Source organism: Nerophis ophidion, linkage group LG12 (genome assembly GCF_033978795.1).
Source record: "Nerophis ophidion isolate RoL-2023_Sa linkage group LG12, RoL_Noph_v1.0, whole genome shotgun sequence".
NCBI classification, from domain to species: Eukaryota; Metazoa; Chordata; class Actinopteri; order Syngnathiformes; family Syngnathidae; genus Nerophis; species Nerophis ophidion.
Genome location: NC_084622.1, coordinates 3,433,677 through 3,577,855, shown reverse-complemented (window position 1 = coordinate 3,577,855; position 144,179 = coordinate 3,433,677). Strand labels below are relative to the sequence as shown.

Genomic DNA, 144,179 nt, shown 5'->3' with positions numbered 1-144,179 from the left:
GACCCCTCACCCCTCCCTCTAGGGGGGATCGGATGCAATGGACGTCGAGTGGGTCTAACATAATATTGTGAAAGTCCAGTCTATAGTGGATCTAACATAATAGTGTGAAAGTCCAGTTCATAGTGGATCAAACATAATAGCGAGAGTTTAGTCCATGGTGGGGCCAGCCGGAGACCATCCCGATCGCAGACGGGTCAGCAGCAGTCCCCAACTGATGCACAGGCGAGCGGTCCACCCGCGGGTCCCAACTCTGGACAGGCAGCACTTCATCCATGGCCACCAGACCTGTGCCCCTCCCTCTCTCCACAAGGGAGAGGTGGGCAGAGGAGAAAAGAAAAGAAACGGCAGATCAACTGGTCCAAAAAGGAGGTCTATTTAACGGCTAGAGTATACAAATGAGGTTTACGATGGGACCTAAATGCCTCTACTGAGGTAGCATCTGTAACTGTTACCGGGAGGGCATTTCAAGTGTGACTCAAACAGAAATCTATGTTTGTAGATAGGATGATGGCGCCTTCCTGGTTAGGGTGAAGGCCGTCTCTCATCAGCAAGCCTGGTTTGCCCCAGAAAGAGGGCCAATTATCAATAAACGTTAGTCCCTGTTGTCTACAGGAGCTAGCCAGCCACTTGTTAAGCGAGACTAATCTGCTATATCTCTCATCATTGCCTCTCGCAGGCAGGGGGCCAGAGACAATTACTCGATGCCTGGACATCTTTCTAGCGAGATCACAAGTCCTGGCTATGTTTCTCTTTTTAATATCTGACTGTCTCATCCTAGTGTCATTGGAGCCAACGTGTACTATCCATCCATCCATTTTCTACCGAACTATGTTCACATAACTAGTGGTGCAATTAGCCTGTCGTACGTGTTTACTAGGCCTGTTGAAAGTTAGCTCCCTAAGATTACCTTCAATGTAAGGTGCTCTGGCCCCAGAAATACCCTTAATTGTGGCTGGTTTGCTGAGCTCTATGTTTCGGGTGATGGAGTCCCCTGTGACTAAAGTGTGGTGCCTGGTAGACTGGGGTGTAGGACTAGCTAAAGGGCTAAATATGTTATGTGTGTCAACCGGTACACCGATGCTTATTGGCCGCTTAGGGCTGCTATAAGCTGGGCTAGTTAGCTCGCTAAAGCTAACACTAGCAGATGTGTCCGCAACATCTAAAGTTACGAGATTACTCTGCTCTAACTGGCGGACAGGGCCCTCTAGCAGAGCCAGCCTATCCATGAAGATGGTGCATGAAGCGCAGGGAGCCATACACATGGTATTTTCTGTCACCGAGTGAAGTACTTGTTGTCTTCATGTAAGTGATCACGGTGTGCGGAAATAGATTCCTTCAGACAGGGGCCGCCTTCTCCCCGGTAGCTTTGTTAGCTTAGCAGCTAGCTGAGGGATGGGTGGTGAGACAGATATCGGGTGATTTGCAAGTTAAATAGGACTACTAAATATGTTTTGGAAGTAGTAAAGAAATCTGCAAAACAAATAATTAATCCCCTCGGAGATTAATAAAGTATTTCTCATCTCATCTCATCTCATCTCATTAAAAGCACACAGATAGAACAATACTTAGCTTTTTCGCAACAGCAAGCAGTCAGCGAGCTGTCACACACAGCGAGTATTATTAGTAGCAGCCATGGCCACCGACCATCCATCCATCCATTCATCCATCCATCTTTTTCCGCTTATCCGAGGTCGGGTCGCGGGGGCAACAGCCTAAGCAGGGAAACCCAGACTTCCCTTTCCCTAGCCACTTCGTCTAGCTCTTCCCGGGGGATCCCGAGGCGTTCCCAGGCCAGCCAAGAGACATAGTCTTCCCAACGTGTCCTGGGTCTTCCCCGTGGCCTCCTACCGGTTGGACGTGCCCTAAACACCTCCATAGGGTGGCATCCTGACCAGATGCCCGAACCACCTCATCTGGCTCCTCTCGATGTGGAGGAGCAGAGACTTTACTTTGAGCTCCTCCCGGATGGCAGAGCTTCTCACCCTATCTCTAAGGGAGAGCCCCGCCACACGGCGGGGGAAACTCATTTTGGCCGCTTGTACCCGTGATCTTATCCTTTCGGTCATGACCCAAAGCTCATGACCATAGGTGAGGATGGGAACGTAGATCGACCGGTAAATTGAAAGCTTTGCCTTCCGGATCAGCTCCTTCTTCACCACAACGGATCGGTACAACGTCCGCATTACTGAAGACGCCGCACCAATCCACCTGTCGATCTCACGATCCACTCTTCCCCCACTCGTGAACAAGACTCCTAGGTACTTGAACTCCTCCACTTGGGGCAGGGGCTCCTCCCCAACCCGGAGATGGCACTTCACCCTTTTCCGGGCGAGAACCATGGACTCAGACTTGGAGGTGCTGATTCTCACACTCGGCTGCAAACTGATCCAGTGAGAGCTGAAGATCCCGGTCAGATGAAGCCATCAGGACCACATCATCTGCAAAAAGCAGAGACCTAATCCTGCGGTCACCAAACCGGAACCCCTCAACGCCTTGACGGCGCCTAGAAATTCTGTCCATAAAAGTTATGAACAGAATCGGTGACAAAGGACAGCCTTGGCGGAGTCCAACCCTCACTGGAAATGTGTTCGACTTACTGCCGGCAATGCGGACCAAGCTCTGGCACTGATCATACAGGGAGCGGACCGCCACAATAAGACAGTCCGATACCCCATACTCTCTGAGCACTCCCCACAGGACTTCCCGAGGGACACGGTCGAATGCCTTCTCCAAGTCCACAAAGCACATGTAGACTGGTTGGGCAAACTCCCATGCACCCTCAAGAACCCTGCCGAGAGTATAGAGCTGGTCCACAGTTCCACTACCAGGACGAAAACCACACTGTTCCTCCTGAATCCGAGGTTCGACTATCCGGCGCAGCCTCCTCTCCAGTACACCTGAATAAACCACAGCAGCATATTCTTTAAGACCACGAAGTGAGACACACAATAAAGGCATTGAACCTGAGGAAAGCAGGGCCCTATGGAAGAGACTGATACTGAGAGACCCATCCTACCTGAAAACCTGCACAATCATCCCGGTTCCAAAAAAGAAAAACATCAGCTGACTGAACTACAGTACTCAACCAAATCCCATGAAGCACTTCAAGAAGGCAGTCTTGCCCCACATTCTTTCATTTCTCCCACCCGGGTTTAGCCCTCGACCGGTTCGCTTACAGAGCTAACAGGTCCACAGATGATGCCATCGCCACAGCTCTCCTCTCTGCCCTGTCTCACCAGGAGAAAGGGGTAGGGGGCTATGCTAGGCTAATCTATTAACATTGTTAATATTAGTGCTGTCCAATGTTTTTTAAATCAGATTAATCTAATTTTGGAATTCGGATTAATCATAATTGATCACAGATCATTAGTCGCTTCCATAAAACCATTTCATAAAAAAATACTCTGGAATGTGAACACAAATGCAATTTTATTGTCAGTATGTCAAGAGATCTTTTTAAACTTTTTACTAAAATGCACGTCATTAATTTGCATAAACCTTGGTAACAGTTTTATCTGAAATTGTTTCATGATGGTCGCTTCACACTCGGCTGCAAACCGATCCAGTGAGAGCTGAAGATCCCGGTCAGATGATGTGGTCCTGATGGCTTCATCTGACCCGGATCTTCAGCTCTCGCTGGATCGGTTTGCAGCCGAGTGTGAAGCGACCGGAATGAGAATCAGCACCTCCAAGTCCGAGTCCATGTTTCTCGCCCGGAAAAGGGTGGAGTGCCAGCTCCGGGTTGGGGAGGAGACCCTGCCCCAAGTGGAGGAGTTCAGGTACCTAGGAGTCTTGTTCACGAGTGAGGGAAGAGTGGTGCGGCGTCTTCAGTAATGCGGACGTTGTACCGATCCGTTGTGGTGAAGAAGGAGCTGAGCCGGAAGGCAAAGCTCTCAATTTACCGGTCGATCTACGTTCCCACCCTCACCTATGGTCATGAGCTTTGGGTCATGACCGAAAGGATAAGATCACGGGTACAAGCAGCCGAAATGAGTTTCCTCCGCCGGGTGGCGGGGCTCTCCCTTAGAGATAGGGTGAGAAGCTCTGCCATCCGGGAGGAACTCAAAGTAAAGCCGCTGCTCCTCCACATCGAGAGGAGCCAGATGAGGTGGTTTGGGCATCTGGTCAGGATGCCACCCGAACGCCTCCCTAGGGAGGTGTTTAGGGCACGTCCAACCGGTAGGAGGCCACGGGGAAGACCCAGGACACGTTGGGAAGACTATGTCTCCCGGCTGGCCTGGGAACGCCTCGGGATCCCCCGGGAAGAGCTAGACGAAGTGGCTGGGGAAAGGGAAGTCTGGGTTTCCTTGCTTAGGCTGTTGTCCCCGCGACTCGACCTCGGATAAGCGGAAGAAGATGGATGGATGGATGTTTCAAGCTGTATTTTGGAGTAAGATTTGGCAGCAAGCACACCAGATCTTCACAATCTTTTTTGTACTGATGTATGCATAGATCCAATTACTGACCGTATAGCTGTTAAGGTAGAACAGCTTGTATAGTCATAATAAATTGCATGATTAATTTAAGTGTGTGCATGACTAATATAATATTTTTTGTGATTGATCACATGAGTTAAATCGTTAATTTTGGCAACTCTTACATAGTGATTACTCTTTAAAAAGTTACATTACTCTCAGTTACATAACTGATAACTTAATTCTAAAAGTAACTATAAGTACTTAACTACATTTCCCAGTAGCTTGGCAGTAACTTTGCTACTTTTTAAACTAGTAGCGATATCTGTAGCTCAGCTATTTTTAGTAGCATGTAGTGGGTAGCTTAGCTACAAAGCTACAAGCTACAAAACAAGAGCGAGGGAGAAAAGAAAGACAAAAGAAAGAGAGAAATGGACCAATGCTACATCAGTGTTGGTGTTAGCAATTTTCAAACTGGGGTCCCAGGCACCCCATCAAGTCATAAAAATGGGGTCCGACAGTAAATTTTTGGCGTCCCATTTTTTTATAACCATTTTGAAAGCATCATCTGGTCAGGATGCTACCCGAACGCCTCCCGATCTAGGTGTTTAGGGCACGTCCAACCGGTAGGAGGCCACGGGGAAGACCCAGGACACGTTGAGAAGACTATGTCTTCTGGCTGGCCTGGGATTGCCTCGGGATCCCCGGGGAAGAGCTGGACAAAGTGGCTGGGGAGAGGGAAGTCTGGGCTGTCCTGCTTAGGCTGCTGCCCCCCGCGACCCGACCTCGGATAAGTGGAAGAAGATGGATGAATGGTTTTGAAAGCAAATGATAAATGTGTGCGTCATCCTGTTATATCTCACATTCTATTTTGTGTTTTGGAAAGAGGTTGTCATAAACGTTACTTGATTCATTGAAAAAAATAATCCAAAAGAAAACATTCTTATGCATATGTAAATGTATTCAGTTAAAAACCTTTATTCACTTTCTTCTTTCCTTCATGGATCTAAACTTTACCGCTGCCGGTAGTTTTTTCTATATTTTTATTGTAATATTTTCATAATGTGTTTGTTCTATTTTTGGCCAAAGTAAGACAAAAAAAAAACCTACCTGAAGTTGTCTTTATTTCTGAGTTTTAATGCAATGATTTTAATGCAAAGATTTCCCTCCATGCCCCCCCTGAGCTAAAATGAGTTTGACACCCCTGGACTAGTGCAACTCCAAGGTCAGGGGACAAAATATTCAGGAGAAATCAATGACGAAAATCCACGTTGATTGCTTGGTTTATTATGATGGGTCACGATTTGTTTAAAATTAGGCAGAACTTTACGTGCAGGCCAATCAGAGGCAAAATAGGGCGGGTCATCAAACCAGGAAGACAGATCACAACAGACACGCACATCCCAAATGACGACAAGGGAGTTGGAGAAGAGAAGAGGGCGGGTGATTTGAAAAAAAAAAAAAAACTTAGATTTATATTGCGCTTTTCTAGACACTCAAAGCGCTCACAGAGATGTGGGATTTAAAAAAACTAAAACTTAATGGAAGATGGGAAAGGGATTCTCTTCCTTAGATTTTTCTTCTAGCGATGCAGACAACGTCCTGGCAACCCACAATGCGTCGACTTGAGTTGAGTTTATACCAAAAAGTTCTCTTTTGGTTTCATCTGACCACATGACATTCTCCCAATCCTCTGCTGTATCATCCATGTATCCATTTTGGTATAAACTCAACTCGTTATGTTTGGAGGAACAAGAATACTGAGTTGCATCCCAAGAACACCATACCTACTGTGAAGCATGGTGGTGGAAACATCATGCTTTGGGGCTGTTTTTCTGCTAAGGGGACAGGACGATTGATCCATGTTAAGGAAAGAATGAATGGGGCCATGTATCGTGAGATTTTGAGCCAAAACCTCCTTCCATCAGTGAGAGCTTTGAATGGTTGACCAAATACTTATTTTCCACCATCATTTACAAATAAATTATTTAAAATTCCTACAATGTGAATTCCTGGATTTGTTTTTCACATTCTGTCTCTCACAGTTGAAGTGTACCTATGATGAAAATTCCAGACCTCTGTCATCATTTTAAGTGGGAGAACTTGCACAATCGGTGGCTGACTAAATACTTGTTTGCCCCACTGTATGTAATATAGTAACAGGCACATGTATAATAGGAGAACTTGCACAATCGGTGGCTGACTAAATACTTGTTTGCCCCACTGTATGTAATATAGTAACAGGCACATGTATAATAAGACGTAATATTTACATATTTTGATCATTTTAAGCATACATGATGCATTAATTTCAAAAATGCATCACAACCTTAAAAAATATGTATGCACGAGCAACACTTAAGACATTTAGGATATGAAACGGATTAAATAAATAAATCAAACAATACTAACATGATCAAGTTTAAGAAGCTGTTCAAACTAAACGTGGTTACAAAGTACAGAGATGAAGAATTATGATATAGATCATACATTTATTGAAAATTAAATGTTATCCATCTCATTTAGTTTTTAATTACAGCAAGGTGGTCTTGCTGCCGGGCCTTAGGCCTGTCGCACCTCCACCGGTGCCTGTGGTGGACTGTGCATGGCAGGGGCGTCCTCTTCCCTGAGCCAGGCCTAAGCCTGACCGCATACCAGAAAAGGTTTTGCTGCAGGGTCTTCAGCTGGGGACCACCTCTCATTGATGTTTCGCCCCTTAGCCCAGAACATCTCCTGGTGGCGGGGCAGTGAACAGGGACAATGAGTAAAGCAGAAAGCAATTACGCCCAAATTGAGCGTGAGGCACTATCTATAGTGTTTGGGGTGAAGAGATTTCACCAGTACCTTTATGGCAGAAAATTCAAGCTACTGACTGACCATCGGCCTCTCACTTCCATTTTTGGTCCCCATACTGGCATTCCATTGCTTGCTGCCAGCCGTATGCAACGATGGGCTCTTTTACTGTCTGCCCACCAGTATGACATTAAATATAGGAAGGCAAATCAGCACGGAAATGCTGATGGGTTGTCAATACTTCCACTGCCGGTCACACACATTGAGCCAAAACAGGCTGAGATATTCTACTTCAAGGAAGCAGCTGCTACTCCAGTAACCTCAGCTCATGTGAAGAGAAACACTTGCAATAACCCAATCCTGTCTGAAGTTATGGACATCATTGCTTGCGGCAGAAAAGGAGATATGACCCAAAGCTTAAAGCCATTTCTGATGAGGAGAAATGAGCTTTGAGTCCAGTCTGGATGCTTATTGTGGGGCTATCGTGTCATTATTCCTCCACCATTAAGAGAAAAAGCGCTTGATGAGCTTCACTCTGGGCACTGTGGTGTAGTGCGAATGAACGAAATGGCACGCAGATATTTCTGGTGGCCAAGCCTGGATGCAGCTATAGAAGAAAAAGCCAAGTCATGCTCTGCCTGCCAGAATCTGAGAAACCTCCCACAGCTGTCTCCCTTCCATCCGTGGGACTGGCCTGAGGAACCATGGCAAAGAGTCCATGTTGATTTTGCTGGACCACTGGAGAACCACATGTTCTTAGTTGTAAGTGACGCTCATAGCAAATGGCCTGAGGTCGCTGGCATGAAGAGCATCTCGTCAGAGAGAACCATTGAAGAGTTGAGATCCATTTTCAGTCATAATGGTCTGCCACAGCAGTTGGTCAGCGACAATGGTCCACAACTGGTGTCAGAAGAATTTAAGAGGTTCATGGAGGAGAATCAAGTCTGCACCCAATCATGCGGCTACAAATGGGCTTGCGGAAAGATTTGTACAGGCTCTGAAGAAAGCTCTCAAGTCCTCTCCAAGCACGCAAACCTTTAACAGGCACCTCAATGCTTTCTTGTTGGCATATCGAAACCCCCCTCATGCTAACACTAAGGTGTCCCCTTCCTCAGCGATGTTCAAGAGACAATTCCGCACTCGACTAGATCTCCTGAAACCTCTAAAGACAAGAGAGGTTGTGCACCAGCAACAGAAGGCTCAAGTGGAAAGACGGGCAAATGCAAAATTGCGGAGATTCATGGCAGGAGACCGGGTTCTTGCTCGGAACTACACCAACAATATATAGTGGGTGCCTGTGACCATTGTTTCCAAAACAGGTCCTGTCTCATATACTGTAAAAAAACAGTGACCATCGCATCTGGAGAAAACACCCCGACCAACTGCTGCACACTTCTGGGTCTCATGATGACTCACGCCAGCCGACTTCTTTTGTTCCGGAGCTTTGTCCTTCCCTGGAGCAGCCTCAAACCCCAGACACGGCTGCTGTTCAAAGTACACCTGGATCTGCTCCTGGCACACTGGAACCTGCACAAGTACCGGCCTCTGGTTTCACTTCACCAAGACCAAAACCCACACCATCTACAGAGACCGAAGTGCCTAGAGGTCGTGTTTACCCTCAACGAGAAAGACGACCCCCAGACTGACTGTCATTGTAGTCTAGGCGCTGACCCATGTCATTGGGGCAGAATAATCCCCAGGGTTCAGTTTGGGATTGAGGTAGTCCACCCTCATTCTTTAGTTCAGGCAAGTGTTGTATTTGTTTAAAGTTATCGTATAACAGTTTATATTTCACAAAAGAGACTGATGTGTATTTTGAAGTTGACTTTGATTTTGTTTATTTTAATTTTGTTAAGGGAACCTTAACAGTAAAAGGGGAGGGAAGTTGTGTATTAACAGTCCTAGTTTTGTCCCTGCTGAGTTACCGTCATGCCTCCTGCTCTTGATGTCACTTCCTGTATCATACAGAGTTGTTGATGACATCGACAGTAGTAAACGTGGAGCTACAGAGCAACCAACATTTCCGTGTCCTTGTTATTATTGGTGTAATGCCCAACCATATATATGGGTATATAAAAGTTAGTAATTGCTATGAAGAGAAAAATGGGGGGGTATTCGATAAGCTTTGCTTCTTCCTATTTGTGGAAGACTCTTGCTTGCGGGGTCTCCGGACCACCAGGGTTGTTTTAGGTTCAACAATGTTTATTTTTTAATAAACCTGAATGCTTTACAGCAATTTGTCTCCTTTCCACACAGTCTTTCTGATATGTCCATCTCTCTCTCTCGTCGCCTCCCGACTGCAGCCTTTTAAAGAGCGACAGGTAATTAGACAAACACTTTCAGCTGTGTCATCCAATCACCTGTCGCCAACCTCGAGGCCGACCCTGCCACACCCCGCTTCCCCGCAGGCGCACAGGCCACGCCCATCACATACCTCCACCGCCCGACTCAGGCCGGGACGCCGTCCGGCCGCGCCAACTTCCCCCCCCTCCTGGAAGAGAGCGGGACAGGAAGTCGGCCACAGCCATCTGTGCACCCGGTCTGTGGATCACTCTGAAGTTGTAGGGTTGCAAAGCCAGATACCAACGGGTGATCCGCACGTTGGCATCTTTCATGCGGTAGAGCCACTGGAGGGGTTTGTGGTTAGAGCAGAGGCTGAATGAGCGCCCCAGGAAGTAGTATCGGATGGCCCCGACCGCCCACCTGATGGCGAGGCACTCCGTCTCTAATGAGCTGTACCTGGCCTCCCTTTCAGACAGCTTACGGCTGATGTAGAGGATGGGACGGTTGACGCCCTCCACCTGCTGGGACAAAACAGCTCTCAGTCCTCTGCCTGACGAGTCAGCCTGCAGACAAAACGGGAGGGAAAAATCAGGCATGTGTAGAATCGGCTCCTCGCAGAGGGCCTTCTTAGTCATTTCAAACAGCTGCTGGCACCGCTCCGTCCACTGGACCAGATCTGGGGCATCCTTTTGGGTGAGGTCAGTTATTGGGCTGGTCAGGTCTGCAAACCGGGGGATAAACCTCCGGTATTACCCCGCCAGACCCAAAAACTGCCTCACCTTTTTTTCGTCTTGGGGTTTGGGCAGGCCGCACCTGCCCTCCTCCCAAGTGGTACCCCTAATACTGTACTTCCCTCCGGCCAACTGCACACTTCGTCGGGTTGGCGGTGAGCCCCGCCTGCCTCAGGGACTCGAGCACTGCCCCCACCCACTGCATGTGTTTTTCCCAGCCACTACTCTGGATGATGACATCATCCAGGTAGGCGGCCGCGTATGCAGCGTGGGGTCGCAGCACCCGGTCCATGAGGCACTGGAACATGGCAGGCGCACCGAAGAAGCCAATCGGAAGTGTGACAAATTGGTACAAACCTTCCGGAGTGGAAAAGGCCGTTTTTTTCCTTGGACTCTGGTGACAAAGGAATCTGCCAGTAGCCCTTCGTCAAATCCAGTGTCGTGAAAAAACGAGCAGTGCCCAGCCGATCCAGGAGCTCGTCGACCCGAAGCATGGGGTGCGCATCAAACCGTGATACTTCATTCACCTTGCGGTAATCCACACAGAACCGCACAGACCCATCTTTCTTCCCTACAAGAACTATGGGGCTACACCACGCACTTTGGGATTCTTCTATTACCCCCAATTCCAGCATGGATTTTAATTCCTCCCGAACTATTTTGCGTTTGTGTTCGGGGAGCCTGTATGGCCGAGAGCGCACCGTAACCCCCGGGCTGGTCCCGATATGATGCTGGATGAGATTCGTGCAGCCGGGCCGAGGGGAGAACACGTCAGAGAAGCGCCGCTGCAGCTTAGCAACATCCGTTTTCTGCGCTAACGTGAGCCGGTTATCATAGGGGAGAAGAGAGGGAGGGACAGAGCGCGGGATCTCTGGTCCCAACTCCTCCTCCTCTCTCACTACCGTTACCATGGAGACAGGTTCCGCCTCCCTCCATGCCTTCAACAGGTTGAAATGGTAGATTTGTAGCTCCTGGAAGAGTGCAGATGGATCGGGCTAAAGTGAGCGCTGTGGCCAATTGGCTTACCCCTGACAACCGCAAAAAGGTTCAGCAATATTTGGGTTTTGCTAACTTTTACAGGTGGTTTGTCAGAAGCTTCAGCGCAATAGCTGCTCCTCTCCATGCTCTCACCTCTCCCCAGGTGCGGTTCCACTGGTCTCCAGAGGCAGAGAGGGCCTTCCAGACGCTCAAGCACCGCTTCACCTCAGCGCCCATCCTCACCATTCTGGACCCGGAGCACCAGTTCGTTGTGGAGGTGGACGCTTCTAATGAAAGAGTTGGAGTGGTCCTCTCTCAACGGTCTCATTAGGACGGCAAGATGCATTCCTGTGCCTTTCTGTCGCGGCGGCTGTCCAAAGCTGAAAGAAACTATGATGTCGGCAATCGTGAGTTGCTGGCGGTAAAGCTCGCCTTGGAGGAATGGAGGCATTGGCTCGAGGTGGCCGAACACCCATTCATTGTCTGGACTGATCACAAGAATCTGGAATACATCAAGAAGGCTAAGAGACTCAATTCTCGCCAGGCCAGGTGGGCGCTTTTTTGTAATCGCTTTTCCTTTTCGCTTTCTTACAGGCCGGGGTCCCGCAACGTCAAGCCAGATGCCCTTTCACGACTATTTGACCCCGAGCCTGAGGCCAAGCAACCTGAGACCAGCATTCCACTGAACTGTGTGGTAGGAGCGGTAACTTGGCCAATAGAAACTGAGGTAAAGCAAGCTAACGGTGTGGCCCCACCACCTAGGGGATGTCCTGATAATTGATTGTTTGTCCCCATTGAGCTGCGTCTCCGGGTGATACATTGGGCCCACACCTCACTGCTTTCATGTCATCCGGGAGTTAAAAGAACTGTGTTTGTGATCTCCTGGCGGTTCTGGTGGCCAGCCATGGAAACGGAGGTCCGGGAGTATGTAGATGCGTGTTCGGTCTGTCCCAGAAACAAGACTTCTTCCAGGCCTCGCATGGGACTTCTCCAGCCACTCCAGACCATGGTCAGACATTGCGATGGACTTCGTTACTGGGCTCCCGGTCTCACAAGGTAACACAACCGTTCTTACTGTGGTTGACACGTTCTCCAAGATGGTCAGATTCATCGCTTTGCCTAAATTACCATCCGCCAAGCAGATGGCGGGAATTATGAGGACACATGTGTTCAGAGTTCATGGAATTCCCCAAAGACATTGTCTCAGACCGGGGGCCCCAATTTGTATCATGATTCTGGAGGGAGTTCTGCCGACTCATTGGAGCCAAGGCCAGCCTAACATCTGGATATCATCCAGAAGCCAATGGCCGACTAAACCAGCAGCCTCCGGTGCTTGGTCTGCCAGAACCCCTCCACATGGAGCAAGCACCTGGTCTGGGTAGAGTATGCGCACAATTCATTACCTACATCAGCCACCGACCTCTCTCCCTTTCTTTGTACCTTAGGGTACCAGCCCCCTCTCTTTCCGGAGTATGAGTTGGAAGTGTTGGTCCCTCCGCCCATGTCATGGTCAAACGTTGTCGCCGTATCTGGGCAGCCGCCTGCCAGGTATTGAACAAACAAGGAGATCGGATGAAGCGGGCGGCAGACCACAAGACGGCCTGCGCCCACCTACCAGCCTGGTCAAAAAGTCTGGCTATCAGCCAAAGACCTGCGCCTCAAGGTCCCATCAAAGAAACTGGCACCACGTTTTGTAGGCCCATTCCCAATCAACAAACTCGTCGGACCTGCAGCGGTGCGGCTTCGTCTTCCCCGATCCCTCCGCGTCCATCCCACCTTCCACGTCAGTCAGCTCAAACCAGCCAAAGAAAGCACCATGGTCCCAACCACCATGTCCCCTCCACCACCCGAAATGATCGAAGGCGGACCAGTCTACAAGGTTAAACGACTGTTGGCAGTACGCAACCGGGGCCGGGGCAGACAATTCCAGGTGGATTGGGAAGGATACGGACCTGAAGAGAGACAGTGGGTTCCGTCCCACCACATTGTCGACCCCACTCTCATTAGGGACTTCTAAGGTTCCTGGGTCGTCAGGAGTCGGCCTTAGACGGGGGGGTTCTGTCACACCTGGGTGAAGTATGGTCTGGGTTTGGTCTGGTTTCATGTTGTCTTGTCATTTCCTGTTTTATTTTGAAAGGTTAACTCTCCTTCTTGTTTCAGGTCACTTGCCCTTCCTCCTGTTTCACTGGTCTGTCTTTCCTGATTGCCTGATTGTGCCCACCTGTGTATAAATGTCTGGTCCTCCTCTTGTCTTGTGCCAGAGTATATCGTCTCGCTACGTGCCTCCAGCCTTGTCCACAGCCTTGTCTACAGCCTTGAATCACGTTTGCTAAGTATTGCCTTGCCTTATTTATTGACTTCTTTGTTTCCTCTGAGTAAGAGTGATTTTGTTTGCTAAAGTTTTGGTCAAGAATTTTGTGTGTTTAATTTCAGTGCTTTGCCTTCTTTTTTCCGCTTTATTTTGTAGTTATCTCAGTTTTTTATAGCGTACTTTCTGTTTAAAGTGTCTGGTCTCCTCTGCGTGAGTGATTTACCTTTTTAGAGCTAATCATAGATTGTTGTTAGGGTCCTTGGCCCATGGCAAAAGACTCCACAGGAGTTATTTGCCATGGGCCAAGGACCCTATTGAAACTGCTGTGTTTTATTATTATTCCGCACCTACGCGCTGTGATTTGACCCCCTTAACATGCTTCAAAACTCACCAAATTTGACACACACGTCGGTATAGCAAACTTTCCCAACATATTAAGCAACCAATCCCCCAAAATGAAAATTGCGCTCTCGCGCCTCCTAGGAAAAAATTACACACAAAACTGCATGTAACTTCTGTTAGGAATGTGATAGCGACATAAAACAAAAAACTCCTATGTAGGTCTGACTCAGACCCAATTTTCATATACTCACTTCTTTCAGCAAAAATCTACAGGAAGTTGGCAAAAACCCCTTCAAAATAAAATGTTCGCAAAAAATGCAATTTTTGCCTCTTTGCGCTGTAATTTGACCCCTTTAAAATGCTTCAAAAGTCACCAAACTTGGCGCACACATGAGGACTGGCAAATATTGCGATCTAATGAAAAAACCAAACCCCAAAACTCAAAATTGCGCTCTAGCGCTATTTTTGAATAAAACACTGAAAAAACTGCTCCTAGGAAGAAAACACAGACACAATCTTGTAACTTCCGGTAAGAATGTCGGAGGGACATGAAACAAAAACCTTATGTAGGTCTCGCTTAGACCTACATTTCATAGATTGACAACCCCCAACAAAAATCAACAGGAAGTTTGCAATCCCCCCTTCAAAACAAAAGTTTTGTAAAAACCGGTCACCTTTCTTCAAACATTATCTCCTCGGAGTGCGTTTTTTTGTTTTGGCTTCAAACTCGCATAGGAGAGAGATTGAACCCTTCTGATTAAAAGTATAGAACAGAGTTTTGATAAGTTCTCAGGTTTTGATTTTACGCGCCTTCAAGGAACCCCTGTGCAAAGTCTCCTAAAAAATGTCATTTTTGCCTCTTTGAGCTGTTATTTGACCCCCTTAAAATGCTTCTAAACTCACCAAACTTGACACACACATCAGGTCTGGCAGAAATTGCGATCTGATAAAAAAACATAACCTCAAAACTCAAAATTGCGCTCTATCGCCCCCCTAGGAATAAAACACGGACAAACTGCTTCTAGGAAGAAAACACCGACAAAACTGCTTGAAACTCCCAGTAGGAATGTCAGAGAGACATAAAACAAAAAAACAATATGTAAGTCTCACTTAGACCTACATTTTAATAATTAACATACTTTAGCAAAAATCAACAGGGAGATTGATATTTTCACTTCAATACAACAACTGCATTACTTTCACAATGCATTAAATTCTCAAAATAGTGGCTCCAAGGCGTCTTCTAACGCTTATCCGGCCGTGGGTCTCGGGGGCAGCAGCCAAAGGCGGACCCGACCAACGCTGCTTGCAGCTTTAATTCTTTTTGTTATCATATTTGTGAGTAATTTTGCTATTGCCTTTTTCCTCCCTATGGAGTGATTTTCTGTTTCTTGTATATTGCCTATATGTCTTTTGTTATCATAGATTCTATAGCCGCTTTGCTTTAATCACTCTGTTCAAAGAGATTTAAAAAAAAAAAAAAGTTAAATAAAGCCTGTGTTATTGTCCCCCTTCTGCACCTGAGTCCTCATTCTCGCCAAGGTTTTACAGAAAATGATTTGCAAATCATTATATTCCGTTTATATTTACATCTAACACAATTTCCCAACACAAATGGAAACGGGGTTTGTAATAATAATGATAATAATAATAATAACTTAAAGCTTAAAACCCAACTGTATGCTTGTCTTGATGTCAATTTACATTGCTCAGAGCGTGTGTGGTCACAAGCTTGATGCGCCAGACGGCAGGACCTAGTAAGATAGCTATAGCTCTGCCGGGTTGCAGTGACAAACATTAATTGTCACTTTTATCTTCTCATATTAGTACATGTTGGATGTTTTCTTTGTTGTTGTTACCCCAAAATTACTAATCCGTGAACAACTGACTGACTAAAAAGATGCCTGTTTACTCGCTAAGCACTTGAGCCGGTGTGAAGTTTGCAACAGAACGGCCGAACGTGACATCATGTCAATGCTATCAAAGATGTTTGTTTGATTTTACGTGGATTGGTATTCGGTAGTTCCGAAGGAATTCGGTCAGTACCTGTAAAAGTATCGACTTCCGTACCCATCGCTACTTTGAAGGCGGTATCATTGTTTGAGGTCTCTCAATGCACTATTGCTGCTGAAGTAAGACATCACATTTCCTAAAAGGTCCTGAAGGTTTTTGAACACAAAGGTCAAGTAGTAGACCCTGTTAAGAAAATTACCATCTTATACTAAAAGGTTATATATTTTGAAAATGGGTGTAGGATTTGAGATCAGATGAAGTTGATAAGTTTTGGAGGCTGAATATCATCTCCTGCATGGACTGTATTTCCTGAATTGATGACATGACATATGAGAGAGCTTGAGAGGTCTGTAAATGCCACTACTCATCTTTCGCCAATTATGTAAGATTAGATCTAGAACAGCTTTGGCAGCAACTAATGTCTTTAAATTACATTTGGTCTGTGACTTAATCTCCTCCCAGATTTTATGAGCTCAAATGTCAGAATGAACGGAGGGGTGTCGTTTGACTGCATGGAAATGACAAGGGGGGAAAAACATTTGATTTGTTTGATTATCTAAAAGGCAGGAGCAATTGTAGGATTCAAACATTAACATTAGGAATAAACATGTAACACTGTGTGTTATAATAAATACATCCACTGAAAAAAACATACTATTGTTGGTAGGGGTGTGACAAAAAAACTAAAACGTGGTAATATTTCCAGAAAAGCTGTCAAAAGTTTTCTGTTTATTTTTTTTTTTTAAATACCGGTACTCAAAAGCATATTTACCTGTTCGTGCACAAGGGATTTAAACAGCACGTTAAGTGCTCAGCGTTTTATATCACTCAAACTCGGAGCTGGAAAACAGAGCTTGCCTCCGTGTTTCCCACAGGTCTCGTGAGACAAATCTAAAGGCTGGTACACCAATAAATCTTTTCTAAATCTTAAGATAGTTTTGATCTGTTACAGACCCAATGCATGAAGACAAATATTCAGGCATTGAGCAGTTTGATCTTTATGTGTGTGGTGTGCGATGATAGTACACCACACTCATAACAATTCCGTCCCACCACAGAGCCAGGCTACAATCCTTCAAACCCGAAATCTCACATGAAAAAACGTGGGTGGGCATATCGATGTAGATATAAATAGCTTTGCCAATCTGATACCAATATCAAAGAGGATATTGCTATCAGATTGATACTAGTGTGTCGTATATATCTCCTTTATAGGTTGTTTATTTGCAGAACATGTTGTCTCAAGGCCGATTGTAGCTGAGATAAGCACCAGCAACCCCCGCGACCCCAAAGGGAATAAGCAGTGGAAAAATGGATGGATCGATGGATTTTCTCAAGGCAAATTCACAAAATTATTCAATGAGCCTGACATTTCAAGTCAAAAGTGTTGGTTTCAATTTCGGCAGGACTATCCTTGTGGTTCCTCTCTTTAAGAAGGGGGACCGGAGGGTGTGTTCCGACTATCGTGGGATCACACTCCTCAGCCTTCCCGGTAAGGTTTATTCAGGTGTACTGGAGAGGAGGCTACGCCGGATAGTCGAACCTCGGATTCAGGAGGAACAGTGTGGTTTTCGTCCTGGTCGTGGAACTGTGGACCAGTTCTATACTCTCGGCAGGATTCTTGAGGGTGCATGGGAGTTTGCCCAACCAGTCTACATGTGCTTTGTGGACTTGGAGAAGGCATTCGACCGTGTCCCTCGGGAAGTCCTGTGGGGAGTGCTCAGAGAGTATGGGGTACCGGACTGTCTTATTGTGGCGGTCCGCTCCCTGTATGATCAGTGTCAGAGCTTGGTCCGCATTGCCGGCAGTAAGTCGAACACATTTCCAGTGAGGGTTGGACTCCGCCAAGGCTGTCCTTTGTCACCGATTCTGTTCATAACTTTTATGGACAGAATTTCTAGGCGCAGTCAAGGCGTTGAGGGGTTCCGGTTTGGTAACCGCATGATTAGGTCTCTGCTTTTTGCAGATGATGTGGTCCTGATGGTTTCATCTGACCGGGATCTTCAGCTCTCACTGGATCAGTTTGCAGCCGAGTGTGAAGCGACCGGAATGAGAATCAGCACCTCCAAGTCCGAGTCCATGGTTCCCGCCCGGAAAAGGGTGGAGTGCCATCTCCGGGTTGGGGAGGAGACCCTGCCACAAGTGGAGGAGTTCAAGTACCTAGGAGTCTTGTTCATGAGTGAGGGAAGAGTGGATCGTGAGATCGACAGGCGGATCGGTGAGGCGTCTTCAGTAATGCGGACGTTGTACCGATCCGTTGTGGTGAAGAAGGAGCTGAGCCGGAAGGCAAAGCTCTCAATTTACCGGTCGATCTACGTTCCCATCCTCACCTATGGTCATGAGCTTTGGGTCATGACCGAAGGATAAGATCACGGGTACAAGCGGCACAAATGAGTTTCCTCCGCCGTGTGGTGGGGCTCTCCCTTAGAGATAGGGTGAGAAGCTCTGCCATCCGGGAGGAACTCAACGTAAAGCCGCTGCTCCTTCACATCGAGAGGAGCCAGATGAGGTGGTTCAGGCATCTGGTCAGGATGCCACCCGAACGCCTCCCTAGGGAGGTGTTTAGGGCCCAGGACACGTTGGGAAGACTATGTCTCCCTGCTGGCCTGGGAACGCCTCGGGATCCTCCGGGAAGAGCTAGACGAAGTGGCTGGGGAAAGGGAAGTCTGGGTTTCCCTGCTTAGGCTGTTGCCCCCGCGACCCGACCTCGGATAAGCGGAAGAAGATGGATGGATGGATGGATATCCTTGTAATTACGATACTTGGTATTCGATCCATGTCAAAATTCCTGGTCTCACCCACTGCTTGTGAGCTAACAAAATAAATAAAAAAGCTTCATAACAATCAAGATTGAAAACAGCAATCCGCCAAGAGATGAAGGCCCTATTATTAGACAACATTGCTCTGAAGAATATCATAGATGAGATGGATCACAATAATGTGATTGTGACCGGGTAGCCGGGCTGGGCGATATGGCCCTTTATTAATTTCTCGATATTTTTAAGCCATGTCACGATACACGATGTATGTATATCTCAATATTTTGCCTTAGCCTTTAATTAACACTTGATGCATATAATCACACAAGTATGATCATTCTATGTGTCTACATAAAAATTGGGTCAGTGCTGGTTGCTTCAGGCGTTTTGTTGGGTGTGGCACTGGTCGGACATGTTGACATGCGGAGTTTTAAGCACTGTTTATTCTCTAGCAGGTGACTTTTCAAATTATGGTGCAAATTACACTGTTGGCATTAAAGCACTTTTTGTGTCTCTTAACGCATTAAAATCAGAAAGGACGCGCATTTCCGGAAGCCCGGACATCTTTGGGACGCTGATTTCTTTTTTTTCTTTTTCTTTTTTACCGACCTTGCCTTTGTGAAGCCCTTAGAGGTACTTGTGATTATTGGTTATTTTAATAAATAGTGATTGATTTATAGGTGAAAGCCGACAAAAACGGTGGGATACTTGTTTTTTTTGTTTTTTTTAGCAGTTACCGCTTTCATGTTTTGTTTTGTTTGTATTTATCCATCCATCCATTTTCTACCGCTTATTCCCTTTTGGGGTCGCGGGGGGCGCTGGCGCCTATCTCAGCTACAATCGGGCGGAAGGCGGGGTACACCCTGGACAAGTCGCCACCTCATCGCAGGGCCAACACAGATAGACAGACAACATTCACACTCACATTCACACACTAGGGACCATTTAGTGTTGCCAATCAACCTATCCCCAGGTGCATGTCTTTGGAAGTGGGAGGAAGCCGGAGTACCCGGAGGGAACCCACGCATTCACGGGGAGAACATGCAAACTCCACACAGAAAGATCCCGAGCCTGGATTTGAACCCAGGACTGCAGGACCTTCGTATTGTGAGGCAGACGCACTAACCCCTCTGCCACCGTGAAGTTTGTATTTATTTGTTGGGTAAAATTACCGCCCCCGTTTATTGCGTTTTATTCGTCATCTTCAAAGTAATGAACCTTCCGGTACAATTTCTTGAATTTTGATTCGCCGAAAGTTGTATCAGTCACAAAGGCAGGGTCTTTGGCAGTCCGATCCTTGGCGTCACCTCACTGGGAAGGAAGGAGCCTGAGCGGTGGGTGGAAAAGCCCAGCAAGGGCTCTGGAACCAATTCTCTTGAGAAGGCTGGACTCTAGTGTTGCATGAAGTGAGAGGCGATGGACTGGGGCGGCAATTCTTGTTGCCCCCAGCTCAAAGCTTGCACATTGGACTTCAACCCAGTAGACGAGAGGGTGGCGTGACGGGTCCTAACTGTTGTTTGTGCTTACGCACCAAACAGCAGCTCAGAGTACCCACCCTTTTTGGAATCCCTCAAGGGAATACAGTAGAGTGATTCCCTAGTTCTGCTGGGTGACTTCAACGCTCATGTTGGAACGTGGAGAGCTGTGATTGGGAAGAATGGCTGCCCGGATCTGAACCCGAGTGGTGTTTTGTTATTGGACTTTTGTGATAGACACAGATTGTCCATAACAAACACAATGTTTAATCATTAGGGTGTCCATATGTGCACTTGGCACCAGGATACCCAAGGCCGCAGTTCCATGATCGACTTTGTAGTTGTGTCATCGGATTTGCGGTCCCATGTTTTGGACACTCGGCTGAAGAGAGGGGCAAAAGTTTCTACTAATCACCACCTGGTGATGACTTGGCTCCGATGGTGGGGGTGTATGCTGGACAGACCTGCCAGCCCCAACCGCAGTCTGCTGGGAACATCTTTTAAAGTATCCTGTCAGAAAGAGTTTCAATTCCCACCTTCAGAAGAACTTTGAATATGTCACAAGTGAGGTGCTGGATATTTAGTTTGAGTGGATCATTGTCCGTACCGCTATTGTCAAGGCGGCCGATTGGAGGTGTGCCTGCCGTGGTTGTAATCCTAGAACCCACTTGTGCACAACATCGGTGAAGGATGCCGTCAAGCTGAAGAAAGAGTCCTATCGGGTCTTTTTTCGCTCACGGGACTCCAGAGGCAGCGAACAGGCAAAAATTCGGACAGGGGAAGAGTTTGGGAAGCTATGGCAAATAACTTACGGATGGCTTCAAAATGATTCTGGACCACCACCTGTGCCTCAGGAAGGGGAAGCAGTGCACTTTCATAACCATGTATGGTGGGGATGGTGTGTTGCTGACCTCGACTGTGGATGTTGTGGAGCGGTGGAGGGAATACATTGAAGACCCTCTCAATCTCACCAACACGTCTTCCTATGAGGAAGCAGTGCCTGGGGAATCTGTGGTGGGCTATCCTATTTCTGGCGCTGAGGTTGCTGAGGTAGTTAAAATGCCCCTCGGTGGCAAGGCCCCGGGGATGGATGAGGTCCGCTCGGAGTTCCTTAAGGCTCTGGACACTGTGGGGCTGTCTTGGTTGACAAGAATCTGCAACATTGCATGGACATCGAGGGCGGTACCTCTGGATTGGCAGACCGTGGTGGTGGTTCCTCTCTTTAAGAAGGGGAACCCAAGGGTGTGTTCCAACTATCGTGGGATAACACTGCTCAGTCTTCCTGGTATGGAAGGCTCAGGTGTACTGGAAAGGAGGCTACGCCGCATAGTCAAACCTCCGATTCCAGAGGAGCAGTGTGGTTTTAGTCCTGGTTGTGGAACGGTGGACCACCTCTATACTCTCGGCGGGGTCCTTGAGGGTGCATGGGAGTTTGCATAACCAGTCTACATGTGATTTGTGGACTTGGAAAAGGCATTCGATTGTGTGCCTTTGGAAGTTCTGTGGGGAGTGCTCAGAAAGTATGGGGTATCGAACTTTCTGATTGCGGTAGTCCGCTCTCTGTATGATCAGTGTCAGAGCTTGGGCCGCATTGCCAGCAGTAAGTCGGAACAGTTTTCAGTCAAGGTTGAACTCCTCCAGGGCTGCCCTTTGTCACCGATTCTTTTCATAAGTTTTATGGACAGAATTTGTAGGCGTAGTCAGGGCGTTGAGGGGATCCGGTTTGGTGGATGCAGGATTAGGTCTCTGCTTTTTGCATATGATGTGGTCCTGATGGCTTCAACTGGCCAGGATCTTCGGTTCACATTCGCAGCCGAGTGTGAAGCGACTGAGATGAGAATCAGCACCTCCAAGTCCGAGTCAATGGTTCTCGCCCGGGAAAGGGTGGAGTGCCAACTCCAAGTTAAGAAGGAGATGTTGCCCTAAGTAGAGGAGTTCAAGTAAATAGGAGTCTTGTTCACTAGTGTGGGAAGAGTGGATTGTGAGATCCACAGGCAGATCGGTGAGGCGTCTTTAGTAATGAGGACGCTGTATTGATCCGTTGTGGTGCAGAAGGAGCTGAGCCGGAAGGCAAAGCTCTCAATTTACCGGTCGATCTACGTTCCCATCCTCACCTATGGTCATGACCTTTGGGTTATGGCTGAAAGGACAATATCATGGGTACAAGCGACCGAAATGAGTTTCCTCCCCTGGGTGGCGGGTCTTTACCTTAGAGATAGGGTGAGAAGCTCTGTCATCTGGGAGGAACTCAGAGTAAAGCCGCCGCTCCTCCACATTGAGAGGAGCCAGATGAGGTGGTTCAGGTATCTGCTCAGGTTTCCACCCGAACGCCTCTCTAGGGAGGTGTTTATGGAAAGTCCGACCGGCAGGAGGCCACAGGGAAGACCTAGGACAGGTTGGGAAGACTACGTCTCCCGGCTGGCCTTGGAATGCCTCGGGATCCCCCAGGAAGAGCTGGATCAAGTGGCTGGGGATAGGGAAGTCTGGGCTTCTCTGCTTAGGCGGGTGCCCCGCAATCCAACCTCGGATAAGCGGAAGAAAATGGATGGATGGATGGATTTAGTATGGATTTAGTTTTCGTCCTGGTTGTGGAACGGTGGAACACTTCTATACTCTCGGTAGAGTCCTTGAGGGTGCATGGGAGTTTGCCTAACCAGCCTACATGTGATTTGTGGACTTGGAGAAGGCATTCGACCGTGTCCCTTGGGAAGTTCTGTGGGGAGTGCTCAGAGAGTATGGGGTATCGGACTGTCTGATTGTCGTGGCCCGCTCCCTGTATGATCAGTGTCAGAGCTTGGTCCGCTTTGCCGGCAGTATGTCGGAACTGTTTTCAGTCAGGGTTGTACTCCTTCAGGGCTGTCTTTTGTCACCTATTCTGTTCATAACTTTCATGGACAGAATTTGTAGGCGTAGTCAGGGCGTCAAGGGGATCTGGTTTGGTGGCCTCAGGATTAGGTCTCTGCTTTTTGCAGATGATGTGGTCCTGATGGCTTCATCTGGCCAGTTCCTTCACCTCTCACTGATCTTGTTCCAAGTGGAGGAGTTCAAGTATTCCGCACTTTTGTTCAGGAGTGAGGGAAGAGTGGATTGTGAGATCAACAGGTGGATTGGTGCAGCGTCTTCAGTAATGCAGACTCTGTATCATTTTGTTATGGTAAAGAAGGAGCTGAGCCGGAAGGCAAAGCTTCTTCCTGTTCTTTTTCGGACATGCAATGAGAAACTGGAAATATGTGATGCAACATATTGTAATTGTATGCATGTTTAAAATCTCTCAAACCACAACCATATTTAAAGATATTTGTGTTTGTGGAAAAATTGTGGGGGTATTTAAACAATATTTTGAAATAGTGTAATAAAGCTAAAATTTCATGACCTTCTTTTGTTTCTCTGCAAACCCCTGGGAGTCCCTGTTGACCCTGGTTTGATGTGTCTGTGTTTGTGTGTGTGTGTGTGTGTGTGTGTGTGTGTGTGTGTGTGTGCGTGCATGCGTGTGCGTGCGTGTGTGTGTGTGTGTGTGATGATAGTGTTTAAGGGCGGGGAGAGAAGGTGCGTGAGGATGCACTGACAGATAGATTTGCTGTCTTGTCTTCTTGATGTTTTTGATAGCATCAGACACTGAAAATTTATTTTTGTTTGGGTTTTTTTTTTTTTTACTTTGCGGTTACATGTGTGTGTTGTCCAGAACGAAAGCAAATACTTTTTTTATTTCAGGAAACAAAGCACAAAAGCTAGAAAGATTTGTGTACTCTTTTTGAAGCTTTAATATTATATATTTTTTGTGTGGTGTCTAAAATAAGTGTGTTTTTCTGCATACATTATCGACATGTGGTCATGTATTACTGACTTCTTTACTTATGAAACCACTAAGTCGGTGGTGGTGAAGAGTTGGACCATCGGCATCATCAACAGAGTCGTCCAGCTCCTCATCTTCACGTACTTCATCGGGTGAGTAACAATCCATTTTTACGATTATTAAACACGACTGCAACCCAAAAAACTATTTTCACCAAGTCCTCAAACAATTAACGCTACAAGTTGTTATTGAACCCATAAAAACTATATAACTCTCACAAAATAACCTGAATACGTCTTTATTTTTTCAAAACAACACATTCGTTTTTAGGAGTCATACTTACCAGCTCCCCATTCGATAGAATATGATAATTGATACATCTTGAATTGATCTATATAGCTCTGGAGAAATCTAACTGACTAATGCAAAGTTATCTTTTCCTCTGACTTGACGATGTGTTTGTGAAGAAAATGTTTTTTTATTCTATTAACTACTGACAATGATACTCCCAAATTTAGACAAAATATTGACATTTGGAGCTTTTTTTTCTTTGCATATTCATTTTCAAACAACCTAATTCTAGTGCTTATTGTAACTTAAGAGTTCACAAACCGATTATTGGTGGAACAAGCTTGATTTTGATTAACAGCGTCCATGCGTCTCTGCATGATCATTTTGCAGTTGGCTGCTGACGTATGTGATAACGTATTGTGTAATTTTCGAATGTGATCTTGCACAGCATAGATCAGGGGTGCCCATTACGTCGATCGCGAGCTACCAGTCGACCGCGGGGGGTGTGTCAGTCGATCTCCAGCCAGGCTTTTAAAAAAGATAGACCTAAAAATGAGTGATCATCAATCTTCACCAAGACGTCACTTAGAGAGTCTCGGAAAACTGGCGTGCACAAGCGATCCCTCAGAAAGCTGGCGTGCACATCACTTGTGCACGCCAGCTTTCCGAGACTCTTATTTTGTTAGCGCAGGCAGCATGAAGCAGGGCTTTTATTGTGAAGATAGGAAATGTGCAGTCGGCCTTTAGAGTTTTGACGGAAGGGACGGCGCGAAAGTCTGTTGAAATAAAAAGTGTTTCTCGCCTTCCTCTCTGTCATTTTTTCACAACAATGAACTGGCAGCAGCCAGCGTCATCTCACAAGACCCTCGGGTGCCGTGAATGTCAATCAAGCAAGCTACGGAATTTGCCGCCAATGTTTTTCTTGTAAAGTGTATGGAAGCTGGATGAATTAGATGCCAAAAACCAACCACTTTCATGTGGTATTGTACAGAAAGGACAACTTTTTTTCTCCTCCATTTGAAAATGTGGGCGTTATCATCATTACTGTCTGATTCCAATCAATGCAAGTCATCAGAATCAGGTAACACACCAACTTATATTCTTGTCTTCGTGAAAGAAAGACATCTATATGTGTTACACATGCTTGTATTATCATTAAACACATTTAACTTGTTTACAAAAATGTCTCTTTCATAAATAAATAAATATAAATGATATATATAAATGAGGTAGATCCCCTCGAGTTGGTCAATTGAAAAGTAGCTCGCCTGCAGAAAAAGTGTGGGCACCCCTGGCATAGATCATAAAGTGGTACCTCAAGATATGAGCTCTATCTCAGCTAACTGTTATGGTTTAGGTTGGGAGCAACAATTGGAGTTACTAGCTCCTCAACCAGTGGCACCACTAGTTGGCAGCAGTAGGGTTGTACACTATATTGGTACTAATAAAGTCCCGCTTTACTAATGAACTAAAAACGATACTATTATGCCTTTGAAAAAGACCTTTTTTTTAATCAGCATCCTGCTGTGCTGCGGTTATGTTGAGAGTGTCAAAACACACACACAGCGTATACAAACAGAAACTTGGTGGAGATGAAGAATGGCAAAAAAAGGCAATTTTACTGGTTAATAAGGAGGGTGCATCGATACATGTCACACTTTAAACACGCGTGCTGCAAACGCTGCTTAAAAAACATTCGTCACCGAAGATGGCAATACATCTTCAAACTTAGTTTAACAATTAAAAAAACAAGAAGTCAGATCTGTTCAAGGAGTTTAAAGAGCAACAGGTCATGTCGCACAATTAGATACGTAGACACGCACACAGCTGTTTGCTTGTTGACAATTTTTAACGGAGTCCAAACTGCCCTCGTAGCATAAAATAATGCAAGTTTATTTATTTATTTTTTTTTATTGAATTTGACAGGTATTACAATGTACAATAGAACAGTCAACACATTTTCCCCCTTTTTTCCCACCCACTTCCAAGAACAGCAACCCAACCCATACCCCATACACACATAAACCCCCCTCCCCCCCAGGTCCTACATAAGTTAAAAGGTACAGTCACAAATGGAAAATAATTAGTACATCACTTTCTTCTCAACATAGGCAGATAGTAAATATACACCAGGAATAAATATTAAAAAAAATAAATAAAAAGAAGCTGGTTTATGAAAGGTGAACTTTCTCATGTGTCCTGTAGCGTCTTTAATTTGGCTATGTAGTCAACCATACAGCCCCAAACAAAATAAAACTTCTCAGGTGCCCCCCTAAGATTGAACTTTATTTTTTCCAGATCTAAATACATCATAAGGTCTTCAAGCCATAAGGAGGCTTTGGGGCAGAAAGGTGACTTCCACTCCAGCAAAATTCTCCTACGTGCTAATAAGGATGCAAAGGCGATACTATCCTTAAATTTTCTCTTTATTTGGGGATCTGATACCGTCCCAAAAATAGCCATTTCTGCACATGGTGTCAGATTTAAATCCAGTGCCTTAGCAAGGTGTTTGAAAATAGTTGTCCAGTAATCAAGCAAATGGGGACAAGACCAAAACATGTGCGTCATGTTAGCAGGTGACATGTGACACCTGTTACAAGTATCCGAGATATTGGGATATATTTTGGAAGGTTTGGAATTAGTGAAATAAATACGGTGGACTACCTTAAATTGTATTAAATTAAGCCTTGAACAGGATGTACTGTTGTTAATTTGGGTTAAGGCAGAATCCCAATCTCCATCAAGCTCTTCTTCCCAATTCCCTCTGATTTTATCAAGAGATGTTTTACCAAACTGGGGGATTAAGGTGTAGATTTTGGAAATTAGGCCTTTTTAATTTGTGGGAATATCTAAAATTGAATCAGTTAGCGAATTTGGTGGAGTGTTTGATTTAACAAAATTACAAACCTGAAAGTTTATTGACTGAATGTTATTGCAAATTGCTATAGTTTGTGCTTTATATCAAGCAATGTGGTCTACTTTTTTATGTCTTACCTGTGTAGCTATATTGTTGTTTTTAGTATTTACTAAGGATTGTATTTGTTTGACAGCACAGACCAAGATAAATCATGAAGCATTTAATACAATACCAATAAAATGTTCTATTCTTATCAAACCTAATTCTAGAGTACGGCAGGCTATGTGTAACATGTACACCTGTAAACTGTTCTTTGAGTGCAATACGAAAAGTCCAATGTGTTTAATGCGTTTAGATTTGTATTAAAATAGCCTATACTTGTTCTCTGAGTGCAATAGGAAACATACATATGTTTAATATTTCTTAAGATGTTCTGTTAAAATGACATTTTGTTGTGGTCCTGTTTATTTTAAAAAGTATCGAAATACATTTTGGTCCCAGTACCGAAATATTCGTATCGGGCCAACCCTAGTTGGAAGTTAAATAAGGATAGGTATAGGTTATCCATCCATCCATCCATCCATCCATCTTCTTCCGCTTATCCGAGGTCGGGTCGCGGGGGCAACAGCCTAAGCAGGGAAACCCAGACTTCCCTCTCCCCAGCCACTTCGTCTAGCTCTTCCCGGGGGATCCCGAGGCGTTCCCAGGCCAGCCGGGAGACATAGTCTTCCCAACGTGTCCTGGGTCTTCCCCGTGGCCTCCTACCAGTTGGACGTGCCCTAAACACCTCCCTAGGGAGGCGTTCGGGTGGCATCCTGACCAGATGCCCGAACCACCTCATCTGGCTCCTCTCGATGTGAAGGAGCAGCGGCTTTACTTTGAGTTCCTCCCGGATGGCAGAGCTTCTCACCCTATCTCTAAGGGAGAGCCCCGCCACACGGCGGAGGAAACTCATTTCGGCCGCTTGTACCCGTGATCTTATCCTTTCGGTCATGACCCAAAGCTCATGACCATAGGTGAGGATGGGAACGTAGATCGACCGGTAAATTGAGATCTTTGCCTTCCGGCTCAGCTCCTTCTTCACCACAACGGATCGGTACAACGTCCGCATTACTGAAAACGCCGCACCGATCCGCCTGTCGATCTCACGATCCACGATAAGATATCATTTTAAATATTTTCCTTGCAATATTACATGGGAACTCTGTGTGGATGAATAAAGCCTATTTTGAACAATCACCTGTGCCAAGTGGGTCAGATGCTTTTCTAATTACGGTACTTATTCTTCAGAAAAGGTCTCTATTATAATTACAGAGGAAAAAACTACAATTGATTGCAACTTTTACGTTCTCCTGCTCCAACAATCACAATAAGATATTGATTATTAGCCACCAACTCTCGTATGATTCAAATACCACATGCTAAACAGTGTGTGCTAACTATAAAATTGCATGTAATATTAGTGGCCGTCTTTTGTGTGATCCAAACTGCGTGTGCAATTGAAAAGCGGTGCGGAGAACCTTAGTAAATGAGGTGTTTGCGTGTACTACTGTCATGTGCCCTCCACATTCATGTTAAGCTCTCCAATGTTGTGCAATGTTGTTAAACTCACAGCAAAAACTATAATATGTACAAAAATGTATGCAATATAGAATAGTGATCTACAGAAAACAGAAATGTTTTTTTTTATTGTGCCCTCTCCCTCTGCATGCGGCAGACCCTCACAACAACATGTGTATTAATGATCCAAAAACAACAAAATACATATTGAAAACGTTTTTTTCACAAAGTGATAAATTACAATAATATATATGACGAATAAACGGCATTAAAAAAAACACACAAGCCGACACCTAAACGCTTCATTTGGATTTGTTGGAATCAGTCCCTTAAGTCATCCAGCAGCTAAAATATTATAAAATTATATTGTTGGTTTTCGTGTGGTTTTCGTCCTGGTGGTGGAACTGTGGACCAGCTCTATACTCTCGGCAGGGTTCTTGAGGGTGCATGGGAGTTTGCCCAACCAGTCTACATGTGCTTTGTGGACTTGGAGAAGGCATTCGACCGTGTCCCTCGGGAAGTCCTGTGGGGAGTGCTCAGAGAGTATGGGCTATCGGACTGTCTTATTGTGGCGGTCCGCTCCTTGTATGATCAGTGTCAGAACTTGGTCCGCATTGCCGGCAGTAAGTCGAACACATTTCCAGTGAGGGTTGGACTCCGCCAAGGCTGTCCTTTGTCACCGATTCTGTTCATAACTTTTATGGACAGAATTTCTAGGCGCAGTCAAGGCGTTGAGGGGGTCCGGTTTGGTGGCCACGGGATTAGGTCTTTGCTTTTTGCAGATGATGTAGTCCTGATGGCTTCATCTGACCGGGATCTTCAGCTCTCACTGGATCGGTTCGCAGCCGAGTGTGAAGCGACCGGAATGAGAATCAGCACCTCCAAATCCGAGTCCATGGTTCTCGCCCGGAAAAGGGTGGAGTGCCATCTACGGGTTGGGGAGGAGACCCTGCCCCAAGTGGAGGAGTTCAAGTACCTAGGAGTCTTGTTCACGAGTGAGGGAAGAGTGGATCGTGAGATCGACAGGCGGATCGGTGCGGCGTCTTCAGTAATGCGGACGTTTTATTGATCCGTTGTGGTGAAGAAGGAGCTGAGCCGGAAGGCAAAGCTCTCAATTTACCGGTCGATCTACGTTCCCATCCTCACCTATGGTCATGAGCTTTGGGTCATGACCGAAAGGATAAGATCACGGGTACAAGCGGCCGAAATGAGTTTCCTCCGCCGTGTGGCGGGGCTCTCCCTTAGAGATAGGGTGAGAAGCTCTGCCATCCGGGAGGAACTCAAAGTAAAGCCGCTGCTCCTCCACATCGAGAGGAGCCAGATGAGGTGGTTCGGGCATCTGGTCAGGATGCCACCCGAACGCCTCCCTAGGGAGGTGTTTAGGGCACGTCCAACCGGTAGGAGGCCACGGGGAAGACCCAGGACACGTTGGGAAGACTATGTCTCCCGGCTGGCCTGGGAACGCCTCGGGATCCCCCGGGAAGAGCTAGACGAAGTGGCTGGGGAGAGGGAAGTCTGGGCTTCCCTGCTTAGGCTGCTGCCCCCGTGACCAGACCTCGGATAAGCGGAAGATGATGGATGGATGGATGGAGGGATATTGTTGAATAGACAGTATGTCTATTATATTTTAATTCATATATGTCCAATTTGTCCATGTGCGAACTGTGACGATTTGTACTAACTTTTCAGATGTATTGAATAAAGATGCAAAACAGCACCTGCAGAAAAGTGATTAATATTGATGAATCACGTTGAGTGTGCTGAATAATTATATTTGCATTCCATGTAGTCTAGTCCCATCAGAGTAGAGACTAAGAAGTTTTGGGTAGGACCAGCTGCTACTACATTACATTGTGCATTTACACACCCTGTTTCCATATAAGTTGGGAAATTGTGTTAGATGTAAATATAAACAGAATACAATGATTTGCAAATCATTTTCAACTCATATTCAGTTGAATATGCTACAAAGACAACATATTTGATGTTAAAAGTGATCAACATTTTTTGTTGTTGCACATAATCATTAACTTTTGAATTTGATGCCAGCAACACGTGACAAAGAAGTTGGGAAAGGTGTCAATAAATACTGATAAAGTTGAGGAATGCTAATCAAACACTTATATGGAACATCCCACAGTTATGCAGGCTAATTGGGATCAGTTGGGTGCCATGATTGGGTATAAAAGCAGCTTCCATGAAATGCTAAGTCATTCACAAACAAGGATGGGGTGAGGGTCCCCAATTTGTAAGCAAATTGTCGAACAGTTTTAGAACAACATTTCTCAACGAACTATTGCAAGGAATTTAGGGATTTTACCATCTACGGTCCGTAAAATTATCAAAAGGTTCAGAGAATCTGGAGAAATCACTGCACCAAAGCGATGATATTACAGTCCTTTGATCCCTCAGGCAGTACTGCATAAAAAAACACATCAGTGTGTAAAGGATATCACCACATGGGCTCAGGAACACTTCAGAAAACTACTGTCAGTAACTACAGTTGGTTGCTACATCCGTAAGTGCAAGTTTAAACTCTACTATGCAAAGCGAATGCCATTTAACAACAACACTGAGGAACGCCGCCGGCTTGGCTGGGCCCGAGCTCATCTAAGATGGACTGATGAAAAGTGGAAAAGTGTTCTGTTGTCTGACGAGTCCACATTTTAAATTATATTTGGAAACTGTGGACGTGGTGTCTTCTGGACCAAAGAGGAAAATAACCATCTGGATTGTTATAGGCGCAAAGTTCAAAAGCCAGCATATGTGATGGTATAGGGGTGTATTAGTGCCCAAGGCATGGGTAACTTACACATCTGTGAAAGCAACATTAATGCTGAATGGTCCATACAGGTTTTGGAGCAACATATGTCGTCATCCAAGCAACGTTATCATGGACGCCCCTGCTTATTTCAGCAAGACAATGTCAAGCCATGTGTTACAACAGTGTGGCTTCGCAGTAAAAGAGTGCGGGTACTTTCCTGGCCAGCCTGCAGTCCAGCCATGTCTCCTATCGAAAATGTGTGGCGCATTATGAAGCGTAGAATACGACAACAAAACCCCGGACTGTTGAACAACTTAAGCTGTACATCAAGCAAGAATGGTAAAGAATTCCACTTTCAAAGCTTCAACAATTAATTTCCTCAGTTCCCAAACGTTTATTGGGTGTTGTTAAAAGAAAAGGTGATGTAACACAGTGGTGAACATGCCCTTTCCCAACTACTTTGGCACGTGTAGCAGCCATGAAATTCTAAGTTAATTATTATTTGCAAAAAAAAAAAGTTTATGAGTTTGAACATCAACTATTTTGTCTTTGTAGTGCATTCAATTGAATATGGGTTGAAAAGGATTTGCAAATCATTTTATTCCGTTTATATTTACGTCTAACACAATTTCCTAACTCATATGGAAACAGGGTTTTTATATAATACAAGATAACAAAGACAAATATTTGTTCTTTTGACTTTGTATTTCAGGTGGGTGTTTGTTTATGAGAAAGCTTACCAGGTGAGGGACACAGCAATTGAGTCTTCAGTAATGACAAAGGTGAAAGGTTTTGGAGTCTACAATGACAAAGTCATGGATGTTGCAGACTATGTCACGCCAACGCAGGTATGATCTTCTGTTGATCAATGGATACGGCATGACGGATAATACAATAATGGATGTCTATGTGTTTGTTTAGGGAGCTTCTGTCTTCTGCATCATTACAAAACTGATTACAACAGAAAATCAAGTACAAGGCCATTGTCCAGAGGTAAGAGGCTTCTGTCACTACCATTGTTGCCATTGATGAAATATAGTGTAACCTCAATGTATTAACTTAAATCAGGGGTGCCCATTACGTCGATCGCGGGCTACCAGTCGACCGCGGGGGGTGTGTCAGTCGATCTCGAGCCAGGCTTTTAAAAAAAATAGACCTAAAAATTAGTGATCATCAATCTTCACCAAGACGTCACTTAAATGACATTCACGGTACCCGAGGGTCTTGTGAGATGACGCTGGCTGCTGCAAGATCATTATTATGAAAATATGACCGAGAGGAAGGCGGGAAACACTTTTTATTTCAACAGACTCTCGCGCCGTACCTTCCGTCAAAACTCTAAAGGCCGACTGCACATTTCCTATCTTCAAAGTAAAAGCCCTGCTTCATGCTGCCTGCGCTAACTAAATACAGAGTCTCGGAAAACTGGCGTGCACAAGCGATCCCTCAGAAAGCTGGCGTGCACATCACTTGTGCACGCCAGCTTTCCGAGACTCTTATTTTGTTAGCGCAGGCAGCATGAAGCAGGGCTTTTATTGTGAAGATAGGAAATGTGCAGTCGGCCTTTAGAGTTTTGACGGAAGGGACGGCGCGAAAGTCTGTTGAAATAAAAAGTGTTTCTCGCCTTCCTCTCTGTCATTTTTTCATAATAATGAACTGGCAGCAGCCAGCGTCATCTCACAAGACCCTCGGGTGCCGTGAATGTCAATCAAGCAAGCTACGGAATTTGCCGCCAATGTTTTTCTTGTAAAGTGTATGGAAGCTGGATGAATTAGATGCCAAAAACCAACCACTTTCATGTGGTATTGTACAGAAAGGACAACTTGTTTTCTCCTCCATTTGAAAATGTGGGCGTTATCATCATTACTGTCTGATTCCAATCAATGCAAGTCATCAGAATCAGGTAATACACCAACTTATATTCTTGTCTTTGTGAAAGAAAGACATCTATATGTGTTACACATGCTTGTATTATCATTAAACACATTTAACTTGTTTACAAAAATGTCTCTTTCATAAATAAATAAATATAAATGATATATATAAATGATGTAGATCCCCTCGAGTTGGTCAATTGAAAAGTAGCTCGCCTGCAGAAAAAGTGTGGGCACCCCTGCATTAGATGCTGATTGTTATTATACTCAATTGACTAACAGACGTACAATGACACACTAACCCTAATGTTCCTTTTCTAAAAGCAAAACATGTTGACTTTGTATTTGTATCATCGGATTTGTGGCCTCATGTTTTAGACACCCAAGTGAAGGGGAGGGGGGGATTTCAACCGATCACCACCTGGTGGTGAGTTGGCTGCGATGGAGAGACCTGGCAGTCCCAAACGCATTGTGAGGGTCTGCTGGGAACGTCTGGCAGAGTCTCCTCTCAGAGAAGGTTTCAATTCCCACCTCCGGAAGAACTTTGAACATGTCACAAGGGAGGTGCTAGGTACTGAGTCAGAGTGGACTATGTTCCGCACCTCTATTGTCGATGCGGCTGGTTGGAGCTGTGGCCGCAAAGGCTGTTGGTGCCTGTCATGGCGGTAATCCTCCAATCCATTGGTGGACACTGGCGGTGAGGGATGCTGTCAAGCTGAAGAAGGAGTCCTATCGGAATATTTTGGCTCACAGGACTCTGAAGGAAGCAGACAGTTACCAGGCCGAGCTGTGTTCGGCTTCAGCGTCGAGGAGGCAAAAATTCAGACATGTGAGGAGTTCGGGGAAGCCTTGGAAAACAACTTCGGGACGGCTTCAAAGCCATTCTGGGCAACCATTCGCCGCCTCAGGAAAGGTGAGGATTGTGTTTTGCTACGTCTCGACTGCGGATGTTGTAGATCGGTATCGGGAATACTTCGAAGACCTCCTCAATCCCACCAACACGTCTCCCTATGAGGAAGCAGTGCCTGGGAGATTTGTGGTTTGCTCTTCTATTTCTGGAGCTGAGGTTGCTGAGGTAGTTTAAAATCTCCTCGGTGGCAAAGACAGGGGGTGAATGAGGTCTGACAAGAATCTGCATCATCGCATGGACATCGGGTGCGGTACCTCTGGATGAGCAGACCGGAGTGGTGGTTCCTCTCTTTAAGAAGGGTAATCGGAGGGTGTGTTCCAACTATCGTGGGATCACACTCCTCAGCCTTCCCGGTAAAGTCTATTCAGGTGTACTGGAGAGGAGGCTGTGCCAGATAGTCGAACCTCGTACTAAGGAGGAACAGTGTGGTTTTTGTCCTGGTTGTGGAACTGTGGACCAGCTCTATACTCGTGGCAGGGTCCTTGAGGGTGCATGGGAGTTTGCTCAACCAGTCTACATGTGCTTTGTGGACTTGGAGAAGGCATTCAAACGTGTCCCTCGGAAAGTCCTGTGGGGTGTGCTCAGAGAGTATGGGGTATCGGACTGTCTTATTGTGGCGGTCCTCTCTGAATGATCAGTGTCAGAACTTGGTCCACATTGCCGTCAGTAAGTCGGACACGTTCCCAGTGAGCGTTGAACTCCACCAAGGCTGCCCTTTGTCACCGATTCTGTTCATAACTTTTATAGACAGTCAAGGCGTTGAGGGGATCCGGTTTGGTGGCTGCAGGATTCGGTGTCTGCTTTTTGCAGATGATGTGGTCCTGATGGCTTCATCCTGCCAGGATCTTCAGCTCTCACTGGATTGGTTCGCAGCTGAGTGTGAAGCGTCTGGGGTGAGAATCAGCACCTCTAAGTCCGAGTCCATGGTTTTCGCCCAGAAAAGGCTGGAGTGCCATCTCTGGGTTGGGGAGGAGACTCTGCCCAAAGTGGAGGAGTTCAAGTACCTTGGAGTGTTGTTCACAAGTGAAGGAAGAGTGGATCGTGAGATCGACAGATCGATCCATTGTGATGAAAATGGAGCTTTGGCTTATGACCGAAAGGACAAGATCACGGGTACTAGCGTCCGAAATGAGTTTCCTCCGGCGGGTGGTGGGGCTCTCCCTTAGAGATAGGGTGAGAAGCTCTGCCATCCGGGGTGAAGCTTAAAGTAAAGTCGCTGCTCCTCCACATCGAGAGGAGCCAGATGAGGTGGTTCGGGCATCTGGTCAGGATGCCACCCGAACGCCTCCCTATGTGTCCGACCGGTAGGAGGCCACGGGGAAGACCAGGACACATTGGGAAGACTATTTCTTTTCTCCCGGTTGGCCTGGGAACTCCTTGGGATCCCCCGGTAAGAGCTGGACGAAGTGGCTGGGGAGAGGAAAGTCTGGGCTTCCCTGCTTAGGCTGCTGCCCCCGCGAACCGACTTTGGATAAGCGATTGTGCCTGTTTTTTTAAACATATTGCAGACATCAAATTCCAAATGAGCTAATATTTGCTAAAAAATAAAGTTTTCGAGTTCGAATGTTTAGTATATTGTCTTTGCAGTCTATTCAATTGAGTATCGGTTGAAAATCATTTTAATCTGCTTTGATTTACAATTTACACAACATGCTTTCTTCACTGGTTTTGGGTTTTGTACATCCCTACTCCTGACAGATGGAATCTTACCCAGACTCATACTCTCCCTGTCACATGTCAATTTCATAATGGGATAATCTGGAGTAAAGTTGGAACAGATCACTGCCACTACGACATTTTAACATTGTCCAGCTGTTAAACCCTGTCTATATTTTAAAGTGTCAAAGCAGTTAATTAATGCTTGACATCAGTATTGGAAAGGTACTTCCTGTTTTTTGGAGGTGGTGCAGGGACCAATAAATGGCTGTCCTCATCATACACGGATGTAAATGCAGAGCCATTTTATTAGAGTCATATACTTTACTGTCTGTTAAACTTTGCAAAGTCATATTTTATTCTAATAAACCTTAAATAAATATGGTGGTAAGAGTGTGACTGTGTTGATATATTAAAGATAAAATGTTTAACCAGGTTATAGAATTTTTATGTGACCCTACATAATGATTAACAATCACATGGACCACTTTGCTGCATTTTAGTCATTTCCTGACGTTAATCGCACACTTTTTATGAATAATTCAACCTAATTGACTTTGTGAAATTGTGTGCTTTATAGAGTGAGAAGAAATATATTTGTACTCACGACAACAACTGCACACGACTTGTTAACAAACCGGGAAGTTATGGTGAGGATATGTTTATTAGCAATATAATTGTGTTACATAAAACAATTCCTTTTATATTAAATTGTAGAAAATTAATTGTGGTACTGTTTTGAAATTGTTTCTTCTCAGGAATACTTACAGGGAGATGTGTTGCTTTCAACACATCAATTAACACATGTGAAATTAAAGGATGGTGTCCTGCTGAGATTGATACCATCAACAGGTATGTTTGAGGTACACAACTACTCATGCATACAATTTATGTCAGAAGGCTGTCGTGAGTCCGCTCATATTTTAGACCAGGGGTGCCCACACTTTTTCTGCAGGCGAGCTACTTTTCAATTGACCAACTCGAGGGGATCTACCTAATTTATATATATCATTTATATTTATTTATTTATGAAAGAGACCTTTTTGTAAACAAGTTAAATGTGTTTAATGATAATACAAGCATGTGTAACACATATAGATGTCTTTCTTTCACGAAGACAAGAATATAAGTTGGTGTATTACCTGATTCTAATGACTTGCATTGATTGGAATCAGACAGTAATGATGATAACGCCCACATTTTCAAATGGAGGAGAAAAAATGTTGTCCTTTCTGTACAATACCACATGAAAGTGGTTGGTTTTTGGCATCTAATTCATCCAGCTTCCATACACTTTACAAGAAAAACATTGGCGGCAAATTCCGTAGCTTGCTTGATTGACATTCACGGCACCCGAAAGTCTTGTGAGATGACGCTGGCTGCTGCCAGTTCATTATTATGAAAAAATGTCAGAGAGGAAGGCGAGAAACACTTTTTATTTCAACAGACTTTCGCGCCGTCCCTTCCGTCAAAACTCTAAAGGCCGACTGCACATTTCCTATCTTCACAATAAAAGCCCTGCTTCATGGTGCCTGCGCTAACAAAATAAGAGTCTCGGAAAGCTGGCGTGCACAAGTGATGTGCACGCCAGCTTTCTGAGGGATCGCTTGTGCACGCCAGTTTTCCGAGACTCTGGATTTAGTTAGTGCAGGCAGCATGAAGCAGGGCTTTTATTGTGAAGATAGGAAATGTGCAGTCGGCCTTTAGAGTTTGGACGGAAGGTACGGCGCGAGAGTCTGTTGAAATAAAAAGTGTTTCTCGCCTTCCTCTCGGTCACATTTTAATAATAATGATCTTGCAGCAGCCAGCGTCATCTCACAAGACCCTCCGGTACCGTGAATGTCATTTAAGTGACGTCTTGGTGAAGATTGATGATCACTAATTTTTAGGTCTATTTTTTTTAAAAGCCTGGCTCGAGATCGACTGACACACCCCCCGCGGTCGACTGGTAGCTCGCGATCGACGTAATGGGCACCCCTGATTTAGACAAATTACTTTAATTTTAGGGTAGTTGCACTGGCTCCTTGTTCCGGGACACATACAGCATTATGTCCATCAATTACAGCGGAGGTGTCCAAACTGCCAGCATCCTCAATCTGGCCGGCAGGACGTTTTTGAATGCTTTTTTAAAACATTAAAGTTATGACACTGTATCATCCTCGTTAGGCAAACATGAAAAATAACAAACAAGTAAAACAACCTTTTTTATTAGAGGCGGGAATCTTTGGGGCACCTCATGATTCGATCTGATTCCAATTTTTGGGGCGACGATTTGGTTCGGAATCGATTTTCATTTCAGATTTTCCCAATGTAATATTTCGTATGATAATTACAATAAAACCTTTTCAAAACAGGTTTAAGGTTACAAAACCTCCTTTTGGTTGCTGATGTATGACGTATACGTGCAGCGAGTAGGCATGGAGATGGCTTAAAAATGACATCTTAAAAATGAATACATTTTATATATATATATATATATATATATATATATATATATATATATATATATATCCATCCATCATCCATCCATCATCTTCCGCTTATCCGAGGTCGGGTCGTGGGGGCAAGAGCCTAAGCAGGGAAGTCCAGACTTCCCTCTCCCCAGCCACTTCGTCTAGCTCTTCCCGGGGGATCCCGAGGCGTTCCCAGGCCAGCCGGGAGACATAGTCTTCCCAACGTGTCCTGGGTCTTCCCCGTGGCCTCCTACCGGTTGGACGTGCCCTAAACACCTCCCTAGGGAGGCGTTCGGGCAGCATCCTGACCAGATGCCCGAACTACCTCATCTGGCCCCTCTCGATGTGAAGGAGCAGCGGCTTTACTTTGAGTTCCTCCCGGATGGCAGAGCTTCTCACCCTATCTCTAAGGGAGAGAAGGAAACTCATTTCGGCCGCTTGTACCCGTGATCTTATCCTTTCGGTCATGACCCAAAGCTCATGACCATAGGTGAGGATGGGAACGTAGATCGACCGGTAAATTGAGAGCTTTGCCTTCCGGCTCAGCTCCTTCTTTACCACAACGGATCGGTACAACGTCCGCATTACTGAAGACGCCGCACCGATCCGCCTGTCGATCTCACGATCCACTCTTCCCTCACTCATGAACAAGACTCCTAGGTACTTGAACTCCTCCACTTGGGGCAGGGTCTCCTCCCCAACCTGGAGATGGCATTCCACCCTTTTCCGGGCGAGGACCATGGACTCGGACTTGGAGGTGCTGATTCTCATTCCGGTCGCTTCACACTCGGCTGCGAACCGATCCAGCGAGAGCTGAAGATCCCGGTCAGATGAAGCCATCAGGACCACATCATCTGCAAAAAGCAGAGACCTAATCCTGCAGTCACCAAATCGGAACCCCTCAACGCCTTGACTGCTCCTAGAAATTCTGTCCATAAAAGTTATGAACAGAATCGGTGACTAAGGACAGCCTTGGCGGAGTCCAACCCTCACTGGAAATGTGTTCGACTTACTGCTGGCAATGCGGACCAAGCTCTGGCACTGATCGTACAGGGAACGGACCGCCACAATAAGACAGTCCGATACCCCATACTCTCTGAGCACTCCCCACAGGACTTCCCGAGGGACACGGTCGAACGCCTTCTCCAAGTCCACAAAGCACATGTAGACTGGTTGGGCAAACTCCCATGCACCCTCAAGAACCCTGCCAAGAGTATAGAGCTGGTCCACAGTTCCACGACCAGGACGAAAACCACACTGTTCCTCCTGAATCCGAGGTTCGACTATCCGGCGTAGCCTCCTCTCCAGTACACCTGAATAAACCTTACCGGGAAGGCTGAGGAGTGTGATCCCACGATAGTTGGAACACACCCTCCGGTCCCCCTTCTTAAAGAGAGGGACCACCACCCCGATCTGCCAATCCAGAGGTACCGCCCCCGATGTCCCCGCGATGCTGCAGAGTCTTGTCAACCAAGACAGCCCCACAGCATCCAGAGCCTTAAGGAACTCTGGGCGGATCTCATCTACCCCTGGGGCCTTGCCGCCGAGGAGTTTTTTAACTACCTCAGCAACCTCAGCCCAGGAAATAGGAGAGCCCACCACAGATTCCCCAGGAACCGCTTCCTCAAAGAAAGACGTGTTGGTGGGATTGAGGAGGTCTTCAAAGTATTCCCTCCACCGATCCACAACATCCACAGTCGAAGTCAGCAGAACACCATCCGCACCATACACGGTGTTGATAGTGCACTGCTTCCCCTTCCTGAGGCGGCGTATGGTGGTCCAGAATCGCTTCCCCGAACTCTTCCCATGTCCGAGTTTTTGCCTCCGCGACCGCTAAAGCTGCACACCGCTTGGCCTGTCGATACCCGTCCACTGCCTCCGGAGTCCTATGAGCCAAAAGAACCCGATAGGACTCTTTCTTCAGCTTTACGGCATCCCTCACTGCTGGTGTCCACCAACGGGGTCTGGGATTACTGCCACGACAGGCACCAACAACCTTGCGGCCACAGCTCCAATCAGCCGCCTCGACAATAGAGGTTCGGAACATGGTCCACTCGGACTCAATGTCCAGCACCTCCCTCATGACATGTTCAAAGTTCTTCCGGAGGTGGGAATTGAAACTCTCTCTGACAGGAATCTCTGCCAGACGTTCCCAGCAGACCCTCACAATGCGCTTGGGCCTGCCAGGTCTGTCCGGCATCCTCCCCCACCATCGCTGCCAACTCACCACCAGGTGGTGATCAGTAGAAAGCTCCGCCCCTCTCTTCACCCGAGTGTCCAAAACATGAGGCCGCAAATCCGATGACACAACTACAAAGTCGATCATGGAACTGCAGCCTAGGGTGTCCTGGTGCCAAGTGCACATATGGACACCCTTATGTTTGAACATGGTGTTTGTTATGGACAATCCGTGACGAACACAAAAGTCCAATAACGAAACACCACTCGGGTTTAGATCCGGGCGGCCATTCTTCCCAATCACGCCTCTCGAGGTTTCACTGTCGTTGCATACATGAGCGTTGAAATCCCCCAGTAGGACAAGGGAATCACCCGAGGGAGCACTTTCCACTACTCCGTCGGGTGTACCCAAAAAGGGTGGGTACTCTGAACTGCTGTTTGGTGCGTAAGCGCAAACAACAGTCAGGACCCGTCCCCCCACCCGAAGGCGGAGGGAAGCTACCCTCTCGTCCACCGGGTTGAACTCCAACGTGCAGGCTTTGAGCCGGGGGGCAACGAGAATTGCCACCCCAGCCCGTCGCCTCTCACTGCCGGCAACGCCAGAGTGGAAGAGAGTCCAATCCCTCTCGAGAAAACTGGTTCCAGAGCCCTTGCTGTGCGTCGAGGTGAGTCCGACTATGTACAGCCGGAACTTCTCTACCTCGCGCACTAGCTCAGGCTCCTTCCCCCCCAGTGACGTGACGTTCCACGTCCCAAGAGCTAGCTTATGTAGCCGAGGATCGGACCGCCAAGTGCCCTGCCTTCGGCTGCTGCCCAGCTCACAATGCACCCGACCTCTATGGCCCCTCCCATGAGTGGTGAGCCCATTGGAGGGATGACCCACATTGCCTCTTCGGGCTGTGCCCGACCGGGCCCCATGGGAATAGGCCCGGCCACCAGGCGCTCGCCATCGTGCCCCACACCCGGGCCTGGCTCCAAAGCGGGGCCCCGGTGACCCGCGTCCGGGCAAGTGAAATCTGAGTCCATTTAGTTGTAATTCCATAGAAGTCTTTGAGCTGCTCTTTGTCTGATCACTCACCTAGGACCTGTTTGTTTTGGGAGACCCTACCAGGGGGCATGAAAGCCCCCAGACAACATAGCTCCTAGGATCATTGGGACACGCAAACTCCTCTACCACGGTAAGGTAACAGCTCAGAGAGGAGAACTCTTATCCATAGTACACAAAAACATGTGTGTAAGAGGGAAGGGAAACATCAAACATCAAAGAACAAAAAGGACATTAAAGACATTAAAAGAGCAGAACTGATGCAACCAGCCACTTCTTAACACAGCCACAAAAGTAAAACAAAAACAAAAAAACTAAATAAAATAAAAAACACTCTTGTGTCCTCTGTGGCGTTCCACGCCATCGTCTGCTGGGGTGGGGGGAGCATGGCAAGAGACAGGAGCAGACCCAACGAAGCAACTAAGAGAGTCGACTCCACCCTCGGCCGCCCACCAACTCTAGGCCAGTGTCCAGTCCGCATGGATGAGCGAAGATGCGTTTAAGGACACCAATGTGTCCGATACCTGCTCATTCAGCCAATACATTGTGAAGCCCGTCCTTCCTGGAGCTCAGCGCCAGCTCCACAGCCCTGTCTCTTCATCCGCATCTCCCCCAGTCTCTCCAAACGGACTTTAGTGTGGCAGAGACCCAGCAGCTGGTCTCCATGGCCAAAAGGCTCCCGGGAGGCAGATCCAGAAGTTCACAAAAAAGCACCGCAGAAGTCATAAAAGTGCCACCCCTTGTCACAGAGTCCATAAGGTCCCCAACCAAAGGGCAAAAAAATAAGAAAAAGGATGACACAAGAGCACAGAGCTCTTACCAACAGCAGCCATTACACCGGTGCCATCTTGAGAAAAAAATAAAATAATAAAAATAAAAAGTGCACTGGCTTCCTGTGCACTTAAGATGTGACTTTAAGGTTTTACTACTTACGTATAAAATACTACACGCTCTAGCTCCATCCTATCTTGCTGATTGTTTTGTACCATATGACCCAGCAAAAAATCTCTGTTCGAAGAACTCCGGCTTATTAGGGATTCCCAGAGCCCAAAAAAAGTCTGCGGGCTATAGAGCGCTTTCTGTTTGGGCTCCAGCACTCTGGAATGCCCTCCCGGTAACAGTTAGAGATGCTACCTCAGTAGAAGCATTTAAGTCCCATCTTAAAACTCATTTGTATACTCTAGCCTTTAAATACAAACCCGTTTCCATATGAGTTGGGAAATTGTGTTGGATGTAAATATAAACGGAATACAATGATTTGCAAATCCTTTTCAACCCATATTCAGTTGAATATGCTACAAAGACAAGATATCTGATGTTCAAACTCATAAATTGTATTTTTTTTTTTTGCAAATAATAATTAACTTAGAATTTCATAGCTGCAATACGTGCCAAAATAGTTGGGAAAGGGCATGTTCACCACTGTGTTACATCACCTTTTCTTTTAACAACACTCAATAAATGTTTGGGAACTGAGGAAACTAATTGTTGAAGCTTTGATAGTGGAATTTTTTCCTGTTTTTGTATTATGTAGAGCTTCAGTCGTTCAACAGTCCTGTTTTACGCTTCATAATGCGCCACACATTTTCGATGGGAGACAGGTCTGGACTGCAGGTGGGCCAGGAAAGTACCCGCACTCTTTTTTTTTTTTACAAAGCCACGCTGTTGTAATAAGTAGGGGCGTCCATGATAACGTTGCTTGGATGACAACATATGTTGTTCCAAAACCTGTATGGACCTTTCAGCATTAATGGTGCCTTCACAGATGTGTAAGTTACCCATGCCTTGGGCACTAATACACCCCCATACCATCACAGATGCTGGCTTTTGAACTTTGCGCCTATAACAATCCTAATAGTTATTTTCCTCTTTCTTCTGGAGGACACCACGTCTTCTGTTTCCAAATATAATTTGAAATGTGGACTCGTCAGACCACCTTTCTACTTTGCATCAGTCCATCTTAGGTGAGCTCAGGCCCAGCCAAGCCGGCGGCCATTCAGGATATTGTTGATAAATGGCTTTGGCCTTGCATAGTAGAGTTTTAACTTGCACTTACAGATGTAGCAACCAACTGTAGTTACTGAAAGTGGTTTTATGAAGTGTTCCTGAGCCCATGTGGTGATATCCTTTCCACACTGATGTCGGTTTTTGATGCAGTTCCGCCAGGGGGATCAAAAGTCCGTAATATCATCGCTTTTGTGCAGTAATTTCTCCACATTCTCTGAACTTTTTGATGATTTTACAGACCGTAGATGGTAAAATCCCTAAATTCCTTGCAATAGCTCGTTGAGTAATGTTGTTCTATAACTGTTCGACAATTTGCTTACAAAGTGGTGACCCTCACCTCATTCTTGTTTGTGAATTACTTAGCATTTCATGGGAGCTGCTTTGATACCCAATCATGGCACCCACCTGTTCCCAATTAGCCTGCATAACTGTGGGATGGTCCATATAAGTGTTTGATTAGCATTCCTCAACTTTATCAGTATTTATTGCCACCTTTCCCAACTTCTTTGTCACGTGCTGCTGGCATCAAATTCCAAAGTTAATGATTATTTGCAAAAAAAATGTTTATCAGTTTGAACATCAAATATGTTGTCTTTGTAGCATATTCAACTGAATATGGGTTGAAAATGATTTGCAAACATTGTATTCCGTTTATATTTACATCTAACACAATTTCCGAACTCATATGGAAACGGGGTTTGTTAATAAAAATTGATTGATTGTTTGAATAAAAAACGTTTTTTGTTCATAAACAGTTCCAAGTGTATCAATTCCTTGGAATCGCTTCCATTTTTTCCAAACGATTCTTCTAACTGTTTTTGCGGGTGAGTATGATGTCATTACGGTACGCGAGTAGTGACATCTGACAGCAACATGGCCGCACCCCGGCCGAATAAGCGCTCAACGTTTGACAATAAAAGATCGCAACAGCGCTGCTACTTGTAATCTTTCCGAAGTAGTTATTTCATCAAGAAGAGGACAAACAAGCAATATACTGAAACATTTGAGCACTTAGCCTGCAATAACTATGAATGAATGTCACGTTTTAGAACCGTTTTTGAACCGTTTTCGAACTAATGCCTTTACAGCACTAATGCCCCCCGGTGGCAACCTAGGAGGATTTTCCCCTCGAGCAGTCCCGTGATGAAACCTTGCGTGTGGCCTGGGACCAGGTGGATTATATTGACGGTCGGACGGTGCGCCCGGGGAAAGCGCTGGTATTCCCCGATTTTTCAATTATTGGGGATAGATTGTACCAAGTGGGCCGTGATAGCAGGGGTGCCATGATGGTACTGTCTTTGGTGCCACCTACATCCGGTACAAACAACGTGCAAGTCCAGTCATATGTTTTATCTGGCTATGTAATTTGCACCTGTGCTATTGCAAGACATGTTTGATCAAAAGCTACACGGGTCAAACTGAGGGTGGCCGTAAAAAAAACTTCAACTCTGTTACAAATATGTGCCACACTGTGAACGCACACCAAACAACAATGACAAACACATTTTGGGAGAACAGCCGCACCGTAAGACAACACTGGCTTCCTGTGCACTTAAGATGTGACTTTAAGGTTTTACTACTTACGTATAAAATACTACACGGTCTAGCTCCAGCCTATCTTGCCGATTGTATTGTACCATATGTCCCGGCAAGAAATCTGCGTTCAAAGGACTCCGGCTTATTATTGATTCCCAAAGCCCCAAAAAAGTCTGCGGGCTATAGAGCTTTTTCATTTCGGGCTCCAGTACTCTGGAATGCCCTCCCGGTAACAGTTCGAGATGCCACCTCAGTAGAAGCATTTAAGTCTCACCTTAAAACCCATTTGTATACTCTAGCCTTTAAATAGACTCCCTTTTTAGACCAGTTGATCTGCCGTTTCTTTTCTTTTTCTCCTATGTCCCACTCTCCCTTGTGGAGGGGGTCCGGTCCGATCCGGTGGCCATGTACTGCTCGCCTGTGTATCGGTTGGGGACATCTCTGCGCTGCTGATCCGCCTCCGCTTGTGATGGTTTCCTGCTGGCTCCGCTGTGAACGGGACTCTCGCTGCTGTGTTGGATCCGCTTTGGACTGGACTCACGCGACTGTGTTGGATCCATTATGGATTGAACTTTCACAGTGTCATGTTAGACCCGCTCGACATCCATTGCTTTACTCCTCTCCAAGGTTCTCATAGTCATCATTGTCACCGACGTCCCACTGGGTGTGAGTTTTCCTTGCCCTTATGTGGGCCTACCGAGGATGTCGTAGTGGTTTGTGCAGCCCTTTGAGACACTAGTGATTTAGGGCTATATAAGTAAACATTGATTGATTGATAAACACAACAGAACAAATACCCAGAATCCCATGCAGCCCTAACTCTTCCGGGGTACAATGTACACCCCCGCTACCACCAAAGCACCCAGCCCCCACCCCCCTACTTGCGTTGATTGAGGTGGTGTATATTGTAGCCCAGGAGAGTTAGGGCAGCAAGGTGTTCTGGATATTTGTTCTGTTGTGTTTAAGTTGTGTTAGGGTGCGGATGTTCTCCCGAAATGTGTTAGTCATTCTTGTTTGGTGTGGGTTCACAGTGTGGCGCATATTTGTAACAGTGTTAAAGTTGTTTTTACTGCCACCCTCAGTGTGACCTGTGTGGCTGTTGACCAAGTATGTCTTGCAGTTACTTGCGCGGAACCGCATAAGCCTCACACAACATTTTACTGAGCTGGCACGCTGGTTGTGTGTTGTAAAAGCGGACGCGATGACATGTTGTAGAGCAGTGGATTTCAAATGAGGGTACATGTACCCCTAGGGGTACTTGAAGGGATACCAAGGGGTACGTGAGATTTATTAAAAATATTCTAAAAAATAGCAGCAATCCCTTATAAATATATTTATTGAATAATATTCCAAAAAAATATGAATGCAAGTTCATAAACTGTGATAAAAAAAATTCTACAATCCAATATTCAGAGTTGAAAGCTAGTTTTTTATGAACATTTTCCATAAATATTGATGTTAAAGATGTATTTTCTTGTGAAGAAATGTTTACAATTAAGTTCATGAATCCAGATGGATCTCTATTACAATCCCCAAAGAGTGCACTTTAAGTTGATGATTACTTATTTGTGTAGAAATCTTTATTTATAATTGAATCACTTGTTTATTTTTCACAAAGTTTTTTAGTTATTTTCATATCTTTTTTTTCCAAATAGTTCAAGAAAGACCACTACAAATGAGCAATATGTTGCACTGTTATACAATTTAATAAATGAGAAACTGATGACATAGTGCCGTATTTTACTTATTTCTCTTTTTTTCCTACCAAAAATGCTTTGCTCTGATTAGGGGGTACTTGAATTAAAAAAATGTTCACGGGGGGTACATCACTGAAAAAAGGTTGAGAACCACTGTTGTAGAGGATGTTAAAGGCAGTGCAGTCACAGCACCCCCTTAATAATGTCGGCCGGGTGAAAATTGGGACAAATTTGGGAGAACGGTTGCACCGGTAGATTGTCGGGAGGTGCACTGAAATCCGGGAGTCTCCCGGAAAAATCGTGAGGGTTGGCAAGTATGTTGCGAGGGCGGGAAAGCCATTTATAGAAGGTGAATCCATTAAAAAGTGCATGTTAGATTTTTTAAGAAATCTTTTCTTGCGGCCCAGCCTCACCCAGTTTCTGCATCCAGTGACCAGGTAAATTGAGTTTGAGACCCCTGTTCTATAGAAACAACATGACTGCAAAATTGTTCGTTACTTAATTTGGACTGCTTTTATTTTTGTGCATGGCGCTCCCTGCGTGTACGCGTGGACGAGACAGAGTGAGGTACCGCCATAAGCACTAATAATTTTTCTCGGGCCAGCAACATTTTTTGTTACACAAACGTAGTAATTGTGAAAATATAGACATTTTAAACAAGTTGCAAAGAGCCCCTACAACAGGGGTGCCCATTACGTCGATCGCGAGCTACCAGTCGACCGCGGGGGGTGTGTCAGTCGATCTCCAGCCAGGCTTTTAAAAAAAATAGACCTAAAAATTAGTGATCATCAATCTTCACCAAGACGTCACTTAAATGACATTCACGGTACCGGAGGGTCTTGTGAGATGACGCTGGCTGCTGCAAGATCATTATTATGAAAATATGACCGAGAGGAAGGCGAGAAACACTTTTTATTTCAACAGACTCTCGCGCCGTCCCTTCCGTCAAAACTCTAAAGGCCGACTGCACATTTCCTATCTTCACAATAAAAGCCCTGCTTCATGCTGCCTGCGCTAACTAAATACAGAGTCTCGGAAAACTGGCGTGCACAAGCGATCCCTCAGAAAGCTGGCGTGCACATCACTTGTGCACGCCAGCTTTCCGAGACTCTTATTTTGTTAGCGCAGGCAGCATGAAGCAGGGCTTTTTTTGTGAAGATAGGAAATGTGCAGTCGGCCTTTAGAGTTTTGACGGAAGGGACGGCGCGAAAGTCTGTTGAAATAAAAAGTGTTTCTCGCCTTCCTCTCTGTCATTTTTTCATAATAATGAACTGGCAGCAGCCAGCGTCATCTCACAAGACCCTCGGGTGCCGTGAATGTCAATCAAGCAAGCTACGGAATTTGCCGCCAATGTTTTTCTTGTAAAGTGTATGGAAGCTGGATGAATTAGATGCCAAAAACCAACCACTTTCATGTGGTATTGTACAGAAAGGACAACTTTTTTTCTCCTCCATTTGAAAATGTGGGCGTTATCATCATTACTGTCTGATTCCAATCAATGCAAGTCATCAGAATCAGGTAATACACCAACTTATATTCTTGTCTTTGTGAAAGAAAGACATCTATATGTGTTACACATGCTTGTATTATCATTAAACACATTTAACTTGTTTACAAAAATGTCTCTTTCATAAATAAATAAATATAAATGATATATATAAATGAGGTAGATCCCCTCAAGTTGGTCAATTGAAAAGTAGCTCGCCTGCAGAAAAAGTGTGGGCACCCCTGCCCTATAAGGTTGTCAAGGAGTGTGAATTACCAACGTACACAAGGCCCAGCCACACTGTCTGGCCTCTGTTAGATACGCTTGAACTACTTTACCTATCCAGTTCAAAACAATGAACAAGAAAAGTGAATCCCAATGTTGCAATGTTTCCTATGACTTGATTCATTTTGCAATTCAGTTACCAGTCGGGGCAATTTATTAAAACAAAAAACATCTACCAACTCTGATTTAGCCATCATCGTTCACTTCAAAGTTGTGCAAAAAACTTGATGTGGTCACGAACGTCACATCTCTACCACCTGCAATTATGTACACACCAGTAGTACATTCACCTTTCACGCAAAAATCAGTTGACTCTTTATACGCTTTGACTTACTCTATGTTTCTCTCTTTTTTTAGTACACCGATGTTGGAAGTTGAGAATTTTACCATTTTTATTAAAAACAGCATCCGATTTCCAACCTTCAACTACACCAAGTAAGTGTGAGTATAGTAACTGTGATCAAATGCAACATGAATATTGGCTAGCGATGTGATTCATGGCTGTTTGAAGGGAGCCGCTGGATCTTGAGGAGCCGTTCCTTTAAAGAGCTATTCAAAAGACTGACTCCATCCATCCATTTTCTACCGCTTGTCCCCCTCGGGATCGCGGGGGGTGCTAAAGCCCATCCCAGCTGCACTCGGGCGGAAGGAAGGTGGTGTACACCATGGGCAAGTCGCCACCTCGTCGCAGAGCCAACGCAAATGGGGATAGGTTGATTGGCAGCACTAAATTGGCCGTTGTGTGTGAATGTGAGTGTGAATGTTGTCCGTCTCCATCCATCCATCAATTATTCGTTTTATATAGTGGGAGAGGGTTTAGTGCAGAGGTGCCCACACTTTTTCTGCAGGCGAGCTACTTTTCAATTGACCAACTCGAGGGATCTACCTCATTTATATATATCATTTATATTTATTTATTTATGAAAGAGACATTTTTGTAAACAAGTTAAATGTGTTTAATGATAATACAAGCATGTGTAACACATATAGATGTCTTTCTTTCACGAAGACAAGAATATAAGTTGGTGTATTACCTGATTCTGATGACTTGCATTGATTGGAATCAGACAGTAATGATGATAACGCCCACATTTTCAAATGGAGGAGAAAAAAAGTTGTCCTTTCTGTACAATACCACATGAAAGTGGTTGTTTTTTGGCATCTAATTCATCCAGCTTCCATACACTTTACATTTTTTCATAATAATGAACTGGCAGCAGCCAGCGTCATCTCACAAGACCCTCGGGTGCCGTGAATGTCAATCAAGCAAGCTACGGAATTTGCCGCCAATGTTTTTCTTGTAAAGTGTATGGAAGCTGGATGAATTAGATGCCAAAAACCAACCACTTTCATGTGGTATTGTACAGAAAGGACAACTTTTTTTCTCCTCCATTTGAAAATGTGGGCGTTATCATCATTACTGTCTGATTCCAATCAATGCAAGTCATCAGAATCAGGTAATACACCAACCTATATTCTTGTCTTTGTGAAAGAAAGACATCTATATGTGTTACACATGCTTGTATTATCATTAAACACATTTAACTTGTTTACAAAAATGTCTCTTAAATAAATAAATATAAATGATATATATAAATGAGGTAGATCCCCTCGAGTTGGTCAATTGAAAAGTAGCTCGCCTGCAGAAAAAGTGTGGGCACCCCTGCCGTACCACCATTTTTGTTTTGATGACGCCACAGACTTAAGGTTTAGCGTCCTCGATGTTAAAAGTGCTAAAATTCATATAAAGTATGCCGTTCTTAAATTCAATGTTTTCCTTTTCCTTGTGTCTGTAAATAGTTTGATTCCCCTTTAAAATCATCTTGGATCGATACCTATCTTTGGGAGGGCAAACTTGCCAAGCACAGATTGATATACTTCAAACCTAGGAAAATAAATCGATCTATAGATTTTGTGTGTGTGTGTGTGTGTACTTACTTAGGCCCAAATTGGGGACTTTCATCAGTTTACACACCAGTAGATTGGGGACGCCATTACCTTTGGGGACCAAAACCACGGTCCCCAATTAGATTTCATTGCAGTTGCATTCAGCATGCTCAAATATGCATTTCTGACTTAAAATCTCCCTTGTCCCCAAAATTGACTTATTTCAGATATTTTGTGTGTGTGTGTGGTCTCACTCTGCCGCCCCCCCCCCCAATCTGTGTATAACTCTACATTGCCCCTAGTGGATGTGTGTGGAACTGTTCACGTCCCCAAAAGTGCGTTATGTCAGAAGTGTATCATAGAAGGGAAGTCGTAAATGATAACTTGGCAAACAATAACTTAACATAAAATAAAGTCTGACTGTGAAATGAATATTCCTAAGGATTTATCTAGTTCTGTTCATAGCTAGAAATGTAGTTGGCACTTTAGTAGCATGCATGTACCAGTGCTACATGCTATCTGCTGAAGTGATGTGGCTTTGTCTTGTTTTTTTTTTTAACTTTAAATAAACCTAACTTGCTTAAAGGTAAGTGCAAGTGTGAGACACTGTAAGCGCACTCAAATCATTGCAAGCTAGTGGAAGCACATGGCTACCATTACTGAGCCTGCTTCTCCTAACCCTTCTGTAGAAGTTGGCTGTTGTCAATGTGAGTCAATGATCACACCGAATGTACATGACTGCATTTAATCCATATCTTCAGTAACTGGCAAGTGCTACAGAACCCAAGGGAAAGTGAACTAGACCTCGGTGCAGTCTGAGTGGATGAGAGTACAGAGTCTGGTGGCTCATGACAGTATAATCATTTAGCCAAATTATCTATGCCTACCAAGCAATCACAGAGTGGTATGCATCAGTCTTCAAATTCAATACCAATACTTGATATGACACTTGATACCATTTTTGATACCGCAAGGGCGAAATAAATACATATTAAAGGTATAAAAAAATGTTTTTTAGCGTAAGAACAATGCTAAATGTCGTTCTATGAAGTGTATTAGTTCTTGTGTATCTCGCTGGTTTATCTTGCTATAAGAGCATCAACATGCACAACAGTAATGCATTTATGCATGAATTTGTTCATGAAATTTTGTCTATGCAAGTAGATCTATTTTTATTATGTTAAACAGTGATATGGATCTACTGCTGTTAAAGTACTAGATATTTATTGTGTTTTTTATTTAATTATTATTTCAGACTGCTATTGCCAGTGTGTAACAATACTGAATATCAACCTGGAACAATACAGATTTCAGTACACCATCTTCATCCCCCCTTCATTGTGTCGTGACTAGTACACCAGCTGTTTTAGTTGTACTACCTCTCCATCACTAACTAGTGTCTACACATGACCTCCCCAATATTAAAGGTATTCTAAGTCTTCTTACGTTGTTTCTAAGCTAGTCACGTACAAAAAACTTCTCCTTACGATCTGCTGGCTGTCTGTCCTCTGAATATACTGTAACGGGTTGAGTTAAGGGGAGATGTTAATGTTAATGTGTCCACTTTCACGTACTTAGTTTCATGTACTGTTCTATGACACTGAAGTTTACAGAGTGCCAGTTAAGGCAACATGTTCAGAGTTGCATGCTGGGGGTTGCCTGTGATTGGGTGAGGGAATAGGAGGGAGAGTGCTGTTATGTTGGGATGCGGAAGTGAAGAAGTCGGAGGTTTTAGAGTGGGAGAGACAGACGCACGAGAGTTAAGTTTAGCAATACTAGAGAGATATATAAATGTGCCTTTGGCGGTGATTACGCCCCACAATAGCCTGTTACGTGTCTAACAATAAAGACAGCAGGTGTACTACGCCTCTCAACTGGTTTCTGTGGAAACGCTACAATACTGTGAAAAACCTTGGTCTCGGTAAACTGCCCAGGCTCCCAAAACATTGTGGTTCAGGCTGCACCAACCATCCAATCACTGACTGCGGGGATTTGGAGTTTGCATTTTTTTATATTGCTGACGGAGGACAAAAAAAGGAGATGTTCAGAAGCTAATCTGGCCAAGGACAGGGAGACTAAGAAGGAACAAGTCAAGGTATTGTGAGGCCAGACCATTTAGGGATTTAAAAACAATTAAAAGTAATTGTCAGATTACTTTTAATTTTTATCCGTTGTTTGCTCATGATTCTGACCAAACAACGGATGATTGATAACGGTATTGGTGTTGACCTGGTGTGTATGGGTGAGCAGCCGCTACACGCAGTGCCTCTCTTTCAGTTGCACAATAGATCCACACCCGACAGCAGTCTGGGGAACGACTACAATCTTCCTCACTCGGTCAACCACAGCTTTTACACCTCTAAAAGTCAGAATTCATGTAGCACCTTCATACCCTGAATCAAACCGGCTTGTCATAAGCGCCAGGTTGAAAAACTGAAGAAAGGCACGGAGCAAGCGTTGTGTGTGCAAAAGGAGGGCGAAAAAATCCTGCCGATACAGAAATTGCCCTGTACATGCTACCCCTTGGCTGTATAATCAGCAGGCATTGAATATCCTCCCATTGCTATGCTGATGATACACAGCTCTACCTGCACACAATGCAAACGTCACCCTCATCTCCAACGCCACTCTCCTTTCTCACCACCTGCCTGGAGGAGATGAAGGCATGGATGAGCATCAACTTCCTGCAGCTCAATAGCTCAAAAACAGTGGTCATGAAAACAGGCACCACACACCAGATCAGCACATGCCCCGTAACCAGCATCACCTTCTCTGGACAGGACCTGCCAAACTTCCCAGTTGTCACCAACCTGGGAGTGAAAATGCACCCCCACCTGAACTTTGAAGCCCACATCAACCATATGTGCTAAACCTCTTTTTTTCACCTCTGCAACATCTCAAGACTCCATCCCTCACTCACCCCAGCCGACACTGAAAGACTCGCCCACACCTTCATCTCCTCAAGGTTTGATTACTGCAACGCACTTCTCGTCAGTGTGATGTTATGAGCCAGGGAATAATAGAACTACACTACCCAGCATGCAACGGGAGTGACGAGCATGCGCAGTGAGGGGAGTGGTATGTGGCCATGTTGACAGTTTGGATGTTGTGATATGCACGCTCTAAAAAAGTAAACGTTGAAAACTCAGACAACATGCCTCGTCTGTATTATTGATCTTGAGACAGACAACACAGTCAGGGTCCACAAAAAGAGCCTCAAAAAGCTCCAGTATATCCAAAACAGCGCTGCGAGGATCCTGATGAGAGTGCGCAAGCGTGATCATATCACACCTATCCTCAAATCATTCCACTGGCTCTCTATTGCATCCCGGACCTAATTCAAGATCCATCCATCCATCCATCCATCCATTTCCTACTGCTTATTCCCTTTGGGGTCACGGGGGGCGCTGGTGCCTATCTCAGCTAAAATCGGGCGGAAGGCGGGGTACACGCTGGACAAGTTGCCATCTCATCGCAGCTAATTCAAGATGAACCTGCTAACTCATCAATGCATCTACGGCAACACTCACTCCTACCTCAAGGACCTAGTTTCCCCTCAACTTCTGCTCCTGAAGCACCAACCTCCTCAAAGCCATCAGGACAAACTTACAAATAATGGACAAACTCTGGAACGCTCTTCCTGACCATCTTAGAGCACCACAGTCGGCCGATTGTTTAAAGAAGGGACTAAAAACCCACCCTTTTAGCACAGCTTTCATCAAATTTCTCTGCCTTCTTGTTTTTTAATGCACTGATTGCCTGTCTGTTTTATCCAGTGCTTTTAATGTTTTTATTTCTACTTTTATCTATGTTTCTGTTTTATCTAGTGTTTTTCATGTTTCTATTTCCATTTTAATTTCCCATTATATATTCCAACTTTCTATTTATTTATTTTTTATACTTTGTAGCACTTTGAGATTTGAACAAATGTAAACTGCGTTACAAATGTAATTCATTATTATCATTATTATTATTATAAAAATTATAGAGTGCGATTAATCTGATTGAAAAAAATAATCATTTTGACATCTGTCAAATAATTAAGCCAAGTGCTCCTGTGCGGCCAAAAGCAGGTGAAAGAAATCAGCGACAGTCTCAATTTCTTGAAAATTGTACTACAATTTCTGAGGTAGGTTCCGAGTAAGTGTAAACAGATTTTGAGTCTGTAGCACCTCTAGTTAGCCACTTAGCTCTAGCAAGGTGCTAACAAACTGAAAACAATTTCTCCCTCATCAATGCATTATTTTGTGCAACATATCCAAAAATAAGTCCAGTACGAGCAGTAAAAGTCCATTTAATGGACAAAGTTAAGTAGAGTTGTTAGACAGGGAGAGTGTGACTTTTAAGGAGTCATACTGCAGGCCTTCAATTAACAAGCTGGCTCCAGTCGCAGCCTTTGAAGTAAGCCGCAGCGGTGGGGGGGCAGCTGCACCTGGCAAGTCAGCCCAGGAAGGATCAGAGATGTCAGAGATGCACACACTTATTTGACTGAAAACCATCACTATATACGCTTTTTTAAGTTGGTCTATTACTGTATTTTTATGACCTATGGAAAATATCAACCAGGAGGAAAAATTTTCAATCTTAATATTTTTATTTCAAAAGTAACTTCCTGTGATTTTAATCCCTCAAATATCAATGCAGGAAATAAATGTCAACACAAGCATGGAAAATACTCAAACAAAATAAACCTACTAGTATAATTACATTGAACACTTAACAATAACTTCTAAAAAAGAAGGTGCAAAAATGAGTATGTAAGAAACTATTAATAAAGTGTAATAAAATAGTGCAAAGTGTGAAAATGTAATCATAGAAAAAACTTAGAAGAACTATTTCTTACAGGTTTAGTGCCAGCAAGTTACATGGTCTGTGTAACATTTAATTTGGTATATTTGTATTATTTAAGTACAGAAATGAATTTATGTTATGCAATAATTATTATTTCAATATTATTGGACCAAATGATTGTTTTAAACTAGCACATTTGTTATATTCTGTTATTACCCTCTGATTGCAGCAGATGACGGCTCACAATTTGGCCTAATTTTGAGTGGTATCACATAATCAGTATGCTCGTGGAGGGGTCACACAGGGCCCTGGAGGTCTTCCTTCAAGCCAGAACCTCCAAGAGGGGTACACATGTGGTGAGACCCTGTCCAATGCAAGTTTGACCATTTGGGAGCTCTCAGAGAAAGTAGAGGAAAGAAAGAGGAGAAAAGGAGAGTCTAGGTCTCACCTTTCGAGTGGGATCACTAGGCCTGTAGAGGTCCACTTTAGAACCATGCACCCCATGAATGCTACACATGTGGAGACTCACCACCTGATGTAGTGTTGAAAAACAGAATTAAAGTACACACACACACAAGGTGTGGTGAAATTTGTCCTCTGCATTTAACCCATCCCCTTGATCACCCCCTGGGAAGTGAGGGGAGCAGTGGGCAGCAGCGGTGCCGCGCCCGGGAAACATTTATGGTGATTTAACCCCCAATTCCAACCCTTAATGCTGAGTGGCAAGCAGGGAGGTAATGGCTCCCATTTTTTTATTGTGTTTGGTATGACTCGGCCAGGGTTTGAACTCCCAACCTACCGATCTCAGGGAGGAAACTCTAACCACTAGGCCACCGAGTAGGTGCTCTGGCAAAGCGCCAGTGAGATATCTCAGAAAAGGAGGCGTAATTCTTCTTAGGTCAAAGGTCACCAGCACTCATGCGGCCCCCTTGAACCCTACATTTTGTACAGAGGTCATGTTCAGACCCCGCTGTCAGACGGCAGTGAAAAAAACAGGGTTGATGGCGTCCACAATTTTTGTCCTAAAACTTTCTTCAAAAAGCTCTTAAAGTTCTACAGTCTAACAAGGTTCTGCTGGCCATTTTGCAAAAGTGTCGACAAGGTCACATTGATCTGATATTTTAATATGTGGTTTGGGAATGCCAGACGAATAGTTTGACATCTGTCGGGTGTCGGTGGCACCTGTACTTTTTGTTTGGCGGGTCATCAAATGCAGAAATCGTTTATATTCAAAACAGCACCAATTGGACAAATGTTAAGATCATTGGTTCGAAATTGCTTTAAAATTCCGAGAGATGGTTTTGGAAAAGAGATTTTGGGTTAGGAGTCTCTAAATCTTTTTGTTAGCTACTTAGCTTTAGCCACGTGCTACCAAGGTGCAACAAAGGTTTCCTTCATTGGTGGACTAATCTGAGTGACATCGTCAAAAAACATCTCAAACTTCCAAGGGAAAGTACTTTTTTTATTGTGTTGAAATGACCACTGCAGTATCTTGACCTCTGACCCCTAGGGAAGGCACCAGGAACTCTGCACTCTGAAATTGGTTAGGAGTCATTCCAGTCAAAACCAGGGGACATAGATAGAGCCTCTTCAGCGGCAGGGCCTAGACCAGGGGTGTCAAAGTCATTTTAGATCAGGGGCCACATGGAGAAAAATCTACTCCCAAGTGGGCCAGACTTGTAAAATCCCTGCACGATAACTTAAAAATAAAGACACCTTCAGATTGTTTTCTGTGTTTAAAAATAGAAGAAGCACATTCTGAAAATGTACAAATCATTATGTTGTTTTTTTACACTTACATGTTGCGGTTAATAGTATTCTGTCTTTATTTGTCATTATTTATATTTTCTGAATGAATGATGTGATAATGTTCATCAGTCAACTCAATGGTGTTCATTTTCAATCTATCAAGATAAAAAATTATCAAAATCAAATTACAGTATGCCATGTATGCAGTTTGAGAATTTTCCTCGATTGGTGTACTAATATCATGTGGTTTATTTTGTACATATGTACCATCATCCAGAGATACAAAGAATTGCTATTGCAACATCCAGTAGACACATGTAGAAGAGCTGTTTCTTTCATTCAAAAATTTTAGGTTAATTTGTATACTTAGCAAACTCATCCCGCTGGCCGGATAAAACCTGTTCGCGGGCCTGATCCGGCCCGCGGGCCGTACGTTTGACACCCCTGACCTAGACCGTGGAACAACAACACATTATCTGTCAGATCTTCTCAGTTCCTGTGCTGATTTGAATCTAGGATAAAAACATATTTTTACTCCCTGGCGGTCAAATTAGATTAGATGTCTATATTTGTACCCGTAGTAAATGTGGCTCTCAGTGACAAATATGTTCAACATAGTACAAATTTAGGGCAAATCCTGACTAAAAACAAATGTTGCCTGTGGCCCCTACCTGTAATATGTTTTCTTTGGGGCCTGCAGGTAGTTGTTTTATAAAGGACATTTTATTTCATTAAATTCAAGCAACTTAATTGGTTCCCAGTGAGGTAATTAAACGCATAGTGACATATTAACTCTACTGTAAGTAATTTGACTTCTTATTACTGAAGTCTGCAAGGAGCCACAATATTCAAGACTTTCAAACTTAGACACACAACCTCATTTAAGGCTGTCATGTTGTAAATAAAACAACTTGTACATCCAACAAAACAGTAAAAGTAATAAGACCACAGAGTTTAAATTAAAAACCTTGATTAGGTAAAAAAATAGCTTGTGGGATACAATTGTATTTGCATCATATACACTGCAATGATGTAGAACTATGTAGTGCAGTGGTCCCCAACCACCGGTCGATTGGTACCGGGCCGCGGAATAATTTTTTATTAATTTGTATTTTTTTTATTTTTAAAAAAAAAAAATTATTTTTTATTTTTTTATTAAATCAACATAACAACAACAAGATACACTTAAAATTAGTGCACCAACCCCAAAAAAGCTCCCCTTTTCAGGACAAAAACCTCCCTTTTTCATGACAAAAAAAAAAAAAATAATAATAATAAAAAAATATGTATATATTTCTATATACGGGCCGCGGGACAAATTATCAAGCATTGACCGGTCCGCAGCTACAAAAAGGTTGGGGACCACTGATGTAGTGTATTTTGTACATTTATTGATGAATTACTGTTGAACACAAGTAAGTGTTTTTTTTTTTTTTTATCAAGCAGTAAATTGCAAAGGACTGTGTGGGGGAGGGGCGCTCTCCAGCAAGCCACGTGGGATGCGTTCAGGACATTCAGGAAATTAATCAATTAATCAATCAATCTAGGAATTTTGTGCATTCTTCCATGAGCCATATTTATGCTTAAAAGCTGTATGGTTTAAGTTTCTAATGTTGGAGTACGTATTTCATTAGCCATTGTTAAACATAATCCTTGTAGTTTACTGAAGGGTATTTGAACTGTTAGCTTAGTTTATGAAGTGTCAAAACGTTGATATCCTAGTGGACATGAATGCATCACTACAATGAGCAGCACACAGGTGCAGACATCAAGGCAGACATCAGAAGAAGTGAGAAGAGGAATGAACGCTATCCAAACAAAACCACAAATCTTTGTTACAACTAAACAAGGTAAGACATATTTTGGTAAATTATGATTAAGTGTTTAATACCTGACCGTTACCTTTGCTCACCGGAGTAAAGCTGTGCTAATGATAGCTCATTTAGCTAACAATGTACAATTCACACATTCACTTCAGTTATTGAGTACAACTAAACATGTTATTTTTCACATTTACTGCCCTGTTACTTTGATATATATTAACATACATGTGTGTATGTATAATTATATATATATATATATATATATATATATATATATGTGTATATTTATGTGTATATATCTGTGTATATATATGTATATATCTGTGTATATTTACATGTGTATATATATGTATATATGTGTATATTTATATGTATATATCTGTGTATATTTATATATATCTGTGTATATTTATGTGTGTATATATATATATATATATGTGTATATTTATATGTATATATATATATATGTATATGTACATATATGTATGTATGTGTGTATATGTATATCTATATATAGATACACATATATATCTATCCATCCATCTTCTTCCGCTTATCTGAGGTCGGGTCACGGGGGCAGCAGCCTAAGCAGGGAAACCCAGACTTCCCTCTCCCCAGCCACTTCGTCTAGGTCTTCCCGGGGGATCCCGAGGCGTTCCCAGGCCAGCAGGGAGACATAGTCTTCCCAACATGTCCTGGGTCTTCCCCGTGGCCTCCTACTGGTTGGACGTGTCCTAAACACCTCCCTAGGGAGGCGTTCGGGTGGCATCCTGACCAGATGCCCGAACCACCTCATCTGGCTCCTCTCCATGTTGAGGAGCAGCGCCTTTACTTTGAGTTCCTCCCGGATGGCAGAGCTTCTCACCCTATCTCTAAGGGAGAGCCCCGCCACACAACAGAGGAAACTCATTTCGGCCGCTTGTACCCGTGATATTGTCCTTTCGGTCATGACCCAGAGCTCATGTCCATAGGTGAGGATGGGAACGTAGATTGACAGTCCGATACCCCATACTCTCTGAGCACTCCCCACAGGACTTCCCGATATATATAAATATATATAAACATATATACATATTTAAAAATAAATAAATATATATATATATATAATATGTATGTATGTATGTATATATTTATATATATATATACAAATATATGTGTATATGTATACAAATATATGTGTATATGTATACAAATATATGTATATATGTATACACACATATATATAAATGTGTGTGTATATATATATGCATATGTATATACATGTATATATACATATATGTATTTATATATATATGTTTATACATATATATGCATATATATATACACACATATATATATATGCATATATGTATACACACATATATATATGCATATACATATATACAAATATATGCATATATGTATACACACATATATATATATATATATATATATATATATATATATATACACACACACACATATATATATATATATATGTGTGTGTATACATATGCATAACCACATATATACTGTACATACATATATATACAGATACGTATACATGCATATATATATGCACATGTATGCACTAAATATATACATACATATATATACATACGTATATATACATATATGTATATATGAATACACATACATATATATATATATATATATATGGTTAATACTTTGATGATGTATAAATTGCTTTAAGAGCTATTTTAATGAGGGTTGATGGTCTGCAATAATGCCTAGGTATGGTATCGATACAAAATTATTTTCAAGAATGTATGAAACTAATGTTAGTCAACTGGGAATTTATCTAATCTTGGTGACTCATAGATAAGTATTCTCTTCAACAGGTGAGATGGCTAACATTGGAAGTTCACTGGAGAGAGTCAGGAAGAAAACACGAGTCACTCCACAACAAGATGCAGAACAACACATAAAGCTGAAAATCGATAAGGCTGGACTCAAAGAGCGTTTTATCAATCTGCACAAAGGTTTGTTTTTATATTTTTGATTTATCTCATATTTTTTTTAGCTATTAAGTCAGCACTGCATATCTCATTTATTATTTCAGGAATAATTGGATGAATTGCTGTACATATATGTATGAATTTGATTGGTTGATTGAAACTTTTATTAGTAGATTGCACAGTTCACTACATATTCCTTACAATTGACCACGTAGTGGTAACACCTGAATACGTTTTTCAAATTGTTTAAGTCGGGGTCCACGTTAATCAATTTATGGTATGAATCAAATACTCAGAGAAATAACTCCACCCAATGCTTCTGGACATCCTGTATATTTTCCTTGCTACAAAGTCCTTGTCTCTATACGGAGTCTTCATGTCTGCAATATGTTGCAACTTGTAATTGTAAAAATCAATGAATCTATCGATCAAATCAAAAATACTTAATTAAAAATGTCCACACTTCAATTCATTACTTGTTGTATAATTGTGAATTTAGTAATACTCTGAGGTTTTGAAAACCTTCAAGGCACACAAAGACTTCTCTGATGGCCCACTGTCTAATAGTGTTATTGCACAGCTTTACTATAGCTCACAGAACTGTAGATTCTGATTTAAAATATGGCATGCTGCTGTATTAGACAAAAAATATTGATGTGGTGTTTTATTTTTACTTATTTTAAAGGTCGGGGTGTTTTTGCTACTGAGGCTTTCAGAAGAGGAGACTTTGTGCTTGAATACCGTGGCAAGCTTCTCAATCAGGACAACCCCCTTCAGTTCAGGCACTATGATAACACAGAAGCAGTGTTCCTGTTTGATTTTCAATGGAAAGGGAAAAGTTATTGGTAAGTAAGAGGTAATATACCCTTCCTTGCAGGTGTGATCATAAGGAATGCATGACATATGGGCAGTTGTCCACCTTTTTCCATGCAAATTACAAACCCCGTTTCCATATGAGTTGGGAAATTGTGTTAGATGTAAATATAAACGGAATACAATGATTTGCAAATCCTTTTCAACCCATATTCTGTTGAATGTACTACAAAGACAAGATATTTGATCTGCAAACTCAAAAACTTTATTTTTTTATTGCAAATAATAATTAACTTAGAATTTCGTGGATGCAACACGTCCAAAGTAGTTGGGAAAGGGCATGTTCACCACTGTGTTACATCACTTTTTCTTTTAACAACACTCAATAAACGTTTGGGAACTGAGGAAACTAATTGTTGAAGCTTTGAAAGTGGAATTCTTTCTCATTCTTGTTTTATTGTAGAGCTTCAGTCGCTCAACAGTCCGGCGTCTCCGCTGTGGCATTTTACGCTTCATAATGCGCCACACATTTTCCATGGGAGACAGGTTTGGACTGTAGGCGGGCCAGAAAAGTTCCCGCACTCTTTTTTTACAAAGCCACGCTGTTGTAACACTTGTCTTGGTGAAATAAGCAGGGGCATCCATGATAACGTTGCTTGGATGACAGCATATGTTGCTCCAAAACCTGTATGGACCATTCAGCATTAATGGTGCCTTCACAGATGTGTAAGTTACCCATGCCTTGGGCACTAATGCACCCCCATACTATCACAGATGCTGGCTTTTGAACTTTGCGCCTGTAACAATCCGAATGGTTATTTTCCTCTTTGTTCTGGAGGACACCACGCCCTCTGTTTCCAAACATAATATAAAATGTGGACTCGTCAGACCACAGAACACCTTTCCACTTTGCATTAGTCCATCTTAGATGAGTTCGGGCCCAGCCAAGCCGGCGGCGTTTCAGGATATTGTTGATAAATGGGTTTGGCTTTGCATAGTAGAGTTTTGACTTGCACTTACAGATGTAGCGACCAACTGTAGTTACTGACAGTGGTTTTATGAAGTGTTCCAGAGCCCATGTGGTGATATCCTTTACACACTGTCGGTTTTTGATGCAGTACCGCCTGAGGGATCAAAAGTCCGTATTATCATCGCTTACGTGCAGTGATTGCTCCAGATTCTCTGCATTTTGGTGATTTTACAGACCGTGGATGGTAAAATCCCTAAATTCCTTGCAATAGCTCGTTGAGAAATGTTGTTCTAAAACTGTTCAACAGTTTGCTTAAAAAGTGGTGACCCTCGCCTCATCCTTGTTTGCGAATTACTTAGCATTTCATGGATGCTACTTTTATACCAAATCATGGCACCCACCTGTTCCCAATTAGCCTGCACACCTGTGGGATGTTCCAATTAAGTGTTTGATGAGCATTCCTCAACTTTATCAGTGTTTATTGCCACTTTTCCCAACTTCTTTGTCACATGTTGCTGGTATCAAATTCCAAAGTTAATGATTATTTGCAAAAATAAAATGTTCATCAGTTTGAACATCAAATATGTTGTCTTTGTAGCATATTCAACTGAATATGGGTTGTAAATGATTTGCAAATCATTGATTTCCCTTTATATTTACCTTCAACACAATTTCCCAACTCATATGTCTGTCTGATATGGAAACAGGGTTTGTAAATTAAAAAAATTCGACAGAAATCTTGCAGGGAGACCTTGAACAATCATACGGTCATTGTATGCATAATAGGTGTGAATGACACATACTTGAAGGGCTTTCGAGGAGCTTTTGAAATATCGAGGTATATATTGTGTATAGAATTATTGTGATATTAGGTTTTATACCTGACAAAACTCAAATGAGACATTTGATGGTTAAACATGGTTACTTCAAGAGCACTTGGATTCGATTGATTGATACTTTTATTAGTATATTGCACAGTTCAGTACATATTCCGTACAATTGACCACTAACGGTAACACCTGTAACTTGTTTAAGTCGGGGTCCACGTTAATCAATTCATGGTAGTTGAGAGTTCTGAGTTTTCATATAGGCCTTGTAGTTTTAATGGGATTTTATTTTACTCAAATAGGCCGAAAAAAAGCTCTGGACCTTTTTAGAAAAAAAAACACACAAAATAAAACACACGAAAAAAACACCAGTGGATGGTGAAACTGAGAAAGCACTTCATATCATACATCAGTGGCTTGCTCAGTTGTTGAATTAAACTTTCCTTCCTCTCCAGTCTTTCTTCATCCATATTTGACATGTTTTTTAACTCTTACAAATGCACTGTATACAAACCAAGTTAGTAACTCTTACTATGAACATTATTGTACTTTTTCTTAAGTCTTGATGCATCAGTTGAAGACAAGTCGCTTGGAAGGCTTGTGAACGATGACAACCGAAAGCCTAACTGCAACATGAAAACCATTGACATTGGTGGGATGCCACACCTATGCTTGTTTGCTGTAAGAGACATAACCCCAGGTGAAGAAGTAACATACAACTACGGCAATGCAGACTGTCCTTGGCGCAAACAGGTACACCAGCATTTGAGTTAAAGTGTGGTAACATTTTTTTTGGTTGTTCGTGTGCCTTTCCATGATGTGTCCTAGAGCCTGGTGATATTCAGCTTTTGATGATTTTAAGCCTTGCTTGAATTTAACTTGGTTGAACGTAGGTCGGAGCCACATTATAACATAGCCTACTTAATCTCAGAGATTCGATGGTATTGGTTATCCGTGTTGATGTAGTTAGTCAGGGAGTATGAATTACCTCCCATAATTTCTATTATGGCAGAACCAGTAGCCTCTGTCTATAAGTACTTCTCATGTCTGATGTTGGGATGGATTCTGTCTGTCCCTGACCATCCCAAAAGTATGGCTAGACTGACAAACTACACCAAGTTTAACTTGCTTGAACGTCTCTTGACACTGAGCAGTCAAAATGTTTCCAGACGTGGCATGAATGGAGCCACCTACCTCTTCACACACTTAAATTCAACCTTAGTCTTGTTTGTTTTCTCAAATTGTATCCTCTTTCTGTTTCCAGCAGAAATCATCACCGGATGTCCAGAAGCAGACTGTGGAGGAGAGTGGCAGACCACAGGTAGGAGCCACATTATAACATAGCCTGCTTAATCTCAGAGACTCGATGGTATAGGTTATCTGTGTTGATATAGTTGGTCCGGGAGTATGAATTACCTCCCAGCATTTCTCTTATGGTAGCCCCCGTAGCTTCTGTCTATAAGTACTTCTCATGTCTGATTTTGGGATGGATTCTGTCTGTCCCTGACCATCAGAGGTGGGTAGAGTAGCCAGAAATTGTACTCAAGTAAGAGTACTGTTACTTTAGAGATTTATCACTCAAGTAAAAGTAAGGAGTAGTCACCCAAATATTTACTTGAGTAAAAGTAAAAAAGTATGTTGTGAAAAAACTACTCAAGTACTGAGTAACTGATGAGTAACCTGATTGTTTAATGATTACGGCAACAAATAATGCACAAAAACATAAAAATAGCAATGAGCAAATTCAGAGCCAGGAATATCTCTTAAGCAACTAAAACAATAATATATATTAAATAGTAGCACATTAAAATAAAAAAATTAAGGCAAATTGAGCCACAATAAACTAACAGCACCATAGCCTCAGTAGGCATTCATTGATTGATTGATTAAAACTTGTATTAGTAGATTGCACAGTACAGTACATATTCCGTACAATTGACCACTAAATGGTAACACCCCAATAAGTTTTTCAACGTTTATCAATTACTTAATAAATGACCAAGTCGACGTGATCTACCTCATATATATATATATATATATATATATATATATATATATACAGTATATCATTTATATTTATTTATTTTGCCGTTTTTGTTCACATGTTAAAGGTATTTTAATGAATATACATGCATGTTTAACATATAAATTCCTATCTTTCATGAAGACAAGAGTATAAGTTGGTGTATTACCTGATTCTGATGACTTGCATTGATTATAATCAGAGAGTTGTGCTGATAACGTCCACATTTTCAAATGGAGGAGAAAAAAAGGTTCTCTTTTCTGTCTAATACATCATGAAAGTCGTTGGTTTTTGGCATCTTATTTGTCCAGCGTCCATATTCGTTTTTATACACTTTACAAGAAATACATTGGCGGCAAACTCCGTAGCTTGCCAGCTTGTTTGCGCTGGCTTTCGGAGACTCTTGAAGCGGCACTTTTATTGTGAAGACAGGAACTGTGCGATCAGTCTTTAGGCCTTTGACGTGAAGTATGGATGAAATAAAAAGTGTCTTTTTTCCTTTACACTTTTGATTTATTGATTGAAACTGTTATTAGTAGATTGCACAGTTCAGAACATATTCCGTACAGTTGACCACTAAATGGTAACACCACAATAAGTTTTTCAACTTGGTTAAGTCAGGTCATGTGACCATCTGGCTCTGTTTGATTGGTCCAACGTCACCAGTGACTGCATGTGATTGGTGAAACGCAGTCATGCGTATCCTACATTGAAGGTCTGTCATAAACCAAAACAAACATTAACAGATCGATAACAAAAAAGTAACGAGTAGCGAGCTGAATGTAGATAAATGGAGCGGAGTAAAAGTAGCGTTTCTTCTCTATAAATATACTCAAGTAAAAGTAAAAGTATGTTTCATTAAAACTACTCTTAGAAGTACAATTTATCCCAAAAGTTACTCAAGTAGATGTAACGGAGTAAATGTAGCGCGTTACTACCCACCTCTGCTGACCATCCCAAAAGTATGGCTAGACTGACAAACTGGTGTCTAAAAGTTTCATTTACGGACGTTCCCAAATAGGTTTTGGAGTGATTGTGTGTGTTCTGTGTTTTTTTTAACAAATCAAGTTTAAACTAATTTAAACTTACCTGTAATTCATTCAAATACACTTGAACACCCCAACAAAAAATGCAGTACAGTACAATATTCTAAAGCCAAAACCAGAGCCAGAATTTTCCCCATCACATATATTACATAGAGTGTAAGGTTTTATATATTTTCACATTGATCTGAGTATTCACTCACATGCATACATATATGCTTTTTGTGTTTTAGCTGTTACCTGGTCTTGTGGATACATCTGCAAAGGAAGATAAGATCAACTTCAACAGCAGCAGTCGAGAGGCAAATAACAGCCACTTTTTAACTTTTAGTGTAATTGCTATTACACTTTGTAAAGTAAAATGTTTCCAGGTATTATTTACTTTGCTTAGCAAGGTCTTACCTAAGTTAATTGCTGTCCTCATAGAGTCGAATGGCAAAACTGAGAAAGCACCATGAGGAATGCTTCAATCGACATCAAATTGCAGAGGAGCAGCGAAATACCAAAGATAGACAACATACCAATATTCTGTTAAAGCGTGCACGGCTGGCTCAGAAACTGGCAGAACTGGATGCTCTTGTGAGTATTGTGAACATTGCTGTCTACTCAACTCTTTTCTTCATCTCAATTAATAGGAAATTCACTCAATAGGAGATGCAAACTGGTTGATCTATTTATAGCTGTATATCCAAACAGGGAAGGCAGTCATTTTAATTTTATTTTGCTCAGTCTGTTTTCATTAAAAGTGCTCCTGGCATCTCAGATATGGCTTTGACTTAGAATTAAAAAACAAGTACTTAATATCAAATGTATATCAGTGTAGAGCCTAAAAATACAGATATTTACTTTCTTCATCTTCCCTTTGGACCATTTGAATGTTTTCACCAATTCAATTTGGTTGTGCCGAGGGCAAAATATGAGGCTGATCAGCGTGCACACAATTTCCGCAGGACTTTTAAAATGGAGTGAACATTGAGTGCAAGTGTGTGTGCAGTCACCGGCATGTCATTTACGTTTTTTGGGTGCACCTGTGCTTTTCATATGGATCCTGTGCAATGTTTTATATATGAAAACTGGAACAGGAGGATCCTGTTTTCTGTAGCTCCAGCAAGGAAACAGGACTTACTCCTTGAGTTCTCAGTCTTGTTTGGCTTAAGTGCGATGGGACTCCAGATGTTTTTCCTTTTTTTCAGCCTGAGCAGTATGATAGAGAGAGATGCATGGTTTACTGACCAAATACTCTATAAAAGTAATGAATATTTAACATTTTGATAATATATCACTTAGGACAGCCATAAAAAGTCCAAATTGTACTAAACTTTGGTCTGTCAACTGGTAACATTTTTATTTTCAGGCCCCATTTCCAAATTGGTGAAATACCTCTGGCACAAAATATTGAAATTTGGACTACTATGTAAAAAAAAAAAAAAAAGTAACAGCACAAGATTTAGGGAATGCTTAGATGGATATTTTATGTTTCTTAATCTATTTCTTTCTAGTTCACTTTTTTTTCCATCTGCCAGCAGATGGATGGTTTTAGAAAACCATGGCTGTAAACGCAATGCAACCTTCTCACTATATTGTAATGCATGTTTACAGCTACGTACAGCTATTAAAATGCAGAATTTAAGATACAGAATACTGTCCCTTCTTTTATGACTAACTTTTGGACTTTTGTAAGAGTAAGGCAATATTAATTTTTTTTATAACAATTGGTTTAATTTTACTAAAAGTTTTGTTATTGTACTTGAACATAGTACCATATTTCCTTGGTTGATTTTTAACATTTTCTCGCATCTTTTCCTCAGCTGACTTCAGAATCTCCCTTGGATGATGCCATTGAGGAGGAGCATGATGTTATTCAAGTATGTTTACAATAGACTGGGGGCCATGTTTCTAATGATTCACATTTTCTTTATTAATGGAGCATTATTATAGCAGTGAAAGGGTTGCTATACATCTCCCTTTTTGTAAAAGCAAACATAATTTGAATATTACAAATACAACATTTGGTTTGTCTTTTTAGACACTAGCCTCATCAGACGCTTCATCGGCAGATGAATCAACAATGGCCAGTGATCTAGCGGACAGTGGAGAGCAACTAACGATAAAGGTGACACTACTGCTTTAAGCTTATTTGGCTTACAGCAGTTTCCATAATATGGATAGCATCAGTGTTAGAATTTGGCATCATTAATAAAAACATCATTCTAATTATCACTATTTTATCGATTTTAAGATGATGTTCAGAAATACACTGTTTATGTAGATTGTTTATTTTCATAAAGTTATTATCCATACTGAGGATCGAAGCATGATTTATCATTATGGTAGTGTAATGGAATTGGTCATAAATCATGCCCCCAAAACACCACTATGTCTAACATCCTTTTCAAATGAACCAGTTACTTTTGAAGGTCTGTATTGCCTAGTATTTTATACAAGGTCAAAAATGCACGTGAGACTGTTATTTAAACATACTAGAATGTTTTTATCCTTTTTGTTTTTCAGACAAGAGCACCTGTCGCTTGTTCATCATCATCGTCAGACTTTCAGCATTGGGAGGGTTTTTCCGCAGATGACTCAAAAAGGAAGTCGTTAAGACAGAGAAAGGTATTTTCCTGCAAAATAACTAATGATGTAACAGTATACAGAAGTCACAGTTAGGTGTGTACCTTAACAGGGGGATCATGGTTTACGAAGATTTTGGTTCAATAGTTTTTAACTGACAGTAGTGAAGTTATTTGATGTCTGCATTATCTTTTTTATTTGAATAAAATTAGCTAAATTTGCGTTTTTTCCCATATACAGCTAAAAGAGAGAAAGCTGATGTAATAAAAGTGCAGTCCATCAACACAGTGCAATAAACTTTGCATTTTTGTTTTCCTTAGGCACCTACATATAGGGAAAAATCTCCTGATGCATCTGATACCACAGACTATAATGACTCGGACTATGTTCCAGACTCTGAAGGACGTTCACCTGAGCTTGATGAGGACATAGAACTCAATCTAGTTGCAAAAAAGCCCCTGCTGTCTCCGCGATATCCCCTTTTATCTTCAGCTAGCGAAGCCATTGATTCTGAAATTGAAACTGTAAAAACAAACACCACAGTTAGCCCTAAGAAAATGAACTCCAACACTTCAAGTAAGAGAAAGAGCTCATTTCCTCATTCTAAGGAGAGCAACTCGAGCAGTCCAAAAAAAAGCAGAGTCCAACAGCTTTCAGATTCAATGAAAGTATTCCCTCCCCCGAAGTCCAAAAGTTGTCGAGTGTATAACAAAAGAAACTACTGTCTTTATTGCTTCAAGCCTTCTTCAAAAATTGCACGACACCTGGAAGCTGTGCACGGAAATGTGGAAGAGGTTGCTAGAGCATTCCTACATCCAAAGAACTCAACAAAGAGACGCAATGAGTTAAATATTCTGAGGCGGCGTGGAAACTTTGCCTATAATGCTCTTGTTGTACGTAAGGGAGCTGGAGAGCTCCAGGCCTGCTACAGACCTCGAAATGCTAGATCTGCTTCTGATTTTATTCATTGCTTTCATTGTCAAGGACTCTATAGCAAGAGGAGTTTGTGGAAGCACACACATACTCCCTTATGTCCATTTTGGGGGCGCCCATAAAAATACCATACTTTTGAGGACACCACTTTCTGAGAGGTTTAGAGTGATGCCAGTATGTAGGATGTATCACTGGGAATTCCCAGATTATGGAAATCACCTGAGATTTTAGTTTCAAACGACTTTTTTTCAAAAAGTAAAAATACCATCACATTGGGGACAAATATTTTTAAAGTCCATTTTGGGGACTTCAATCGTACACAGATACACAAACTCACTAAAGTCACTTTTAGGTACCCCACATTCCTTTGGGGACAAAAATCTATAAAAGTAATTGTAACATGTATAGTATGTTTGCTATGTTTATGAGAATATTCAACCTTCAAATTCAGTGTCAACACTGTTCCTAACGTATCCAAAGAAATGCATTAATTTACTCATATTTAACTTTAAGTACAAAGCAAAACAACTGATGGACGATGGCTAGACTAATGGCCAACCTGTGCCATACTAACAAGTATTATATTGACAGAACTATCCCTGTGCCTCGCCAGAACAGTTGGGTTTCAACATAATTCTTTAGGAAACACTGTTCTAAATAAAATGATTTAATATGTTAGCCTGCCACATTGGCACCACTATCAAATCTGCATGAAAATAAACATCACCCAACAAAGTAAGGTATGCTGTCAACATGTGTTTTACTAACAGAATGCATGGACATCATGTACCAGAGCCCAGGAGAGGAAATTGAAAGTCAAGACAGTAGACTGTAATTTTTAATAGTTGACTACAAAGCTCAGAGTAACAATTATAGCATTTTACAAACCCTGTTTCCATATGAGTTGGGAAATTGTGTTGGATGTAAATATAAACAGAATACAATGATTTGCAAGTCATTTTCAAGCCATATTCAGTTGAATATGCTACAAGGACAACATATTTGATGTTCAAACTGATAAACAATTTTTTTTGCTAATAATCATTAACTTTAGAATTTGATGCCAGCAACACGTAACAAAGAAGTTGGGAAAGGTGGCGATAAATACTGATAATGTTGAGAAATTCTCATCAAAGACTTATTTGGAACATCCCACAGGTGTGCAGGCTAATTGGGAACAGGTGGGTGCCGTGATTGGGTATAAAAACAGCTTCCATGAAATGCTGAATAATTCACAAACAAGGATGGGGCGAGGGTCACCACTTTGTAAGCAAATTGTTGAACAGTTTTAGAACAACATTTCTCAGCCAGCTATTGCAAGGAATTTAGGGATTTTACCATCTACGGTGCATAAAATCATCAAAAGATTCAGAGAATCTGGAGAAATCACTGCACATAAGCGATTATATTACAGACTTTTGATCCCTCAGGTGGTACTGCATCAAAAACCGACATCAGTGTGTAAAGGATATCACCATATGGGCTCAGGAACACTTCATAAAACCACCGTCAGTAAATACAGTTGGTTGCTACATCTGTAAGTGCAAGTTAAAACTCTGCTATGCAAAGTAAAACCCATTTATCAACAACACCAAGGAACGTCGCTGGCTTCTCTGGGCCCGAGCTCATCTAAGATGGACTGATGCAAAGTGGAAAAGTGTTCTGTGGTCTGACAAGTCCACATTTCACATTATATTTGGAAACTGTGCACGTGGTGTCCTCCGTAACAAAAAGGAAAATAACCATCCGGATTGTTTTAGGCGCAAAGTTGAAAAGCCAGCATCTGTGATGGTATGGGGGTGTATTAGTGCCCAAGGCATGGGTAACTTACACATCTGTGAAGGCACCATTAATGCTGAATGGTCCATACAGGTTTTGTAGCAACATATGTTGTCATCCAAGCAACGTTATCATGGACGCCCCTGCTTATTTCAGCAAAACAATGCCAAGCATGGTTTCGTAGTAAAAGAGTGCGGGTGCTTTCCTGGCCCGCCTGCAGTCCAGACATGTCCCCCATCGAAAATGTGTGGCGCATTATGAAGCGTAAAATACGACAACAAGACCCCGGACTGTTGAAAAACTTAAGCTGAACTTCAAGCAAGAATGGTTAAGAATTCCACTTTCAAAGCTTCAACAATTAGTTTCCTCAGTTCCCAAACGTTTGAGTGTTGTTAAAAGAAAAGGTGATGTAACACAGTGGTGAACATGTCCTTTCCCAACTACTTTGGCACATGTTGCAGCCATGAAATTCAAAGTTAATTATTTGCAAAAAAATAAAAAATAAAGTTTATGAGTTTGAACATCAAATATCTTGTCTTTGTAGCATATTCAACTGAATATGGCTTGAAAAGGATTTGCAAATCATTGTATTCTGTTTATATTTTCATCTAACACAATTTCCCAACTCATATGGAACCGGGGTTTGTAATAGCATAAAACACAGTGCTATTAAAATTTAAGTAACAGGTAGAGTGCTATTATTCTGTAAACTGTTTCAGATAACCCGTATATTTTAACTAACAGTATACATTGAACAAATATACTTTAAAAAGGTGCACTTTAAAAACACAGGAGTTCAACATTTTGTCTGTTAGTTCCGTAACAAGCAATGAAAAAATTTAACGCAACAAAAATTGTTATTGTTTAGCACAAGCCTTTCTCTTCAAGGCAGTGATTCGGTTTCTGACGTAATTTTTTACACCAGTCCATTTGCGGTCTCTCAGTGCGGGCTCTGCATTGATACACTGAAGACAGTCCATCTTCTGTGGTATCTTGCAAGCGTGTATGAAGTGCATCATGTGTTTTTCAACAGCACCTACCTCATTTTTGTCCCACTTACGTTTCAAGTTATCTCTGTCTGTAAAGAAAAGAGAAAAGGGGATATCAAGTTACCTCCAAAAGATGGAAGACCATAAATACAAGGTAGTATTACACTAGTTTTTAATTTCTAAACCAAAAAGCACAATAGTTTGTGATTTTAAATTAATGTAGATTAATTTCAACTATTCTGAGTACAATATGAATTAGGCATGCTAACGATTTTTACACATTTTAAGACTAGAACTCCCAGGATTTTTTGCTCTACCTATAAAACCCAGAGGGCATCCAATCGGCTGGAAGGTCCCCTGTGAACCTTCCTTTTGTTATGTAAATGGGCAATCACTGGGCCACTTCACTCAAAACACCTTGATATAGAATAGGGGAGGGGGAGAATCAGATAGGAGCTGATGTAGAAGTTATCAGGACCCTACAACACTGGGCTTCCAACATCCCTACCAGACACATAGGAAAAGTAAAAGAACAGAACCACAATGCAATAGCTAGTAAAAAATATGCGGCAGCAGTGTTTATGGATCTAGCATTTGACACAATTAATCACAATATTTTAATCAAAAAACTAGAACGATATGGCATCAGAGGGTTAGTCTTATCTAACGAACAGGAAACAATACGTGAAGCTAGGCGAACACACTTCCACAATGCTAAATATATCCTGTGGTGTACTTCAGGGATCAATACTAGGACCTAAATTATTCAATCTCTATATAAATGACATTTGTAAAGTTACAAGAGATTTAAAGTTAGTATTATTTGCGGATGAAACAACAGCGTTTGGTTGAGGAGAGAACACAAGGAGGATAATACAAATAATAACAGAAGAAATGAACAAATTAAAAAAATGGTTTGACAAAAACAGACTATCATTGAATCTCAGTAAGACTAAAATAATGATATTTGCTAACAGTAGAAAAGTGTCAAACACAAATACAAATAGACGGAATAGAAATTGAAAGAGTAAATGAAACCAAATTTCTAGGTATAATGATTGATGAAAAATTGAACTGGAAATCTCATGTAAAAAAACATACAACATTAAGTAGCAAGAAATACGTCAATAATGAATAAAGCCAAAAATGTTCTGGACCAAAAATCACTTTATATTCTCTACTGCTCACTAGTGTTACCATATCTGAGTTACTGTGTAGAAATATGGGGAAATAATTACAAAAGTACATTTCATTCACTAACAGTGTTACAAAAAAGATCAGTTAGAATAATACATAATATTGGATATAGAGAACATGCAAACCCTTTATTTATTGAATCAAAGATACTGAAATTCCACCACATTGTGAAATTGCAAACAGCAAAAATGATACACAAATTGCAAACAACTAAAATGATACACAAAGCAAACTAAAACCTGCTTCACAAGAATATACAACAATTCTTCTCAACAAAAGAGGAGAAATATAATCTTGGTGAAAAATGTAATTTCAAACATTTGTATGCACGTACAACACTTAAGACCTTCAGTATATCAGTATGTAGAATTAAATGATGGAATGGATTAAGCAAAGCAATCAAACAATGTACTAATATCATCCACTTCAAGAAACTCTTCAAACTTAAAGTCTTTACGAAGCACAAAAAAGAAGAAACAAGATAAACATTCTGAATTTATTCACCCATTCATTCTTTCATTCTCAAAATAATCTTACTCATCTCATCGTATGGACTAAAACCTACTTCACCAATTATTTATTTCTATTGTGATTACTTAGGGAGTATATTGTAAATACTTTGAAAACAGGAAGTGAACAAAAGTTTTAGCAACTGTTATGTAAAAGAAAAGGGGTATGATTAAATAAGCTCTGCTTCTTCCTACTCCTTTTCCAACATGTTGAAAACAGAAACTGGAAATTGTGTTGTACAATGTTGTATGCGCGCATGTTCCAAATAAACTTAACTCAACTCAAGGGGCACTGCCACGCTATTGACCAATGTGGCCATAATGGCTCATTATGGCCGTTTACTGCAACCGTTTACATAACAAAAGAAGGACCTTCCAGCCGATCGGCTGACCTGTGGGTTTTATAGGTAGAAAAGCCAAATGGATGCTTTCTGGGAGTTCAAGTGTTAACCAATACTACAACCTGCTATAGCAGTGGTTCTCCACCTTTTTTCAGTGATGTACCCCCTGTGAATTTTTTTTTAATTCAAGTACCCCCTAATCAGAGCAAAGCATTTTTGGTTGAAAAAAAGAGATAAAGAAGTAAAATACAGCACTATGTCATTAGTTTCTGATTTATTAAATTGTATATATATATTTGTAGTTGTCTTTCTTGAAATATTTGGAAAAAAAGATATAAAAATAACTAAAAACTTGTTGGAAAATAAACAAGTGATTCAATTCTAAATAAAGATTTCTACACATAGAAGTAATCATCAACTTAAAGTGTCCTCTTTGGGGATTGTAATAGACATCCATCTGGATTCATCAACTTACTTCTAAACATTTCTTCACAAAAAAAGAAATCTTTAACATCAATATTTATGGAACATGTCCACAAAAAATCTAGCTGTCAACACTGAATATTGCATTGTTGCATTTTTTTTCACAGTTTATGAACTTACATTCATATTTTGTTGAAGTATTATTAAATAAATATATAAAATATGTTTGAATTGTTGCTATTTTTAGAATATTAAAAAAAAAATCTCACATACCCCTTGGCATACCTTCAAATACCCCCATTTGAGAACCACTGTGCTATAGGACTGCTACAGCATTAACTGACTGAGTACAGTGCAGATTCTGTCATCATATCCAACTTTGGGGTTTTACTGGGAACATTACTGCTACTTCATACAACACATGAATCCTATCTGGATTTTACCTTGATTGAGAGTGATATCAGAAGAAGTGGGGAGAGGTGAATTTGTCATGTCTGCCTCATGGTCATCTTCAGCTATAGTCTCTGTGCCTGAGTTGACATTGGCAGGCTCATCCTCATCACTTGATACATCTGGGTCTTGTGAAGACTCAACTTTTTCTGAGGTGACAATGTAAGAAAATAAAAAAAAAATTAAATAAACCTTTTGAAAAGTAGCATAAAGATAAGAAACTCAGAATGGACTGCCTTCATTACTTAAATTACAAATTTAGGCAAAGTAATTTTGTATATTAAAATTACACATAACATGATTACACACATTGCCAATGAGGAAAATACAGAGCAGTGATGATGCATTTCTCATGAGACAATAGCTGTGGTTTACATCTAACCTTAATATAATTGTAATAATATACACACATCCATACCTTCTGGGTCAATCTCAATGTCGTCAAGTGCTTGACCTTTATACTGGGAGAGGGTCCCCTTCTCCACTGCCAAAAGCACTTTGCTCATTTTGGCAAGCTGTAGTGTTCCCTGTGGCAGGCGGTAATACTGCCTGTGCACACGAATGTCATGACCCAGAAAGTCTGCTAGTTGATCTGATTCATTTTCCTGAAGACTGAGTACTTGTGACATTGTAGCAATGTGCTTCCGCAGCCTTGTTGATGTTAAGACTTCTGGATTTTTAGCACCACTCTCCTTTCCAAACTTTTTGATGCATTCTCCCCCTCTGTAAGCAGACAATGCACCAGGCCTAGCAAACATGTAAATGTTCTCCTTGAGTACTCCACACATCTCACGAGTTTGCGCTAGGAGCTCCATGGCTGAGAGCATTGATGGCTTTAGCAGCACAGGGACTCCTCTTCCTCGTTTTCCCCTGATTTCTACCCTGATGAAGAAATCGCACATCTTCTTTTCAAGAGGGGTGAGACAGGCCTCCATGTCTTTGTTGTGTTCTGACCTTTTCCTTGCCATGAAAGTGGCCAACTCCATCCTTGACACCTCTCCTTCTCTTCTTCTGTTAAAAATGATCACCTGTGCCAGTGTCACTTTGGCAAGTGTTGCATAGCTGTTTGCAGAGGGAGAGAGTTTCAGCATTCTTTCAGCAACATCTTTTACTTTCTCCATGTGAGAGTCCAAACATTTGACGTCTTCAGTGAAAGGTAAAATTGACGGTGCATTCCACTTCTGCTCTCTCATAGTGGTTGTTGCACCTCTGGTTATAAGTGCCTTCCATCTGAAGCTTTTAATGGTCTTGAATTCACGAGCGTATTTCACCAGGGTGTCATCTCTGTCGACTGTGGACAAATTATCAGTCTCTACCAGCTCACAAAGTAAACCCAGACTGTGGCCAACCTTTAGGGCCAAGGAAGGTGTGAGAAATGTGTTGTTCTCTGGCTTGTACCCAGCCAACTCTTTCACTGCAGATATCACACTGTTGAAGTTGGATGGGTAGATGAGTTCCTCTGCTTTCTGTATAGGAGTTTTCTTCTGAGCAACTACTAACAGTCGCCCCATTTCTCGAAGTCTTTGTCTTATTAAGTCGTGGCTGTTCTTACTTGACCCATTTAGATCAAAGAGGTGTTGTCCAAACTGCAGTAGAAGTTTGTCATTTTGGATCGTAAGAGTCACCTCATCATAGTTCATGCAGGAAATTACACTCTTCAAGCCCTCACTAATCTCATGAACAACAGCTGTTTTTAGAGCACATTTGGATCGAACTCGCTGCTTCCCAGTCCTGGATTCTTCATCGGTGTCCCTCCGTGCTGGACAGATTTCCTCAAAAGTATGGTATTTTTATGGGCGCCCCCAAAATGGACATAAGGGAGTATGTGTGTGTGTGTGTGTGCGTGTGTGCAAATAAAAAAAAAAAGAAAAGTGTACAGCGAAAAATATGTAACCATGATTTGTTATGACTTTTAAAAGGTGTAAAAGTTCCAGGGGTGTGAATAGTTTTTCAAGCCACCGTACATGATATACTGTTTGATGCGTGTTTGTGTGCAGAGGGAATTTCCTCCCCACCATCACTGACAAATATATCAAGAAGTGCAACTTTGACAAGGTCAATAACACGTATTGCCCAATCTTCAGAGTGGGAGATGTGGTCCGTTATGCTCATCAGAACTTCACCAAACTGGCAGACAAGGTAAAGTTTTGTTTTTCATTTATCGAAATTGCATGAAAGTGGCATGTACATAATGTGCCCACTTCACTGGTTTTGGGTTTTGTATTTAAAAGCAAAAAACCTTGTCTAAACAGTCAATCCGTAACACATGTTTTTTTTGTCTTTTTTTTCTTTTGGGGGCCAAATTTGCGGTAACGTGCTTTAAACAGAGCGTAAAAGAATACAAAGCTCCGTGTTGTACATACCTGGCACTTGTTGTTTACCCTTCAAAATAAAAATGAAAAAAATACATCGGCTGCAGTTTACAGTTACTTATATCCAGGTACTTTTAAAAATGTTAAATACATAAATCCATTAACGAAATATGATTTTAGTTTTTTATAACACGTAAAATGTGTTCCTTAAGGCTCTGGATGCTGTGGGGCTGTCTTGGTTGACATCGGGGGCGGTACCTCTGGATTGGCAGACCGGGGTGGTGGTTCCTCTCTTTAAGAAGGGGGACCGGAGGGTGTGTTCCAACTATCATGGGATCACACTCCTCAGCCTTCCCGGTAAGGTTTATTCAGGTGTACTGGAGAGGAGGCTACGTCGGATAGTCGAACCTCGGATTCAGGAGGAGCAGTCTGGTTTTCGTCCTGGTCGTGGAACTGTGGACCAGCTCTATACTCTCCGCAGGGTTCTTGAGGGTGCATGGGAGTTTGCCCAACCAGTCTACATGTGCTTTGTGGACTTGGGGAAGGCATTCGACCGTGTCCCTCGGGAAGTCCTGTAGGGAGTGCTCAGAGAGTATGGGGTATCGGACTGTCTTATTGTGGCGGTCCGTTCCCTGTATGATCAGTGTCAGAGCTTGGTCCGCATTGCCGGCAGTAAGTCGAACACATTTCCAGTGAGGGTTGGACTCCGCCAAGGCTGTCTTTTGTCACCGATTCTGTTCATAACTTTTATGGACAGAATTTTTAGGCGCAGTCAAGGCGTTGAGGGGTTCCGGTTTGGCGACCGCAGGATTAGGTCTCTGCTTTTTGCAGATGATGTGGTCCTGATGGCTTCATCTGACCAGGATCTTCAGCTCTCACTGGATCGGTTCGCAGCCGAGTGTGAAGCGACCGGAATGAGAATCGGCACCTCCAAGTCCGAGTCCATGGTTCTCGCCCGGAAAAGGGTGGAATGCCGTCCCAGGGTTTTTCTGCAGGCGAGCTACTTTTCAATTGACCAACTCGAGGGGATTTACCTCATTTATATATATCATTTATATTTATTTATTTATGAAAGAGACATTTTTGTAAACAAGTTAAATGTGTTTAATGATAATACAAGCATGTGTAACACATATAGATGTCTTTCTTTCACAAAGACAAGAATATAAGTTGGTGTATTACCTGATTCTGATGACTTGCATTGATTGGAATCAGACAGTAATGATGATAACGCCCACATTTTCAAATGGAGGAGAAAAAAAGTTGTCCTTTCTGTACAATACCACACGAAAGTGGTTGGTTTTTGGCATCTAATTCATCCAGCTTCCATAAACTTTACAAGAAAAACATTGGCGACAAATTCCGTAGCTTGCTTGATTGACATTCACGGCACCCGAGGGTCTTGTGAGATGACGCTGGCTGCTGCCAGTTCATTATTATGAAAAAATGACAGAGAGGAAGGCGAGAAACACTTTTTATTTCAACAGACTTTCGCGCCGTCCCTTCCGTCAAAACTCTAAAGGCCGACTGCACATTTCCTATCTTCACAATAAAAGCCCTGCTTCATGCTGCCTGCGCTAACAAAATAAGAGTCTCGGAAAGCTGGCGTGCACAAGTGATGTGCACGCCAGCTTTCTGAGGGATCGCTTGTGCACGCCAGTTTTCCGAGACTGTATTTAGTTAGCGCAGGCAGCATGAAGCGGGGCTGTTTCTCGCCTTCCTCTCGGTCATATTTTCATAATAATGATCTTGCAGCAGCCAGCGTCATCTCACAAGACCCTCCGGTACCGTGAATGTCATTTAAGTGACGTCTTGGTGAAGATTGATGATCACTAATTTTTAGGTTTATTTTTTTTAAAAGCCTGGCTGGAGATCGACTGACACACCCCCCGCGGTCGACTGGTAGCTCGCGATTGACGTAATGAGCACCCCTGCCTTAGGATATTTTCTATGACAATCCACTCTCGCTACAAGAATCGCAGACTTTTAAAACAATTTCAAAGCATATTGTATATGTTTTGGGTCTAAATTAAGTGTTAAATTCCATCCATCCATCCATCCTTCCATTTACTACCGTTTGTGCCTCTCAGGGTCACGGGGGTGCTGGACCTATCCCAGCTGCACCTCATGCTACCTCATCGCAGGGCCAACACAAATCGACAACTTTCACACTCACATTCACACACTAGGGGCAATTTAGTGTTGCCAATCAACCTATCCCAGGGGCGCTCACACTTTTTATGCAGGCGAGCTACTTTTCAATTGACCAAGTCGAGGAGATCTACCTCATTCCTATTTATAATTTATATTTATTTATTTATGAAAGAGACATTTTTGTTAATAAGTTAATGGTGTTTAATGATAATACAAGCATGTTTAACACACATAGATTCCTTTCTTTCGTGAAGACAAGAATATAAGTTGGTGTATTACCTGATTCTGATGACTTGCATTGATTGGAATCAGACAGTAATGATGATAACGCCCACATTTTCAAATGGAGGAAAAAAAAGTCCTCCTTTCTGTCCAATACCACATGAAAGTGGTTGGTTTTGGCATCTCATTTGTCCAACTTGCATACTCGTTTTTAAACACTTTGTTATGAGAGTAGCATACGTGTGTGGCCCTTTGATGTCTGGCAGCAGGTGAGTGACGTCGGTGAGTGTGCGGGTGGGCAAGCAAGTGAGAAAGCGGTCGCTGAGGGCGGGGGAGAAATACATTGGCATCAAACTCCGTAGCTTGCTAGCTTTCTGAGACTCTTATTTTGTTACCACAGGCAGGATGAAACAGGTCTTTTATGGTGAAGACAGGAACTGTGCAGTCGCTCTTTAGAGTTTTGACAGTAGGTACGGAGTCTCTAGAAATAAAATGTGTTTCTCTGCGTCCGCCCTGTTAGTGATTTTTTTCTTAAATATGAGCTCGCAGCAGCCAGCGTCATCTCACAAGATCCTCGGGTGCCGAGAATGTCAAACAACTGACGAAAGTGAAGTCTCGGTATGATTGATGATTGCTCATTTTTATGTCTATTTTTCAATGCCTGGCTTGAGATCGACTGACACACCCTCCGAGATCGACGTAATGCCCACCCCTGCACTATCCCAATAATTGTTTATTTGAATTACAGTGCAATATTTGTCTTAGCTTTGGCTTGAGCGATGTGAAATGACCACGCGGAAACGCAACACATCCTGACCAAGTTTTTGGCCAAACAACACATGCCCCTGTTTTCAGCACATGAATGCCCATAATGTTAAAAAAAACATACTTAAAGTATAAAAATGGTTTGATTCATAATAATAATCCTACTTAGAAATGTGTTTACCACTGTTATGTTCGGTACCAATTAACAGTGATAAATGAGGGGCAACTGTGAATCCACTTTTTATTCTATCCACCTCAGTTCGCATTCTCGATTTTTTTTCCTTGTTAGGGAGGCGTGATTGGAATAAAGATTGGCTGGATGTGTGATCTGGACAAATCTGATGATCAGTGTAACCCTTCATACTCATTCACCAGACTGGATGCAATGTCACAGAAGAATGCTGTCTCCCCAGGTTACAATTTCAGGTAAATTCTGTACCTCCAAGGTTGTAAAGCTTGACATTTGAATTTTAATTTGACATGTTATTTTTATGTTTGATATTGGTTCTATATTTTGAAATATTTTTAACATTATCAATTGGTCACACACAAATGACATTCGTGGCACGCCCCTATAGTTATGGTCCAAAAAATGATTTTAAAGACATGCTCACGTCAGACCCCGCTGCAGAAAAAACATTGGGGGGCATAACATTTTTTCAGGGGGGTCCCCTGCCAAAAATAGATTCCCGCCACGTTAAAGCTACACTCCTGGGGCTTCATCTGGCCACAACTTATTATTACGTGTGAGACAAACTCTGTGTGGTTTAAGGATATGCATTTGAAATTTTTGAAGCTTTTAACGTGTCCAAAAAATTAAAAAGTAGGCCATTTCTTTGCATCACAACATAACAATGGAAAAATGATCAAATACTGCACTCGTATACAATTAAGACATGAATATGACTTTAGGCCAATAATCTGTAGAATATGTTTAGAAAAATCTTGCGATACAGCGGAGCCTCTATATTTGAAATGTGATGTGGCAAGAAACGTTAGTAGAGGAAAATGTTTGCCAACAATTGATCAATGGTTAAAGGGGAACATTATCAGCAGACCTATGTAAGTGTCAATATATACCTTGATGGTGCAGGAAAAAGACCATATATTTTTTTAAACGATTTCCGAACTCTAAATGGGTGAATTTTGGCGAATTAAACGCCTTTCTGTTTATTGCTCTGGAGGCGATGACGTCAGAAAGTGACGTGGCCGAGGTAATACAGCCGCCATTTTCATTTTCAACACATTGTAAACATTGGGTCTCAGCTCTGTTATTTTCCGTTTTTTCGACTATTTTTTGGAACCTTGGAGACATCATGCCTCATCGGTGTGTTGTCGGAGGGTGTAACAACACTAACAGGGAGGGATTCAAGTTGCACCACTGGCCCGAAGATGCGAAAGTGTCTGCCGCCAGACCCCCATTGAATGTGCCAGAGTGTCTCCACATTTTACCGGCGTTGACAGACATGGCACAGAGATGTATGGATAACCTGCAGATGCATTTGCAACGATAAAGTCAATGAAATCACAAAGGTGAGTTTTGTTGATGTTGACTTATGTGCTAATCAGACATATTTGGTCGCGGCGTGACTGCCAGCTAATCGATGCTACCATGCTATGCTAATCGATGCTAACATGCTATTTACCGGCGGTGTTAAAGCAGACATGGCACAGAGATGTATGGATAACCTGCAGATGCATTTGCAACGATAAAGTCAACGAAATCACAAAGGTGAGTTTTGTTGATGTTGACTGCCAGCTAATCGATGCTAACATGCTACGCTAATTGATGCTAACATGCAATTTACCGGCGGTGCTAAAGCAGACATGGCACAGAGATGTATGGATAACCTGCAGATGCATTTGCAACTATATTACGTTTCCTTCCACCCACATTTAATGCGAAAAAACCACTTACCAATCGACGGATTTAAGTTGCTCCGGTGTCACAAGATGCGAAAGTCCTGATCGTTTGGTCCGCACATTTTACCGGCAATGCTAACGCAGCTATTCGGACATGCTATGGCTATGAATAGCGTCAATAGCTATTCGCTCAATAGCTTCAGTTTCTTCTTCAATACTTTCATACTCCAACCATCCGTTTCAATACATGCGTAATCTGTTGAATCGCTTAAGTCGCTGAAATCCGAGTCTGAATCCGAGCTAATGTCGCTATATCTTGCTGCGGTATTCGCAATTGTTTGTTTACATTGGCAGCACTGTATGACGTCACAGGGAAATGGAAAGTCGCATCGCAAATAGCAAAAATCAAGCACTTTAAAGCTTTTTTTAGGGATATTCAGAGACCGGTAAAATTCCGAAAAAAAACTTCAAAAAATACAACAAGCCACTGGGAACTGATTTTTATTGTTTTTAACCCTTTTGAAATTGTGATAATGTTCCCCTTTAAACAGTTACACTATGAAATGTCCACATTTTTTGACATAGTTGTCTTTTATTGTAGGTTTGCCAAGTATTATAAGATGGAAAATGGAACTGACTATCGCACACTGGTCAAAGCCTATGCCATAAGGTTTGATGTGCTTGTCAATGGAAATGTAAGTAGACATTTTGAGGGTCTGTTATCTGCCAAGTACTTAGCTGATGTTACTTTGGGTGAAATAGTTATTTTATCCCCTGCTGATTTGGTAAATTAACACCCTAAGAAAGATACAAACAATTAATTGTTTTTGTGGTAGCTTTATTGTTTCAAAGAGTGGTAGGAAAAAAAAAAAATTAATAGATTTTATGAAGTCATTTATATTTAATTGATTTAAATAAGTATTTGTATTCAATACAAAATGTGACTTAGTACTATCCATCCATCCATTTTCTACCGCTTATTCCCTTTTGGGGTCACGGGGGGCGCTGGCGCCTATCTCAGCTACAATCGGGCGGAAGGCGGGGTACACCCTGGACAAGTCGCCACCTCATCGCAGGGCCAACACAGAAAGACAGACAACATTCACACTCACATTCACACACTAGGGACCATTTAGTGTTGCCAATCAACCTATCCCCAGGTGCATGTTTTTGGAAGTGGGAGGAAGCCGGAGTACCCGGAGGGAACCCACGCATTCACGGGGAGAACATGCAAACTCCACACAGAAAGATCCCGAGCCTGGATTTGAACCCAGGACTGCAGGACCTTCGTATTGTGAGGCGGACGCACTAACCCCTCTTCCACCGTGAAGCCCTGACTTAGTACTTGGTAGATAAATCCTTGTTGTCTAGTAAAAATATCATGTTTCTTGGAGTTTGTCACCAGGGTTGCACACATGCGAGGCCGTAACTACCATTGAGGACACCAAGATCATGTCCTCTGTATTTTTTAAGTGACAAAAAGAAGATGATATGACTGACTGAAAATATATTTATGTAGGACATCGTGTGCCATGCGGTAGATCATCCTTTCTCAATATAAAAATCTTTGGTCATGCACAGCCTGCTACACCTCCAGACAACGTCTACTTTTACTTTAAACATTATCTAATCCAAAATGTGCTGTCAACATAACATTAACCTTTAAAGCAAATGTAAATTATCGAATGACTAGGCACTTCATATGAAATTTTACCCCCGATGTATTCCTCGCAACATCATGTCCTGTTACTGATCAGAATATGAGGACAGCTCATTTTACTGACTACATAAACCAATTGCTTAGACTCCTCAAGGACTCTAACACATGAAATACTCAAAAGGAACCCCACAAGTGGGTAAAAGTGGAGAATCATTGAGTATTTACAAACTCTGCAAAAATCAGAAGCCATCATAGTATTACCGATGATACCCACAAGAAACATTCCTTGGAATTTATGACCTTTCAAAAATACACAATAATGGGGTTCCACTCAGACCCATTGTAGCATTAACTCTGTGACATGCAATATTGTTAAGTATGTGGCTCCAGCACCCCCTGCGACCCCGAAAGGGACAAGCGGCGGGCAAAGGATGGATGGATAGATGTGGCCAACATTTTATCACCTTTGGTTGACAAATTTCCACATCATGTCCAAAACTCAATTGACTTTGTAGTAAAGCAAATAGAACTAGATGTTTCAAGCACTTTGGTAAGTAGGAACAGTCTTGACGGTAGCAGTCGGTGTGGAGTGGTGAAAAGGAGGGTATGTATGTCATTGGGGTCTTCAGGTGGGCACCCTGCTTCATCGACGTTTCGTTGATTTGAAGCCCACGACGTCTCCAGAGGGCTCAACGGTGTGCCTAGCGTCCCAGGTACACCCCCCTCCATGCCATACCCTCCACATCCTGTTGGACTATGCATGGCAGGGTCGTCCTTTTCCCTGAGTCAGGCCTAAGCCTGACCGCATACCATTGTCTCTTATCTTACCGCCCAGTTGGGGTCCTTGCGCTTAATCCAGAGCCAGTTGCTGGCTTTTTCGGCAGCATTTGACATGGACTTGATAGTCTGTTGGAGGGAGCGTCCTTTCAACCCCATTTTCCTCAACAGACTGATGGTAGATGTGGCAATAAATCCCCTGCATCCCACCTCTACTGGGAAAATGTTGGTCTTCCAGCCGTTCTGGGATGCTTCAGCTGCCAGGTCAGAATATTTGTTTCTCTTCCTCTCGTAAGCCTCTTCAACCCCTTCTTCCCATGGTACTGTCAGCTCCACGACATAAGCCAGCTTTGCTGATGGAGACCACATGACCATGTCTGGCCGGAGTGTTGTAGCCATTATTTCTGGGGGAAACACAAGCTTTTTATCAAGGTCTACTTCCAATTTCCAATCCCGAGCCGACTGCAGGATGCTTGCATTATTTGGTGTCGTTTGACACTCTTGATGTTGGCCAGCTGGTACAAAATGTGTGAAATGGAACTTTCCTGCTGGTGTTTGTGGGAGATTGTTTGTGGTGGTTCGCCTCTGTTCCAGGGTTTTTGCAAGCTCTCTAAGTACTTGGTTATGCCGCCAAGTATAGCGTCCTTGGGTGAGACTTATAGTACACCCTGATAGGATATGTCTTAGAGATGCAAGTACTTGACACAGGGAACAGGCGGGATCTTCTCCGTACCAGGTTTTCAGATTTAGGGGGGACGGTAGCAGGTCATACGTGGCTCTGATGATAAAACTCAATTGTGCTCCCTCCATCTGCCAGATGTCATACCAGTTGAGCTTTTTCTTCTCCAGGCTTTCCCAGTAGGTCCATCTCCCCTGCTTGGCCATTGAGACGGCTTTAGCATGTCGCTCTCCCTCCTCCTGTCTCCTGACTTCCTCTACTACTAGCCGTCTCTTCTGCTCTGATGTTGCTTTGTGCCATCGGGGAGTTTTTGGGACGAGAAAATCCGAGATCTAAAACTGTACAAAAAGGAAACTATATATTTTCATTTGATGCCACCCCCATCCGCACTCCCTGTTTACCAGGATGCAGTCTTGTAAGGGATCACACCTTACAGGATAGATCCACACTAAACCCAGAACAGATTTGCCTTTTGCTGGAACGTTGCCTTAACACTCCATACTCTGAATTTATGGGAACGTTTTACCGACATAAACATGGTTGTGGCATGGGATAACCTGTATCTCCAACTGTAGCAAACCTTTACATGGAAGAGCTCTGAGTTATTTTAAGGGAACAGCACCAAGTCATTGGTACAGACATGTGGATGACCTATGGGTAAAAATCAGAAACCAAAAAGTGCAAGCCTCAGTTGACAAAAACATGAAGTTCACACGTGAGGATGCCAAACACAATAAGTTGCCTTTTTTGGACTGTGATGTCCACATTGGAGAAAATAGGCCTCCATGTCGGGGTTTGCTGAAAACCCACACATACCGATTATTACATACTTTTTGACTTGCACCACCACCACAAACTGGGCATTATCAGAACTATACAACACATAGTTGATAATGCTCCCTCCAGAGAAAGAGTATAGACATTTGAGGGAAGCCCTCCAAACCCATGGTCATCCCAGCTGTGTGTTTGCAATTAGTGCATCCAGTTCCAGAATTAACAAAAACAGAGTAGATGAAGAGGAAAAAGGTGACAGACACAAAAATATTGTTATTCCATAAGTATCAGGTCTATCTGAGAAACTCAGAATTATCAACCAACACAACATTCCAGTACACTTCAAACCAGGCAACACCCTGAGACAGAGACTAGTGGATCCTAAAGACGGTCACCCCACACCCACAAAAACCATCTGGTGTATGCTACCTAGTGTAAATAACTGAGTCAACATATTGGGGGAATACAACAACCAGTAAGCTGTCGCATGGCACTGTATAGAAGGCTAAACTCTTCAGCTGTCTACCTGCACCTCAGGGACATCACTCCTTTGAGAACAAAATGTACAGTTTCTGGAAAGGAAGGATGGATTGTACAAAAGTGGAGTGAGGGAAGCCATCTATGTCAAGGTTGAAAAACTATCCCTTAACAGAGCAGGTGGTCTGCGACGCCACCTGTCTCCTAAATACAACACTGTCCTTTCAAACATCATTTAAAAAATCTGCAACTTAGCCTCCAACAAATAACAGGAGTTAGACACATTCTGGTCACAGAAGGTGACCAAAATGCCATTTCTTTACAACGGAATGAAATGCCAACTTGGGTGGTTCCAACTATTTTGGACTGGTAAGAGTCGATCCACAGCAATTGTTCTGCCACACATTACCTCAATGCTAATGAGAGGAAATTACACTTCAACGACTCTTGTTGGTTTTGACAGTAGTATTGTCTTTTTTGCATCAAGCAGTTATTTTTCTCTCTTTGATAGGGCAAAACCATCCCTGCCCGGTTCTTGGAGTATACATATATATATATATATATATATATATATATATTTAGGATTTTGGCACCAGCCGATAGACTACATGAAAACAATCAAAGTCTTGGACTAGATCTGACCACTCATAGTCTCTGAGCATGAACTGATGAAGCCTACGCAGATAAGATGCAAAACATCTTTAAAGACAAACCAAAAAGTCCAGTTGCAATCGATTGAATACCTTGAGATTACAATGACCTGGATGAATGAGAACATTCATAGACAGGACAGCTGGTGAGTAAAACATTTCTTTTACTTAGGTAGTATACTCAAAAAAGCACTCCTCACAGGAGGTAACAAGAGGCGAGGGTGCAAAAAGGAGAAAACAAAATGTGCACCGTGGAAAAATACCAAAATTAACTAAATTTGGGTCAGAGTTGCTAGACGTGCTACCTACAAAAACAACACCAAGCTAGATCGCACTGGGAATGACCAAGATAGCAACAAGCAAAAATACTAGAAGCATAGAAGTCATCAGGCGTGGGGCGCCGAGGAATGGAATTTCTGAGTCCCATCCAGCTGCCAAGGTGCTGCTTAAGTAGAGCCAAGGATATTGGAAGTAGCAGTGTATGTCTCAAAAGTCCACCCAAAAGGGAAAAAAATGGAACTCTATGGAAAAGGAGAAATGCAGTAAGAATACAACACCAAAAGAGGGAAACTGACAATACTAACCACTATGTGGCAGCAGAAGGTGACAAATACTTTGAAATATGAGGCAAAATGTCTTGAGTTCAAACCAGTGTTGGGGTTGAAATGATCCATCCATCCATCCATCCATCCATCCATCCATCATCTTCCGCTTATCCGAGGTCGGGTCGCGGGGGCAGCAGCCTAAGCAGGGAAGCCCAGACTTCCCTCTCTCCAGCCACTTCGTCTAGCTCTTCCCGGGGGATCCCGAGGCGTTCCCAGGCCAGCCGGGAGACATAGTCTTCCCAACGTGTCCTGGGTCTTCCCCGTCCCAGCTGGACGTGCCCTAAACACCTCCCTATGGAGGCGTTCGGGTGGCATCCTGACCAGATGCCCGAACCACCTCATCTGGCTCCTCTCAATGTGAAGGAGCAGCGGCTTTACGTTGAGTTCCTCCCGGATGACAGAGCTTCTCACCCTATCTCTAAGGGCGGAGGAAACTCATTTCGGCCGCTTGTACCCGTGATCTTATCCTTTCGGTCATGACCCAGAGCTCATGACCATAGGTGAGGATGGGAACGTAGATCGACCGGTAAATTGAGAGCTTTGCCTTCCGGCTCAGCTCCTTCTTCACCACAACGGATCGATACAACGTCCGCATTACTGAAGACGCCGCACCGATCCGCCTGTCGATCTCACGATCCACTCTTCCCTCACTCGTGAACAAGACTCCTAGGTACTTGAACTCCTCCACTTGGGGCAGGGTCTCCTCCCCAACCCGGAGATGACACTCCACCCTTTTCCGGGCAAGAACCATGGACTCGGACTTGGAGGTGCTGTCTTTATTTTATGTTTTATTGGTGTTAAAATAGTTTGATACGCGAAACGTCAGTATATTAATTAAAACGGGGTTGTGCATTGTGTTGCTCAAGGTAATATTATTAATATGGTGAAGGGATACCCATTATTTCCGCCTTTCAACTCTCCTTTTGGACCACCAATTTTTGACCTCGGTATTTGTCAAATCCTGGTTATGGCCCTTCACATGTGGCCATAACAAGGGGGCTGAACAAGGGGATGGGTCAAATGCAGAGGACAAATTTCACACCTAGTGTGTGTGTGACTATGGTGGAATGGTCCGAAGCTTACACTGCAAGTAGTTTTAGTACAAAAGTTTTATTTACCCATTTATCAAAAAGTACAGGTTGGATTTAATTGCCATATGCAGACAGACATCGTCCTCCAGAGGATCCAGAATCAAACGGAAACATCCAAATCATCTATCTAATGTTGGTCCACTGGCTTTTTTATATGATTCCCTCATGTGGATCTCCTAGTCATAACAACAGTCATCACATTTCTTAGACTAGTTGGCGCGACCAGAAATTCAACTTTCCATTTTATTTGCTTTCCCAGTGACTCAGAACAGGCTTTTAAATAGACTGTTTTTTTCAGGCAATAAATATGGTATGAAAGTCAGAAATTCCAATACATGACAATAATTGGTACTTTAGCAGGTTTTTCTCTGTGCGATATAGAAGATGACTTTGTGGTGATACAGTCATCAGTGATCCGAAAGGTAATAGAGTAGGTGTCAGTTTGGGCTGGTGTCGATCTTAAAACTGCATCTTTTTACATTTAAAACCCAGGGGGAAATGGCGAGACTGAACATTCTCGGTGATGGCGGGTTCAGCTGGTGGCATTAGTGACAGTGCAATGCCCCAGCTTGCCCAAGGGTGGCAGCATTGAGTTGACCAAGGGTGTATGTTGGCAGCATGAAGAGTAACAACTCTTACAACGTAAGAGTTGTTACTAACTAACTAACTAGTAACAACGAGGGCAACGTTCTCACGCAGTTGCTTTTAGCTGCAGGCCTTTCTCACTCTCTTTCAATCATCAATCTATGTTTATTTATATAGCCCCAAATCACAAATGTCTCAAAGGACTGCACAAATCATTACGACTACAACATCCTCGGAAGAACCCACAAAAGGGCAAGGAAAACTCACACCCAGTGGGCAGGGAGAATTCACATCCAGTGGGACGCCAGTGACAATGCTGACTATGAGAAACCTTGGAGAGGACCTCAGATGTGGGCAACCCCCCCCCCCCTCTAGGGGACCGAAAGCAACGTGAAAGTTCAATCCATAGTGGCTCCAACACAGCCGCGAGAGTTCAGTTCAAGCGGATCCAAGACAGCAGCGAGAGTCCCGTCCACAGGAGACCATCTCAAGCGGAGGCGGATCAGCAGCGTAGAGATGTCCCCAACCGATACACAGGCGAGCGGTCCATCCTGGGTCCCGACGAGCGAGCCATCCTGGGTCTCGACTCTGGACAGCCAGTACTTCATCCATGGTCATCGGACCGGACCCCCTCCACAAGGGAGGGGGGGACATAGGAGAAAGAAAAGAAGCGGCAGATCAACTGGTCTAAAAAGGAGGTCTATTTAAAGGCTAGAGTATACAGATGAGTTTTAAGGTGAGACTTAAATGCTTTTACTGAGGTAGCATCTCGAACTGTTACCGGGAGGGCATTCCAGAGTACTGGAGCCCGAACGGAAAACGCTCTATAGCCCGCAGACTTTTTTTGGGCTCTAGGAATCACAAATAAGCCGGAGTCTTTTGAACGCAGATTTCTTGCCGGGACATATGGTACAATACAATCAGCAAGATAGGATGGAGCTAGACCGTGTAGTATTTTATACGTAAGTAGTAAAACCTTAGTCACATCTTAAGTGCACAGGAAGCCAGTGCAGGTGAGCCAGTATAGGTATATATGTATGTATATATGTATATAAAGGTATATACAGTACAGGCGTAATATGATCAAACTTTCTTGTTCTTGTCAAAAGTCCAGCAGCCGCATTTTGTACCAACTGTAATCTTTTAATGCTAGACATGGGGAGACCCGAAAATAATACGTTACAGTAGTCGAGACGAGACGTAACAAATGCATGGATGATGATCTCAGCGTCTTTAGTGGACAGAATGGAGCGAATTTTAGCGATATTACGGAGATGAAAGAAGGCCGTTTTAGTAACGCTTTTAACGTGTGACTCAAAGGAGAGAGTTGGGTCGAAGATAATACCCAGATTTTTTTCCTGTCTCTCCTTCTTACGGAGACATAAAACACGCTCACTTTCTGACATACGTCACGTACTGTTGCGCGTGCAACGTCACACACGCTCACGGAGCAGAGAGGGAGTGGCATGGGTAACGGTAGCTGTGATGCTAGCGGTAATACGAGAGAAAGAAGGAGTGAATCTGGTAAAAAATTAAGAAAGAATGAATTGCCAAGAAAAACAGTAGGGGCTGCTTCGTCTGGCGGCAAGATGTCAACAGATATCCATAAAATATGTCAAGTGTGCGGCAAAAGCGTTGCCACAAAAAGTAGCAGCACTGCTAATTTGTAGCATGACTTGAAAAGTCACCCTCTAGAGAATTTAGAGTGCTTGAAACTCTGCATGTCAACATCTCCGTTCGGTGCCAAACCAACAAAATGCCCAAGCCACCATTTCCACATCAACACCGTATGAAAAAAGTAGTCAACAACAGAAGGAGATAACGTCCACAGTAACCTACCACATAGCGCAGGACTTACACTATTTGATTTCCTACCATAAAGCTATTTTTTTATTTGACAGTTATTGTAATTATATTGTGCTACATCATGCACAAAAGTGCACTTAATTTGTTTTCAACTATTGTAGTGGCGTTCTGTACAAAAAGTGGACTTTATGTGTTGTTTTGATATGTCATCTTAGTGACATCATGCACGAAAGTGCACTAATAACTTGTTTTAAAATGTCTCAGACAATCTTGCACTTTCTGTTTTGAAATGACATGAATGTTTGAGCCACTGTTTAATAACTGTTTAATAAATACAGTTTTGGTAAATTGACTTAGTTGGGATTTCCCTCGGTATGAACGTTTAAAATGAACATATATTAATGCAGTATGAAGAAAAATGTTTGAATGTAGACACATAGAATCATCATACTGCTGTGATTATATGCATCAAGTGTTCATTCAAGGCTAAGGCAAAATATAAAGATACATATTGTGTATCGTGACATGGCCTGAAAATAAAAATATTAATAAAAGGCCATATCACCCAGCCTTACTTTAACTTAAACATTGTACTTTATCAGCAGGAATTGTTTGAGAGTGTCCTATTTTTTAGTTATATTTCATATATATATATATATATATATATATATAATTTATTTTTTGTCCCGGCAAGAAATCTGCGTTCAAAAGACTCCGGCTTATTAGTGATTCCTAGAGCCCAAAAAAAGTCTGCGGGCTATAGAGCGTTTTCCCTTCGGGCTCCAGTACTCTGGAATGCCCTCCCGGTAACAGTTCGAGATGCCACCTCAGTAGAAGCATTTAAGTCTCACCTTAAAACTCATCTGTATACTCTAGCCTTTAAATAGACCTCCTTTTTAGACCAGTTGATCTGCCGCTTCTTTTCTTTCTCCTATGCCCCCCCCCCCCCCTCCTTTGTGGAGGGGGTCCGGTCCGATAACCATGGATGAAGTACTGGCTGTCCAGAGTCGAGACCCAGGATGGACCACTCGTCGGGACCCAGGATGGACCGCTCGCCTGTATCGATTGGGGACATCTCTACGCTGCTGATCCGCCTCCGCTTGAGATGGTCTCCTGTGGACGGGACTCTCGCTGCTGTCTTGGATCCGCTTTGAACTGAACTCTCGCGGCTGTGTCGGAGCCACTATGGATTGAACTTCCACAGTATCATGTTAGACCCGCTCGACATCCATTGCTTTCGGTCCCCTAGAGGGGGGGGGTTGCCCACATCTGAGGTCCTCTCCAAGGTTTCTCATAGTCAGCATTGTCACTGGCGTCCCACTGGATGTGAATTCTCCCTGCCCACTGGGTGTGAGTTTTCCTTGCCCTTTTGTGGGTTCTTCCGAGGATGTTGTAGTCGTAATGATTTGTGCAGTCCTTTGAGACATTTGTGATTTGGGGCTATATAAATAAACATTGATTGATTGATTGATTGATTTTTTGTTGGATAATGCTTGATATTATGTGTGTTAACCTCATGGGTCCTCCCTGTTCAAACTATCCGAGTGCTTGACCAGTTTCTGAAGATTAAAAAATAGGAGCCCAAGAAACAAGCCAAAAAACGATATATTGTAAATTGAAGTTCTGGAACGTATCGGCATATCAATAAGAAAGCCAATATCGCACATCACAAAAAATAACCTATCCATCCATCCATTTTCTACCTCTTATTCCCTTTTGGGGTTGGAGGGGGGGCTGGTGCCTATCTCAGCTACAATCGGGCGGAAGGCGGGGTCTTTTTCCAAGATGGCGCTGCTGTAGTGGCTGCTGTAGGCAGGAGCTCTGTGCTCTTGTATCATCCTTTTGTGTTTCCCTCTTGTTTTCATGTCTTATTATATTTTTTTGCCTTTTGGTCCGGGACCCTTTGGGACTGTGTGACAAGGGGTGTCACTTTCGTGACCTCTGTGGTGCTTTTTTTTGTGGACTTCTGGATCTGCCTCCCGGGAGCCTTTTGGCCATGGAGACCAGCTGCTGGGTCTTTGCCACACCAGAGTCGCTTTGGAGGGACTGGAGTAGATGCGGATGAGGGGACAGGGCTGCGGAGCTGGCACTGAGCGCTGGGACGGAGAGGCTTCGTGGTGTCTTGGCTGGGTGAGCAGGTGTCGGACACCTCAGTCTCCTTGGACGTATCCTCGCTCATCCATGCGGACTGGACACTGGCCGAGAGTGGAGTCGGCTGTCCTGGTTGCTTTGTTGGGTCTGCTCCTGTCTCTGGCCATCCTCCCTCCACCCCAGCGGACGATGGCGTGGAACACCGCAGAGGCCACCACAGGGGATATGTTTCTTTTACTTTTTATTCATAGCTTTATGTAGAAGTGTCTAGTTGTATCTGTTGCTTTAATGTCTTTAATGTCCAATGTGTTCTTTGATGTTTGATGTTTCCCTCTTACACACATGTAAGAGGGGTGTGTTCTATGGCTATGAGTTGTTGTTTTTTTTCCCTTGGCCTCAGTCTGCACCCCCTCTCCAGGGCCCAGGCTAAGACCGATTTTTTTATTTTATTTTAATCTCATATTTTTTTCTCCCCCCCCCTTGTTTACCTGTATCTCATCTTTTTTTTTTGTAAGGGGCGCTGGAAGCCGGCAGACCCGTCAGCGATCCTGTTCTGTCTCCCTTTAATGTTTGTCTGATCTTGAATGGGATTGTGCGGAAAATTGTAATTTTCCCGAAGGAACTCTCCTGACGGAATAAATAAAGTACTATCTAATCTAATCTAATGTTTAATACACCAGGCATTTATAAAAGGGGCAGTCAAGTGTTTTTACTGTTGGTCCCATGACAATTATTTTTGAAATTTCGGTCGGGTTTAGAGTCCAAAGCCCTAAGTGAGAACAGCATTTTTCTTCATTTCAGGCAGGAAAGTTCAACATGATTCCCACACTTATCAACATGGTGGCAGCTTTTACATCAATTGGAGTGGTGAGTGAAATCTGCATATGAATGTGTGTGTGCATGAATGTGTGTAACATAGTGGAAATTAGGTCATTTTGTACTAGTCAACAGAGGACTCATGTCATTCTGTATAAACCTAATGGTTTTTTTTTTCTTTCAAAGCAAAACAACAAATACGATGAAATCTTATACATCATACTGAAGATGCAATTGCATTAAGGTTAATTGAAATGACATTGTCTTTGATGGTTTTGATCGTTTATATCAGGGGTAGGGAACCTATGGCTCTCGAGCCAGATGTGGCTCTTCTGATGACCGCATCTGGCTCTCAGATAAATCTTAGCTGACGTTGCTTAACACATTCAGTAATTGATGATTCCACTGGTAATAATTCCACAGTGTTAAAAACAGCTTTCTAAATATAAAACATTCTCATGCATTTTAATCCATCCATCCGTTTCTACCGCACCTGTTCAAAAAGTCGCATTAATGGTCAAAAGTGTTTTATTTATTATTGGTTACTTTCAGAATAACAATGTTATAAAAAATAATAAGAAATGCACACATTTAGTTTTTGTAATCTGGGGAAGTCCAAATGAAAGAAGAGGCATAGAATTATCTTGTCAAGGGTACAGGTCTGCGGGTTTCTCCTCAGTGAGCTAAATTGAATCCAGTCTCGGTTTAATTCCTTGCTTCTTGTCTGTTTAATAAATGTCAATAGTGTTTGAACCTGACTGTTGATTTCAGTGTTAAACATATTATACGGCTCTCATTTGGAAATACATTTTAAAATATCTGGCTTTTGTGGCTCTCTCAGCCAAAAAGGTTCCCGACCGCTGGTTTATATTGATGTACAAACCCCGTTTCCATATGAGTTGGGAAATTGTGTTAAATGTACATATAAACGAAATACTATTATTTGCAAATCATTTTCAACCCAAATTCAGTTGAATATGCTACAAAGACAACATGTTTGATGTTCAAACTGATAAATATATATGTATTTTTTTGCAAAGAATCATTAACTTGAGAATTTGATGCCAGCAACACGTGACAAAGAAGTTGGGAAATGTGGCAATAAATACTGATAAAGTTGAGGAATGCTCATCAAACACTTATTTGGAACATCCCACAGGTGTGCAGGCTAATTGGGAACAGGTGGGTGCCATGATTGGGTATAAAAACAGCTTCCCAAAAAATGCTCAGTCTTTCACAAGAAAGGATGGGGCGAGGTACACCCCTTTGTCCACAACTGCGTGAGCAAATAGTCAAACAGTTTAAGAACAACGTTTCTCAAAGTGCAATTGCAAGAAATGTTGTTATTTCAAAATCTACGGTCCATAATGTCATTAAAAGGTTCAGAGAACCTGGAGAAATCACTCCACGTAAGCGGCATGGCCGGAAACCAACATTGAATGACAGAGACCTTCGAACCCTCGGACGGCACTGTATCCAAAACCGACATCAATCTCTAAAGGATATCACCACATGGGCTCAGGAACCCTTCAGAAAACCACTGTCACTAAATAGAGTTGGTCGCTACATCTGTAAGTGCAAGTTAAAGCTCTACTATGCAAAGGGAAAGCCATTTATCAACAACATCCAGAAACGCCACCGGCTTCTGTGGGCCCGAGATCATCTAAGATGGACTGATGCAAAGTGGAAAAGTGTTCTGTGGTCTGACGAGTTCACATTTGAAATTGTTTTTGGAAATTTTTGACATTGAGTCATGCGGACCAAAGGGGAAGCGAACCATCCAGACTGTTATCGATGCAAAGTTCAAAAGCCAGCATCTGTGATGGTATGGGGGTGCATTAGTGCCCAAGGCGTAGGTAACTTACACATCTGTGAAGGCACCATTAATGCTGAAAGGTACATACAGGTTTTGGAACAACATATGCTGCCATCTAAGCGCCATCTTTTTCATGGACGCCCCTGCTTATTTCAGCAAGACAATCCCAAGCCACATTCAGCACGTGTTACAACAGTGTGGCTTCGTATAAAAAGAGTGCGGGTACTTTCCTGGCCCGCCTGCAGTCCAGACCTGTCTCCCATCGAAAATGTGTGGCGCAATATGAAGCGCAACATACGACAGCGGAGATCCCGGACTGTTGAACGACTGAAGCTCTACATAAAACAAGAATGGGAAAGAATTCCACTTTCAAAGCTTCAACAATTAGTTTCCTCAGTTCCCAAACATTTGTTGAGTGTTGTTAAAAGAAAAGGTGATGTAACACAGTGGTGAACATGCCCTTTCCCAATTACTTTGGCAAGTGTTGCAGTCATAAAATTCAAAGTTAATAATTATTTGCAAAAAAAAAAAATAAGTTTATGAGTTTGAACATCAAATATCTTGTATTTTGTAGTGCATTCAATTGAATACGCGTTGAAAAGGATTTGCAAATCATTGTATTCCGTTTATATTGACATCTAACACAATTTCCCAACTCATATGGAAACGGGGTTTGTAAGTACAACAAATATTATTGTACTTTGAAATCGCTGGTTTTGATTATAAATATTTAATTTTGCGGTCATGTCAGTCTGTATAAACTAAATAAGGAAGGTTTTAGCTCCAAGAAACTAATTAATTAATTAAACACTAATTAGGTCAAAAAAAGGGTACGCAAACTCCCACTGCAGTTTAGGGAGGGCCACTATTTTATGTGTGGCCATTGCTCTAGGGCAGGGGTGCCCATTACGTCGATCGCGAGCTACCAGTCGACCGCGGGGGGTGTGTCAGTCGATCTCCAGCCAGGCTTTTAAAAAAAATAGACCTAAAAATGAGTGATCATCAATCTTCACCAAGACGTCACTTAAATGACATTCACGGTACCGGAGCGTCTTGTGAGATGACGCTGGCTGCTGCAAGATCATTATTATGAAAATATGACCGAGAGGAAGGCGAGAAAAACTTTTTATTTCAACAGACTCTCGCGCCGTAACTTCCGTCAAAACTCTAAAGGCCGACTGCACATTTCCTATCTTCACAATAAAAGCCCTGCTTCATGCTGCCTGCGCTAACTAAATACAGAGTCTCGGAAAACTGGCGTGCACAAGCGATCCCTCAGAAAGCTGGCGTGCACAAGTGATGTGCACGCCAGCTTTCCGAGAGTCTTATTTTGTTAGCGCAGGCAGCATGAAGCAGGGCTTTTATTGTGAAGATAGGAAATGTGCAGTCGGCCTTTAGAGTTTTGACGGAAGGGACGGCGCGAAAGTCTGTTGAAATAAAAAGTGTTTCTCGCCTTCCTCTCTGTCATTTTTTCATAATAATGAACTGGCAGCAGCCAGCGTCATCTCACAAGACCCTCGGGTGCCGTGAATGTCAATCAAGCAAGCTACGGAATTTGCCGCCAATGTTTTTCTTGTAAAGTGTATGGAAGCTGGATGAATTAGATGCCAAAAACCAACCACTTTCATGTGGTATTGTACAGAAAGGACAACTTTTTTTCTCCTCCATTTGAAAATGTGGGCGTTATCATCATTACTGTCTGATTCCAATCAATGCAAGTCATCAGAATCGGGTAATACACCAACTTATATTCTTGTCTTTGTGAAAGAAAGACATCTATATGTGTTACACATGCTTGTATTATCATTAAACACATTTAACTTGTTTACAAAAATGTCTCTTTCATAAATAAATAAATATAAATGATATATATAAATGAGGTAGATCCCCTCGAGTTGGTCAATTGAAAAGTAGCTCGCCTGCAGAAAAAGTGTGGGCACCCCTGCTCTAGGGTGCAAGTCCCCTCTTGGCGATTTCTTAAAAATTAATAATAAGGGTGAGGGTGAGAAGCGCTGCAGAGCAGGGACGATGTAGGAGGTGTTTTGCAGTGGCTCTGATGGAATGTGACATTTTATATATATTTTAAGAGCCCCTTTTTAATAACTTCAATCGCATCTTACATAGTAGTAGTATAAACAGTACACAAGCCTCTGGCCTCTCCAGAGCCCGATTAAACCAGAAAGATATGTTGCTGATTTAACTCTGCTGCTGAACATGAAGAAGATGACGGTTGAAATGCGCGGTGACATTTTCAGTAAACTTAAGTCCATAGTTTCAGGCATAACTAATGAGAAATAACCGCTGCTTTGAAGCCATTGGATAACAAACTTTCGTCCCATGCCGAGGTGACTGCAGCATTCCGCTAATGCTCACAATGGCGAACTAACTAATATTTTCATAATAATGATCTTGCAGCAGCCAGCGTCATCTCACAAGACCCTCCGGTACCGTGAATGTCATTTAAGTGACGTCTTGGTGAAGATTGATGATCACTCATTTTTAGGTCTATTTTTTTTAAAAGCCTGGCTGGAGATCGACTGACACCCCCCCCGCGGTCGACTGGTAGCTCGCGATCGACGTAATGGGCACCCCCTTTCTAACTGATCTTTTTTTGTAACACTGTTAAATGAATGAAGTGCACATTAGTAGTTATTTCCCTATATTTCTGCACAATAACTCAGATATAGTAACACTAGCGAACAGTAGAGAATATAGAGTTATTTAGGTCCAAAACATATTTTGCTTTGTTCATTATCTCATATATAAAATGTTGTTCATTTTATATATGAGATGTCCTGTTAATATTATCATCTATTATTACACACAAAAATTTTGTTTTTTCACCCTTTCAATGTCTACTCGGTCTATTTGTGTTTGTGTATGATACTCTTTTGATGTGCGAACATGGAAGAGAATGCAGTGCGTCAGGTTGGATGCTACATGGAGTAATGTTTGGAACTCAGTACCTGAGGAGGTTAAGCTGGTCACAATTTACAAAGCCTTTACAAAAAAATTGGAAAATGTGGCCTACAGCTGCCAGCACTAAAAGATGAGCCTGTTTTGGTGCTAAGATAAATGTGTGAATGTCGTGATGTTGTATTATATTTTTTATCATATTGTATATGGATTGTGTGCTTTTTTTCTTTTTCTCTCTCTTTTCTTTTTCTTTGAAATTGGAATTTTACAACCGGTACCTTTTTTACATCATGGCCAGGGGACTTTTTTAACCATGTGTTTTATGAAATTGCATTGTCCCCTGTGAAATAAAATAATCTAATCTGAACGAAATGTGGCGGTAATTTTACTGTTGGCCTTGGCTTGCCATCAATGTAGGCCTATGGGAAATATTATATATTATAATATAACATTTATTTGATGGTGGTCTATGCGCTCAAACATTTTAGCAGGGTAATGCCAACAATCTGTCCCAACACCCGACCAAAATATTGCTGCGTAAATTTACAAACATCAGTAAAATGTGGCATAATTACTTAGTGAACCATCTTGCGAGAAGAATAAACAAGAGAAACCTACAGTGTACATCTTGTTGATTGCCATTTGAAGTTGCTTAGAGTCGGATTTGGATTGGGCTCCGTATCTGGCAACCTCAGTCAGGGAGAGTGGGGTACTGTGATTGCAGTACCATTTCTGGCCACATTACTACACATGGCACCTTTTAATTGCAAATATTACATCCATCCATCCATTTTCTACCGCTTGTCCCTTTTGGAGTCGCGGAGGTTGCTGGAGCCATTTAGGGGAATACATTCAGTTACCTTAAATTACACTCCACATAATATTTACATTTACATTTAAAAGTACAACCATTTACAATTTTTTTTTTAATAATCAACTGCTATATTGTAGAGCTGAGGGATTATTTAAAATCAATTCGAAAACTCGGCTGGACTTTTAGAGGAGACGTTTCTATTAACAATTACATCAAAACATTTTTAAGAATAATAGGTTAGTCGCACTTTGCAATGTTGCTGTATTTAGAAAGACAAAGAAGACTTCTGCCTTTCTGAAACATCAGGATTTTTTTGACAGGACATCCAACTACAGAACATTATCATCCTGTGAACAAAGCTGATTGTTGACTGCCATATAACATTTTATTAAAAAAAGGTATCAAATAAAGAAATCATATAATAAAAATTTCGTAATTCGTAGCATCCATCCATCCATTCATCTGAAGTTGGGTCGCGGGAGCAGCAGCCTAAGCAGGGAAGCCCAGACTTCCATCCCCCCAGCCACTTCGTTCCCAGGCCAGCGGGGAGACATAGTCTTCCCAACGTGTCCTGGATCTTCCCTGTGGCCTCCTACCGGTTGGATGTGCCCTAAACACCTCCCTAGGGAGGCGTTCGGGTGGCATCCTGACCAGATGCCCGAACCACCTCATCTGGCTCCTCTCCATGTGGAGGAGCAGCGGCTTTACTTTGAGTTCCTCCCGGATGACAGAGCTTCTCACCCTATCTCTAAGGGAGAGCCCCGCCACCCGGCGGAGGAAACTCATTTCGGCCGCTTGTAACCGTGATCTTATCCTTTCGGTCATGACCCAAAGCTCATGACCATAGGTGAGGATGGGAACGTAGATCGACCGGTAAATTGAGAGCTTTGCCTTCCGGCTCAGCTCCTTCTTCACCACAACGGATCGGTACAACGTCCGCATTACTGAAGACGCCGCACCGATCCGCCTGTTGATGTCACGATCCACTCTTCCCCCACTCGTGAACAAGACTCCTAGGTACTTGAACTCCTCCACTTGGGGCAGGGTCTCTTCCCCAACCCGGAGATGGCACTCCACCGTTTTCCGGGCAAGACCCATGGACTTGGACTTGGAGGTGCAGATTCTCATTCCGGTCGCTTCACACTCAGCTGTGAACCGATCCAGAGAGAGCTGAAGATCCCGGCCAGATGAATCAATCAGGACCACATCATCTGCAAAAAGCAGAGACCTAATCCCGCGGCCACCAAACCGGAACCCCTCAACGCCTTGACTGCGCCTAGAAATTCTGTCCATAAAAGTTATGAACAGAATCGGTGACAAAGGACAGCCTTGGCTAGTCCAACTCTCCCTGGAAACGTGTCCGACTTACTGCCAGCAATCCGGACCAAGTTCTGACACTGCTCATACAGGTAGCTGACCGCCACAATAAGACAGTCCGATACCCCATACTCTCTGAGCCCTCCCCACAGGACCTCCCGAGGGGCACGGTCGAATGCCTTCTCCAAGTCCACAAAGCACATGTAGACTGGTTGGGCAAACTCCCATGCACCCTCAAAAACCCTGCCGAGAGTATAGCGCTGGTCCACAGTTCCACGACCAGGACGAAAACCACACCATTCCTCCTGAATCCGAGCTCCGACTCTCTGGCGTAGCCTCCTCTTCAGTACACCTGAATAAACCTTACCCGGAAGGCTGAGGAGTGTGATCCCAGAATAGTTTGAACACACCTTCCGGTCCCCCTTCTTAAAGAGAGGGACCACTACCCCAGTCTGCCAATCCAGAGGTACCGCCCCCGATGTCCACGCGATACAGCAGAGTCTTGTCAACCAAGACAGCCCCTCAGCATCTAGAGCCTGAAGGAACTCCGGGCGGATCTCATCTACCCCCGGGGCCTTTCCGCCGGAGAGCTTTTTAACTCCCTCAGCAACCTCAGCCCCAGAAATAAGAGAGCCCACCACAGATTCTCCAGGCACCGCTTCCTCATAGGAAGACGTTTTGGTGGGATTGAGGAGGTCTTCGAAGTATTCCTTCCACCGATCCACAACATCCGCAGTCGAAGTCAGCAGAAAACCATCCGCACCATACACGGTGTTGACAGTACACTGCCTCCCCTTCCTGAGGTGGCGTATGGTGATCCAGAATCGCTTTGAAGCCGTCCATGAGTCATTTTCTATGGCTTCCCCGAACTCCTCCCATGTGTGAGTTTTTGCCTCCGCGACCATTAAAGCTGCACACTGCTTGGCCCTTCGGTACCCATCCACTGCCTCCAGAGTCCTATGAGCCAAAAGAACCCGATAGGACTCCTTCTTCAGCTTGACGGCATCCCTCGCTGCTGGTGTCCACCAACGGGTTCTGGGATTACCGCCACAACAGGCCACAGCTCCAATCAGCCGCTTCGACAATAGAGGTACACTCGGACTCAATGTCCTGCACCTCCCTTGTGAATTGTTCAAAGTTCTTCCGGAGGTGGGAATTGAAACTCTCTCTGACAGGAGACTCTGCCAGACGTTTCCAGCAGACCCTCACAATGCGCTTGGGCCTGCCAGGTCTGTCCGGCATCCTCCCCCACCATCACAGCCAACTCACCACCAGGTGGTGATCGGTAAAAAGCTCCGCCCCTTTCTTCACCCGAGTGTCCAAAACATGAGGCCGCAAATCCGATGACACAACTACAAAGTCGATCATGGAACTGCGGCCTAGGATGTCCTGGTGCCAAGTGCACATATGGACACCCTTATGTTTGAACATGGTGTTTGTTATGGACAAACTGTGACGAGCACAAAAGTCCAATAACAAAACACCACTCGGGTTTATAGCCGTTCTTCCCAATCACCTTTCTCCAGGTTTCACTGTCATTGCCAACATGAGCATTGAAGTCCCCCTGTAGGAAAAGGGACTCACCCGGGGGAGCACTTTCTAGTACTCCCTCGAGTGTACCCAAAAAGCGTGGGTACTCTGAACTGCTGTTTGGTGCGTAAGCACAAACAACAGTCAGGACCCGTCCCCCCACCCGAAGGCGAAGGGAAGCTACCCTCTCGTCCACTGGATTGAACTCTAACGTGCAGGCTTTGAGTAGGGGGGCAACGAGAATTTCCACCCCAGCCCATCGCCTCTCACTGCCGGCAACGCCAGAGTGAAAGAGAGTCCAGTCCCTCTCGAGAGAACTGGTTCCAGAGTCCTTGCTGTGCGTCGAGGTGAGTCCGACTATATCCAGCCGGAACTTCCCTACCTCGCGCACTAGCTCAGGCTCCTTCCCCTCCAGTGAGGTGACGTTCCACATCCCAAGAGCTAGCTTATGTACCTGAGGATCGGACCGCCAAGTGCCCTGCCTTCGGCTGCCGCCCAGCTCACATCGCACCCAACCTCTATGGCCCCTACTATGGGTGGTGAGCCCATTGGAGGGATGACCCACGTTGCCTCTTCGGCCCCCATGGGGACAGGCCCGGCCACCAGGCTCTTGCCATTGTGCCCCAACTCCGGGCCTGGCTCCAGAATGGGGCCCCGGTGACCCGCGTCCCGGCGAGGGAAATCTGAGTCCATTATGTTGTAATTCCGTAGAAGTCTTTGAGCTGCTCTTTGTCTGATTTCTCACCTAGGACCTGTTTGTAGGCGTGTAACGGTACACAAAAATTTCGGTTCGGTACCTACCTCGGTTTAGAAGTCACGTTGCGTTTAATTTTTGGTACAGTAAGAAAACAATAAAATATACATTTTTGGGTTATTTTTTTACCAAATTTGTAATCAATGGCTTTATCCTTTTAACATCTGGAACACTATAATAATTCTGCCCACGTTTATCCACATTTAACTGCCTCAAGTTGTTGCTTTGATTAAATAAAATGACAAAAACTTTCTTCTACATATAAAAAGTGCAACATTAAACAGTTTCAAGTCAACTCCATCCATCCATCCATTTTCTACCGCTTATTCCCTTTCGGGGTCGCGGGGGGCGCTGGCGCCTATCTCAGCTACAATCTGGCGGAAGGCAGTGTACACCCTGGACAAGTCGCCACCTCATCGCAGGGCTAACACAGATAGACAGACAACATTCACACTCATCATGCTTAATTTATTATAGCATTTGGGAAGCCTATAGTTGACTTTTATTATGTAAATGTTATATTTTTGTCAACATGTGATAGCAGGGACCCTGCCATTCAAAACTAGGCTGCTACATTACTAATGATTACTGTAACTATAGCTGAAAAAATAGTACAATAGCAATAGGAGAGACTATTCATCCCTGGACACCATGGACTACATGTTAGTTCATGTGAAATAACAGACAGACAGGGCTTTGCTGCCCCTAACTCACGCACACACACACACACTCACACGCACGCGCGCACACACACACACACAAACACACACAGCAAAATGAGCTAATGTAATGCTAAAAGCTAATTAGCCTTCACCTCAAGCCAGAACTGTAAGCGAGCTGAGCTGCAGTTTAAGTTTCTAGAAGGTCAACGGGCTCATAGTGATGTTTGTAATAGTTGTGACTAGGACGTTTTTTTTATAATATTAAACACATATCTGCTCGACGCTGAAGCATTGACAACATGCGTTCTGAATACGCACTGCTGATTGGCTGTTCCATCGCTCTGAATATTCACTGCTGATTGGCTTTGTATGTAACTAATCAGATGGTTGTGTGGGCGGGACAATGCTGGGTGCTCACTGCTCAGACAGAGGCAGAAAGCAGAGCAGCTTGTTAAGACTTTAGATTACAAACTCGTTCGATTCACCCCTGTACCAAACCGAAACCTCCGTACCGAAACGGTTCAACACAAATAGACGTACCGTTACACCGGGAGACCCTACCAGGGGGCATGAAAGCCCCCGGACAACATAGCTCCTAGGATCATTGGGACATGCAAACTCCTCTACCACGGTAAGGTGGCAGCTCAGAGAGGAGCTTCATAGCATAACTATTAAAAAGGTTTTCTAACTTTAAAATCATTTTACTTGCCTTGTAAATAATCATGGTCCTTCTGTTAAAAATAACAATCATTTAATATATAATAATAACTTCAATATTCAATAAATAGTAAAGGTATCCTTAAAGCCTCTTAGTGCTGAAAAATATACTGCATAATATGTAAAACCAATTTTGAAAGTAACAAAGTTGATCAGAGTGCTTTACGAACTAGATAAGTAGTCGAAAATTAACATAAGTAGTCCACTATATTATGTCTAAAATACATGATTTCTCTCTGAGCAGGAGATAAATCTGCCTAAAGCAACACACGTAGGCCTACTTAGGATCAGAGGTGGGTAGAGTAGCCAGAAATTGTACTCAAGTAAGAGTACAGTTACTTTAGAGATTTATTACTCAAGTAAAAGTAAAGAGTAGTCACCCAAATATTGACTTGAGTAAAAGTAAAAAGTATGTTGTGAAAAAACTACTCAAGTACTGAGTAACTGATGAGTAACCTGTTTGTTTAATGATTACGGCAACAAATAATGCACAAAAACATAAAAATAGCAATGAGCCAATTCAGAGACAGGAATATCTCTTAAGCAACTAAAACAATATTATAAATTAAATAATAATACATTATAATAAAAAAAAATTAAGGCAAATTGAGCCACAATAACTTAACAGCACCATAGGCTCAGTAGGCATTGATTGATTGATTGATTGATTGATTGAAACTTGTATTAGTAGATTGCACAGTACAGTACATATTCCGTACAATTGACCACTAAATGGTAACACCCCAATAAATTTTTCATCGTTAATCAATTACTTAATAAATGACCAAGTCGAGGTGATCTACCTCATATATACATACACACATATCATATATATATACATACCTTCATTTATACAGTATATAATTTATATTTTGCCGTTTTTGTTCACATGTTAAAGGTGTTTTAATGAATCTACATATTTAACATATAGATTCCTATCTTTAATGAAGACAAGAATATAAGTTGGTGTATTACCTGATTCTGATGACTTGCATTGATTGGAATCAGACAGTATTGATGATAACGTCCCGGTTTTCAAATGGAGGAGAAAAAAAGTTCCTCTTTTCTGTCTAATACCACATGAAAGTCGTTGGTTTTTGGCATCTTATTTGTCCAGCTTCCATATTCGTTTTTATACACTTTACAAGAAATACATTGGCGGCAAACTCCGTAGCTTGCTAGCTTGCGCTGGCTTTCGGAGACTCTAATTTTGTTAGCGGAGGCGCGATGGAGCGGCACTTTTATTGTGAAGACAGGAACTGTGCGATCAGTCTTTAGGCTTTTGACGGGAAGTACGGTTGAAATAAAAAGTGTCTTTTTTCTTTTACACTTTTGGTTGATTGGTTGATTGATTGAAACTTTTATTAGTAGATTGCACAATACAGTACATATTCCGTACAGTTGACCACTAAATGGTAACACCCGCATAAGTTTTTCAACATGTCGGGTTCTACGTGTGACGGTCACGTGACCACCTGGCTCTGTTTGATTGGTCCAACGTCACCAGTGACTGCATTTGATTGGTGAAACGCAGGCATGCGTAGTTCCTACTTTGAATGTGTGTCTGACAAAATCAAAACAAACAAAGCGTGCATTAACAGATCGATAAAAAAAAAAGTAGCGAGTAGCGACCTGCTTGCAGATAAATGGAGCGGAGTAAAAGTAGCGTTTTTTCTCTATAAATATACTCAAGTAAAAGTAAAAGTATGTTGCATAAAAACTACTCTTAGAAGTACAATTTATCCCAAAAGTTACTCAAGTAGATGTAACGGAGTAAATTTAGCGCGTTACTACCCACCTCTGCTTAGGATGAATATAAAAAACAACTTTTGCTTTGTAATTTCACATTTTGAAGCTTTTTTAAAACTTGATTTTGAGCCCCTCAGTCCTTCCGTCTTCTTCGACGGTCTTTTACCTGTTTTCCGGCTGTTGTAAGCCTTGCCCTCAAGTACCCGCTGTCATTAGTTTAAAACGGTAAAACAAAGAAGCAAAACTGGAACAAAAAAATAAACAAAACCGATAAAAGGAGAAGCGGATCTGGAAAAAACTAAAGTTGAACATAACCTTTGAAACACACAAAGACAATAGAAAAGTGTACAAAAATATGAATATATATGCATGTCATGATTCCAAAAAATATCCACCAAAAATATTGTATTTTTTAAATGTTTATATTCATCTGTTGCCAAAACTTGCTTTAGTGCCATCAAAACTTTTTTTTTTGTACAATGTGGTAATTGTTTTTTCGGTACCAACTTTTACTGGCAGTGCTCTTGCTCCATATGTGTGTGCATGTGTGTGTGTGTGTGTGTGTGCTCAGCGGGGAAGGATGACATCTGTTGATCCAAGAATTAAGGCTCCTGTTCATCTAGAGGCCTGTATTTATATCACCCTGTTCCTCATCATGACTAAAACAAGTTATTATCATATAGGGTACTGTCCTGTGCGACATCATACTGCTCAACTTCCTGAAGGGAGCAGAAATGTACAAGGCCAAGAAATTTGAAGAGGTAAGTTAATCTATAAAAGACACATATCAGGAAACCGTGGATTCGAAAATTGTTTAATTGATGTTAAGAACGAACAAAAATAACAAAATACTTGGTAGAATACTTATCTGTTCTGTTAAAGCTTATACAGGTGCTGGTCATATTATTAGAATATCATGAAAAAGTTGATTTATTTCATTAATTCTATTTAGAAAGTCAAACTTGTAGAATGTATACATTCATTCCAAACAGACTGATACATGTCAAGTGTTTTTTTGCCAAAAAGGAGATGATTATAGCTGACAACCAATGAAAACCCTAAATTCAACATCTCAGAAAATTAGAATATGGTGAAAAGGTCAGATATTGAAGACACCTGGTGCCACACTCTAATTAGCTAACTAACTCAAAACACCTGGAAAAGCCTTTAAATGGTCTCTCGTTTTGATTCTGTATGACACACAATCATGGGGACGACTGCTGACTTGACAACTGTCCAAAAGATGACCATTGATACTTTAAAGAAGGAGGGCAAGACACAAAAGGTCATTGCCAAAGAGGTTGGATGTTCCCAGAGCTCTGTGTCCAAGCACATTAATAGAGAGGCGAAGGGAAGACAAAGATGTGGTGGAAAAAAAGTGTACAAGCAAGAGGGATAACCGCGCCCTGGAGAGGATTGTCAAACAAAACCAATGCAAAAATGTAGGGGAGATCCACAAAGAGTGGACTGCAGCTGGAGTCAGTGCTTCAAAAACCACCACGCACCGACGTATGCAAGATATGAGCTTCAGCTGTCGCATTCCTTGCGTAAAGCCACTCTTGAATAAGAGACAACGTCAAAAGTGTCTCGCCTGGGCTCAAGACAAAAAGGACTGGACTGCTGCTGAGTGGTCCAAAGTTATGTTTTCAGATTAAAGTAAATTTTGCATCTCCTTTGGAAATCAAGGTCCCAGAGTCTGGAGGAAGACAGGAGAGGCACAGAATCCACATTGCCTGAAGTCCAGTGTCAAATTTCCACAATGGGTAATGGTCTGGGGTGCCATGTCATCTGCTGGTGTTGGTCCACTGTGTTTCCTGAGGTCTAGAGTCTATGCAGCAGTCTACCAGGAAGTTTTAGAAAGCTTTATGCTGCCTGCCGCGGACCAATTTTATGGAGGTGAAGATTTCATTTTCCAACATGACTTGGCACCTGCACACAGTGCCAAATCTACCAGTACCTGGTTTAAGGACCATGGTATCCCTGTTCTTGATTGGCCTGCAAACTTATAGAAAACCTACCTATGGGGTATTGTGAAGCGGAAGATGCGAGATGCCAGACCCAACAATGCTGAAGAGCTGAAGGCCACTATTAAAGCAAGCTGGGCTCTCATAACACCTGAGGAGTGCAACAGACTGGTCGACTTTATGCCACGCCGTATTGCTGCAGCAACTCAGGCAAAAGGAGCTGCAACTAAGTATTGATTGCCGTACATGCTGAAACTTTCCATGTTCATACTTTTCAGTTGGGCCGCATTTCTAAAAAATATTTTTTGCTACTAGTCGTAAATAATATTCTAATTTTCTGAGATACTGAATTTGGGATTTTCAGTAATTGTCAGTACTAATCATCCAAATTTAAAGAAATAAACATTTCAAATATATCACTATATGTGTAATGAATTGATATAATATGTAAGTTTCACGTTCTGAATATACAGGTGCTGTTCATATTATTAGAATATCTTGAAAAAGTTGATTTATTTCAGTAATTATATTCAGAAATTGGTCCGCGGCAGACAGCATAAAGTGTTCTAAAACTTCCTGGTAGACTGCTGCATTGACCCTAGACCTCAGGAAACACAGTGGACCAACACCAGCAGATGACATGGCACCCCAGACCATTACCCATTGTGGACATTTGACACTGGACTTCAGGCAACGTGGATTCTGTGCCTCTCCTGTCTTCCTCCAGACTGTGGGACCTTGATTTCCAAAGGAGATGCACAATTTACTTTCATCTGAAAACATAACTTTGGACCACTCAGCAGCAGTCCAGTCCTTTTTGTCTTGAGCCCAGGCGAGACGCTTTTGACGTTGTCTCTTATTCAAGAGTGGCTTTACACAAGGAATGCGACAGCTGAAGCCCATATCTTGCATACGTCGGTGCGTGGTGGTTCTTGAAGCACTGACTCCAGCTGCAGTCCACTCTTTGTGGATCTCCCCCACATTTTTGAATCAGTTTTGTTTGACAATCCTCTCCAGGGCGCGGTTATCCCTCTTGCTTGTACACTTTTTTCCTACCACATCTTTGTCTTCCCTTCGCCTCTCTATTAATGTGCTTGGACACAGAGCTCTGGGAACATCCAACCTCTTTGGCAATTACCTTTTGTGTCTTGCCCTCCTTCTTTAAAGTATCAATGGTCATCTTTTGGACAGTTGTCAAGTCAGCAGTCGTCCCCATGATTGTGTGTCATACAGAATCAAAACGAGAGACCATTTAAAGGCTTTTCCAGGTGTTTTGAGTTAGTTAGCTAATTAGAGTGTGGCACCAGGTGTCTTCAATATCTGACCTTTTCACCATATTCTAATTTTCTGAGATGTTGAATTTAGGGTTTTCATTGCTTTAATCATCTCCTTTTTGGCAAAAAAACACTTAAAATGTATCAGTCTGTTTGGAATGAATGTATACATTCTACAAGTTTGACTTTCTAAATAGAATTAATGAAATAAATCAACTTTTTCATGATATTCTAATAATATGACCAGCACCTGTAATTACTGAAATAAATAAACTTTTTCATGATATTCTAATAATATGAACAGCACCTGTAAAGCCACTCAGTGGCCTGGTGGTTAGAGTGTCCGCCCTGGGATCAGTAGGTTATGAGTTCAAACCCCGGTCGAGTCATACCAAAGACTATAAAAAAATGGGACCCGTTGCCTCCCTGCTTGGCACTCAGCATCAAGGGTCGAAATTGGGAGTTAAATCACCATAAATGATTACCGGGCGCGGCACCGCTGCTGCCCACTGCTCCCCTCACCCCCCAGGGGGTGATCAAGGGGATGGGTCGAATGCAGAGGACAAATTTCACCACACCTAGTGTGTGTGTGACAATCATTGCTACTTTAACTTAAATTGCCATTAGTAGAACTATTCAGTCCCTCTAAAATGTTGCAGGCTTTGTTGCAGCATTTTTTAAAAAGTTGCAATGTTCAATGGCATATTCTTTTAATCAGCATTACATTCCCTTGTAATTTTATGAATTTTTAATCAGTTTTAAGTGTACTTTGTAACCCTAACCCCAAAAATAATATCATTTCAAGAAATCTAACAAATACGCTGCATTTTCAACTTCAGTCAAACAATTTGAACATTGACAGCAATTTTATCAGTCCCCCCCTGATCTTGTGGAACTTTTAGAGATGCCTGAATTTGCAGAGATTGTTACCAAAAATTACGCTTCATAATGCACCACACATTTTCGATGGGAGACAGCTCTTTTTTTTTTTTCTTCTTTCTTTATATTTATATAGCGCTTTTCTCTAGTGACTCAAAGCGCTTTTACATAGTGAAACCCAATATCAAAGTTACATTTAAACCAGTGTGGGTGGCACTGGGAGCACGTGGGTAAAGTATCTTGCCCAAGGACACAACGGCAGTGACTAGGATGGCGGAAGCGGGAATCGAACCTGCAACCCTCAAGTTGCTGGCATGGCCACTCTACCAACCAAGCTATACCTAGGCTGCTGGCGGGCCAGGAAAGTACCCACACTCTTTTTACGACACCACGTTGTTGTAACACGTACTGAATGTGGCTTGGCATTGTCTTGCTGAAATAAGCAGGGGCGTCCATGAAAAAGACGGCGCTTAGATGGCAGCATATGTTGCTCCAAAACCTGTATAGACCTTTCAGCATTAATGGTGCCCATACCTTGGTCACTAATGTACCCCCATACCATCACAGATGCTGGCTTTTGAACTTTGCGTCAATAACAGTCTGGATGGTTCGCTTCCCCTTTGATCCGGATGACACGATGTTGAATATTTCCAAAAATGTGGACTCGTCAGACCACAGAACACTTTTCCACTTTGCATCAGTTCGTCTTAGATGATCTCAGGCCCAGAGAAGCCGGCGGCATTTCTGGATGTTGTTGATAAATGGCGTTCGCTTTGCATAGTAGAGCTTTAACCTGCACTTACAGATGTGGCAAAGAACTGTATTTAGTGACGGTGGTTTTCTGAAGTGTTCCTGAGCCCATGTGGCGATATCCTTTAGAGATTGATGTCGGTTTTTGATACAGTGCCGTCTGAGGGATCAATGTTGGTTTCCGGCCATGCCGCTTACGTGGAGGAATTTCTCCATATTCTCTGAACCTTTTGATGATATTATGGAGCGTAGATGTTGAAATCCCTAAATTTCTTGCAATTGCACTTTGAGAAAGGTTGTTCTTAAACTGTTTGACTATTTGCTCACGCAGTTGTGGACAAAGGGGTGTACCTCGCCTCCATCTTTTTTTTGTGAAAGACTGAGCATTTTTGGGAAGCTGTTTTTATACCCAATCATGGCACCCACCTGTTCCCAATTAGCCTGCACACCTGTGGGATGTTCCAAATAAGTGTTTGATGAGCATTCCTCAACTTTATCAGTGTTTATTGCCACCTCTGCCAACTTCTTTGTCACGTGTTGCTGGCATCAAATTCTAAAGTTAATGATTATTTGCAAAAAAAAAATGTTTATCAGTTTGAACATCAAATATGTTGTCTTTGTAGCATAATCAACTGAATATGGCTCTAAAGTATTTGCAAATCATTGTATTCCGTTTATATTTACATTCAACACAATTTCCCAACTCATATGGATACGAGGTTTGCAATATACTTTTTTTTTTAAACAAAAAAATATTTTGTGACGCTAAAAATATCGATATCATAATAGTAGTATCGACTAAATATGCTCTTGTACTTGGTATCATTACAATGGATGTCAGATGTAGATCCACCCATGGCGTTTGTTTACATTGTGACCCGGGTGAGCTATCAATCAATCAATCAATGTTTACTTATATAGCCCTAAATCACTAGTGTCTCAAAGGGCTGCACAAACCACTACGACATCCTCGGTAGGCCCACATAAGGGCAAGGAAAACTCACACCCAGTGGGACATCGGTGACAATGATGACTATGAGAACCTTGGAGAGGAGGAAAGCAATGGATGTCGAGCGGGTCTAACATGATACTGTGAAAGTTCAATCCATAATGGATCCAACACAGCCGCGAGAGTCCAGTCCAAAGCGGATCCAACACAGCAGCGAGAGTCCCGTTCACAGCGGAGCCAGCAGGAAACCATCCCAAGCGGAGGCGGATCAGCAGCGCAGAGATGTCCCCAGCCGATACACAGGCGAGCAGTACATGGCCACCAGATCGGACCGGACCCCCTCCACAAGGGAGAGTGGGACATAGGAGAAAAAGAAAAGAAACGGCAGATCAACTGGTCTAAAAAGGGAGTCTATTTAAAGCTACAATGTGTAGTGAAGCATGTTAGCTATTCCTTGTCATGCAGGGATGATACGTGTTAGAAACTTACTTTATTCGTCACCAAGGAGGCGAGAATTCGTGATTTAGAAATAGCTACAAGATTGCCGACTGCGGATGGACTTTAGCCGCTAGCTAGCTAGCCAGCCATGTCTTAAAGCACCTCTTACTGGCGTCCATTCTCCCTTTTTTGTCTATACACTGTGTCTGCCTGTAAGTACTCTGTGATTGTGCGTCGCTCGTAAAACCAGCAAAGACACAACGTGACGACGACAAAGGCTTACCAAATCAGAAATCCCTTCTACAGAGTATATCATGTGAACTCCATACAAAGGTGTATGTGTGATTCAACAGTGATTCAAACCCCTGGTTTCTTGACTTTAAACCACTAGGCCACCGAGCACTATTGGTATTTTTATCATTTCACTGGACTCTTGCGACTGTGTTGGATCCATCATGGATTGAACTTTCACAGTATCATGTTAGACCCGCTCGACATCCATTGCTTTCCTCCTCTCCAAGGTTCTCATAGTCATCATTGTCACCGACGTCCCACTGGGTGTGAGTTTTCCTTGCCCTTATGTGGGCCTACCGAGGATGTCGTAGTGGTTTGTGTTGTGGTTTGTGCAGCCCTTTGAGACACTAGTGATTTAGGGCTATATAAGTAAACATTGATTGATTGATTGATAAAACGCAATGTCCTTTAAATGATTGATTAGTGTAAAATGTTACAGATTTTATCTAACCTTCGCTTTTATATTCCAGGTGTTGGACAATTCCGTGGATTCTCTAAACAGGCTTTATCGCTCCCAGCTATCGCTTCAAAACAATGCGACTATGGTGAATTCCAGTGACTGGGGAGCATATTCCATTGACTATTATAGTGGGAAGGGTTAAGAGTTAGAAAGAGTAGGAGAATCTATGGCTCTTCTCAAAATCCATCCATCGATTTTCTATTGCCTATTCCCTTTGGGGTCGCATGGGGGCGCTGATGCCTATCTCAGCTACAACCGGGCGGAAGGCGGAGTACACCCTGGACAAGTCGCCACCTCATCGCAGGGCCTCTTCTCAAAATATTATGTGACAACGTATTTAAAGAAAACAAATGCAAAAAAAATGCATGATGAAATTTAGGCTCAGTTTTATAGTCATCTTTAAAGACTTAATTGTGTATTAATTGCGTAAAAAAAAATATTTATAAATACCACAATGCACCCTTGTATGTGTGACATAAATCAACACACGCACTTGAGCAATGGCTCCCTTGTCTTCTTTCACGGTTATAGTATCACCCGATACGTATGTGAATTGTGAATTATATTTATATAGCGCTTTTCTATAGTGACTCAAAGCGCTTTACATAGTGAAACCCAATATCTAAGTTACATTTAAACCAGTGTGGGTGGCACTGGGAGCAGGTGGGTAAAGTGTCTTGCCCAAGGACACAACGGCAGTGACTAGGATGGCGGAAGCGGGAATCGAACCTGCAACCCTCAAGTTGCTGACACGGCCACTCTTCCAACCGAGCTATGCCGCCCCAGATACGTACATAATTACATATGTACTGTACATATGCTTTTCAAATATATCTTTGCATGTATTTATACAAACTCCGGTTCCATATGAGTTGGGGAAATTGTGTTAGATGTAAATATAAACGGAATACAAGGATTTGCAAATCCTTTTCAACCCATATTCAATTGAATGCACTACAAAGACAAGATATTTGATGTTCAAACTCATAAACTTGTTTTTTTTTACAAATAATAATTAACTTAGAATTTAATGGGTGCAACACGTGCCAAAGTAGTTGGGAAAGGGCATGTTCACCACTGTGTTACATCACCTTTTCTTTTAACAACACTCAATAAACATTTGGGAACTGAGGAAACTAATTGTTGAAGCTTTGAAATTAGAATTCTTTCCCATTCTTGTTTTATGTAGAGCTTTAGTCGTTCAACAGTCCGTGGTCGCCGCTGTCGTATTTTATGCTTCATAATGCGCCACACATCTTCCATGGGAGACAGGTCTGGACTGCAGGTCGGCCAGTCTAGTACCCACACTCTTTTACTACGAAGCCACACTGTTGTAACACGTGGCTTGGCTTTGTTTTGCTGAAATAAGCAGGAGCGTTCATGATAACGTTGCTTGGATGACAACATATGTTGCTCCAAAACCTGTAAGGACCATTCATCATTAATGTTCCCTTCACAGATGTGTAAGTTACCCATGCCTTGGGCACTAATACACCCCCATACCATCACAGATGCTGGCTTTTGAACTTTGCGCCTATAACAATCCAGATGGTTATTTTCCTCTTTGTTCCGGAGGATACCACGTCCACAGTTTTCAAATACAATTTGAAATGTGGACTCGTCAGACCACAGAACACTTTTCCACTTTGCATCAGTCCATCTTAGATGAACTCGGGTTTTGCTCTGCATAGCAGAGTTTTAACTTGCACTTACAGATGTAGCGACCAACTGTAGTTACTGACAGTGGTTTTATGAAGTGTTCCTGAGCCCATGTAGTGATATCCTTTACACACTGAATTTGGTTTTTGATGCAGTACCGCCTGAGGGATCAAAGGTCCGTAATATCATCGCTTACGTGCAGTGATTTCTCCAGATTCTCTGAACCTTTTGATGATTTTACAGACCATAGATGGTAAAATCCCTAAATTCCTTGCAATAGCTTGTTGAGAAATGTTGTTCTAAAACTGTTTGACTATTTGCTTACAAAGTGGTGACCCTCGCCCCATCCTTGTTTGTGAATTACTTAGCATTTCATGGAAGCTGCTTTTATACCCAATCATGGCACCCACCTGTTCCCAATTAGCCTGCACACCTGTGGGATGTTCCAAATAAGTGTTTGATGAGCATTTCTCAACTTTATCAGTGTTTATTGCCACCTTTCCCAACTTCTTTGTCACGTGTTGCTGGCATCAAATTCTGAAGTTAATGATTATTTGCAAAAAAAAAAAAAAAATGTTTATCAGTTTGAACATCAAACATGTTGTCTTTGTAGCATATTCAACTGAATATGGGTTGAAAACGAGGGGGTAGTCGGTGAACAGGGAAGGGGTCTAGGATTGGAGCGAGGCAGCGTAGTCATTGTCTGAGCAGGGGGTCGAGGATCAAGGAAGGCAGTCAGGAATTCGGATGGATGTCGGGAGGCAAAACACGATCAGGGAAGTCACTGCGGAAGACACGGAGAGAGAGCAAAGAGAAGGCGAGCAAAGCACAGGGGAGGGAATGCCAGACATGATGCTTACTGGGAAGATGAGCGACGTTCCGGCAAAGGTTCCACGGGTCTATATGCCGCTCCCGCTAATCAAGACCAGGTGCGCTGATCAGTGATTGTCTGCAGGCTTGTTGCTGTGTGGGCGTGTTGAAGCTCAGTGTCTGAGAAGTGTTCAAAATGATTTTTAAATATCCAAACAAAATATAATTCTAAAAAGAAAGTTTCCAAGCTTGTTAAAACAAATGGAAAGGTATTGGCTACACACACCACTTTGTGGAAAGAAATGGAAAATTACTTTAAATATATTTTTTCAAATCCGCTAATCCCTCCTGAAACAACAATTTTTTTTCCAGAAAACTTTGAAAGAAAATGTAATTTAGAAGAAAGTCATTCATGTGAAGGCCTCTTAAGGGAAGAAGAACTTGTGGAAGCTGCTAACTCCTTTCATCCAGGGAAAACCCCAGGATTCGATGGAATACCTGTTGAGGTGTATCAAGTATTTTATGAAGACGTTTAGAAACCATTGCTTTTTACTTTTAATTTCTCATATCAAACAGTTTTTTTCTTTTTTTCTTTGTTATTAAAACAGGAAATAAATGGTCAGTATAAAGACCCAATTTATCTGAAAAATTGGAGACCAATAACACGATCCTGGCAAAATGTTTGGCTACACGACTTAAGTGTGTTTTGTCAAATTTTATTCACCAAGATCAATCAGGTTTCCTACAAGGAATAAACTTAGGAAACAATATTAGACAGTTATTAAAGATCATAGAAAATTATTATATGGAAAATAAAATAGGGTAAATGTTTGTAGCCTGGAGTAGGCTTTTGACAAAATTAGCTTGGATTTATTTGTTAAAGCTTAGTTTTTTTAAATTTTGGCAACTCCATATATATAATAAAACAGACTGTAGAATCATCAATAATGGATACATCTCTGGGACAATACCACTATTAAGAGGTCGAAAACAAGGGTGCTCTTTGTCTCCATACTTATTTATTATTGTTATGGAAATATTGGTGATTAAAGTTAGATTGAATAAAAATATTGAAGGGCTCAGTAATAATAATATTGAAAGTAAAATAACAATGTATGCAGACCATATAAGCTTTTTTTATAAGCCCCAATCCTCAATGTTTACAAAACCTTCTAAATCTTTTGGACATCTTTTCACAGCAATCTGGGCCTAAGCTGGATTATGATAAATTTAAAATATTAAGGATCAGAAATTTAAACTAAAAAAGCTGGATAAAATTCTGCAATTTTGTAACCGGGCTTCACGGTGGCAGAGGGGTTAGTGCGTCTGCCTCACAATACGAAGTTCCTGCAGTCCTGGGTTCAAATCCAGGCTCGGGATCTTTCTGTGTGGAGTTTGCATGTTCTCCCCGTGAATGCGTGGGTTCCCTCCGGGTACTCCGGCTTCCTCCCACTTCCAAAGACATGCACCTGGGGATAGGTTGATTGGCAACACTAAATTGGCCCTAGTGTGTGAATGTGAGTGTGAATGTTGTCTGTCTATCTGTGTTGGCCCTGCGATGAGGTGGCGACTTGTCCAGGGTGTACCCTGCCTTCCGCCCGATTGTAGCTGAGATAGGCGCCAGCGCCCCCCGCGACCCCGAAAGGGAATAAGCGGTAGAAAATGGATGGATGGATGGAATTTTGTAACCTTGTATGGTAAATTATCCATTGTCAATTATTTAATTATTCCTCAATTTATTTATTTATTTTTTTTTTTCATTACCAGCTCCATCACAAAACTTTTTTAAGGGTTTATGAGCGGAGTGTCTTCGATTAGGTGTGGGACGGCAAGCCAGTAAAGATAAAAAGAAAGGTTTTGTACAATGAATATGAATATGGGGGTCTGAAACTTCTTAACCTTGAAGCTATGTGTCTGTCTTAGTGGTACACAAGTGTCCTGTTGGACAAAAAAACAGGTACTGTATCATTAGAAAATATATCCGTTTATACAAGTGTGGCCCTCCCATTGTCCTTATGTAGAGAGTTTGTTGGGAAACATGATGGGGTTCATAAAGGGAACTATCTACTAGTTGTTGTAATGCAGTAGTTTTTCCAATAGATGGCACTGTAGTACTCTTGATTCATTTCATTCCACTGTGGATATGCATTTTCGATATTACCTGTGTGTGCATGCCAGTTAATAAAAACTCTGCCAAAGAACAGGTTATGGGCCCAGATTGTCGCTAAAAAGCCGTGGTGCACGGTATTGTGGGTACTGACAATGGAGGATAAGCTGTTTATTGACAGACTGAGCGGACCAGAGAACTGGGCAACAGGCAAGTTTGAGATGGAACACTTGCTAAAAGCCAAAGGACTATGGGGCATGCTAATGGAGATGGAGACGCTAGCCGCAAGATGCTAACGCAGCAGCACAGGCTGAATTCACAAGACGGAGAGAGAAAAGGTTCTCTATGTTAGTGCTAAATGTAAGTACGCCCCATTTGTACCTGATAACAAGCTGTCAATCTCCCAAAGAGGCGTGGACCATGCTGAACGCCCATTTTGAGAGGGATACTTTGGCTAATAAACTGTTCCTGATGAAAAGATATTGCAGATGTGAAATGAAGGAAGGAGAAGCTTTAACTCATCATTTAAAACAAATGAAGGAGTTAACTGATCAACTATCAGCAATTGGATCTGTAATTGAAGAGGAAGACCAAATTGTAACACTGTTGGGTAGCTTGCCGCCAAGTTATGCGACAATTGTCACTGCACTAGAAACAAAGATTGACAACTTGACACTGAAGTTTGTTCAGCAAGCATTAATAAATGAAGAGCAAAAGTGAGTGAATGCTAATGATTCCAACGTTGCTATGTCAGGTGGTGCATCAGCTATGTCGTCACAATTTCGGGGAAATGTGCAGAATAGCTCCAAGACAGTGGGAGCAGCAGACAAAAGCACGTGGAGATGTTACAAATGTGGTAGAGAAGGCCATATCAAGCGCGAATGTACAACTTTGAAAAATAAACCACGGAAGAAGATCCACACGGCTAAGCACATGATTTGTGAGGATGAAGAATATTCCTCTGACATTGCCTTTGTGATCAGGGATGCAAACAGTGACGGACCACAACAGGCTGACTGGTTAATTGATTTTGGAGCATCAAAACACATGACGTGCGATAAAGAAATTATTCAAGAATACCAGCAGTTTGCAAAATCACAGTCTGTGAAACTGGGTGACGGCAGGGTGGTTGACGCCCTAGGAATTTGTAATGTCAACCTGAAAATGACTTTCAAATTAAATGATGTAAAAAATGTCACAATGATATGATGTGCTGTATGTTCCAAAGCTGTCTGGGAACGTATTCTTAGTCGGAGCTGCTACCAAGGAAGGGAATACAGTGCAGTTCAGAAAGTGTGGTTGCTACATACGTGGAAAAGTGGAATATTTCAGGGAATGGGATGACAAAGAACTGATAGACTATATCAGCTGGATATTGAAGGAAGTGAAACTGTATGTCACAGTGCTTCTGTAGCGGCCAGCTTGTGGCACCAGCGCCTTGGTCACACTACCAAGCCTAAGGAACTCAAAGATCTGGTGAACGGAGTGAACTTTTCTGCATAAAAAGAGATTTCCTTCCGTGAAGGATGTGTGGAAGGCAAGTTGGCTAAGAAGCTATTCAAGTCGATTGGAGGAATCCGTTCAAAACGTAAGATGCAGCTGATTCACAGTGATGTCTTTGGTCCCATGCAGACTGAATCTATAGGTGGAGGAAAATATTTTGTGACTTTTATTGATGATTACACAAGATGCTGTAAGGTATTCTTCTTGAAACAGAAAAATGAGGTGCTAAGCAAATTCAAAGAATTTGAGAAAACATTCTCAAATGAGTCTGGTCTAAACGTCACCAGGCTGAGAACAGATAATGGCGGTGAGTACACATCAAAGGAGTTTCAAGAATATTTGAAGTCTCAAGGCATCCACCATGAAATGACTGTAGCTCACTCACCACAGCAAAATGGTGTCGCAGAAAGAAAAAACAGGACATTAGTCGAAGCAGTTAGAAGCTTGCTGTCACATGCAAAGTTGTCAAAAATGTTCTGGGCAGAGGCTGTAGCCACCACAGCTTACATACAGAACAGGCTGCCCACAGCTGTTCTGAAGGAAGAGACACCCTATGAGAAATGGTGTGGAAATAAACCTGACATGGGTCACATGAAGGTGTTATCCCAGATGAAGAAAGGAAACTGGACAAAAAGGCTGTGAAGCTTCGTTTTGTGGGATATGCAAACAATGCCAAGTATGGGCCTGTATGATGAAGAGAAGAGGAGGATTCTAATCCGCCGTGATATCATCTTCGATGAATCAAACTTCAGCTGGAAGCAGGAAATGAAAGTACCCTGTTCAGCGAACGAGATAATCATACCAACAGATGAGAATGAAACACAACATGATGAAGTCACAGTTGACAGCACTGTCAGAACAAGTGTGAGAATCAGAAATGCTCCAAGGACATTTGGATATGATGAGTTTGTCGATATAGTGACTGTTGATCACCATGCCAATATGTGTCATGTGACAGAGCTAATCACACTAAAAAAAGCATTGGTGAGACCTAATGCAAAAGAATGGCGGCTGACTTGGAATATGAGTAACTGCTGGAAAATGAGACGTGGGACTTGGTGAATTTACCAAGAGAAAGAAAGGCAGTAGGCTCGAGATGGATGTGTAGTGATGGAAGAGTGGAGAGATACAAGTGCAGGCTCGTTGCCAAGGGCTACTCACAGTTGTATGGTGCTGACTATGATGACACATTTTCACATGTGGTACGTTTCAGCTCTATTTGTATATTATTGTCCTTTGCCATTCAACACAATTTACATGTACACCAGATGGATGTTGTAACTGCATTCCTTAATGGGCACCTGGAAGAAGAAATCTACATGGAGCAGCCAGAGGCCTACATTAAACAAGGGCAGGAACACCTGATATGCAAACTAAAAAAAATCAATCTATGGACTGAAGCAGTCTCCTCGCTGCTGGAGCAAGGCTTTCACAGAGTTCATGATGGAAATCGGATTCAAGCAGAGCACATTAGAACCCTTGTGTGTTCGTGAGATCAAAAAAAGAGCTTGAGATACTAGCAGTTTATGTCGATGATTTGATTCTGATAACAGAGTCAACTGAGAGCATGAACAAGCTCAAAGTGGCTCTCAAGGAGCGCTACAAGATGAAAGACATGGGAGAACTGTCCTATATCCTGGGCATCTCTGTGATCCAAGATAAAGAGAAGAACCGTGTAATTCTTCATCAGAAGCATTACATTGAAGACATACTTCAGAAATATGGAATGGATCATGCAAATCCTGTGGCAACTCCTGCAGATGCCAATGTCAAATTCAGAAGCGATGGTGTCAGTAAGCCAGTGGACCAGCATACCTATCAGTCAATGGTGAGAAGTCTACTGTATGCTGCAATGGGCACACGACCAGACATAGCTCTAGCTGTGAGTGCTGTGTCAAAGTTCAATGCAAACCCAGATGCAGCACATCGGACCGCTGTGAAGAGGATACTTCGATACTGGAAAGGGACAGTGAACTTTGCTCTCAAGTATGAGCAGACAGACTCTGGAGCTTTGATTGGATTCTCAGATGCTGACTGGGCTGGAGATCAGGATGACCGACGCTTAACAACAGGCAACGTTTTTCTGCTGTGTGGAGGAGCAGTGAACTGGCTCAGCAAGAAACAAGCAACTGTTGCTCTTTCAACAGCAGAAGCGGAGTACATCGCACTCAGTCAAGCCACTCAAGAAGGAATTTGGCTGAAAAAGATTACTGAGTGATCTCGGAGTGAAAACTATGTCCACACTGATCCTGGGAGACAACCAAGGAGCCATCGCAATCGCGAAGAATCCTGTGAATCACTCCAGGACCAAACACATAGACCAGGGGTGCCCATTACGTCGATCGCGAGCTACCAGTCGACCGCGGGGGGTGTGTCAGTCGATCTCCAGCCAGGCTTTTTAAAAAATAGACCTAAAAATTAGTGATCATCAATCTTCACCAAGACGTCACTTAAATGACATTCACAGTACCGGAGGGTCTTGTGAGATGACGCTGGCTGCTGCAAGATCATTATTATTAAAAATGACCGAGAGGAAGGCGAGAAACACTTTTTATTTCAACAGACTCTCGCGCCGTACCTTCCGTCAAAACTCTAAAGGCCGACTGCACATTTCCTATCTTCACAATAAAAGCCCTGCTTCATGCTGCCTGCGCTAACTAAATACAGAGTCTCGGAAAACTGGCGTGCACAAGCGATCCCTCAGAAAGCTGGCGTGCACATCACTTGTGCACGCCAGCTTTCCGAGACTCTTATTTTGTTAGCACAGGCAGCATGAAGCAGGGCTTTTATTGTGAAGATAGGAAATGTGCAGTCGGCCTTTAGAGTTTTGACGGAAGGGACGGCGCGAAAGTCTGTTGAAATAAAAAGTGTTTCTCGCCTTCCTCTCTGTCATTTTTTCATAATAATGAACTGGCAGCAGCCAGCGTCATCTCACAAGACCCTCGGGTGCCGTGAATGTCAATCAAGCAAGCTACGGAATTTGCCGCCAATGTTTTTCTTGTAAAGTGTATGGAAGCTGGATGAATTAGATGCCAAAAACCAACCACTTTCATGTGGTATTGTACAGAAAGGACAACTTTTTTTACCTCCATTTGAAAATGTGGGCGTTATCATCATTACTGTCTGATTCCAATCAATGCAAGTCATCAGAATCAGGTAATACACCAACTTATATTCTTGTCTTCATGAAAGAAAGACATCTATATGTGTTACACATGCTTGTATTATCATTAAACACATTTAACTTGTTTACAAAAATGTATTTTTCATAAATAAATACATATAAATGATATATATAAATGAGGTAGATCTCCTCGAGTTGGTCAATTGAAAAGTAGCTCGCCTGCAGAAAAAGTGTGGGCACCCCTGACATAGACATTGGCTATCACTACATCAGTGAATGTGTGCAGAATGGACAAATAAAACTGCAATATTGTCCAACAAATGACATTAAAGCAGATATCTTTACCAAACCACTGCCTTGACAGAAGTTTGAATATTTCAGGGGGGAGATTGGACTTTTTCCTATTTAGATAAAGTGGTTAGTGTGTGAATGTGAGTGTGAATGTTGTCTGTCTATCTGTGTTGGCCCTGCGATGAGGTGGCGACTTGTCCAGAGTTTACCCCGCCTTCCGCCCAATCGTAGCTGAGATAGGCGCCAGCGCCCCCCGCGACCCCAAAAGGGAATAAGCGGTAGAAAATGGATGGACGGATGGGTTAGTTGTGCTTTACAGGTCCACGCCTAACACTGCCTGATCAAAAAGTCTTAAAGGAAACAATTGTTTTTTGTTGTTGTTGTTGTTGTTGTTTGACATATTATTTTGAAAGGAGAGCACGGCTCTGTAATATTATTTAAAGGGAATTGATGTAATTGAAAAACTAAGTCGGAGTGTTGTAATGCAGTAGTTTTTCCAATAGATGGCAGTGTTGTACTGTTGATTCATTTCATTCCACTTTGTATATACACTTGCTATATTAACTGTGTTTGCATGCTAGTTAATAATAATAACTCTGCCAAAGAACACTCATGGTGGTGTTTTAAATTGGATGTGCCAGAAAAAACATGACATTTTGCAGCAGATTATATGGATGAACTCTATTATTGTAATAGATGGAAAGCCTTTATTTTGGAAAAATATGTCTGAAAGAGGAATCATTTTTGTCAATGGCATTATCAATGAGTACGGTAAGATTATGGATTATGATCAATTTAAAACTATGTATGGTGAACTTTTATGGACAGAATTTCTAGGCGCAGTCAAGGCGTTGAGGGGTTCCGGTTTGGTGACCGCAGGATTAGGTCTCTGCTTTTTGCAGATGATGTGGTCCTGATGGCTTCATCTGACCGGGATCTTCAGCTCTCACTGGATCGGTTTGCAGCCGAGTGTGAAGCGACCGGAATGAGAATCAGCACCTCCAAGTCCGAGTCCATGGTTCTCGCCCGGAAAAGGGTGGAGTGCCATCTCCGGGTTGGGGAAGAGACCCTGCCCCAAGTGGAGGAGTTCAAGTACCTAGGAGTCTTGTTCACGAGTGAAGGAAGAGTGGATCGTGAGATCGACAGGCGGATCGGTGCGGCGTCTTCAGTAATGCGGACGTTGTACCGATCCGTTGTGGTGAAGAAGGAGCTGAGCCGGAAGGCAAAGCTCTCAATTTACCGGTCGATCTACGTTCCCATCCTCACCTATGGTCATGAGCTTTGGGTCATGACCGAAAGGATAAGATCACGGGTACAAGCGGCCGAAATGAGTTTCATCCCCTGTGTGGCGGGTCTCTCCCTTAGAGATAGGGTGAGAAGCTCTGCCATCCGGGAGGAGCTCAAAGTAATATCGAGAGGAGCCAGATGAGGTGGTTCGGGCATCTGGTCAGGATGCCACCCTAACGCCTCCCTAGGGAGGTGTTTAGGGCACGTCCAACCGGTAGGAGGCCACGGGGAAGACCCAGGACACGTTGGGAAGACTATGTCTCCCGGCTGGCCTGGGAACGCCTCGGGATCCCCCGGGAAGAGCTAGATGAAGTGGCTGGGGAAAGGGAAGTCTGGGTTTCCCTGCTTAGGCTGTTGCCCCCGCGACCCGACCTCGGATAAGCAGAAGAAGATGGATGGATGGATGGATATGGTGATGCTTGTTCATGCTTTTCATTTAATGAACTAACTGGAGTAATTAGGGAAACATGGAAACAAATAATTAATTATGGAACTACTAAATTATTAGTTTGTAAACCTCCAATAAAAAATTCTAGTTGGCAAAAGGGAAGTAAAATAAATAGAAAAATATAAAATTTTTATTTGATAAATAAATCTCTGAAGGCTGCCCCATATAACACATGGAAAATGGGAAGACTTTTTTGACTGCCCGTTGTCATGAGTTGAGTTTGAGTTTGAGTTTATTTTCGAACATGCAAGCATACAACATGATACATCACAATTTCCAGTTTCTCTTTTCAACATGTTCGAAAAGGAGTAGAAAGAAGCAGAGCTTAATTAATCCTACCGCTTTTCTTTTACATAACAGTTGCTAAAACTTTTGTTCACTTCCTGTTCTCAATGTATTCACAATATACTCAATAAGTAATCACAATAAAAATAAATAAATACATAATTGGTGAAGTAAGTTTTATTCCATACGATGAAGTAAGATTATTTTGAGAATGAAAGAATGAATGGGTGACTAAAATCAGAATGTTTATCATGGTTCTTCTTTTTTGTACTTTGTAAATACTTCCAGTTTGAAGAGTTTCTTGAAGTGGATCGTATTAGTACATTGTTTGATTGCTTTGCTTAATCCATTCCATAATGTAATTCCACATACTGATACACTTAAGGTCTTAAGTGTTGTACGTGTGTACAAATGTTTTAAAATAAATTTTTCTCTAAGATTATATTTGTCCTCTTTTGTTGAGAAGAATTGTTGTATATTCTTGGGAAGCAGGTTATAGTTTTTTGTGTATAATTGTATCTGTTTGCAATTTCACTATGTCGTGGAATTTCAGTATCTTTGATTCAATAAATAAAGGGTTTGTATGATCTCTATATCCAACATTATATATTATTCTAACTGATCTTTTTTGTTACACTGTTACTGAATGAAGTGTACTTTTGTAATTATTTCCCCATATTTCTACACAGTAACTCAGATTTGGTAACACTAGTAAGCAGTAGAGCAGGGGTGTCCACACTTTTTCTGCAGGCGAGCTACTTTTCAATTGACCAAGTCGAGGGGATCTACCTCATTTATATATATCATTTATATTTATTTATTTATGAAAGAGACATTTTTGTAAACAAGTTAAATGTGTTTAATGATAATACAAGCATGTGTAACACATATAGATGTCTTTCTTTCACGAAGACAAGAATATAAGTTGGTGTATTACCTGATTCTGATGACTTGCATTGATTGGAATCAGACACTAATGATGATAACGCCCACATTTTCAAATGGAGGAGAAAAAAAGTTGTCCTTTCTGTACAATACCACATGAAAGTGGTTGGTTTTTGGCATCTAATTCATCCAGCTTCCATACACTTTACAAGAAAAACATTGGCGGCAAATTCCGTAGCTTGCTTGATTGACATTCACGGCACCCGAGGGTCTTGTGAGATGACGCTGGCTGCTGCCAGTTCATTATTATGAAAAAATGACATAGAGGAAGGCGAGAAACACTTTTTATTTCAACAGACTTTCGCGCTGTCCCTTCCGTCAAAACTCTAAAGGCCGACTGCACATTTCCTATCTTCACTATAAAAGACCTGCTTCATGCTGCCTGCGCTAACAAAATAAGAGTCTCGGAAAGCTGGCGTGCACAAGTGATGTGCACGCCAGCTTTCTGAGGGATCGCTTGTGCACGCCAGTTTTCCGAGACTCTGTATTTAGTTAGCGCAGGCAGCATGAAGCAGGGCTTTTATTGTGAAGATAGGAAATGTGCAGTCGGCCTTTAGAGTTTTGACGGAAGGTACGGCGCGAGAGTCTGTTGAAATAAAAAGTGTTTTTCGCCTTCTTCTCGGTCATATTTTCATAATAATGATCTTGCAGCAGCCAGCGTCATCTCACAAGACCCTCCGGTACCGTGAATGTCATTTAAGTGACGTCTTGGTGAAGATTGATGATCACTAATTTTTAGGTCTATTTTTTTTAAAAGCCTGGCTGGAGATCGACTGACACACCCCCCGCGGTCGACTGGTAGCTCGCGATCGACGTAATGGGCACCCCTGCAGTAGAAAATATAAAGTGATTTTTGGTCTAGAACAGTGGTTCTCAAATGGGGGTACGCGTACCCCTGGGGGTACTTGAAGGTAGGCCAAGGGGTACGTGGGATTTTTAAAAAAGTATTCTAAAAATAGCAACAATTCAAAAATCCTTTATAAATATATTTATTGAATAATACTACGTGAGATTTATTAAAAATATTCTAAAAAATAGCAGCAATCCTTTATAAATATATTTATTGAATTATATTCCAACGTAATGTAAGTTCATAAACTGTGAAAAGACATGCAACAATGCAATATTCAGTGTTGCCAGCTAGATTTTTTGTGGACATGTTCCATAAATATTGATGTTAAAGATTTTTTTTTTTTTTGTGAAAAAATGTTTAGAATTAAGTTGATGAATCCAGATGGATCTCTATTACAATCCCCAAAGAGTGCACTTTAAGTTGATGATTACTTCTATGTGTACAAATCTTTATTTATAATTGAATCATCCATCCATCCATCATCTTCCGCTTATCCGAGGTCGGGTCGCGGGGGCAACAGCCTAAGCAGGGAAACCCAGACTTCCCTTTCCCCAGCCACTTCGTCTAGCTCTTCCCGGGGGATCCCGAGGCGTTCCCAGGCCAGCCGGGAGACATAGTCTTCCCAACATGTCCTGGGTCTTCCCCGTGGCCTCCTACCGGTTGGACGTGCCCTAAACACCTCCCTAGGGAGGCGTTCGGGTGGCATCCTGACCAGATGCCCGAACCACCTCATCTGGCTCCTCTCGATGTGAAGGAGCAGCGGCTTTACTTTGAGTTCCTCCCGGATGGCAGAGCTTCTCACCCTATCTCTAAGGGAGAGCCCCGCCACACGGCGGAGGAACCTCATTTGGGCCGCTTGTACCCGTGATCTTATCCTTTCGGTCATGACCCAAAGCTCATGACCATAGGTGAGGATGGGAACATAGATCGACCGGTAAATTGAGAGCTTTGCCTTCCGGCTCAGCTCCTTCTTCACCACAACGGATCGATACAACGTCCGCATTACAGAAGACGCCGCACCGATCCGCCTGTCGATCTCACGATCCACTCTTCCCTCACTCGTGAACAAGACTCCTAGGTACTTGAACTCCTCCACTTGGGGCAGGGTCTCCTCCCCAATCTGGAGATGGCACTCCACCCTTTTCCGGGCGAGAACCATGGACACGGACTTGGAGGTGCTGATTCTCATTCCGGTCGCTTCGCACTCGCCTGCAAACTGCAAAATAATTGAATCACTTGTTTATTTTTTAACAAATTTTTAGTTACTTGTATACATTTTTTTCCAAATAGTTCAAGAAAGACCACTACAAATGAGCAATATTTTGCACTGTTATACAATTTAATAAATTAGAAACTGATGACATAGTGCTGTATTTTACTTCTTTATCTCTTGTTTTCAACCAAAAAGGCTTTGCTCTGATTAGGGGGTACTGGAATTTAAAAAAATGTTCACAGGGGGTATAGCACTGAAAAAAGGTTGAGAACCACTGGTTTAGAACATATTTGTTTTTATTCATTATTGATTTGTTGCTTGCTACTTTATGTTGTATATTTTTTACATGAAATTTCCAGTTCAATTTATCATCAATCATTATACCTAGAAATTTGGTTTCATTTACTCTTTCAATTTCTATTCCCTCTATTTTTTTGTGTGTTTGACTTTCTCTTCTACTGTTACCAAATAGCATTATTTTAGTTTTACTGAGATTCAATGATAGTCTGTTTTTGTCAAACCATTTTTTTAATTTGTTCATTTCTTCTGTTATTATTTGTATTATCTTCTGTGTGTTCTCTCCTGAGCAAAACACTGTCGTATCATCCGCAAATAATACTAACTTTAAATCTCTTGTAACTTTACAAATGTCATTTATATAGAGATTGAATAGTTTAGGTGCTAGTATTGATCCCTGAGGTACACCACAGGAAATATTTAGCATTGTAGAAGTGTGTTCGCCTAGCTTCACGTATTGTTTCCTGTTCGTTAGATAATTTCTTATCCAATTTAAGACTAACCCTCTGATGCAATATCGTTCTAGTTTTTTGTTTAAAATATTGTGATTAATTGTGTCAAATGCTTTAGTTAGATCCATAAACACTGCTGCCGCACCTTTTTTTTACTATCTATTGCATTGGTGGGATGCAATATTCATTTTAATCTAAAAAACTATTATTGTTGTGCAAAATCGTTATTTTCCCATTAAAATTACTTAGAACTTCTTACCCACGGGAACATTTTTAAAAATATGCTTCACGGTGGCAGAGGGGTTAGTGCGTCTGCCTCACAATACGAAGGTCCTGCAGTCCTGGGTTCAAATCCAGGCTCGGGATCTTTCTGTGTGGAGTTTGCATGTTCTCCCCGTGAATGCGTGGGTTCCCTCCGGGTACTCCGGCTTCCTCCCACTTCCAAAGACATGCACCTGGGGATTGGTTGATTGGCAACACTAAATGGTCCCTAGTGTGTGAATGTGAGTGTGAATGTTGTCTGTCTATCTGTGTTGGCCCTGCGATGAGGTGGCGACTTGTCCAGGGTGTACCCCGCCTTCCGCCCGATTGTAGCTGAGATAGGCGCCAGCGCCCCCCGCGACCCCGAAAGGGAATAAGCGGTAGAAAATGGATGGATGGATGCAATATGACACAGTCAGGAGTCTGAATCCACCCTGCATTTGTTTTGTTATATTGAGTCTTCCTTTTGGGCGGAAGTTGAAAAAATGTGTTTTAGGATTGTTTTGTTTATGAAGCTTGATGTGGTTTCTGTTATTTTAGGAGAATTCATTGAAAGTCATGATTTTGTCAATTTAATTATAGTACTCGGTATAAGGTTTATTTTTAAGGTCAACAACAGATATTCACTTAGTATTACTTTCTTTAAAACATTTATTCAGTATTTCTTAACTTTAGATAGTTATATGGTTGAAACCGATAATGATGCCAAAAAACATTTTTAAAAAAAAGATGGGAAGTCCTCAAATGTTTATTTTAAAAATGTAATTTTGTTTATAGATTATATGCAATCTGTTGTTGTGTTTCCTAATTTGAATGTACATAAATGACGGTGTGTGTTGCTGTGCCTGACCTGGACAAAATCAGGACTGTACATAAATGCTTGTTTTAAAATGTAAATTTGTTTATAGATTATATGCATTCTATTGTTGTGTTCCCTAATTTCAAGTAAACATAAATTAAGGGGTGTGTCATAATCTGGACTGGACCTGGTTTTAAGAACCTGTTAAACAATCTAATTTCATTGACAATCCTGGTCTGGTGAAGATAATTTCCTCTATTTAAAAGAATAAATACATAAATAAAAAAATGAAAAATTAAAAAAATATTGGGCTTCACGGTGGAAGAGGGGTTAGTGCGTCTGCCTCACAATATGAAGCTCCTGCAGTCCTGGGTTCAAATCCAGGCTCGGGATCTTTCTGTGTGGAGTTTGCATGTTCTCCCTGTGAATGCGTGGGTTCCCTCCGGGTTCCTCCCACTTCCAAAGACATGCACCTGGGGATAGGTTTAAATGTAACTTAGATATTGGGTTTCACTATGTAAAGCGCTTTGAGTCACTAGAGAAAAAGCGCTATATAAATATAATTCATTTCATTTCATTTCATAGGTTGAATGGCAACACTAAATGGTCCCTAGTGTGTGAATGTGAGTGTGAATGTTGTCTGTCTATCTGTGTTGGCCCTGCGATGAGGTGGCGACTTGTCCAGGGTGTACCCCGCCTTCCGCCCGATTGTAGCTGAGATAGGCGCCAGCGCCCCCCGCGGCCCCGAAAGGGAATAAGCGGTAGTAAATGGATGGATAAAAAATATTTTCTTGAACAAAAAAGAAACTAAAATAAAATAAAAACAGTTCCATCGAAACTAGTAATTAATGAAATGTAGGTTATTTTTTTCTTTTTTTTTGTCATGAAAAAGGGAGTTTTTTTGGGTTGGTGCACTAATTATAAGTGTATCTTGTGTTTTTTATGTTGATTTAATTGAAAAAATAAATAAATAAAAAATGATTCTGCGGCTTGGTACCAATAGAACCCGGTTGTTGGGGACCACTGCTAGTCATCTACGCAACAGTAAGTAGGCCTAAACTCCATTCATCCATCCATCCATCCATCTTCTTCTGCTTATCTGAGGTCGGGTCGCGGGGGCAGCAGCCTAAGCAGAGAAGCCCAGACTTTCCTCTCCCCAGCCACTTCGTCCAGATCTTCCCGGGGGATCCCGAGGCGTTCCCAGGCCAGCCGGGAGACATAGTCTTCCCAACGTGTCCTGGGACTTCCCCGTGGCCTCCTACCAGTTGAACTTGGACGTGCCCTAAACACCTCCCTAGGGAGGCGTTCGGGTGGCATCCTGACCAGATGCCCGAACCACCTCATCTGGCTCCTCTCGATGTGGAGGAGCAGCGGCTTTACTTTGAGTTCTTCCTGGATGACAAAGCTTCTCACTCTATCTCTGAGGCCTAAACTAATATTTCCAAATGACAGTAGAGAAGAAACAAGACTGCTTACTCAATCATTAACTTTGTTGTACCCATAGGCAAGTTTGCCTGCCATTCTAGAATACAACTACAAACCCCGTTTCCATATGAGTTGGGAAATTGTGTTAGATGTAAATATAAACGGAATACAATGATTTGCAAATCATTTTCAACCCATATTCAGTTGAATATGCTACAAAAACAACATATTTGATGTTCAAACTGATCAACTTTTTTTTTGTTGCAAATAATCTTTTAGTTTAGAATTTGATGCCAGCAACACGTAAAAAGTTGGAAAGGTGGCAATAAATACTGATGAAGTTGAAGAATGCTCATCAAACACTTATTTGGAACATCCCACAGGTGTGCAAGCTAATTGGGAACAGGTGGGTGCCATGATTGGGTATAAAAACAGCTTCCCCAAAAATGCTCAGTCTTTCACAAGAAAGGATGGGGCGAGGTACAACCCTTTGTCCACAACTGCGTGAGCAAATAGTCAAACAGTTTAAGAACAACGTTTCTCAAAGTGCAATGGCAAGAAATTTAGGGATTTGAACATCTACGCTCCATAATATCATCAAAAGGTTTAGAGAATCTGGAGAAATCACTCCACGTAAGTGGCATGGCCGGAAACCAACATTGAATGACCGTGACCTTCGATCCCTCAGACGGCACTGTAACAAAAACCGACATCAATCTCTAAAGGATATCACCACATGTGCTCAGGAACACTTCAGAAAACCACTGTCACTAAATACAGTTCCTTGCTACATCTGTAAGTGCAAGTTAAAACTCTACTATGCAAAGCGAAAGCCATTTATCAACAACATCCAGAAACGCCACCGGCTTCTCTGGGCCCGAGATCATCTAAGATGGACTGATGCAAAGTGGAAAAGTGTTGTGCGGTCTGCTGAGTCCACATTTCAAATTGTTTTTGGGAAATAAGGTTCAGAGAATCTGGAGAAATCACTCCACGTAAGCGGCATGGCCGGAAACCAACAGTGAATGACCGTGACCTTCGATCCCTCAGACGGCACTGTAACAAAAACCGACATCAATCTCTAAAGGATATCACCACATGTTCTCAGGAACACTTCAGAAAACCACTGTCACTAAATACAGTTCGTTGCTACATCTGTAAGTGCAAGTTAAAGCTCTACTATGCAAAGCGAAAGCCACTTATCAACAACATCCAGAAACGCCGCCGGCTTCTCTGGGCTTGAGATCATCTAAGATGGACTGATGCAAAGTGAAAAAGTTTTCTGTGGTCTGACGAGTCCAAATTTAAAATTATGTTTGGAAATATTCGACATGGTGTCATCCGGACAAAAGCGGAAGCGAACCATCCAGACTGTTATCGAAGCAAAGTTCAAAAGCCTGCACTCCAGATATGTCTCCCATGGAAAATGTGTGGTGCATTACGAAGCGTTAAATACGACAACGGAGACCCCGGACTGTTGAACAACTGCAGCTTTACATAAAACAAGAATGGGAAAGAATTCCACTTTCAAAGCTTCAACAATTAGTTTCCTCAGTTCCCAAACGTTTATTGAGTGTTGTTAAAAGAAAAGGTGATGTAACACAGTTGTGAACATGCCCTTTCCCAACTACTTCAGCATGTGTTGCACCCATGAAATTCTAAGTTAATTGTTATTTGTAAAAAAAAATAAAGTTTATGAGTTTAAACATCAATTATCTTGTCTTTGTTGTGCATTCAACTGAATATGGGTTGAAAAGGATTTGCAAATCATTGTATTCCGTTTATATTTACATCCAACACAATTTCCCAACTCATATGGAAACAGGGTTTGTAGTTTGTTTCTTCATGTGACAATTTTAGTCATATATTAGTCAACATTTAAAAAATAAAAAATGCTTAATTTCAGCTAAAATAATGACACACAAGAAGTTTAGTGGGAAATGTCCTTATTGAAATATTATTGGAATGCAGGTCTTGTGAAATTAGTTTTTGAGATGCTATGCAATAATAAATAATGCAAGTGCTTTCAAAACAACTTCAAAGATGCATTGTCTGTTACACATTATATTTTAGTCAACAACATTTACTCTAATTTAGTGGACTAAAATGTTAAAAAAATGTAATCGACTGAAGCTAGACCAAACTAATTCAATGTACATGACTAAAATGTCATAAAAACTAAAAAACATTTTTGTCAAAAGTCTATGACTAAAACTAAATTTAAAAAATGCAGAAAACCTACCCGCCCCTGCTTGGAAGTATGCTCGCAATTCCACTGTTACCATGTTAATGTTATCATGCTAATGTTTTTTTTGCTCGCATTTTAGATAACTTTGTATTTTTTTTATCAAACGAACATGGAATTTGTTACCTGCTGCCATCTCTGAAGTATGTTATTTGTTCCCCTATTAGCATGCTAACTTTGTATATGAGCATTTTTGCTAATTGTATACATTTCGAGCTAATAATCGTAGATTCTCTTAGTATGTACTTTTTTGGAAGTATGCTAACTCTTCTAGCTATACCAAGATTCATACTACATTTCAGTACAAATTCTGTTCTTCACCTTTAACACCTTCTTTAACTTTTAAACTATATAACCATGGGTTTCAAACTATGGCCCGCTGGCCAAATTTGGCCCTCCGTGTAATTTAATTTTGCCCTTGAGGCAATATCAATTTTAGCATTAGAGCTGGCCCGCCGGTGTTATAAAGCGTCGGTGCCGCTATAACACCGCATTCACCGCTAATACTCATACTTGCCAACCCTCCCAATTTTTCCGGTAGACTCACGAAGTTCAGTGACCCTCCCGAAAATCTCTCGGGGCAACCATTCTACCGAATTTCTACCGATTTCCACCCGACACGTCTGCTTTTCCTCCATACTAACAGCATGTCACATAATATTTGTGGCTTTTACACACACACACACACACAAGTGAATGTAAGGCATACTTGGTCATTAGCCATACAGGTCACACTGAGGGTGGCCATGTAAATAACTTTAGCACTGTTACAAATATGTGCCACACTGTGAACCCACACCAGACAAGAATGACAGACACATTTCAGGTGAACATCTGCACCGTAACAAAACAGAACAAATACCCAGAACCCCTTGCAGCACTAACTCTTCCGGGAAACTTCCTGCAAACTAAGCAATAATTAACGTTTTGTTCATGCATTTTCTCTTGCTACGTCAAGGCTTGAATGTTTGGTTCATTCATTATTGTTATTTTATTTTCAAATGTATTATTAGCCTGTGGAAACATTTTAATATTTACCTCAGAAGATTGCAAATAGAAAAAAAGGCATTACATTTTTATTGAAATTTTATTTGATATGCCATTGATATTTTTTTTCATTATTATTATTATTATTTGACACTGGATTTTGCTATCACTAAAGTTATATAAGCCTTGCTTGTTCAATATTTAATACAAATCTTGTTTGGGTCCCTATTAAAAGGTTCATTTGTTCAACCTTGGCCCGCGGCTTTGTTCCGTTTAAAATTTTGGCCCACTCTGTATTTGAGTTTGACACCCCTGATTTAAACCTTCAATCCATTTCTACATTCCACTAACGCTGTCTACAGCTTTGTTTGCCGTTCTTTGTGCATCTATATTGTAACGGGAGACAACATCGGTTTTGTGCACTGAAATTTCTTTTTGTTTATATGCTCTCCAAGGCAGTTTGTCGAGTTTGGGTACGTCAGGGAATGATGTAAAGTTAAAGCTGGGGTCATTTCCTGAGTTAGCTTCCTGCGTTACAAAGTCCACAAAAACATTGAATGGTGGGAAGGGGACTGTGGAAAGTCTCCGACCTGGATCCTCCACTTTGTCACGGACACAACACACTTTGTTCAGTGGTTACACTTTCTTTTTAATGTTTCTTACTTTATACAACACAGTCACTTTGTTCACCACTATTTTTGGCTTTTCAGCTCACTCTGAACATACACAATTGTCTTTTCCTTCCACTCCTCCGTGCGTCCGTCAGTCTCTCCCTCCTGCCTTCTCCCTCTCATGATCTCCAGCCCTGCTGATACAGGATCAGGTGATTAGATAACTCGTCCCAGCTGAGGTATCTGCTCACCTGATTGCTGCTTTGTGACCGGCTCCTGCGCATGCCCCGCCCGCAGGGAACGCGTCGGACACGCCCCTCTCCACAGGGACACGTTGTGTGCGTTTGTAGTCAGCTCCTACTGCGATCCACCTTTGTTGCAACTTGAAGGGACATTTTTGCACAATTGGGTTTAATCCTCTTGCGGTATCCAAAAACGCAAGACCAGGAAGGTCTCCTTCAGCTTTAGCACTCTGCATTTCCATGAGCAGGTCACTAAACTTCCTTAGTTTTGTGTAGTCTTTGGATGTGATTTTGGGGAACATAGCAATTATTTTGAAGAATCACTTCAGCTGAGCCATAACATTTCTCAAGCCTGTCCCACATCACATTGAGACCCTTGGTTGGGTTGTTAATGTGTATGGCTGTAATTTGTTCTACGTGTTCAGAGGATTCTTTTCCAAGCCACTTTGACATCAAGTCTATCTCCTCACTTGTTGTTAAATCTAATCCATTCGTTGCATTTTTAAAGGAGCGTTTCCAAGCTCTGGAATTTTGAGGCTTGTCGTTAAGTTGCAGTAGTTCTGTTGCTACTATTTCCCGGCGAGCAAAGTATCTAATGAAGTCACTCACATTAGGGTTTTTAGGCTCTTGGCATGAAGGCCGGACATCATGGAAGTTGGATGCTGATACCCTGATCTGACCAACTTGCACTGTAATTGTTATGGATGTGAGGAGAGGAGGAAATGACTGGGGGGGTTTTGGAAGTTTCTAAGATTATTAGGAGGGCCAAAGGGAATTTGTTGAGAGTCATTTTGTTTTGTTGGCTGAAGTAATTGATTACGAGTGAGCTTTGACTTGCTCTAAGGAGCATTTTCACATTGTGATGGCTGTGTAACAACATATTTTCCCTGTTTAACAAATTCAGCTTGGCCGAGGACATATTGCTTCGTACGTTCAGATGTGACAAAAGAACAAGGATTGCTGCGTGCTTCTACCTGTGTGACTAAAGTTGCTTCTAAAGCCTCCGCTTCAGCAATAGCAGATGCAACATATTTTTCAGTGTCAGAGCTTGGTCCGCATTGCCGGCAGTAAGTCGGACACGTTTCCAGTGAGGGTTGGACTCCGCCAAGGCTGTCCTTTGTCACCGATTCTGTTCATAACTTTTATGGACAGAATTTCTAGGCGCAGTCAAGGCGTTGAGGGGTTCTGGTTTGGTGGCCGTGGGATTAGGTCTCTGCTTTTTGCAGATGATGTGGTCCTGATGGCTTCATCTGGCCGGGATCTTCAGCTCTCACTGGATCGGTTCGCAGCCGAGTGTGAAGCGGCCGGAATGAGAATCAGCACCTCCAAGTCCGAGTCCATGGTTCTCGCCCGGAAAAGGGTGGAGTGCCATCTCCGGGTTGGAGAGGAGACCCTGCCCCAAGGGGAGGAGTTCAAGTACCTAGGAGTCTTGTTCACGAGTGGGGGAAGAGTGGATCATGAGATCGACAGGCGGATCGGTGCGGCGTCTTCAGTAATGCTGACGTTGTATCGATCTGTTGTGGTGAAGAAGGAGCTGAGCCGGAAGGCAAAGCTCTCAATTTACCGGTCGATCTACGTTCCCATCCTCACCTATGGTCATGAGCTTTGGGTCATGACCGAAAGGACAAGATCACGGGTACAAGCGGCCGAAATGAGCTTCCTTCGCCGGGCGGCGGGGCTCTCCCTTAGAGATAGGGTGAGAAGCTCTGCCATCCGGGAGGAACTCAAACTAAAGCTGCTGCTCCTCCACATCGAGAGGAGCCAGATGAGGTGGTTCGGGCATCTGGTCAGGATGCCACCCGAACGCCTCCCTAGGGAGGTGTTTAGGGCACGTCCAACCGGTAGGAGGCCACGGGGAAGACCCAGGACACGTTGGGAAGACTATGTCTCCCGGCTGGCCTGGGAACGCCTCGGGATCCCCCGGGAAGAGCTAGACGAAGTGGCTGGGAAGAGGGAAGTCTGGGCTTCCCTGCTTAGGCTGCTGCCCCCGCGACCCGACCTCGGATAAGCGGAAGAAGATGGATGGATGGATGGAAATTCAATAGATGCTTCTATTTTAGCTTTTTCTACTTTTAAGTCCATTTCTTTTGCTGCAAAACCGAGTTGGGCTTTGGCTGCCTCAGCTTTTGCTCGTGCCCTAGCTGCTGCAGAACCTGTGGAGGAGTTCGTCGAAGCCTCAGACCGGGTCTTTATGGAGGACGCCTTGCTGGACATGGTGGGGTAGACTAAATTATGACTGCTGAATCACTTGCCGTTTGCGTTTTAGCGTTGTGGCGTAGTAGTGGTCAGCTTCACTATAGCGTGCGACGACTGCGTTACTTCTGTCTGCTTGGATGCCGCCGTTTCACTGTGCCGTTAGGAGTGCATGTCTGATGCAGGGGCTGTTTGACACCTTTCTTATGCCACGACTCTGAAGACCGATGAGCGTTGTCAGCAGGTTTATTGACATTCAAAAGGGTGAAACTAAAAAGACAAAAAATATATAATCAACATGTACATATATTATGCAAATGTATTCATATATATGCTGTAATGTTACCTTACAAGGCATGAGAAGGTAAACAAAGGTAAATTGCGCAGTGGGAGAGTAGGCGTGCGGAACCCAAGGGTCCCTGGTTCAATCCCCACCTAGTACCAACCTCGTCATGTCCGTTGTGTCCTGAGCAAGACACTTCACCCTTGCTCCTGATGGGTGCTGGTTAGCGCCTTGCATGGCAGCTCCCTCCATCAGTGTGTGAATGTGTGTGTGTGAATGGGTAAATGTGGAAGTAGTGTCAAAGCGCTTTGAGTACCTCGAAGGTAGAAAAGCGCTATACAAGTACAACCCCTAAATTTGTACGACAACGCCATTTTAGATGACGTCGCAAATTATTGCTAATGAGCACGACAAAGATATCATACATCACATATCATAAATTTAGCTCCAAATATTTTAAACAAAAAACAAGTTTCAAAGTTCAATTTATGATACAAGTCATGCCTGTGGATCAATTTTTGTGTTTGATCATGTTTGGTTTTGTTTTTGGACTCTTGCTTCATGTTTTGCATTTCCTGAACTCAAAGTAGAGCCGCTGCTCCTTCACATCGAGAGGAGCCAGATGAGGTGGTTCGGGCATCTGGTCAGTATGTCACCCGAACGCCTCCCTAGGGAGGTGTTTAGGGCACGTCCAATCGGTAGGAGGCCACGGGGAAGACCCAGGACACGTTGGGAAGACTATGTCTCCCGGCTGGCCTGGGAACGCCTCGGGATCCCCCGGGAAGAGCTAGACGAAGTGGCTGGGGAGAGGGAAGTCTGGGTTTCCCTGCTTAGGCTGTTGCCCCCGCGACCCCACCTCGGATAAGCGGAAGAAGATGGATGGATGGATGGATGGATGGATGGTTTTGTTTGTTTCCATGCCAACCCATTAGTTTCCACCTGGTCCTCCTCAGCCTCTCACACCTGTTTCTAATTACCACAGCAGTATTTAAGTAATTTGTTTTCTTTTCCTCAGCCTGGCTACTTTAACTATTACCTACTGGACTGTGTTGAACCCTCATGACCACGCACCTACCTTTCCTTGCCGGACCCTCATGCTTTGCCACGCTGTTTGTTCTTTGACTTCTTTGTATTTATGCCTCAGTGCTAGTTTTTGGTTTGCCTTGTGCCTTTAATAGTATCTTCTGTTTGTTTGTAGATAGTCCTAACTTTGTGTTGTTTTTTGTTTAAAGTTTTAGTATAGATTATTATCCGACACCGAGCGCGACCTTTGTTTTGCCTTTTTTGTATCATAGTGTATAAATAAAATATGTACTTACATTCACGTCTCGCCCGTGCGAATCATCCTGTGCGTAGAAGAAGCAAAATAAATCCAAGTCACAGTCCTGACAAAAGTAGCCAGCAGATTAGCTTCTTCGAGATTTTGACGAGGCGTCTTTGGTGGTGCTGCGCGCGATGACGGAGGAAACGCTTGCGCTACTCTTCCCTCACACAAAGAGGTTTGACGTTGGGGCCAAATGGTGAAGAGGACCCCATTGACTTCATTTGGCCCGAAGACGACGACAGGTTGCTGTCTTCCCGGAAGCGCCGCTCCGAACGGAGCGCGCCTGGGAAAGCTGCTGCGAGCAGACAGGAAGCGTCGCGCCAGCAAGCTCCTCCCAATCAGGGCGGAAGTGGACCGCGTGCTGCCTGGACTCTCCATGACAACGTCACGCCACCGTCAACAGATGACATCCCAGACCAGGATTTTTTTTTTCAAGACTTTCATCAGAAGACTCAAAAAATGATTTTGCACAACAGATCCCAGCAATTACAATATTACTATATTTTACACCCCCGCGCCCCCAACCCCGCCCACCTTACCGAAGCACGGGGGGGTATTTGTTGTGTTGCGTTTGTGTTGTGTTACTGTGAGGATGTTCTACCGAAATGTGTTTGTCATTCTTGTTTGGTGTGGCTTCACAGTGTGGCGCGTATTAGTAAGAGTGTTAAAGTTGTTTATATTACAACCATCAGTGTACTCTGTATCACCCAGTATGCCCCACAGTCGTGTGCGTGTGTTTGCGTAAGCCAGGGGTGCCCATTACGTCGATCGCGAGCTACCAGTCAACCGCGGGGGGTGTGTCAGTCGATCTCCAGCCAGGCTTTTAAAAAAAATAGACCTAAAAATGAGTGATCATCAATCTTCACCAAGACGTCACTTAAATGACATTCACGGTACCGGAGGGTCTTGTGAGATGACGCTGGCTGCTGCAAGATCATTATTATGAAAAAATGACCGAGAGGAAGGCGAGAAACACTTTTTATTTCAACAGACTCTCGCGCCGTACCTTCCGTCAAAACTCTAAAGGCCGACTGCACATTTCCTATCTTCACAATAAAAGTCCTGCTTCATGCTGCCTGCGCTGACTAAATACAGAGTCTCGGAAAACTGGCGTGCACAAGCGATCCCTCAGAAAGCTGGCGTGCACATCGCTTTCCGAGACTCTTATTTTGTTAGCGCAGGCAGCATTAAGCAGGGCTTTTATTGTGAAGATAGGAAATGTGCAGTCGGCCTTTAGAGTTTTGACGGAAGGGACGGCGCGAAAGTCTGTTGAAATAAAAAGTGTTTCTCGCCTTCCTCTCTGTCATTTTTTCATAATAATGAACTGGCAGCAGCCAGCGTCATCTCACAAGACCCTCGGGTGCCGTGAATGTCAATCAAGCAAGCTACGGAATTTGCCGCCAATGTTTTTCTTGTAAAGTGTATGGAAGCTGGATGAATTAGATGCCAAAAACCAACCACTTTCATGTGGTATTGTACAGAAAGGACAACTTTTTTTCTCCTCCATTTGAAAATGTGGGCGTTATCATCATTACTGTCTGATTCCAATCAATGCAAGTCATCAGAATCAGGTAATACACCAACTTATATTCTTGTCTTTGTGAAAGAAAGACATCTATATGTGTTACACATGCTTGTATTATCATTAAACACATTTAACTTGTTTACAAAAATGTCTCTTTCATAAATAAATAAATATAAATGATATATATAAATGAGGTAGATCCCCTCGAGTTGGTCAATTGAAAAGTAGCTCGCCTGCAGAAAAAGTGTGGGCACCCCTGCACTAAATAGACAGTTGTGTGTTTGGTCCAGCTGGCCGGGGACGTTTTTTTCGATTTATATTTGGTAAGCACATTATTTTTGTCGACGTAGCTTGGCTCCAAGTTCCACAATTGCAGCATCAAGTCATGCCGGTCCTGACTCTCTCGGCTTCCATCTGCTTTAACGTTTTACCCTTCCTTCGTGCTCGCTCCTATAACCAGCAGTTCATCCTTCGTATATTCAGATTCAAAAAGTTAAGGTTGTGAATCCTCATTTTTCCAAGAAAGTTGTCTTTGTCCTCCATTACCAAGTCCGCCATGATTATGACACACTCGCATTTGTTTCCGGAAGAAGGAACACACATTTCTTACCGGAAGTCGGAAGTGCGCTGCTGGGGAAACAGAAAAATAAATGCGCTGAGGTAAGATACTTAAATGACCAAAATTAGGTAAATATTGAACATTTTACATATTGTTATGAAGGCGTCTGTTACCTCATTGTATATTTATACTTGCAGTATGTATATACAATGTTGATGATGGTTTGGAAGTTGACTTAAATGGCTTTGAAGGCTACAATGGTGGCTTCCATTAGCTACAATTTCTAAGCGTTTTTTATCATCTTTAGAAGCCTAAAAAAAAAAATGTGTGTGTTCTTGTCTTATATAATGATAGACAAAATTCCACAAAAAGTGCAGCTCCTCTTTAATAGTAATCAAAACATTGATGAGGTCCATTTGCACTTACAGTTGTACTATCCGTATGACCTAGGAATTGACTTTACCGGTGACTGATCTCCTCTTGTCGTCATTATTTAAAAAAATAATGGATGATGAGAACTTCCCTGAATAGTCTGCATTGCTTCTGGCCATAAGTTAATGTTCTTTTGGATCATGTACATACATTAACTTTTTTTCCTTCTTGTTTAGAATATTCCTCTACTTACTTTACTTTGCGTGACATGTGTGTGGTATGCCAAAGAATTGGGAAACCAAATTTATTGAATGGCCCATTGACAAACGATTGGGACGTTGCAGCGATCCATTTTAGAAAGACAGTAAAGACACATTTATAGCTCCAGTTAGATTGACCTCCTGTGAGTGCTTTGGAACGAGGTAGGGTCTCACGGCCAGTGTTGGTCATCTTACCTTAAAAAAGTAATTAATGACAGTTATAAATTATTCCTCCCAAAAACTAATTAAGTTGGTAACTCAGTTATCTCATTGAAAGAGTAACTCGTTATTAATTACGTTATATGCGTATATGTTTGATGACATCGTTAACGTCAAAGATGTTTATATTAAATGATTGAAGAATAAAAACAGTATTTTGGAACATTTGGCATTTATCTGAAATCAATAGAGTTAAGTAAAAAAACTATCCGTAAAGTAACCACATTAAATATGTAATGTAAACCTAGGCAACAGGACACAAAAGAGCATTTTGCCCTTCAGTAGCGCAATAAAAATTACAAGTAAAATAAATAGAATAAAGCACCCATTATACACATTTTATTAATCATCACATTGTGTGGATGATGTGTGATAAGCTATCTTGGGACTTCACACACAATAGTCATGTTTTACAAAACTGAAAAGAAAAGTAGTCCTATGAATAATACAAAAACTTTTTTCTTAAACTAATTTATCAACAGGTACGATGCATGCCTTCGTCATAATTTGTTTATCATGAGTGCGGTATAAGCAGCAAATACACATAGCTCACTTACGGTCTGTCGATATCACTTTGACTCGCCTTGTAACAGTGTCAGAAATAAAAGGTCTCTCTTTACTGTTCTCATATTGTGACGTGGAACAAATCCACATACACTACTGAAATGCTCTCACATTAACAACTGAAATATTTTTCTCTCACACACACCACTGAAACACTCTTATACACACTACTGAAACACTCATACACATTACTGAAATGTTCTCACATAAACAACTGAAATGTTTTTCTCTCACACACACCACTGAAACACTGTTATACACATTACTGAAATGCTCTTACATACACTACTGAAATGCTCTCACATACACTACTGGAATGCTCTTACATAATCAACTAAAATGCTGTCACATAAACAAGTAAAATGCTCTCACATAAACAAGTAAAATGCTCTCACATAAACAAGTAAAATGCTCTCACATAAACAAGTAAAATGCTCTCACATAAACAAGTACAATGCTCTCACATAAACAACTAAAATGCTCTCACATAAACAACTAAAATGTTTTTCTCTCACACACACCACTGAAACACTCTTATACACACTACTGAAACACTCTTATACACACTAATGAAATGCTCTCACAAAAACAACTGAAATGTTTTTCTCTCACACACACCACTGAAACACTGTTATACACACTACTGAAATGCTCTTGCATACACTACTGAAATGCTCTTACATAAACAACTAAAATGCTCTCACATAAACAAGTAAAATGCTCTCACATAAACAAGTAAAATGCTCTCACATAAACAAGTCAAATACTTTCACATAAACAAGTAAAATGCTCTCACATAAACAAGTACAATGCTCTCACATAAACAACTAAAATGCTCTCACATAAACAACTAAAATG

The 144,179-nt window shown here is 42.5% G+C and overlaps 1 protein-coding gene across 1 annotated transcript; it reads left to right on the top strand.

The window, feature by feature from the left end:
* The first annotated feature begins 23,923 nt into the window (after nt 1-23,923).
* Nucleotides 23,924-114,563, top strand: LOC133562896 (P2X purinoceptor 3-like). Its single transcript, XM_061916712.1, has 12 exons — nt 23,924-24,045; nt 32,078-32,213; nt 32,287-32,358; nt 36,386-36,455; nt 36,564-36,657; nt 48,850-48,927; nt 77,566-77,707; nt 81,311-81,447; nt 83,486-83,579; nt 94,881-94,946; nt 107,854-107,931; nt 114,189-114,563. Exons 1-12 carry the CDS (start codon nt 23,924-23,926, stop codon nt 114,318-114,320), a joined length of 1,221 nt encoding a protein of 406 aa, XP_061772696.1. The 3' UTR covers nt 114,321-114,563.
* Nucleotides 114,564-144,179: the final 29,616 nt, after the last annotated feature.

What these genes read in the sequence shown, in the direction of transcription:
- LOC133562896 (XM_061916712.1), top strand. Translation starts at nt 23,924, where the DNA reads ATGTGGTCATGTATTACTGACTTCTTTACTTATGAAACCACTAAGTCG. An exon ending in ATGTGCTTGTCAATGGAAAT is followed by an intron (nt 83,580 to 94,880) that starts GTAAGTAGACAT and finishes TCTTCATTTCAG; the next exon opens with GCAGGAAAGTTCAACATGAT. An exon ending in AGGCCAAGAAATTTGAAGAG is followed by an intron (nt 107,932 to 114,188) that starts GTAAGTTAATCT and finishes TTTATATTCCAG; the next exon opens with GTGTTGGACAATTCCGTGGA.